Source organism: Salvia splendens, chromosome 10, assembly GCF_004379255.2.
Source record: "Salvia splendens isolate huo1 chromosome 10, SspV2, whole genome shotgun sequence".
NCBI classification, from domain to species: domain Eukaryota; kingdom Viridiplantae; phylum Streptophyta; class Magnoliopsida; order Lamiales; family Lamiaceae; genus Salvia; species Salvia splendens.
Genome location: NC_056041.1, coordinates 20,111,399 through 20,253,659, shown reverse-complemented (window position 1 = coordinate 20,253,659; position 142,261 = coordinate 20,111,399). Strand labels below are relative to the sequence as shown.

The window sequence follows — 142,261 nt, the reverse complement described above, 5'->3', positions numbered from 1 at the left end:
TTCGTAGGAAGAGCTGAGAATGAGCTAACGCAGTTTGAGTTTGAAGATGGAAGGTGGAGAGAATTGAACAGGCGGTAGCGTAGTTTGATTTGGAAGATGGCAAATAGATACAAACCCTAATTTTATATTTGGGCTTTATTTTTACATAGAGTATGAGCCATTTTGTAACGGTATTTCATAATGTGATAATGAAGGATTATCTGCGTATTAATCTACACTGGAACATTTATATATGAGTGATTGTTTGATTTTTATTAAAGATATTTAGTTTTTATAAATGTATAATTTATACAATTGTTACAGTCAGGAGTGAAAATACATGTTACAACCGAGTAGTTTATTCATAAATTATCTCTGCCTTTGATTAGGTTGTCTTAGTTTATTTTTCGTGTAACAGTTGTATAATTTGTTGACTGTTTAGCGGTGAGTCAAAGTTCAAAAAATGGTACAATATTGATAACAATGTGTTTGTATTTATAAAAGTTCCAATGTCTCTATTTATTTAAACATTAACTTTTATCGTTATGTGTTTCTCTCTACGAAATATAGAGATTTAGTGTATACAAGTTTTTATTTTCATAAGTTTGTTAATCGTTTATCCAACCAAACGAAATATAGAGATATAGTGTCTTAAAATTAATTAACTTGTCTCACTAGATACTTCATGTGTGCTTTATAGTTGTATATTTTGTGGAATGTTGTTTTCTTTTAATAAAACATTGTAAAAATGTCAAATGTTATTTTGAGTGTAGTTATTATTTTGTTGTATTGATATTTTCATAATGTGAATGTGAATGTGAATGTGAATGTGTTATACGTATTTGTATGTATTGAAGGTTGCATTGAAAGTCCAAATCACTGTTTTTGAGGTGATATAATTTATTGTTGATTGACATTTTTTTTAGGTTTTGATTAATTCAAAATTTATGATAGAGTATTGAGATGTATGTATGTATTAATTTATATAAATAGGTTAAATTTGTGTTCCACTTGATACTTATAGTTATTTGATATTTATAACTTCACATGAATTAATAATATTTGATTACGTAGTTATTTGATACTATAAAGAATATCAATAAGGTTTGACTAACAATTTAATGTGCTTTGGGCAGGAAATTGTATGGGTTTAGTAGTTTACGAGGCTAGGGTATAGTATCGTCTCAATAATATATTGTTCACTAAGTGATCGAAATTAAATCTATCACCAAAGGGTTTAGTAATCCATATGGTTAGGTTGAAATATCGACTTAGCATATAGTTTACAAATTTTGTGTTCTATTTGATACTTATAGTTATTTGATACTACTTATAAGTTCACATGAATTTATAATATATGATTACGTAGTTATTTGATACTATAAAGAATATCAATAAGGTTTGATTAAAATATGATTACGTAGTTATTTGGTACTATAAAGAGTATCAATAAGGTTAGATTAACAATTTAATGTGCTTTTGACACAAAACTCTAAGGGTTTAGTAGTTCACGAGGCTATGGTATAGTATCGACTCAATATTATTGGAATGAAGAAATCAATTGATTTATTCATTCCAACAAATATCAATAAGGTTTGATTAAAATATGATTACGTAGTTATTTGATACTATAAAGAATATCATTAAGGTTTGATTAATAATTTAATGTGCTTTTGGCACAAAACTCTAAGGGTTTAGTAGTTCACGAGGCTAGGGTATAGTATTGACTCAATAGCATACCGTTCACTAATTGATCGAAGTTACATCTATCCCCAAAGGGTTTAGTAATCCATAGGGTTAGGTTTCTAGTATGACTTAGCAACATAGTTTGCAAATTAACAACATTGTGTAATGTACCTTTTGCTATTCAATATTGTGTATAAAATATAAAATATTAACTATATAGATTTAAAATACTTGAATAGATGAGTTAAGAACATGTGATTTTTAAGCGATGTTCGATGGTAATGTTCCAAAAATTAAAATTTCATGTAATTCAAATCAGTTTATTAGATATTGCAACATTTGATTACTTTTTTGTGGATGTTGTGTTTTGGCTGTGAATGTGTTATACGTATTTGTATGTATTGAAGGTTGCATAGAAAATCTAAATCACTGTTTTTGAGGTGGTATCATTTATTGTTGATTGACAATTTTTTAAAGTTGATTAATTTAAAATTTATGATAGAATGTTGAGATGTGTGTATGTATGTATTAATTTATATGTATAGGTTAATTTCGTGTTTTAGTTGCTGAGTCGTATTATTTGTGTGAAAATTATTCACAATATTTTATATTTTGATTAATTTAGAATTTATGTTACAATATTTAGATGTGTGTATGTATGTAATTGTTAAATTTGTGTTTTGTTTGCTGATGGTGTATTATTTTTCTGAAAATTGCAAATTGATAATGATTATTCTACTGTGTAATAATTTTCTTTCTACAAAAATTGGATATTGCCCATTGATACAAAACAGAAATCATTTGCAGTGATTTGTTGTGCATTTATTGCCGATTGACATAAATTAAAATTTAGATTGTGAGTGTAGGTTTACATTGTTTGTATCTATAGGTTTACAAAAGTAGTACCTAGAAAATGGGGTTTGCACATTTTTAGTACCCAACGTTTAGAAAATCACATTTTCAGTCAAAAAGTTTCATAAATCCCAAATTTAGTCACGATTTTTACAATTCTATCCTTCAGCCCTTAAAGGGTGCCTTTGTCATTTTACAATGATTCGATATCTGCATGTGTCAGCTGGATACTGACATACTTTTTTCTAAAGTTTCACACACATACATTGCAGCATAAATATATGGGTTTGGGGAGTGAGTTAGAGAAGAAGGCTATTTTAATTTTCACTTTAATGTCGTCGTCGAATTCAACCAATTTGTCGAAGAAGAGTGGTTGCACATGGCTGAGGTTCGAGTATGAGAGATGTAGGTGTCGAGAAAGGGCAGCTCTAAAAATCATCGCTGATGTGAGGAAGGAGTCTTACGGGATGCTGTATTTTGTTTGCGAGAAGAAAGGTAGGGAAGGTGACTGTCTGTTCTTCAAATGGTGCTGGCCGAGGGCATATACATCTTCGCCGAGAAATAGTTCAGTTGAAGAACGACCGGACGACGCAGACAGTAAAAATGGTCATAATCCTAGATCTGGATCTGGATTTGGTTATATCTCCATTGTAGTAGCTTGTTTTGCTTTGTTTTTTGGCTTCATCGCCTTTTGCATTAGTTTGCATAGATGAATGATTGATTTGTAGTTTTGAGCATTGTGGTAGTTTTGGTCATCACCTTTTTAATGTTTCTAAACTCTAAATCTATAATTTTTCTGTTTATTCAAGTAATATAAACACATAAGAGCACAAATTTTCTGTACATTCAAACTTTTGAAATAGAACCAAATTCGTGATAATGTTTCTAAACACCTGATTTGAAGTAATATAAACACATAAGAGCACAAATTTTCTGTACATTCAAACTTTTGAAATAGAACCAAATTCGTGATAATGTTTCTAAACACCTGATTTGTAATATTGAAATAGGCAAGCACCACATTTGTGATTTTCAAAGTTTGGGTACTGTTTTGAAAAGAACCAAACTTGTAAATTTTGAAAGTTTGTGTACTTGTTATGTGATTTATTAAAGACCAAACTAGTGATTTTTGAATGTTTAGGAACTTGTTTTGTGATTTTTAAAGTAGTACAATTAGTCTACAAAATTCAGGCTCCAAGCTCCTTGCTGCAGTTGTGCCCAAACCTCCCTGCAATGTCGTATTCTTCTCAATTGTCATATTGTTGTTGTGTGTTGTAATTTTTCTCCTTCTATATGATGTTATGTTGTTCTTGTAGATTTGGATATGGTATTTAAGTGCCTGCCAAATCATACAAAATAAATTGTTCTAAAAATATACAAATAAGTGGCATCAAGTCAGCAAAATCATCTGTTCCCAAAATATACACATAACAGTTACATTTGTGCTATCAAGTCAGCAAAATCATATGTGCCCAAAATATACTCATAAGTAATTAATTAATGACACATCAGTATATTGATAAAGGTCTTTCAAGACCTCAAAATAAGCAACCATCAAAACAACAAGTTTGGATGTAGTTATGCAGAATGTGAGATATGAGAGATAAAGAAAACGAGAGAGTGAGTGAGACTTTCAAATTTCAATTGCAATATTTTAGTGTAGGTGTACGTATGTCAATTCCAAGAGAGAGAATGAAAACCCTTCAACTTCCCTACCTGCCGTCATATGTCTTTTCCAAGAAAAAGTTGGCTAACACATGCAGATATCCAATCACTATAAAATGACAAAGGCACCCTTTAAGGGCTGAAGGATAGAATTGTAAAAATCGTGACTAAATTTGGGATTTATGAAACTTTTTGACTGAAAATGTGATTTTCTAAACATTGGGTACTAAAAATGTGCAAACCTCATTTTCTAGGTACTACTTTTGTAGTTCACTCTATTATATATTCAGTTAAATTGTTCGATTTTCTAAGTTTACTCATGTAATTAAGATACTTATTGATTGAATTGTGTATGGTGTATTTGTATGTTTTGAAGGTTGTATTTTTAATAAATTGTGTTGTTGCTTTTTTTTTTTATTGTTGTTTTATTGTTGATTGATAATTTATTAAAGTTTTGATTAAATTCAAATTTATGATAGAATATTGAGATGTGTGTATGTATGTATTAATTTATATTTATAGGTTAATTTTGTGTTTTGGTTGTTCATGGCGTATTATTTGTTTTAAAATGATTTACAATTTTTTAAATTTTTTGCTTAATTTAGAATTTATGATAGAATATTTAGATGCATGTACGCATGTATTAATTTATATTTAAAGGTTAAATTTGTGTTTTGGTTGCTGATGCTGTATTATTTGTGTGTATATTGCAAATAGATAATGATAATTCTACTGTGTAATAGATATCTCTCTGCAGAATTGGATATTGCCAATTGATACAAAACATAAATCATTTGCAGTGATTTGTTGTGCATTTATTGTCGATTGACGTAAATTAAAAGTTAAATTGTGAGTATAGGTTTACATTGTTTGTATCTATAGGTTTAAATTGTACTAATATGTATTTTTCGTCTTCAACTTATAATAAACTGTTATCGAGTAGTAGTATTATTTATTGACTTTTATATATGTATTGAATATTTATTATATATTTAGTTAAATTTTTGAATTTTTTTAATTTACTCATGTTGATAATGATTATTGAGTGAATTGTGAATTATATATGTGTAAGTTTTGAAGGTTGTATTCTTAATAAATTGTGTTATTGCTTTTTTATTGTTGTTTTATTGTGATTTTATGCATGTAATGTTTAATAAATGGAATTTCAATTCATAAGTTGGAGTATAATATTTTATTAGTGTTACACGTGTTTTTGATTTGTGATTTTATGCATATATCTCGATATATGTCGATATCTAGATATCTTCATGTGAGTTTTTCTAAAGGTACTAGGGATATTAGATTAGATTAGATTAGGTTTATAACCATTGTGTAATTTTTTGGAGCCATTTTTTCGATTCAAAATTGTGCTTAAATTTGCTCTATAAATAGAGTCATTTGTGGCCTTGTTAATCGCTAAGTCTGATCTCAGTGTCTTAAACTCCTTATTTGGCGAACTTGTCTCCTCGGGCAGTGGATTGTTTTCCATTTCCTTGGTGATTAATCCTTCAGGTCATGGCAATTTTTTCAAACTAGCCATATGGGCTGATCCCCTTGACCTGGTGGATTCAGGACTCTTACAGAATTCCACAATCTCCTCTGCTAGCTCTTCATCTGTCAACTCTAGAGTGTTCATGGCCTCACACCATCCTGTTACCTCTCTATCGATAGAATGGCTCAACTCCGAATTATCAATCTGTTCCTGCATTAATTCAGTCTCAAGATATTCTTGGACTAAGGGGTTAATGATATCCACAACATGCAGATTATCCACACCTAAGGGTTTCTTCATAGCCTCATCAATGTTAAATGTGTATTTCTCCCCATGATAATCCAGACAAATGGTTCCATCAAACACATTAATTATGGTCTTAGTTGTGCGTAGAAATGGTCTACCTAAAAGCACTCCGCTAGACTCAGCAGATTCATTTTCACTCATCCTGATCACATGAAAGTCGACTGGATATAAGAAATCATGCACCTTAACTATCACGTTTTCCAACACACCCTCTGGACTAATGCATGACCTATCCGCTAACTGTATCACCACTTTCGTGTCAACCATTCGTACTCCTAACAGTTTCTTATAGATGGAAAGCGGTAAAACATTGATCGATGCACCTAGGTCACACATAGCTTACTCAATTCTAATGTCTCCAATCGAAATGGGTAGGGTGAACATACCTGGGTCACTGCTGAGACATTTTCTCCAATCACTATTTAGCCATTAGGTTTAGTCTTCCCGGCGATGAACTCCTTGATGAATTTACTAAAAATAGGCAGCTTCAGGGCCTGCAGAAATGGCAGGTTGATTTCCAGCTTGCCGAAGATTTCCATGAAATCCACAGGGTCATCTTTTTTCTTCTTGGCCTCTCCTCGGTAGGAAAAAGGCTTCACTTGTTTGACCGTGTTGCTGGAATCTTCCTTGGAGGATTCTCCAGTCTCTTTCCTCATTTCTTCAACCTCAACCTCAGTTTCTGGGTCCAGGAAAAACGGGTCAGCCATTTAGGGTACTGGTTCCCTCAAGTTATCATTCTGGATATCACCCTCTGCTTTGGCTTCCCTTGTTTATGTTTATTTTGTCCCAGTGTCTTCCTTCTGACAGAGCAGATCATCTCCTTCTTTGTTCACCTCAGAAGGTGTCTCTCCATCCATTCTCATTGTCGGACCTTTGTACTCTCGTCCGGACCTAAGGGTGATTTGACTGATGTTAGCCCTATCTGGTGGCTTAACTGTGGCAGGGATTCTTCCTTCATTCCCACACATTTCACTTAGGGAATTGGCGATGTGGGATAATTGCTTCGCCAGCATATCCATGGCTGCCTTGTGTTCTATGTGAGCGTCCTGAAGCTTATGTACCACATCATTGTTGGACTGCATATTATTCTGAAGGTGTTGTTGTGAACTGACCAAATCGTTCACCATCTCATCGAGGCTCTTCGACTATCTGCAGTGTGGCTGACTGGTATCCGGTCCTTGATGGTGGTTTGGTCCATGTCTCTGATTTGGACGGAAATTACCTTGAGTTCTTTGATTGTTTTTGTATTGATGACTCGACCTTGATACCCTTGATTCCCTTGGTAATTAGGCTGAGGGTTCTGGTTGTTGCCCTGGCAATTCCTCTGGTGTAGTGGCACATAGAAGTTTGCTAGATTGTTCTGATTTCTATTGACCCAGTTAGATTGGTCGCCCTGATTCCGGTTGCCCCAATTGTTCTGTCCCTCTTGGTTTCTGCCTGAATAGTTAGATTGTCGCTCCTGAGGGTTCGAATAGTTGGTGTTCTGCTGTTGGGGTGGTAGATTCGGGTCATTATCAAACCATCTAAAGTTTGGGTGGTCCCTCCATGGGGTTTCCTTTTGCTTCTCTGGGTTCCAACTTCCATTCGGATTCCAGCTTCCCATCGAATTTACCTAAGCTTGAAATTCTCCCTCCCCGGGCACACCATAGTAGGGTTGAGTTTGCATTTCCTCTGGACTTGGTGCTTTCACCATCCCTGGTGGGGCAGGTTGGTTACTTTTCTCTATAGCACTTAAAAGTGCCTTCTCTAATTTGTCAATTCGGGCCTCTACCTTCTCGTCTCCTTGCTCAATGATTGAATTAGCTGATCCTCTTCCGAGAATGGCACACGGTTGACCATATGCCTTCTTTGCGTCAATTAATCTTCCTAGAATTTCTCTGGCTTCGATCACACGCTTCTTGGTGAAATTTCTCCCGCTCGAGGAGTTCATCAAATCCTTAGACTTGGGATTCGCCCCTTCATAGAAAATGTTGTAGACCTCTGCTTTGACCATTCGGTTTTTAGGACATGAGTCAAGCAGCCCTATGAAGCGTGACCAATATTGGCTTAAGTACTCATCATAATCCTGTCTGCATGCCTGAATTTCCTTCTTGAGAGCATTAGTCTTATTTGCGGGGAAAAAGTAGTCCAAGAAAACCAATTTGAAATCTGCCCACTTGCGGATAGAATTGGCCGGTAACCTCAATAACCATGTGTTGGCCTCACCCTTCAGCGTAAATGGGAGCGCGCATAGTCGGTAATCCTCATCAGTCGAGTCATGGGGCCTCTTCTGAATACTGCAAAGCTTGCAAAACTCATGGAGAAATTCATATGGACACTCAATCTTCCGTCCGTAGAAATGCGGCATCACGGACAACACATTTGTTTTGATGTTGATCGCCCTCTGGGCCTGGGTAATGACAATGGCTTGGGATGACTCGCCATCCAGATGGGCATTGAGTGAGCCAATCTCCGGATCGTTATCCACCACGTTCGCCATATCCCCTGTACTCTCTTCATCTGTTTCTGAAAACGACTCTGGTTCCTTCTTAACTGGTGAGGTCAGGTCCTCCTCACTTTCTGAACTTAACTGGAGTGGGTCAGCTGTTGTTAACCCTGATCTGGTGGTTACAGGGGCTAGAGCTTCTTTAGGCTGCCAGCTGAACTGAGCGTCTCTCCAATTGGGTGCGTGATTCCAGTTCCCGAAGAGCATAAGATCGTCAGCGAAGGCCAAATGTGTTATCTTTTCTCTCACACATTTTGCATGGTAATTAAAATTGCTATTAGTTGTTCGGGCTGCAAGCAAATGAGATAAGTACTCCATGCAAAATATAAAGAGAGTAGGTGGCATAAGATCTCCCTGTCGAAGTCCCCTTTTGCCGGGGAAGAATCCATGCGGGCTCCCATTGATTGCTATCGAAAACCGAGGTGTTGTAACACACTGCATCGCCCAATAAAGAAACTTCGGGTGGAAATTCAGCCCATGTAGTATGGATTTGAGGAAGTCCCAATCCACTGTGTCGTACGCCTTTCGGAGATCAATCTTTACCGTGCACTTAGGAGCATTCTTCTTGTACGCATATCCCCGCATAAGCTCTTTAGCAAGGTGGATGTTGTCCATGATACCCCTCCCCGGAATAAACGCCGACTGTGCCATGTTCACAAGTTTGTTCAGTAGTGGCGCCATCCTCGCCGATAGGATCTTCGTGATGATCTTGTAGACGACATTGCAGCAGGAGATAGGTCTGAAATCACCAACTTTTGGGTGGATTGTTGTCGTCGGAATCAGAGAAATCACTGTTGTGTTGAAGTTCTTCAACAACGGGCCAGTTTCAAAGAACTCCTTAACTGCATCAACCACATCTTTGCCAACTCTCTCCCATTGCTTTTTAAAAAATGCCGAGGAATAGCCATTGTGCCCCGACGCCTTGTCATTCCCGATGTCAAACAAAGCTTCTTTGATCTCCTCGATCGTGATGGCTTTCACCAGGTCTCTGCTGTCCTCCTTGCTCACAAGAGGGCCTTGTCTAATAATGTCCAACTTGATGGGTTCTGGCTCCTTCTTAGTTCCCAATAGTGCCGAGTAATATTCCACGAACTCACTGATGATTTCCTCTTGATCCCTTGTGATAGTGCCGTCTCTCCTGTAGAGGAAGGCAATATAATTGCGTGAGTTGTTCCTATTAATGAGGGAATGGAAGAATGAGGTATTGTGGTCACTAAAGAGTAAATGTTTGAATTTAGCTTTTTGCATGTAATACTCCCTTTCTGAATTCTCAAGGTAGACAGTCTTCTTTTTTTGATTGGTGATCTGGACCCGAAGGGCCTGGTTTGAAGTATCCCCGTCCGCCAATTTTTGCAATGCTTCAAGCTTATCCCCGACATCCTTGGCCCTCTTCGATAGTTCACTGAACTCCTTAAAATTGAAATCTTTAAGATGCTTCTTGAATTCTTTTCCTCGTTCAGCAAGCACAAATTCTGCCTTTCCTCGAACGTTGGAGGTCCAGTTTTATTCCACAAGCTTATTGAATCCTGCATTCTTAAGCCAAAAATTAAAGAATTTGAATGGCTTAGGGTAAGAAATGATGTTACCAAAGAGAGTGGTAACAGCAGGTGAATGGTCCGAGTAAGCTCCTGACGGAAAAAATCCGTACTAGCCAAATATCCTTTGGTAAACCAAGCATCATTTATCATGGCCCTATCAATCTTGCTGGAAATTACATGGTTCGTCCAAGTAAACTTCTATCCTGTGGACATAATGTCTTCAAGACCAAGCAAGGCACACGTATCCACCATGTTCTTGATTTCATACTCTGTTGGGACAACTCTCCCAACTCTTTCATCATCGGCAAGCACATTGTTAAAATCTCCACTAATTAATGTCGGTGCGTCCTGCATCACATGTTCAATTAACGAATCCCAAAGAGGGCGTCTATCCGGTATAGTGTGCAAACCATAAACCAACACAAATTGAAACTCATTATTGGAAGTCAACCACCTAATTTTGGAATAGATGGCTTATTCTTCTACTTTGATCGCCTCCAGTTCCACTTTACTTGGATTCCAAATAAGAAGCATTCTGCTGTTTTCAATCATTTCAAAGTTATCCACAGTTTTCCAATCTCTGAAGTTGTTCTTGAGGAAAAAGGTATAGTTCTCCATCTTCAGTTTTGTTTCTAACAATCCCATGACGTCAATTTTGTGTTTTCGCACAAAATCAACAATTGCAGCTTGGGGGGGGGGAGAGTTGCTGCATTCCCCTTACATTCCACGTTGCAATAATCATTGGGTCACCCCGGGATCATCTTCAATACCATCCTCCCAATGGGCGGGGGTATCATTCTTCTTCCTTGTCTGGGACTGAGATCGGGACTTAGATTTCCTTGCTCTGTTGGGGTCCCCGTCCTTCTCTAATCGGCTACGTCTACCATAGGTTTCGGCTTGTTGGGCAAGGCCATCATCCGTTGTGCTCTCATTGTACTTTGGTATGCCTAGCTCGATATTTTGAACCGTTGCCTCATCTCCAGCTGCTGTCCCCCCGTGACTGGGCTTCCTCAGCATCCTTTGGGTGCTTCTTTTGTTTCTTTTTTCCCCTGGTACCCTCCTTTCCGGCTGCTACAATCTGATCTTGTTGTTCAGCAGGGGCCACCTCCTCCACTTCCTCTTTTTCCATCTATTTTCTCTTATCCTCCTTTGGGTCAGCCACTTCTCTATTGCTTTCAATTTGTTCCGTGTCCCGTTGAATCCACGGGTCACGCCTTCTACTTCGGTGTCGCCTCTCGGCGTTGACAAAAGGAGTCCGCTCTTCAAGTGGTGCATTTCCCGGCAATCCTGCCAAGATAGGAGGTAGTACCGCTGCAAGGATGTCTTTCACTAACTCCTGGTGAGTAGCCGAAGGGGTAACCGCATTCTTGTTTGGGGATGACGTGCTCACCGTGATAGGAGGTGCAAACTTGTTTGGGGATGTCGGGATTTTATCAATCGCGGATTTTTCCCTCCAAGCGTCAAGCACTTCATCCCTGGGCCTCAGATCTTTCATCACAATTGGATAGACGGTACCAGTTGGCTTCCATTGCATCTGAGTCCTCGGTCTGGATCGAGAGCGCTCCCGAGGTCTAGCTCGGCCTGCCGGACCCTCAGTCTGCGGCTGAATATGTGGCACATTCTTCCCCTTCTGCTGATCCTGGTTTAGGGGCCTGTACGGTTGCTGCAAGGGGTACCTTGTTAAGCTTTTCACCCTACCTCGGCTTTTAGTACGTTGGTAGGACCCCTTACGCTGAACTTGTTCCCATTCTTCCTTTCTGCCCCGTCATTCATCCGCAAAGTGCCCGTATGATTTGCAAGCATTACGAAATTTTGGGATGAACTCATACTCTGTTTTTTGGTCCACAAAACCTCTGTTTGGCTGCTGTATCGAGAGGGACTCCTTAGGCCTTTTCGCTGTATCGATGATAACTTGGATGCGTGGTCCGTCCAAAGTTTCGCACCTTAGGGTGTTGAAATCGGTTGATAGCGGGGTCCCGATGCATGAAGCAATTTTACTCACCGCTGTAAGGTTCCATAGCTCAAGTGGGAGATCCACAAGCCTAAGCCAACTGGAACCATGACTCCAGGCTCCATATCCGGGTCAATTATTTTTCGCATCGGCTGCAACACCAATGGAATCCCGAAGATATCAAACGGTCCTTGTTGTCGAACTTTTTCCATTTCTTCTTCGCTCCCAAACTGGAAGCATAGCCAGCCTTTACGGTGAAAGGTGACTCAGGACTTGCATTTCCATCGTCGCATGAGTTCGAAGATTGCCTCCTTACCTGGGAACCGTCCGGTAAACCTACCAAGCAAGCAAGCTCCCCATCCACGAGGGACGGGGGTAATGTCAGGCTCATCAAGAATAAGGTCAGTTTTTAACATCTTATATTTAATAAGGGCTAGATCTTCTTTCTGATATCTCGGGTCCACGTCAAATTGGGCTGCCCTCTTTAGCCATGCCTGGTAGATAGGGAGTGCCTCCACGTCCCACTTCTCTCCTGTTGATGGTTCCCTCCTTGGTTTTGTACTTCAGCGAGTGCTTTCAACGGATCATCAAGAGTCTCTGGCACAACATCAGGTTCTTTATAGTCACTGATGTCGTCCAACCCACCTTTGTTAGTATGCAGGTAGTCGGCATACTGTTGCTTCATTGCAGCTTTAATTTCCTCTTCCTTGTCCTTCTTCTTTGAAATAACAGCGTTCCAATCCTTATCCTGCGAAGCCATAGAAGATATAAAAGTAACATGGGCATAAAAAGTTAATGGACAAGAACTTCCTGTATAGCCAAAATGGCTAAGTGTTGGTCGTCGGGTCTGATCCTTCGTGTGCCGGGGAAGGATTCCCACATCTCGTGTCTGGGACAATGCAAGCTCGGTAGACTCTCGTGTAGGGAAAAGCCGCAAGTAGTCCGTCGAGGACGGCCGAGGAGGCCGTGTCTTGTTACTTCGACGCTGCGCACCTGGTTAAGGATGGTCGCCCAAGAGACGTTGCTTGCCCGATGCCCGTGCTTGGGCGTGATGTTGTCGGCTCTTGGCCGAGGTGTGGGGCGTAGGTAGTGAAGGGGTCTGCCGAGTATCGTCCCCCAAGTATAAGATGTGTAAATTCCTCAAAACACCAGTAGGTATCCTTTTGTGAAAAAGAAGGGCAAAATGAGGCCTCAGATCGGTTAAGTGTTGCTTATATAGTCAACACCGCCCGGATTAAAGACTCCAACAATTTCCAAGGCTTCCACCTTCCAATTTAAATACTCTTCCAAAACCCAAAGCATCTACCGCTTAGGATTAATTACTCCACCAATTTCCTAAGCACCCTCTGCCTCGCTTAATGAGACGTCCAAATTCCAATCACTAGCCGCCAGATTAATGCCTCAACAAAATCCAAAGCACCCACCTTCCGGAATTAAAGTCTTAATCGATTCTCTAAGCACCCACCGCCCAGAATGAATGCCTTAATCTGTTTCCAAAACACCCACCGCCTAGACTCAATGTCTCAATCAAATTTCAAAGCACCCACCGCCCAGATTTAAGGCTTCTATCTAAAAACCCAAGCAGTCGCCGCCACAATTAAATCCTTTTGCTAAATCCTAAGTCCCCACCGCCCTGATTTAAATAATTCTCCTAATTCCCTTAGTACACCGCCCGGATTAATTACACTTCTTAAATCCCTAAGCACTCACCGCCCAAGAAAATTGTTCTTTCTAAATCCTAAGCACCAGCCGCCCTAACTAATGCTTCTTCCAACTTCCAAGATACCAATAGCCAAATTTGAAATTCAAATTCAAAAATGATGGATAGATGAAAGGTCGCCGGAAGTAGGGCCTGAGCTGGTGACGGCACCGTGGCCGGCGCTGGCACCGATGGGCAGAGTTCGCCAGAATCTTCTTTTCACCGTTATTTAGTTTCCTAATCTGCAAACAGGCCTACTAATCCCCAAAATGGATTGCAATGTGTAATTCTAAACACAAAACAACAGATCCACAGTAGGAAACAGAGCAACAACACATGATTATCACCAAAACATTTCCCAGTTTGCGCAATTAAGATAACTTGGGTTAACTTAGTCAAACAATGTCACGACCGCCCTTACTAAGGATAGTAAAGACGGGGAACTCGTGACTAGGGGAGGAACTAAGAAGCAGGGAAGAGATGGGGGAACAATAAATGATAACATTTAACAAGAAAATCGATCAAACTTCAAACGGAAGACTTTTAGAAAAATAATTTCAAACGAGGCAGCGGAAATAAGTTATCTAAAGAGAGTCATAGGATGACGCCTATGTATGCAGACACGATGCATCCATAAATTCTTAAAGCCCGACTCAACATCCGCCGCAACATCACTGCTTAACCTGTACATAGGGAAAACACATGCAGGACTGAGTACTTAATATACTCAGTGGGCTCATGCCGAAAACATTTGATAAACGTTATGTCATCCATACCATAGTGAACTCGAGTTTTACATTTAGAAAAGAAATATCATCGAGTATCACAAAAACGATTTCATAGACTGGTCAGTCAAAACAATCTCCCCACTTTCTCAACAATCATTCAATCACATCCTCTTTCCATAGTGCGACGAAAGTGTGGCCACACTATTCACCCACGAGACCGGCCGACTAGCAAGGACGGCTCACGATCCTACCTGTGTACACTAGCCTGATAGGGTTTGCGGCCCTACTCAAACCCGAATTCGTTTAACATAGCCCTATAGCCTAATGGAGCGCACTCACAAACTAGGCATCAGGCACAATCTCATCATCAAAACCAACATGGCATGACATAACACTTTAAACCACCCTTATTACACCATAATCATACTTTTGAAAGTGTAAAAGAGTTTAGTAAAAGAAAGCCCACCTCGCTTGCTTATACCACACAGTTCACAACTTAAATGCAACCCTTGATCTTTGTACCCACGTACGCACAAAAACCCTTGTCAACATCATAACACATAATACAATCAATTTTCTACGAACATATTAATCATGCATGCCTTATCGTTCCTTTCATTGTTTTCTCACATTGCCCATCCTAATCGTTCGCCATCATAACCGAAACGTTCCCTTTAGCATACATCAATGTGCAACACATAACATAATCACATCATAGGATAAGTTCCTTACTCACACATGTATCATGTTCTTCATTCAAACTTGTCAACAAAGATTATTTCAACAAAACAGAATCTGACAGAACAACGCAGTCTTTTTGTAAAAATCATTAAAATTCCATCCGATAACATTTGAAGCTAAAATTCGGTCACCACACAGTAGACACATAAAGGTTCATCCAGTTAAAACAAAAACGAAACCCACTGGACGGAACACAAATTCTGGCTGGACTGCGCAGTTCAATTGAAAAATTCGTTAATAATTCATCCGTTATCAATTGAAGTTGAAATTTTGACAAAGCACAGAAGACATCCAAAACTTCATCCAGTTAAAAATTCGTGTCAAAAAGGGATCGTTTGATTGGTCAAAAACTCATCGGAACCTACTGTCCGTACACAACACTTTTCATGCTCAACATTCACAAACCCTAGTGTGTCTATCATACACTCACACATACATATTCATGCTTCCAACACATATTCGTGCTTCACAAACGAAATTACCACCATGCTTTCCAAATCACACATAACATTCACAATTGATTCATCCACACACTTACACACACACGTACATACACGCACACACACACACACATTCTTGTGCAACCATCCTTCCCAACCAATTAACTCTTAGATTTACGATTTTCCACTCAACTATATGCGTGTTGGGTTCAAAAATTATGGATTCAATGGTAAGAAGGGGAAAGGTGGATAAAAAATTATACCTTTCTCTTGAAAACAAACAGTAGGAATGACAATTGGTTGATTCTTCGATGGATCTTGAGCTTCCAACTCCAAGACGAAGCAAGAACGAAGAATTTGTGAAGGATTGAGTGAGAGGGAGATGAGGCATGTGGGAGGAGAGGGAGAGGGAGGGAAGCGTGTGAAATGGGGGCTAGGGTTAGGGTTTTCCTTTTTATATTCTAGGATTAATCCCACACTTAAATAAAACAGAAGTCAATGAATAAGTTCCACAATTAATAAAAATAGGCGTGTAGTGTGGAGGAGGGATTTTAAAAAATTTGGTTATTTAATTAGCATAGAAATTGATTTGGTATTTACTTGAAGAGAAATATACTCACAAAATAGGTAAAAAGATATTGAGTATCCCATAAATAAGGTAACAAGACAAATAAAAAATCTCTAAGTAGGAAGGGAGGGAGGGGGCGTGTAATATGGGGAGAAATAAAAGAAAAATATTCAAATCCCTAATGAATTAGGCATAAGAATTAATTTGATATTTATTTGGATAGGAGGGATCCCAAAAAATAGGAACAAACTATTAATTCCTCTAAAAAAAAGGAGGGGTCGAAAATAATAAGGTCTCAAAGAAGGAAAGAGTCAAATCCTAATTAAAATAGGATATGAAGAGATTTAATTGAATTTTAATTCAAGGAAGGAAATAAATAAAGTACCAATTAAATCTACAAAATAATTCATCTCATAAAATAATAGGGGGATTTCAAAAATTTCAAGGAATGGGGCAAAGGTAGAAAATCATGTAGAATAATTTAGGGATAATTAGGTTTGGATTTAATTTGGATAAATATCCCAAAACAATTAATTAAATCCAAGAGAGAAAATATTAAATAGGAGGGCCGAAAATTTCAATAAAATGGCTAGAACAAATATGCATGGTCCCATTTAATTTTATTCACACATTGGAAAATAAATCACATTATTCCATATAATTCACAACAACTAATTTCACACCGTTAACTCAATCACATAGAAAACAAATTCCATAAATGAATTTTTTTCTAATCAACATCCCCATTAATAAAACAAAATAAGTCGCAAAATTCGGGGTGCTACATCCTTCCCCTCTTAACAGAAATTTCGTCCCGAAATTTGGTTTTCTCACATAAACAATTCGGGGTACTTTTCTTTTATCCTGTCTTCTAACTCCCACGTGGCTTCCTCGGGACCATGGTGTTTCCACAACACTTTCACTGATACTATTGACTTGTTTCGTAACTCTTGCACCTTTCGATCTAAGATTGCTTCGGGTCTCCCCTCGTAGCTCATGACGGGGGTCAGGACAACCTCTTCTTGATGAATCACATGCTTGGGATCAAATACGTACTTGCGCAACTGCGACACATGGAACACGTTGTGCACACTTCCAAAACTAGGAGGTAACGCCAGGCGATACGCTACAGGACCTACTTCACCACTAATCTCGTACGGCCCTACAAAACGCGGTTTCAATTTGCCCTTCACTCCAAACCTCACAACTCCTCTCGGGGGATACTTTCAAGAAGACTTTGTCACCAACATCGAATTTGATTTCCGTTCGGCACACGTCAGCATACGACTTCTGCCTATCTTGAGCTTCTTTGATCCTTGCACGGATTTGATGCACAATTTCGGTCATTTCCTTGATAGCGTCGGGTCCTAACATCCTTCTTTCACCAACTTCATCCCAGTAGAGTGGGGATCGACATTTCCTACCATACAGGGCTTCATACGGCGCCATGTCGATCGTTGCTTGGTAACTATTGTTGTAGGCGAATTTAACCAAAGGCAGAACAGTTTCCCAACTTTCCCCTTGGTCTAGGACAACGACTCGCAGCATATCTTCAAGTGTTTCAATCGTCCTTTCCGATTGCCCGTCAGATTGCGGGTGATAAGTAGTGCTAAAGTTCAACTTCGTGCCTAGCTCCCGTTGCAAACTCATCCAAAATCTTGACGTGAACTTCGTATCACGATCGGACACAATGGTCTTTGGCACTCAATGCAAACGTGCAATCTTACTCACGTAGAGCTTAGCTAACTTGTCCGATCCGTAGGTAATTCTAATCGGTAAGAGGTCGCGCTTTTAGTGAGTCGATTGATGATCACCCAAATTGCAGTATTCCTCTTTTGTGACTTCGGTAAACCCGTCACGATGTCCATGGCCAAGTGATCCCACTTCTATTCGGGATTTCAAGCGGTTGCAATTTCCCATACGGTCGTTGGTGTAAGGCCTTCACTTGTTGACATGCTAGACATCGTTCCACAAACGATGCTACATCCCCTTTCATTCCATTCCACCAAAAACGTTACTTCAACTCTCGATTCATCTTCGTGCTTCCAGGGTGAGCAGTGTAAGGCGTGTCGTGTGTTTCTCTCAAAATCTCATCTTTCAGCGCCTCATCGTTCGGCACACACAATCATCCATCGAAAGTCAAAGCATTGTCCGCCTCCTCACGAAAGTGGTCACGTTTCTCGGTCCTCACCTTCGCACGTGTCTTTTCCAAATTTTCATCACGTCGCTGAGCTTCTACGATCTTAGTTCTTAAGTCTGGCTCAATTACTAGCGTCTCTATTCTTCCTCCTACTGTCTCGGGGTGCTTTCACTATCTCCAATTGCATCCTAGCGAAATCACGGATCAACGCTTCCTCTTAAGTTAGAAAAAAAGCCAGTTGAGGTTTGTTCTTCCTACTCAAAGCATCAGCCACTACATTCGCCTTGCCCGGGTGATGGTGAATACCGCAGTCATAATCCTTCACGATCTCCAGCCAACGTCGTTGTCGCATGTTCAGCTCCTTCTGTTCGAAGAAGTACTTGAGACTCTTGTGATCCGTATAAATCTCACATCTCATTCCATAGAGATGATGTCTCCAAATCTTTAGTGCGTGCACTACTGCTGCTTGCTCCAAGTCATGAGTCGGGAAGTTCAGCTCGTTAGGCCTCAATTGCCGGGAAGCATATGCTATCACCTTCCCATCTTGCATCAACACGCATCCAAGTCCTACTTTCGACGCGTCAGTATAGACGGTGAAGTCCTTGTCGGGTTCCGGCACCGCTAGAACAGGGGCTGTAGTCAATTTCTCTTTCAGAAGTTGGAAACTCGCCTCGCATTCCGGCGTCCAATCCACTTTGACTCCCTTCTTCAACAGTTACGCCATCAGTCTCGCAATTTTAGAATCCCTCAATGAAGCGTCGGTAGTATCCCGCCAATCCCAAGAAACTGCGAATTTCACTCGGCATTTTCGGTGATTTCCAGTTTTGCACAGCCTCGACCTTCGCTGGATCCACTTAAATTCCATCGGCCGTCATTATATGACCAAGAAAGTTCACTTTATTCAACCAAAATTCACACTTACTAAACTTGGCATAAAGTTGTTCCTTCCGCAATGTTTCCAACACGGAAACATTTTTCTAGACACATCATCAATGAAGACTAGCACAAATTTTTCGAGATACTCGTGGAAAACTCAGTTCATCAAGTCCATGAAAATTGTCGGGGCGTTAGTCAGTCCAAACGACATCACGACGAACTCGTAATGGCCATAACGAGTGTGAAAAACAGTCTTAGGCACATCCTCTCGTCGGACCTTTAGTTGATGATATCTCAACCTCAAGTCCATTTTCGAAAATACGCCAGCTCCTCGAAGTTGGTCAAATAAGTAATCAATTCTTGGCAGAGGGTACTTATTCTTCAAGGTCAACTTATTGAGCTCACGGTAGTCGACGCACATCCTCATCGTCCATCCTTCTTCTTCACGAATAAAACAGGCGCTCCCCACGGTGACACACTAGGTCGAATGAATCCCAAAACTAGTAGTTCTTGCAACTGAATCTTCAATTTTGCCAACTTCTTAGGGGCCATTCGGTATTGTGCTTTCGATACTGGCGCAGATCCAGGTTCTAAGTCAATGGTAAACTCCATTTGTATGTTAAAAGATAAAGCTTTTGCCTTTCCTTAAAGTGTTGCATCAAGAACTCGGAATATGAATCAAGAACTCAAAATTTAATCAAACAGTCTTAACTTGGATAAGAACCGATTACGAATTATACAAACACTGTAAAAAAATGCTTTAAATTTGAAGAGTTCCAAAATCTCTCAAGGGAACTAGAATTACAATTTCAGCTCGACTTTTGTTTTGAATCTCACTAACTTGCAACAATTGGTTAGGATCATCCCCACGGAGCTTGAAAGAACATAAGATTGGTCAAGAACATAAGATGGAATCGAATTAAATCTCAATTCTCATGGTAGGCTACCAAACAAGATAATTTAGTTGTTAGACCAAATTTAAAAGGTCCACACATCAATGGATAAGGACTTAAACATGTCACGGCCAAAAATGATCAGTTGCATGAGGATTTAGAAATGTAGGCAGTTGTCACAAAGCAGCACTGATCACGGTTCAACGAAAATCATAATATGGAACAATAAAATCACATCAATGGGTTTATAAGTTTGTGAAAGGCAAACAAGGTCAAATGAACTTTTAAAAAAATATCAAGTGGATTAAATTTGTTAAGGCAAGGTACAAAATATAGGCCTTAACTTCGTCTTGTAGAAATAAAAGTTCTAATATGGAAATGATACATATAGTGGGACTTAACCAAAAAGAATTCCACTCTGTAAGAAAGAACTTGACACGGACATGGTTACAAAATGAAAAGCTGAACAAAAGTTCGAAGAAGAATATCCCATAGAAAACATGTCTGTGAAAAGTGATTATATTGAAGGACATAACTGCAAGCAGCCTTAGGAATGAAGTTCAATAGCAAAGGCTCACAAAGTCAAAATATTGTTCATATAAATAATAAGTCAAAGAAGAGTACATTCATTCCAAGTGTCCAAAGTTATGAAGGCAACACCACTTTCCAAGAACTGAAAGTGAGTTATGACTCAATGGAGGAAAAGAAATAATATGCCTTACTTGGAAAGAGTGAGTGAAACAAGCTGTTAAATAGACAAGGGCTCACGGTTATTTGAAGGGTCCTAAAAAATAACTCATTAAAATCCAAGTAAGAACTGTTGATTAAAATAGTTTGTTCTAGCTATTAAAGTAGCACTCCCTCGTTCATCTTTTGCAAGCCGAAACTGGTAACATCGCTCTAAGAAACTGTGGATTCCACGCTGAGATTCATCGTGTCATTACCACTAATAATGATAGTCGGAATCCATATCTTCATAATATTCCTTGCATGTCATAGCAATCATTATCTTAAAAACATTGTAATTATACTCGCGCTCTCTACACGCAATAATAGTCATTTGCGTCGCATCGCCACGTAAGAATAGGTTTAGCTTATCAGATCGCAGGTACGATCTCTCTCCCCGTTGTAGGATTACATCATTTGGCATCTCCTCTTGTCTCGTACTTTTTCTCATTCGGAAATTCTATTCAATTTGCACACCTTCTCCTCTTGAGCTCATTATCGTATGTAATGTCTCTTCGCATTCTCCTTATTCTTATCGTTCAGGAAGACAATAGTGAATTTGTAATTTTTCAATGAAGTTCGAATTCGCACCACATATTTCCATTTGTCTTATCACTTCGAAAAGTGATATCGCAGTTGTAACAACTAAGTTCGATATCGTTCGATCTAACAAACATCTATGCTTGCATACAAAGTTCATAGCATCATAATTTCTTCTATCAGCACTTTCATAAAATACCTCACACTTCAACGTTCACAAACCATCACTTAAATCATTATTCACATACTACATAATTAAACATGCATAAATTTATATCACTATACATAACCACATCATACTTCTCGTTCACTTCAAGATCTCAATTTCCCAAAAGAAAAGAACTAACATGCTTTCATTTAAAGTTCAAAGATATTTTTTTATTCAATTTTACTTTTTATTTTTAATTTTTTCAAAAATTTCCAACAACTTTCCACAACATAAATATTTTTCCTCAATCAAACTCCACCAACACAACTAGTCATTACCATTGCAAAACATCAACCTCAAAATCCTTTTCCCTTTTTTTACATACAAAACACCATGCAAATCTTTTGAAACTCATAACTTGTTCTTTTCTCCACACAACAAAATAATTCTTCTTTTTCTATACCAACTTCCTCAAAATATCTTTTATCTCGTTGTTTGTGATAGATCTAAAGCTCGTCACGTATCATCAAGTTTGATATCATCTTAAGGCTTCCTATGTTCACATGCTTATGTCGTAGTACTTTCACACATAACACCTATTTATGACATCATGTCACTCATGATCATGTTTCAACATAATAATACCATCACATTATCATATTCACAAATAACCTTCATACATATGCATACTCTTGCCAACACATCCTTATCATCTCATCATCGATTTCATATTCTTTCAACAACTTAAAACATACCTCATTTTCTTTTGGTTGAGCGTGATGCTTCGGATGTTGAGCCTTCGTGACACTTTTAGTCTAGGGGTACTAATCTAGACTTAATCTGAAAGAAGACTCTAGGACCAGAGCAAAAGAACGAAGCTTTGATACCACTCTGTCACGACCGCCCTTACTAAGGACAGTAAAGACGGGGAACTCGTGATTAGGGGAGGAACTAAGAAGCGGGGAAGAAATGGGGGAAACAATAAAAGGCAACATTTAACAAGAAAATCGATCAAACTTCAAAAGAAATATTTTAATCATTTAAATAGTTAAGCATCAGATTAATGTCTCAAGGTATTTAATGTCATAAAACAATATGGGGTAAAACGGAAGACTTTTAGAAAAACAATTTCAAACGAGCCAGCGGAAATAAGTTATCTAAAGAGAGTCATAGGATGACGCCTATCTATGCAGACACGGCGCATCCATAAATTCTTAAAGCCCGACTCAACATCCGCCGCAACATCACTGCTGATAAGGCTCATTTCATGCATCGGTTTAGGGATAAAATGTACGCTACTTGATCAGTTTTATCGCGCAAAACAAGTGTTAAATGTGCAGAAATGCCGCTTGACCAAGACAACTAGGTCAGACTGATCAAGCAAGTACAATAGGCGAAAAGACCAGATTTCGGGGGAAGTTGATCAAGGGGAGTAATCAAGCAGTTAAGGAGGGGACCACTGGATGTCAGAAGAAGGACATGCGAGGCTATGGGCTGGATGGTGCGAATCATTCTGTTATCAAGGAAAACGTTCTAGAAGGGGACACGTGCTGAAATATGAGACGCAAGGAAGGAGTTGAGTCACGATTCTGTTGCTGAAAAGCGTCGTCGTTCTAGAAGAAGATCACGTAGCAATCAATGAGTCGCTCACTCTCAGCATGAGCGAATATTCCCTGCCAAGATCGTTATCCAGCTGGAGGTCGTGCCGAGCCTATAAATAGAGGATGTGCCACCACATGAAAAGAAGAATCCGATCATTTACTTTCCGCCTAGTTTAGCTTAGTTCTCTAGCTTAGTTTAGTTCTCTAGAATAGCTTAGCTTATCTTAGATAAAGTAATGCTTAGTTAGAAAGGGCGACTGAAGAAGCGCTGCATTATACTTGTTATCTGTCGGCGTAGTCTTAAGTTTCCCGCCGAGGCTCTTCTCGGTTTTACTTGCTTTCGTAGTTTTCAGAGTGTTAGCTTAGTTTAAAATTCACACTGTACTGTTCTAGTTTAATCGAAGTTGTTTTCATTTTCATCCTCGCATTTACTGCTTTAGTTTCAGTTTCGTTATGATGCACTTGATCCAGTAGTTAAATTTACCTTGTTCAAATTAGCCAGTTTAATTCTGTCTAGAGTAATATCAGTAGTTAAAAACTCCCAAGTTAAAGCGTGGCAGTAGCCAACCCCCTGTTCACTATTCACACACTTGATACACCAACTTCTCTGTGGGATCAACCCCGAACTTGCCGATTTACTGTTAAAGTAGTACAAAATTGGGAGGTATAAATTACTTTGGTGGATAAACGAGCGAAAGCGAGATCGACTTGATCAAGTGGCAACGACATTTGCTAACTGATCCAACCGTTTCAGTTATCTTTCCATATAACTTGGTCCAAATCCGCGCTTGTCCTTTCGAAAAGCCTCGCCAACTGCTCAACCTGCAAATAGGGAAAACACATGCATGGCTGAGTACTTAATATACTCAGTGGACTCATGCCGAAAACATTTGATAAAAGTTATGTCATCCATACCATAGTGAACTCGAGTTTTACATTTAGAAAAGAAATATCATCGAGTATCACAAAAATAATTTCATAGACTGGCCAGTCAAAACAATCTCCCCACTTTCTCAACAATCATTCAATCACATCATCTTGCTATAGTGCGACGAAAGTGTGGCCACACTATTCGCCCACGAGACCGGCCGACTAGCAAGGACGACTCACGATCCCACCTGTGTACACTAGCCTGATAGGGTTTGAGGCCCTACTCAGACCCGAATTCGTTTAACATAGCCCTATAGCCTAATAGAGCGCACTCACAAACTAGGCATCAGACACAATCTCATCATCAAAACAAACATGGCATGACATAACACTTTAAACCACCCTTATTACACCATAATCATACTTTTGAAAGCGTAAAAGAGTTTAGTAAAAGAAAGCCAACCTCGCTTGCTTATACCACACAGTTCACAACTTAAATGCAACCCTTGCTCTTTGTACCCACGTACGCACAACAACCCTTGTCAACATCATAACACATAATACAATCAGTTTTCTACCAACATATTAATCATGCATGCCCTATAGTTCCTTTCATTGTTTTCTCACATTGCCCATTCTAATCGTTCACCATCATAACCGAAACGTTCCCTTTAGCATACATCAATGTGCAACACATAACATAATCACATCATAGGATAAGTTCCTTACTCACACATGTATCATGTTCTTTATTCAAACTTGTCAACAAAGATTATTTCAACAAAACAGAATCTGACAGAACAATGCAGTCTTTTTGTAAAAATCCTTAAAATTCCATCCGATAAAGGTTCATCCAGTTAAAATTTCACCACACAGTAGACATATAAAGGTTCATCCAGTTAAAATTTCACACCAAAATCATATCTTTTCATCAGTCAAAACGAAACGCACTGGACGGAACACAAATTCTGGCAGGACTGCGCAATTTCGTTAAAAATTCATCCGTGATCAATTGAAGTTGAAATTTTGACACAACACAAAAGACATCCAAAACTTCATCCAGTTTAAAATTCGTGTCAAAAAGAGATCGTTTGATTGGTCAAAAACTCGTCGGAACCTACTGTCTGTACACAACAATTTTCATGCTCAACATTCACAAACCCTAGTTTGTCTATTATACACTCACACATACATATTCATGCTTCCAACACATATTCGTGCTTCAAAAACGAAATTACCACCATGCTTTCGTTATCACACATTACATTCACAATTGATTCATCCACACACTTACACACACACGTACATACACGCGCGCACGCACACATTCTTGTGCAACCATCATTCCCAACCAATTAACTCTTAGATTTACGATTCTCCACTCAACTATATGCATGAGGGGCTCAAAAATTATGGATTCAATGGTAAGAAGGGGAAAGGTGGATCAAAAATTATACATTTCTCTTGAAAACAAACGGTAGGAATGACAATTGGTTGATTCTTCGATGGATCTTGAGTTTCCAACTCCAAGACGAAGTAAGAACGAAGAATTTGTGAAGGATTGAGTGAGAGGGAGAAGAGGAGTGTGGGAGGAGAGGGCGAGGGAGGGAGGCGTGTGAAATGAGGGCTAGGGTTAGGGTTTTCCTTTTTATATTCTAGGATTAATCTCACACTTAAATAAAACAATTAAATTTGTGGGAGAATAAAATAGAAGTCAATGAATAAGTTCCACAATTATTAAAAATAGGCGTGTAGTGTGGGGGAGGGATTTTTGAAAATTTGGTTATTTAATTAGCATAGAAATTGATTTGGTATTTACTTGGAGAGAAATATACTCACAAAATAGGTAAAAAAATATTGAGTATCCCATAAATAAGGTAACAAGACAAATAAAAAATCTCCAAGTAGGAAGGGAAGGAGGGGGCGTGTAATATGGGGAGAAATAAAAGAAAAATATTCTAATCCCCAATGAATTAGGCATAGGAATTAACTTGATATTTCTTTGGATAGGAGGGATCCCACAAAATAGGAACAAACTATTAATTCCTTTAAAAAAAAGAGGGGTCGAAAATAATAAGGTCTCAAAGAAGGAAAGAGTCAAATCCTAAATAAAATAGGATATGGAGAGATTTAATTGGATTTTAATTCAAGGAAGGAAATAAATAAAGTACCAATTAAATCTACAAAATAATTCCACTCATAAAATAATAGGGGGATTTCAAAAATTTCAAGGAATGGGGCAAAGGTCGAAAATCATGTAGAATAATTTAGGGATAATTTGGGTTGAATTTAATTTGGATAAATATCCCAAAATAATTAATTAAATCCAAGAGAGAAAATATTATTTCCAATAAATAGGAGGGCCGGAAATTTCAATAAAATGGCTAGAACAAATATGCATGCTCCCATTTAATTTAATTCACACATTGGAAAATAAATCACATTATTCCACATAATTCACAACAACTAATTTCACACCGTTAACTCCATCACATAGAAAATAAATTCCATAAATGAATTTTTTTCTAATCAACATCCCCATTAATAAATCAAAATAAGTCACAAAAATTCGGGGTGCTACAAATAATTAGATGAACACTTAATAAAACAGTGAATTGACTCCCACTCAAACCACTTAGACACAAGATAAGATTCGGCAAACAATCACGTAAGTTCGCTTTCTATTATTACAACAACCAAATTCAATCAGAATTTGTTTCCAAAAATCGCAACTTGTGCAAACAATCAACAGAGGGACCAATAACGAGTAGAACCAATCACCCACTGAGCCCAAACACACCTCCGAATCAAGAAGACAGGAAATTCCTCAGTACATGCAATTCACGCAAGAGAATCAATGGAACAGTAACTTTCACCAAATTTCACACAAAGGATTAACACACTCTAAATTAAAATTGGCAAGATAACTTATCGTGTGTTTAATCCAACAACCTAGCAGCCTTCCCCGGAGGGATTCGATGGTTGTAGTAAAACAGCCGACCGCACAGCCCTCCCAAGTTTGGGATTTGAAGGTCGCCTCTGGGGAGTATTCACCTCCGCTCGACGCGTTGCCCCACTGCCTTGTCACCGGTTACCTCCACCAGCCGCCGGAGTATTAGCAGCTAAACCTCTGGAAAGTTTGTAGGATTACCTCCGTCTTCACCGCCTATGACAGCTACTGGGGTGAATCCCTTTCAACTCTGTTCGCCGGGCGTTTTGCCTGGAGTAAGGAGGGAAAACTCCGACTTTTCACTGGACGCAATTCCACCACAAACTTCCAAATCCCACCGCTTGAGGATGAACAAAGTCAATTATGGAGTGTAGCGAGGGATTTAGTGGAGAATTAATGGAGAAGTATGGAAATATTCTCCAAGAACTTCCTTTCCAAGTTTCTGCCGGAACTTCTCAACTCCTCCAACTCCACGAAAAATCACCTCCACCGCTTGAAATGATATGCAAAGAGTAATAAGCGAATGGATTAAGAGAAGAATCGGTGGAGATTTTGATTAAGTATTGCCGAGATTGAAGAAAAAGTGAGAGAGAGAGGCGCTAGAGTTTTCCTTAAATTCTCAAACCCAGCTACTATTGTGAGCTCTTTTTTTCATGAATCAATAAATGGAATATAAAGGCAAAAATTATAAAGTACAAGCAAAACACAGGCATACCCGAGAGAAACATGCCAACAAGCCAAGGCTAGTAGGCCGAGGGGGTGGGGGAGGTAAACTTTAGGGGAACGGAGCCCCATAAGTAGGTATAAAAAACATACAGTATTAAACATTGATAAACTCCTCACAAGACGTCTCATCGACGATAAATCTTCAAAGCTCGTACCCCTCGGTATGCTTCTTGGAACCGTGCTTGGTCAAATGACTTTGACTAATAAAAAATGTTACAATACATTTAATTTTGTGAAATTAAATGCAATAGCGGCGATATACGTTCCGCGTAGATGACCATATTATATTCATTTTTTCAAATCCGATTCCCGGTGAGTGAGAAATAATATATTAAAGTTGGTCACAATAAAGCTAAAAATGAGCTATGGGAAAAAACTAAGGGATTAATTAACTAAGTGTTAATTATCCCACATCGGGGATGATAAACTTATTTGATGAAGTATTTAATAAGATGAATTATTATGTGTAATAATTATCGTGGAACAAGACGGGTGACAGAGCCCGCCCGCGACCCGCGCACCGTGCGCCGTGCGCCGGGTGCCTTGTGCCTTGGCAATTGGTCTTTGGGTGGTCTTTGGAGCTGGTCGTTGAGCGTGGTTCAAGCCCCGCTTATTCTTTTTAGACCACCCCAAACTCCCCAAACTCCACGCTAACCCCGACGGGTCTGGTCCACGTCATGTTCCCGCTGGACTCCGACGCATAACGGGAGACAAAAGGTCCCCGCTGGACCCCGACGCATAACGGGAGACAAAAAGTTCCCTGCTAGTGCACCGGTCAATAACCCCCGGCGGTTAATGTCAAACCATCATGGCACACATAATGGCTGTTGACTCCATCAATACCCCTGCGGGTGGACTTGGCCTATAAATAGACATGCATCCATTGCATTCTACACAGAACATACACAAGCATTCTTGCATACACGCTCTCTTCCTCTCTGCATAATCTTCCGATCGAAGCTCTGCCCCCGCCTTACTCCCGTTCGCCGGAGCTCTGCTGCTAGCGGTGCTGCTACTTCAGAGACGAAGCCGTTTTATCTTTGGGGACGACACGCCAAACCGAGAGCACTACTGGGGCGTATCTCGTCTTGCGGAAAGAGGAATCCTCAACTCAGCTTACCACTTTCCACAAGTTTTCCGTTTAATTTGTTCATCTATTTTCCGTGTAATTTTCCTTTATTTTTCGTGTAATTTTTCACCCGGCAAGTTTGTATCTCATATGTTCCATCAATCGCAAGACAAGATTTTCTTGCCACTAAAGGAGCTCACACACACCAACTGAACTTAATCAACACCTTTGCTTGGAGATGTCGACTGACCCGTCTACCGCGGCTGCCACCGTTCCATCCACTGTGTCCCCCATTGCATCCGTCAACACGTCTTCGGACATAATGATAATTCCGACTCCTTGTTTCTCAACTTCTTCCTCAACAACCCCTTGGGTGTTTGACAACCCCATTGTGACGGTTTCCGGATTCACCTCGAGTGGATCGGTCGGTTCCATTTTCAGTGGTTCCATTGGATCCTTCATTGGGTCGAGTGTCGGGGCCTTCGGGCATGGCACGAGTGTTGGATCCTTCGGGGTCAACTGAGTGCTAGCTCCTTCGGGGGCAGCACGGGTGCTGGACCCTTTGGGGTCAGCACGAGTGCTAGCTTCTTTGGGGGCAGCACGAGTGCTGGACCCTTAGGGGTCGGCACGGATGTTGGATCCATCGGGGTCGGCACGGATACTGGATCCTTCGGGGTCGGCATAAATGCGGTGGCCTCCATGCTCCACGCAACTATGGGGGGTACGGTGCCCCCACCAATTGTTAGCTCCTACAGGGGCACGTACTTGGTCTCTTTCATGGGACAAACTCGGTACCAATGACACCAAGGATGATGCCACCCGCCGAGAAGCCATCAAAGTTCACGGGAACGGATTTCAAGAGATGGCAACAGAAAATGTTGTTCTACCTAACAACGTTGGGCGTCGTGAACTTCTTCAAGGAGAACGAGCCAACCCCGCCAAGTGATGACGAGGCACGTGTCGAGATGTACGTCGAGTATGACGTTTGGCGCAAAGGAGACTATCTTTGTAAAAACTTTATTTTAAGTGCTTTAGATGATAGTCTCTACAACGTGTATTGCACTATTCCCACATCAAAACAATTGTGGGAAATGCTAGATAAGAAGTATCGTAGTGATGATGCGGACACTAAATAATTTGTATTAGCCAAGTACTTGGACTACAAAATGGTCGATTCCCGACCAATCATGGACCAAGTGCAAGAGTTCCAGCTGATCATCCACGACCTTGCCGCCGAGGGAATGGCCCTGCCTGAAGCTTTCACGGCCGGCACGGTCATTGAAAAACTTCCACCCGGCTGTAAGGACTTCAAGAGCTACCTTAAGCACAAGCGAAAGGAGATTAATCTTGAAGACTTGATCGTGAAGCTGCGCATCGAGTCAGACGTGCGCAAACGCGATGACTTGGCTAAGGGCCATGGCCCACCTGTTGCAAAGGCCAATCTGTTGGAGCGGAGCGGTCCCTCCAACAAACGCTCTCGTCCAAGTGCAAAGGACAAGGGCAAGAGGAAGCAGCCTGCGAGGAAGGTCGAAGGCAACTGCTACAACTGTGGCAAACCTGACCACTTTTCCAAGGACTGCCGCAAGCCAAAGAAGAAACCGGCTGCCCACGTTGTTGAAAAAGAGTTCAAGGACTGGCATGAAAGTGACCTTGTTGCTGTGGTCAAGGAAGAAGTCAACCTTGTAGATAAAAAAAAGGTGTCTGGTACATCGACACTGGAGCTACTGCCCACGTCTGTGCCAATAAGAGCAAGTTCGCCTCCTACACCGCTGTTGAAGAGAGGAAAATCAACATGGGGAATCAAGCCTCGTCTCAAGTCCTCGGCATTGGGGACATGATTCTCATGATGACGTCCGGCGTCACCATCACTTTGAAGGATGTGCTGCACGTCCCGGACATCCGCAAGAACCTAGTGTCAGGATAAATGCTAGTGAATAAGGGGTTTAAACTTGTATTCGAATCTGATAGGTTTTCTTTGTACAAGTTTGGAAAGTCACTCGGAAAAGGTTTTGTAACCGACGGACTTTTCAAGCTTAGTGTAGCTACACTCCATGTCCCTAAGCCTTTGGCTAATAATAAGAATGCATCTACTTCTTCTTACTTGGCTGAGTGTTCTAACTTGTGGCACAATAGATTGGGACATGTAAATCCAAATGCCATTAAAAGATTAGTAAGTTTAGATTTACTAAAGGCAAATGAAGTAAAAAACTCAAAATAAATGTGAAACTTGTCTTGAGGCGAAAATGACTAAGTTACCGTTTCATTCGGTTGAACGGAACACGAAACCCCTTGAATTAATTCACACGGACATATGTGACTTTAAATTGGTGCAAACGAGAGGTGGTAAAAAACACTTTATCAGGTTCATAGATGATTGCACAAGATATTGTTATGTCTATCTTTTAAGAAGTAAAGACGAAGCAATAGAAGCGTTCAAAAATTATAAGAACGAAGTCGAGAATCAATTAGGATGTAAAATCAAAATGATTCGATGTGATAGAGGAGGTGAATACGTAGCCCCGTTTGAGGAATTATGCAACGCAAGTGGTATAATTCATCAAACGACTGCACCATATTCACCACAATCTAATGGTGTTGCAGAACGCAAGAATCGAACTCTCAAAGAGATGATGAATGCGTTACTGATCAGTTCGGGGATGCCCCAGAACATGTGGGGGGAATGTTTTGACAGCCAACTACATCCTAAACAAAATCCCACGCAAAGGTAAGGACGTTACTCTTTATGAGTTGTGGAAGGGAAGGAAGCCATCCTACAAATACCTCAAAGTGTGGGGGTGTTTGGCAAAGGTGATGGTTCCTCCGCCCAAAGAAGTTACAATCAGTCCTAAAACGGTTCACTGCATCTTCATTGGGTATGCACTTAATAGTAGTGCATGTCGATTTGTTGTCCACAAGTCTGAAATATCGACTGTGACCGTGGGAACAATAATCGAGTTAAGAAATGTTGTATTTCTTGAAAATATATTTCCTCTCAAAGACAAGGAAAACATTGCACCCAATTATGAGACGAGAATTGAGGATGAAACCACTAGTTCTAAATCAGTGGATGAAGAGCTAGAATCGCGCAAGCGAACAAGGCCTGATCCAAACAATACGGTACCAAGACGTGGTAGCAGGGTCAGCACGTGTGTGTTGGTTGATCTACCTGAAGGGGCTAAACCTTTAGGATGCAAATGGGTTCTTAAAAGAAAGTTTAAGGTTGATGGAACAGTGGACAAGTATAAAGCTCGACTGGTAGTCAAAGGCTTTAAACAAAAGGAAGGGTACGATTTCTTCGATACCTATTCACCTGTAATGAGGATTACATCAAGTCGAGTGCTAGCGCCGGGAACATCCTCGCTGGATGATGTGGTGATTTCGGTGATCTTCATTCTTTGATGTCTGTGGATTTTTTTCTCTCTTTCTCTGGAACTGGTGGTGCTCTGGGCTAGGGTTCTGAAACTTCGAGAGAAATGGATGGGAGCAAACAAGTGTATTGTAGGCGGTTGGGAGAAAAAGTGAAGTACAATTCAGAAAACTCCCTGTTATAGCCAATGTAGACTGTTGGTATACGTGCGAATCTTCGAGTACCGGCGTGTTTTTTCAGAACGACAGCTGGCTTGGCTTCCCTGATACGCTTCTTCCTCTAGTACGACTTTTCAATGCAACAGTTGGCTTTCTCCGACGTTCCATCTTTCAGCGCTTTTTCAATGAGTGAGCACGTTCTTTCATCACCCTGCCTTGATTAATCAAACCATTATAACCCACCAATTAAATCCAGACTCCAACTGATCAAGTGGACAAGTAATTCCAGATGAATACTCAATTAATAACCACTTGATCAGCTTCTTCTTTTTTTATTTTATTTTTAATTTCCTAAGTGTTTAAAGTTAATACTACGAAAAATATTTATACTAAACTACCAAGGAATTGACTGAGTGCCTTTAGGACGTCACTTGATCAGTTTGTAGGTTTAGAAATCAGGTGCTTGATCAAGCAGAATACCCAAGAATACTCAGTCACTCCTTATATCTGCGTTCACTGAAGAGAGTTAGGCATGAGCAGTGGAATGTCGTCCACCATGCAAACCTCTGTTCCATCTCTATAAGGCTTCACTCTGTGCCCATTCACCAAAAAGTAGAACGAATCAGGGTCGCTTCCTTGGAGTTCGATGGCTCCTTTTCTCGTATGGCGATGATGGTATAGGGGCCTATCCACCTTGACCTTAATTTTCCAGGCATCAACTTGAGTCTTGATTGGAAAAGCAGCACCTTCTGTCCCAGCTTGAGCTCCTTCTTCGGAGGTTCTTGTCATGCCACATTTTTGTCCTTTCTTTATACCACATGGCAGAGTCGTAAGCGTCAAAGCGGAGCTCCTCAAGCTCTTGCAGCTGCAATCTCCTTTCTTCAGCACAAGACTCGGCATTCAGATTCATCTCTTTGATCGCCCAAAAGGCCTGATGCTCGATTCCCACGGGTAAATGGCACAATTTCCCGAAAACCAGACGGTAAGAGGACATTCCGATCGACGCCTTAAAGGCGGTCCTGTATGCCCAGAGCGCGTCCTCCAGTCGACGGCTCCAATCTTTCCTTGTGGGGTTTACCGTATTTTCTAAAATCACCTTGATCTCCCGGTTAGACACCTCAGCTTGGCCATTTGATTGGGGGTGGTAAGGTGTGGACAGTCGGTGGTGGACGCCATATCTTCTCATTAAATCTTCAGTGGTCCGGTTGACGAAGTGAGTTCCTTGATCAGAGATGATGTCTCTGGGTACCCCGTACCGGGTAAAGATATTTGATTTTAAAAACTTTGCCACCTCTTTGGACTCACACGTCCTTGTTGCTTTAGCCTCTATTCACTTGGACACGTAGTTCACTGCCACCAGAATATAAAGATTCCCTTCCGACGATGGGAAGGGTCCCATGAAATCCATCCCCCACACATCGAAGATTTCACAAACTATTACGGGGATCTGTGGCATCTCGTCTCTAGCAAAAATCCCTCCAGTAAGCTGGCATCGGGGGCATCTCTTCCAAAACACATAGGAGTCTTTATGGATGGAGGGCCAGTAAAACCCACTGTCAAGCACCTTCCTCGCTGTCTTCTTCGGACCGAAATGACCGCCACAAGCTAGTGTGTGGCAGTGGAAAAATACGTCCTCTTGTTCCCACTCGGGTATGCAGCGTCGGATGACTTGATCAACCCCCATCTTCCACAAATAAGGATCATCCCAATAGAAGTATTGGGAGTCGCTTTTGAGTTTATGCTTCTGTGCTCTCGTGGCTTCATCCTTTCCGGGCAGCTCACCCGTCACCAAATAGTTGGCCATGTCCGCAAACCATGGCTCCTTCTGCATGTGTTGGTGTCACGACCGCCCTTACTAAGGATAGTAAAGACGGGGAAACTCATGACTATGGGGAAACGATAAAGACCAACATTTAATATGAAAACTCAATTAACTTCAAAAGAAAGTATTTTAGTCTATAAAAATGGTTAAGTGGCGAATGAAAGTCTCAAAGTACTTAAAGGCATAAAATGTATAGAGTAGAGCGGAAGACCATTATAAAATAATTTCAAACACGGCAGCTGAAAAACAAGTATTAAAGAGAGTCATGGGATGGCGCCCATGTATGAAGACACGACGCATCCTGGAATTCCTAAAGCTCACTCAACATCCGCTGCAACATCCCGCTCAACCTGCACATAGGGAAAACATATGCATGGCTGAGTACTTGTTGTACTCAATGGGCTCATGCCGAAAACATTTTATAACAGTTATGTCATCCATACCAGTGAACTCGAGTTTTACATGTAGTTAAGAAATATCATGGAGAACATAAAAATATTTCATAGCCTGGTCAGGCAAACAATCTCCCCACTTTCTCAACAATCCAACAATCACATCATCTTTCCACAATGAGACGAAAGTGTGGCCACACTATTCCCCCACGAGAACGGCCGACTAGCAAGGACGACTTCCGATCCCACCAGTGTATACAGCCTGATAGGGTTTGTGGCCCTACTCAGACCCGAATTCGTTTCACACACAGCCATATAGCCTAACGGAGTAAACTCAGACGAACTAGGCATCAGACAACAATCTCAACATCAAAACAATCATGGCATGACATAACACTTTAAACCACCCTTATAGCTCCACAATCATATTTTGAAACGTAAGAGAGTTTTAGTAAGGAAAGCCCACCTCGCTTGTTTATACAACTCAATCACAACTTTAGTGCAACCCTCATTTTTTGTGCTCACGCACGCACAACAATCCTTGTCAACACCATAACAAAATCAGTTTTCCCATCAATACATTTATCATGCATGCCCTATCGTTCATTTCATAGTTCTCTCATACTGCCCATCCCAAACGTTCACCAACACAAACGAAACGAAAGCCTTGGCATGCATCGACGTATAAAACATAACCATATCATAGGATACATTCCTTAATCACACATGTACCAGGTAAATCATTCAAAACTTGACAACAAGGGTTATTTCAACAAGATAGAAATCTGGCATAACAGCGCAGTCATTTTGTAAAAATCATTAAAAATCCATCCAATATCATTTGAAGCTGGAATTTGGTCACCACACAGTATACACATCAAAGTTCATCCTGTTAAAATTTCACACCAAAATCACATCATTAGGTCGGTCAAACACGTGTCGGAACCTACTATCCGAACACCATTCATCCACACATACCTATTCATACTTTCCACACATTTTCATGCTTCAAAATCGACCTTACAACCATAATCTCATATTTACACATAGTATTCACCAATGAATCATCCCCAAACTCATACACACATATACATACACGCACATACACATACTTTCTCATGCAAACATCATTCCCAACCGATTAATTTTTAGATCTCTGATTTCTATACTCACTATATGCATGAGGGGATCAAGAAACATGGATTCAATGGTAAGAATGAGAAAGATGATTCAAGTATACCTTTCTCTTGAAAAAATAATTGGTAGGGATGACGAATGATGCGATTCTTCGATGAATCTTGAGTTTCCAACTCCAAAATGATGCAAGAACAAGGAATTAGTGAAGGATTTGTGGAGAGGATGAAGAGAGGGATGGAGGCATGTGGGGGAGAGGAGAGGGAGAGAGAGTGGCGTGAAAAAGGGGCTAGGGTTAGGGTTTTGCTTATTTATTCTCTAGGTTTAATCCCACACTTAAATAAAATAATTATAATTGCGGAGGAATAAAATAGAGGTCAATGAATAAATCCCACAATTTAAAAGAAGAAATAGGCGTGTAGAAAGGGGGAGTAAATTTTGAAATTTGCTATTTAATTAGCAAGGATATTTGGTATTTACTTGAAGAGAAAAATACTCACAAAATATGTAAAAAGATATTATGTATCCCATAAATAAGGTAACACAATAATTCAAAAATCCTCCAAGTATGGGAAGGGGTGCGTGTAGAATAGGGGAAGTATTCAAGTAAATATTTAAATCCTCAATTTAAATGGGAATATGATTTAAATTGGTAATTTCTTGTAGGAAAAGACTCCCGTAAAATAGGTAACAATTGAATTAATCCCACGAGGTAATTGAAACAATAGGGGGCAAAAATTTGAGGTCTCAAATAAGGAAAGAGCCAAATCCTAATTAAAATAGGATATGGAGGGATTTGGCAAAATATGGTTAGATTTAATTGGATTTTAAAGTCAAGAAGGAAATTAAACAAGGCACCAATTAAATATACAAAAATAATTCACCCTCCTAATTTATAGGGGATTTTTGAAAATCCCCAAGGAATAGGCTAAGGGTCGAAAATCATATAGAATAAATTAGGAATAATTTGGTTTGGATTTAATTTGGATAATTATCCCAAAACAATTAATTAAATCCGAGAAAGATATTATTAATTCCAATAATTTGAAGGGGCCGAAAATTCCAAATAAAATGGCTAGAACAAAATGCATGATCCTATTTAATTAATTTCCCACATTGGAAAAAATATAGTACATTATTCCACATAACTCACAACAATTAAAACTCACATCGCTAACTCAAACACGTAGAAATTAAATTTCATGAATGAAATTCCAAATCGACAACCACATTAAGTCTCAAACTCTGAGCCCTCGGTCTCTGACATAGCTCTCCCCTCAGCCTCCTCTAGCCTCCTCAACCTTCTTTTCTCTCTGTACCTAGCTCTGCTCTCTGGGCTTCTCTTCTTCCTTCTCTTGCCCTTTACAGATGAGTGCTGGTCAAGCATGCCTGAGTTCGGCGCAAGAAGAGGCTCTCGAATTTGTAGGCTGGTGCCACGGTTGTTGTCTTTTCGGTTGGCTACAGCTCTGTATTCATACCTTGGTTCCTGAGTCCCCTTACTTTGTGCCTGCGCCGCTGATTCCCTCAAAACAGTGCCTTTCTTACCCACACGGTTCCAACCCAATGCTGCCTCTATTTGTACGGATGGTTGCTTTCCCCGGGGTTGTTCCCCTTTTTCTCATCTCATTTCATTCTACTTTGGTTGTGCCGGTCTGGAGAAGTCTTTCTTGGGTGGGGCAGGTTTCGTTCCAAAAGCATAGCACTGGTCCTCTGAGTGGCCAACATGCTTGCAGGCTGAACATTATTGTGGGATCTTATCCTACCTCACCTGCAAAATCACATCTTTTCCCCCGAGTCGCAATATGTATTTCTCTGGGACATGCTTTGAAATGTTTATCTCAATGCAAATGCGTGGATATGACAATCGTGCATGTGTGATAGTGTTATGATAAATCTGAGTGGGTTCACCGAACAATTTACCAATGGAAAATAACATAGATTCCTCAAATAGATGGATGGGTAATGCATGCAAATTGCACCAAACAGCAGCAATGGGAGTCTCAAAATATAGATCAAAATCGGCCGTCCATTTAAACATTCTCATCGGATGATGTTCAATAAACTATGTATTATTGTTATTAACTCCACATAAAATTTTCATATAATCATCAATCTCAGATAAGTTAATAAGGATATGCTTTGCATTAATAAAATTCCAATTTAGCGTACCTTTCAGTTTGAAGTTTGATATGGCCTTGCGAATCGAGTGGGGGCTGGAATGGAGTGTGAGAACTTTCCAATCAGGGCGAGCCCCATGCGATCTGCAAGCTCAGTATTATCACTGTCAGGTAAATGTAGGCAAGGAATATCATCTTCCTGAGATGTTGTTCCCCATTGCTTCACTTTATTGGGATCCAGGAATGGTTCATTCGACGTCTTTGGCTGCCCACCCTTAATCACATCTGCCATTGTCATATTTGCTTTCACCCAAGGGTTTGTCGTCTCATTCCCAAACCCCAGCATCAAAGGTTGATCCATTCTAGCCATCCACTCCGGGGTGAGTTCGGGGAGATCAGATGATTTTTTTAAGTTGGGTAATTTGGAAGGGACTTTTGGTTTGTGTATAGCCATGGGTGGTCGAGATTTTTGGGAGTTAGAATGCTTGTTTGGCTGGTTTTTATTGGGTGTCGAGAAGGAATCAGTCAAAATGCTTTGGGCGGTTTTGGAGATGAATTTGGGAGTTGGACGTTTAATGGGTTTTTGGAGTGAGGACAGACTAGTATTTAGAGCTTCTTGGGTGTGTATCTTTCGGAAATCACGTACCTTTAACTTTGATTTTTTGATTGTGGTCAACGTGGTTTTCACCCCCGGGATGGATGCTAGGATCAATTCAATGTTCTCCTACCAAGCTGCCGCTCTATTGAGGAGGGACCCACTACAGTTGAGATTTTGCGGCTGATCCCGTAGGAGTTCGCCACTTGGTCGTCTTCAATTTGGAGTGCCCGTGATTCCCTTAAATCACAAACCCCATGCATTCCATGATCAAATACGGCTCGGCAATCATCATTCAAGTCTTCCGAAGCATGAAAAATCACAGCAGCTCCCTTCCCTTCTTCCTCCATTAAACCCGGCGATGAAACCACCGAGTTGTAAAGTGACGCCGAGCGTGGATGCTCTCCGGCGCCATAAGGATCAGCCCCAACCACCGGCGTCAACCCTCCATCTCCGGTATCTTCTTCACCACCATCCATCCTCCGTGAAATCGCCTCTTCCACCACCACCAGATCACCGTCTGACCCAACTACCTGCCGCGCCAGCAACCCTAGTCGCCACCCCTAACCCCTCAATTCTGGTAAAACCGACCAACATCGACCACCAAGTACCCCCCAGAAGGTGTTGACACAACTAGATGAACCAGAGCCGGTCGGACTAACCTGCTCCGGCGACAAAACGAACTGGAGATCCAAAACGCGTAAACCCTACAAAAACCGCCGCCGCACACTACCGCCGCCACAGACCCCCTCCGCCCAGGCTCCCCCCACCACTCGACGTAGCCGAACCTCCCCTACCCACCCGCGAAGCAACTTCACCGGTAGGGACGACCGGTCGCCTGAAAAAAATGTGAGGACACCCGGAGGCGCACCAGAAAATTAACGACCGACGAAAAACACCTAAAACCTATCGAAACTCAAAAAGAAAGTGGTAGGAATCAAGAACAAGACACGAGGAATCCAATGAAACAAACTAGACCGAAATCCGACGGGTAGAACTCACGAAATCAACGATTTCTGCATGACAGAAATCGAAACCCTAGAGAGCATATTTCATTTTTTTTTTTACTATAACAGTTTTCATTCGGATAACCGTAGTAATTCTAAAGCTAATACGTGCAACAAACCCCGATTCTTGGAAGGGATGCATTTATTAGATAAAAGGTCGACACGGGCTCTGCCCGTTGCTACGATGATTCATGATAACTCGACGGATTGCAAGGCCCTCGTGCCGGCGACGCATCATTCAAATTTCTGCCCTATCAACTTTGGATGGTAGGATAGTAGTCTACTATGGTGGTGACGGGTGACGGAGAATTAGGGTTCGATTCCGGAGAGGGAGCCTGAGAAACGGCTACCACATCCAAGGAAGGCAGCAGGCGCGCAAATTACCCAATCCTGACACGGGGAGGTAGTGACAATAAATAACAATAGGGAGTAGTTTATATTCTTAAAATACAGTGGATTTATTTCGTCATCAACTATTTTATACACATATAAAATGAATGCTTTAGAAAAAATATCTAAGAATGCCATTATATATAATTGAAATTGAAATTTATGTTATAATTTTTTATATCCACGTAATGAAATTTTTTATATTTAGTCTTAAACTTTAGAGTTGAAATGATACAACATTCATATAACTACTACATCTAAAAACGTGCGTTATATAAACACACATTTTGCAACTAGTTCACTCTCAGTTCAAAAAAGCAGGTTAGGTCACGTAATCAAATTAAAGCATACCTAATAATCAAGAAATTATTGGAGGTATCAAATATCATCTCCATCTTGTTACATGTTGCTTTCGTTAAGCTAATTTGACATTGCCGCCAACTTCAAATCCACTTGTAATTAGGAATCCAAATAATGCAAACAAAATAGTTATACACGTTACGTCTCAGAAATCATTTATGGGCGGTGATTAGTGATTACTATTTTGGGATAGTGAGTGACATTTATTAATAATGAATAATGAGAGAATAAAAATGTGGGGATGGAGAATAGCCTCCGAAAAAATCGTGGGAAACACAAAAATATTGTGTTGTTAATGGAAAAAATGTAGGGAAAAAGGAGAAAGGGAGAGTTGGTCCTATAATCTCTCTAGAATAACCCGTTGCATGCATATGCATATGCACATGCATATCTCTCAAGAGACCCTTTACCCCCAAAGACTACCTTGTAAGTTTCGTCGTTAGAAAAAGAATTCATACAATGGGCAGCTGCTGCTCCCGGGGCTCCGAAGAAGATGCTCCGGCAGAGCCAAACACAGAGGGAGCAGCCACCGCCACTGCCACCACCCCGCCACGGTCCCAGGGTGCATCCAAGAACGCCCCCGTGGGCCCCGTCCTGGGCCGCCCCATGGAGGACGTGCACAACACGTACACCATGGGGAAGGAGCTGGGCCGCGGCCAGTTTGGCGTGACCCACCTCTGCACGGACAAGCACACGGGCGAGCAGTTTGCGTGCAAGACCATCGCCAAGCGCAAGCTGGCCAACAACGAGGACGTGGAGGATGTCCGACGAGAGGTGCAGATCATGCACCATCTCACCGGACAGCCCAACATCGTCCAGCTCAAGGGCGCATACGAGGACAAGCACTCTGTGAACCTCGTCATGGAGCTCTGCGCTGGCGGTGAGCTCTTCGACCGCATCATCTCCAAGGGGCATTACACCGAACGCGCCGCTGCCTCCCTCCTCCGCACCATCGTCCAGATTGTCCACACCTGCCATTCCATGGGGGTCATCCACAGGGACCTCAAGCCCGAAAACTTCCTATTACAGAGCAAGGATGAGGATGCCCCCCTCAAGGCCACTGACTTCGGCCTCTCCGTCTTCTACAAAGAAGGCCAGGTCTTCAAAGACATCGTTGGCAGCGCCTATTACATCGCGCCTGAGGTTCTCAAGCGAAGATACGGCCCTGAGGCCGACATTTGGAGCGTTGGCGTAATGCTCTACATTCTTCTATCCGGAGTTCCCCCTTTCTGGGCAGGTCAGTTGATAACTATTTGCTGATTGATAACTATGCCTGTCAACACGAAGACATTTTGACAGGTTCTAAAGCATATAATCTCATCATAATATACACATTACAGAGTCGGAGAATGGAATCTTCAACGCCATTCTACGAAGTCACGTTGATTTCAGCTGCGATCCATGGCCTAACATTTCCAATGGAGCAAAGGACCTTATCAAGAAGATGTTGAATCCAGATCCCAAGCAACGCCTTTCAGCATTCCAAGTGCTAAGTATGTATATACATATATTCTTGCCCTGCATTCCAACTATACAGCATTCATAATTAATAACGCGTCGTCTGTCTTAATTTCAAGATCATCCATGGATCAAGGAGGATGGAGAGGCTCCCGATACTCCACTAGACAATGCGGTTCTCGACAGACTAAAGCAGTTCAAGGCCATGAACCAGTTCAAGAAAGTCGCGCTCCGGGTAATCATATTTAAGTGTCAAATCATACTCAAATCTCTACTGATGTACCGTTCTTGGATGAGCAGGTCATCGCGGGCTGCCTGTCCGAGGAAGAAATCATGGGACTGAAACAGATGTTCAAGGGAATGGATACAGACAACAGCGGAACCATAACGCTTGAAGAGTTAAAGAAAGGATTGTCCAAGCAAGGCACAAAGCTGTCTGAATATGAAGTCCAGCAATTGATGGAAGCTGTAAGATTTTCTACCATGGTTCTTGATTTTTTTGTCATCCATCTTGACTAATTGCTAACGCCTTTCCGATTGCCAATGGACGACGACAACAGGCTGATGCTGATGGCAACGGCACCATAGACTACGAAGAATTCATTACAGCAACGATGCACATGAACAGAATGGACAGGGAAGAGCATCTCTACACAGCATTCCAATACTTTGACAAAGACAACAGCGGGTAACGTATCATGTCACGAGACTAGTTCTTTTTTTCATGCACGAACGACGAAGGGAGAAACCTAACACCTCTAAAATTGTATTGCAATAAGGTTCATCACCACAGAAGAGCTGGAGCAGGCTCTCCGTGAATTTGGCATGGATAACGGGAAGGACATAAAAGATCTCATACAAGAAAGCGATGCTGATAACGTAACTAAAGCACAAAACCTTCTTCCTCAACATCACTCTTAAATGCAACTAGTTAAATTACCTTATCTCATAATGAATATTTTGCAGGACGGGCGGATCAACTATGATGAGTTTACGGCCATGATGAGGAAAGGCAATCCAGAGGCAGCAGCGAATCCCAAGAAACGGAGAAACAGCATCTTCAGTTGATAGAGCTATGGAACATGTTGAGCTTAAAAGAGATGAAAAATAATTTTCAACTATATATATAAAGCCTCAAGCACTTTACACAGACTGTTCTACAGAATGGGAGATGATACTAATGGAACATGATCTTTTTTTACATACTTTTTCTACAACCATTGGTTGAGAGGCAAACAACGTTCCTCACATAGAATTAAAAAAACCCCATTTATACACACATATCACACTTGGCTTACGGCTCTCTCTCTAAGTTGAAAATAGAAATGGGGGAAGGGAGAGAGAGGTATGTACACATATATATATATGCATTTGTTTTTGTATGTATAGTAACCAAAACTATTTTATAGCACTCCAACTTATCTTTTATAGATAATTACATTAATTTTTGCAGATTCATAATGTTGGTTAATGAAAATTAGGATTGTGTAAAATAACTTCATAATGGCATTAAGAACAGGTTTTTGAAGCCAAGATAGCAACCATCATAAGCCAGTATATACCTAACAAACTCAAATTGATTCCATAATATTAGAATTTAGGACTGATATTCACAAGCAATCCTGGAAATCCTGACATTCACTCAAACAAAATTACACACATACATTAAATATAAGCTCTCAAGTACTTCAAGAGAAAAAGATTTATGTGCATTGTAAATAATGGGAGAGGACTAGTAACTTGTTGCTTAATACTTAATGTGAGTCTTTTGTACATTAAAATGGAAGTTTCAAGTGCAGAACCAGAAGCTCAAGTTTTGTGGATGCTGCTTCGCACCACCGGAGCTCGTAGGGAAGATAAATACTCGGCGTCCGCTCTTTCCAATCCGTCAAACAAATAGTTGAAAGGCGCCATTTTTATGTATTTTCCCCAGCCAGGAACAGCCTTCAGTTCCTCCTCCTCCCAAACGACCCTTCCTCCAGCAATTGTTACTTCCACTTTCCCCTTCAACAAATTAAGGAAACATAGCTTTTAACAACTTATGTATTCCATGACTCATAAGGTGCACCCATCATGCAGTCGAGACAGAATTACGAGAAGATTTTACCTTGCCCCTTCTTCCCTCATACACATTTGTATCCGTTCGATAGTGGTGGGATTTCGCGCTGATCTCAAAGGTTGAATTCGGGTTCAAGACTATTACGTCCGCATCTGACCCGACTAGTATAGCACCTTTTTTGGGATATATGTTAAAAATTCTGGCACTGAATGGGAGCAAAGGTTAGAACTTAGAACTTAGAGACAATTCACAACAGTTGGAGTTGATTACTGGCGAAAAGTAAGGCATACCACTCTGCGCTCGTCACCTTAACAAATTCAGTGACAGATAGTTGTCCAGATGCCTGCAAGTCCAAGATATATATAAATGCTGAAAGTTCAAGATATATATTATTAAACTATGAAAAATGGAAATAATGGCAAACATACCACCATTGTATCCCAAACCAGATGCATTCTCTCCTCAAGACCTGTAGGATAAGGATGAATCAGATGAAATAGAAAATTATCCATCTTTTAAAATGCACAAGTAATTTAGAAAATGATGGTACCATTGACTCCATTTGGTATTTTTCTAAAATCATCAATACCCATGGCTTTCTGGGTTGAGTTGAAAGTGCAGTGATCTGTTCCGACAAGCTGCAACATGTTTGAGTAATACTAAGGTAGAGTAGAAGAATTAATGACAACTATCACAGAAGTGATGATCAGAACCTTTAATAGATGATACAACATCAACATTGAAATCACATATGAATATTTTTTTAAAAGCAAACTGCAGGGCAAGATCCCACAAATATCAAGGTATTAAATATCTAAATACAAATATTTTAATTACATATCTTCTTGTTTTTTGCTAGTTGATACATATGATAATTTAAAGGGTATGCCACAAGACCAGAAGTAAGATAAGAGAAAAACAAAACCTGTAAAACCCCAGTTGAGAGAGCTGCTTGAAGAGCTTTACTATGTCCAGGTCCTCTAATAGGTGGACTCATGACATACCTGGAACAAAAGGAAATTGAAATGTCATACTATAGAAAGGTGTAGAAAAATATAATCTAATTATTTCTGGAAGAAGGAAAGTTCTTGCTTTGCTGCTGTGTGAAAATCAGAGTCCCATAGGATAGAATCATCCAGTTCTAGTCCTGAAACTACTGGCTCCCCAATAACCTTTTGACCTGCAGGTGTGAAAAAAATAATTTACTATATGTCTCTTTTGTAGATCTGATGACAATAGAGAGCATGACCAGATGAACAAGAAGGGTGAAGAATGGAAACAAAACAAAATTGACACTGAATATGAGCACACAGTTTAGCAAAACATGAAAGAGAGCAAAGTGCGCTACAAGATAAGAAAAGCAAATCGAAACATGAGGACTGAGCAACTAGGTAAAATTGAATGTGTCTGTTTCAGGTAAGGCTGAGAAAAATGACGGGAGTACTGATTTACAATATGGACTTGATGACTAAATGAGAGTAACCAAGCTGGATCACGTTTGTAAATAGCTCAGTCAAGAACATTAAGTTTCTCAAGAACTGAACAAACTAGCTGATGATTTTACGTTTGAAAGTACAACAGCATTTACATATATGTTCAACAAACCTGATTTTCTAGCTTTAGCTATTTCTTCCATTGCATCTATGCTCATCACATGGACAACATACAAAGGAGTGTTCACGAAACCAGCCAAACGAATAGCTCGGCTAGTTGCCTCACCTTCTAGCTGCACAATGGTAAAACGAATCAACTGACTCAGGACAAAATGTAGAAGTTTATTGATGCCCATGAACTAGTAATCAGCCCGACATGTAATAAGTTATTCAATCTAACATTGTGAACTATTATTAAATGATAGAACAATCTAGCCATAACCTGATGTCCTGATGCTAAATAAGTACCTCAATCCGAACTCTATAATTTTACTACTGAATTGGTGAATCCTATAAGAGTTTAATTATTAACTTTCAGAGTATCTTGTAATCTCCTCACAACCGCTAGCATGGAAAAATGAAGACTATTAAATGCCTATTGTCATATCAAACTTGTTATGCTACAAGCTACCATCTATGATCTATTTATTTTGAGGAAATCCCTGATAAAATGAATTTCCGGAAAGTGAAATTATGTATATATAGCTTGGAAGAAAACATTATGTTAGCCTTATAATTTACACTTGGCAAGCTATTCTAAATAAAACAAAAAATTATAATACTTGATAGTAGTATAATAAAACCTAAAATGGATTTACCGCTGGAGGCCTTGAAAGTGCATGACCCTCAGGACCTGTAATGCCAAGTTCTATCATTCGTTTTTGTCCTTCAAACACGGCATCTCCATTCTCTGCATGAACCATGGCTAAGGCACCAAGAGATTTACATTTTTTGAACCCCTCAAGCAGAAGTTCATCACTGATCATTAGAGAACCCTTGTAGGCCATGAAAAATTTAAAAGAATTAATTCCTGTACAGTGCAAGAAGAATGAGTTATTCAGTTTATTGAAACAGCACTTGAGTGAGAAAACAAATTGTCTTTAATGATTCAAAAGTATAACTGAATATATGGATAGGGGGCATACCTTTTTCCTTAACCATCACCTCCATTTCTCTAGAAACAGTGTCATCCCATTTTGTGATTGCCATGTGAAAACCATAATCCATGGCTGACCTTTCTGCCTTCTTTACATAAGCTTCATATCCTGCTGATAAGCTCCCATTCACGGGTATAACAAAATCAATGTGCATTGTGGTTCCACCGGCTAATGCAGCAGCCTGCCCACTGAAGAAGTCATCAATGGTCTCAGTGCCCATGAACTCCATTGCTAAGTGTGTATGTGGATCAATTCCTCCTGGCACCATCAAAGACGGACATTACAGGGATAGTAACGTTACTAGACTTTGTAGACTCTACAAGCCTCATAAATGTCAAAGCTCTTGCGTGTCCCAAGCATCGAAAGTTCACAACAAATATTAAGAGCATCATTCATTATTTCTGGTAGAGACAGCTTTATGAGCTACATTACTCAATGAACTAGCTCATATGTTACATGGAAGAGGGGTGCTGCAGCAGCGGTAATAAATTGGGGAGGGAAATCACAATGCGCATTATATTGATTGATCATGGGGAGTTGTAACATAGATAATGGAATCAGAAACTTTTAGACTCCACACCCAATATATCAAGCAACACTAATGGTAATGATTCCCACTTGATTTCATTCTTTAATATGACCACCTCGCCAAGCACCACCTAAATAAGGTATAACTAATTACATGATTCACACCACCAGCTTAAAGGAAAGCAATATATTCAGCCTTCATCGATCAGGCACAAAAGCTACTACCAAATGCACACTTGCAGAGCCGGATATTCCCTTAAAAACTCACACTAACAGAGCCAGACATTCATTTCTGATGTCAGAATATAACTAGCTCCTTGTAAGCATATCAATCCTAAACTGCTGAAAAATATTATGTGGATCATCAAAATGCTTTGGAGATACTGTCACAGCTGTCGGTTGCGATTATACCTGGCATGACATACTTGCCAATAGCATCAATAATCTTAACATCATCTGCAACCTGCAGACCCAGGCATAAACTTTCCTTATGTATTCATAAACATTAAGCAACATATCAGGGAAAACCGAGTTCTAATTAAATCTTCTCAGCCTCCGTTATAATTATTCATCCAACTTTTACAGTTAGTCATAAAAACAATCCTTGAACAGTGAAAAGTGAGTTCTAGCTTCACTTATGTAAAACAAACTTCAACTATAAAACTAGATACAAATAACTTCTATCCATAATTCCATACCAATATCCAAAATTGAAATCACATGGAGATTTAATGATGCCATTACCACGATATCCTTCTGTACTGCAGAAATGATGCCATCCTCAATATATACATCAGAAACCTCTTTATGGTGAGCGTTCACTACAGTTCCCCCCTTAATCAATATCTTCGACGCAGTAGCAGCAGCTCCACACGCCAATTTGCCATACTCAGCCCCAGCATCACAGAACTACACAATTCAATATCACAGAAAGAAGAAAATTAAAGATAAACGAAGATAGATATATCAAATTACAAAACCTAAGATGATCGGTAGCCAAATTTTGAAATCCAAATAAACCTGATTGCTAGATCCACGTAACGGCGAGATGAGTGAAAGGAAGAGGATGATGAGGAGATGAGGTGAAGGAGCTCTTTGAGCAAGAGAAGAGTCCATTTTTGGTTGTTTACGAAACTTGATTTTCCGATATGGCAATGGAAATCTGCTACCAGTTTGACTTGTTGAGAATGACGATCTTCATGGTTTGAAGTTAGTGTGGACTTTCAGCATTCGCGATTACTTATTTTTAAACGGATAAATTGCCCAAAACATCGAAATCATATCATTTTTTAACTGTTTTCCAGTACTCTCTCCGTCCCATAAAGATTGTCTCACTTTGGTCACGGGTTTTAAGAAACGTAATAAAAAGTGAATTGAAAAAGTTAGTGGAACGTGTGTCCTATTTTTATATATTAGTTTTATAATAAAACGTAAGTAGGAATGAGTTATGAAATGTGGAGTCCACTACCAAATATTAGAGATTTACAATAATATTATACTAACTAGATAAAATTTAATTAAATCTAATTCATTGAAATTTTGAACTATTTGTTACGGTTTTCAAATGGGGACCCATGGCGAACCAGATGCGCCTGATAGTAGTAGTACACGATCTAGTTATGGGTCACATTTTTCATAATGATATCGGCATTTACTTATCAGTTTCACATGTAACGGATGTTTTTAGAGGTATACATGTATATGGAAATGATTTGGAGCAAACAATTGACAGTTTTCTAGCACAAAAACAGCCATATTCCAAAACAAAACCAATCATTTTCTATAATGATTTTGAATTTCTTTTTTGTTTTTTATTCAAAAATTTATACTCCAATTTAAACAGAGAATCGGCTTTAGATTCGAAACCTAACCATAATCACCAAAAACCGGCAGGTTTGAATGGAACCAAAACCACCGATTCTAGTTCAGCAATTTTAATTGTGAGAAAGCTTGGGGTCGAATACAGTTCAACCAAGATTGAGACCCTAATCGATGATTTCACAACTTAATCGCCGTTTTTTGAACTGAAGGCATGTCTAGCTTCAACTCTAAGATATAAAACAATGTCATATAATTATATGATATGCATCCGATTATTATGTCAAAAACTCAATAATGTGCTAGTGATGTTTTGTGGTAAAATTGTTGAAACAATATGGTTATTTTTTTATTTCCCAAAAATCCTTAATAACTTTGAGTCAATTATCAGATTTCAAAATTGGAGTATCAGGTGTTCAGGGATAAAGATCAATTAATCTGTTTTATATCAATATCACATTACAATTTAAATTTATTAATATTATAGTAAGAATGTCAAAAATACTACCCAAAAAAATTAATTAATTAAAATTGGGGTGAGAGAGGCTCGAACTCTCGACCTCAGGATTACTCAGAAGCTATGAGACCTACGCGCTAGCCAACTGCGCCACCACCCCTTGTTGATGAGATAGATATAATTTAGTTTAATAACTAATTGAAAGTCTGTCGAATGCAATTAAGCTATATATTGTGTGTGAGGCAAAATGCTTATTACTACGTACCATCAAGCTTGACTAAGTATATCCTCGGTTTTAATTTTTTTTTTTACATAAACATCATGTAAAATTATGAGTAAAAGATCAGTAAATCAACTTCATTTTATGATAAATTAATAAAAAAACATAACGTAATTCGAAGACAAATTCTGCAACAATATGTACATACATATGAGTAAAAAGATTAGTTATTACGATGAAGTTATGATAGATCCATGATTTTGATCAAATATTCTACGATGAAATCTAAAATATCCTGCAGGAGTCACCTGATGCGTACTTGATCCGTGTAAAAATCATATCGACATAATGCACTTAAGTGTAATCTATTTCTAAATAGTACTCCTACTAAATAGATCAATTCAATCAATATGAAGAAAACTTTAATTTGAGCTCAAAATATTGTCAATCAATTTTGGCTTGCCCAAATTCTAAACTTAAAACTTTTTTTTAATTTCAGGTAAGTAAACTTGATTCAAATACGCACGATGGGTGCAACAATGAGATACAGACTCAATTTCTTTAACCTAAACAACTTCTAAAGGGGTTACATTTGAAATAAAAAAACCAACAACCATGTTGATCTATAACCAATCAAGCTTCATCGCACCTTAACATATTCTTGAACACAATTTTATTATATTGAAACATCAACAATATGTCAATGACACATCCATATGTTGTTGTATATATTTATTTGTATTTTAATTCATATAAATTTTAGTCCAATTAAAAAATAGTGTCCGCACAATTTTGAAAAAGGTCACCAACTCCTAAAAATAAAGTCTGAAGTTTCCTGCTGAGAGAGCAGTGTAAGTCGCAATTAAGAAATTATACTAGATGGATGCATTATACATATTTAAATATGAATTATTTTAGATTGTAGAATATATCACCGAATATCATGCTCTAAGAGCAGCCAAGTCTGACGTTGCACGTGGTAATGGTAAGACAATAGTCATGAATCACATAGTGATTGGAATTGAATGAGATGGCCTCAATCAAGTACTGTATGTTATAAATTTAATAATTGATTAATTAACTTTTTAATATCACAGCCAGATACCTATTCATGATTTTTGAGTTAAAAATGCAAGTTGTATGATAAATAATTTCATACTTAACACTCACAAGGGTGGATCCGAATCCTATGAGTTGGAAAGTGCACAATAGAATAGAAAAACGCCACTTTTCTTGACTGGACGTTGTTAGTTTACAAACCCCATCCTATATCGGATGTTGAAGGTAAGTTGGAAGATATATAGAATTGCTATTCAATCCAATTTGCTGAGGTTTGAGGTCTTTTGGGAGTGATCTAAAAACAAATCCGTGCGGGCTTGACCCAAAATGGTCAATATCAAACTAATGTTGCAGTCGACGATCCTAACAAGTGGTTCCAGAGCTCATGTGACTTTGGGTCGGGCCCGGATGAGCCCCAGTTAGGGTCCGGCCCAGAAAGACTCGAGTTAGAGTGGAGTCCTGGATGACCCAAGGGCCAGGGCTGGAACGACCCATTTTCTTGTTGCAATCGACAATCCTAACAAGTGGTATTAGAGTTTAGAGCCCATGTGGCTTTGGGTCGGGCCTGAGTATGAGCTCCGGTTAAGGTCGGGCACGGAAGGACTCGAGTTAGAGCCGGGCCCTAGATGACCCAGGACGGGCTTGACCCAAAGCGGACAATATCAAACTGCTGTTGCAATAGACGATCCTAACGGACGCTGCTGCTTCACCTTCCAACTTCTCATCCGCCGCAGCCATCGCTTCCATCTCCGTTTCCGACATCAAATTTTACTAGTGCGCGCCACAGCTGATTTTTAGTTTTACATTTACAGTTTCCAATTTTGGTCCGTTTCACATTTAATTGCTCCACTTTATTTTTATCATTTTTAGTAATAAACCTCTCGTGGTCATGTGAGAGCTGGACACATATTGTAAAAAGAGGTTACTCCAACTATTTAATTTTGTATCAAAGCTGACAATTACTTTACACTTAATTACACCCCTATGCAACTAAACCAATTGAATTGAATACAATAAAAACTAACATTACATATTATAATCACCAATGTTAGGAATTGGAGTCAAGTAGTAGCAGTAACAGTTGCCGTAGCAGAGGGTTGAGTTTGCACAAAGAAAGCAGCACGAGCAGCAGTAGTGACATAAACCAGCAGCCCCGACCCCACAAACACCACCAGCACCACCACCGCGTAAACCGGCTTCCCCCCGCACGACAGCGACCCCAATTTCACCCTTATAAAATCCACGATCGACGCCGTCAGGAACGTGCACCCGAGGACCGACCCCACCGCGGAGGCGAAGAGGCAGTACTTGAGGTGGTCCACGTTTATGGTCGCCCTGTGCGGATCGGTGGGGTCCATGTTGTTGCGCAGGTTGATCTGCAGCTTCAGGCTCTGCGCCACGAGCGACGAGAACAGGAAGAAGCTGAACGACGCCACTTCGAACACGATCAGCCTCCTCACCGTCTCCCCGCTCGTGGTGCACGCCGCGCTTGACACGGTGGTGGCGTTCTCCGGGACGGTCATGGAGAACCCGATGAACATCGCCATCGTGAAGAGCGAGTTCGCGCTCACTATGCCGTCCAGGGCCGTCACGTGGATGCTCGTGTTCTTCCCATTGTCGGCCGCGGCCGGGGCCACCGGGGTGCTATTTTTATTCTCTTGCATTTCCAATCTGAGTGCAGCTATTGAATTAGTTTCTGCAGTAAACGTTGACTATGCTGAAAACGTTATAGTATAAAATTCTAGGGTTTTATTTTCCCTTATTAATAATCAATGTTTTTGTTTTGAATATAATTTGTAATTAATCATAATATTTACGTTTTCAAGAAACTAGAGTTTTTTCTAATAACTATAAATCAGTTCAGTCATTCTATATACGTTTCTACAATTATATATAGAGAGAGAATATTATGATTACCCGTTTGAAGTGGGATCATCGGAGACATGGACGATGGTGAGGCGCCTTTTGCTCATTTTTTGTAACTTAGTAGTATTTCAATTGGGTTATACTTTCAACTTTCAACTATACGTGACTATTTATATAGGACAAGGTTTGGTTTAGTTTAGGATTGGACAAACATGTCTTTCTTGGAAATAATCATTTTAGAAATGATGACCAAGTCTTGGTCTTTTAAATAAAAGTTACTACTACTTTTACTTTAGCTTTCGGCGTTACTGTTCTTTTTAATTAATTACACAAATTAGGCATGACTAAACTATATCTCTTCTTATTAACCGCGTAGGAATTATGTACATCAGCTCATTGCTCTTAATTTGAACACGTTCCTGCATTTTATGTTATAATAGTTCCATGCGTCCGTGATTAATTGTTCTACTTTAACTTTACTCAGAGTTTTAAGAAATGCTCACTCTGTTTTAAGAAAGGGTGGTGCTAAATGGCCATATTATGGCCAGCCATAATATTAAAAAATTATTAAAATTTCTGTGCATTTAATGCTAAATGGATGAAATTTATGCATCTAGAGAGTTGCAATTTTTAAAGACTAATATGCCCTTATATATTAAATACTTATCAAATCTATTTATACAAAAAATATATCTAAAAAATATCAAATCTAGACACCCCACTCATCGGCTCCTTCTTTTTTTCTTTACTTATTAATGTTATCCTTCATTCTATCTTTTCAGATTGTTCATTTATTAAAAATATATTACACCATATAGTTGTAGCACCTATTATAATCTTAAAATTTATATCATAGTAGTAAATAACTAAATAGTACTGCATTAATTAATAATATTGTGATAACATGCAGTCATTTGTATTTCATTGAGACTATTAATTTATAACAACTCAAAATATTATAATATGTCAAACATTATAATCCCTAATATTAAAAATTCTAATAACGATTTATAGTATATAAATTAATAATATCAAGGGTTGAAAATAAAACATTATTAATCTTAAAATGTTACTATATCACATGATAATATAAAATTTGACAAATGTATAAGTTAATAGTATATTATTACGACATTATAATTGAACATTTAGATTTTTTTATGTATACACAATATGCAGTGTCAATTTTTACATGTATAGTATGATCCTACATTTGTGATAATACTATAGATTAATTATCAATGATAATTGTATTATCAATAATTATAATTCTGTTAACATTTTGTTATATTATATAACTATAGTATGATATTTTATAATTTAATAATATGCTTAATCTACTTATAATTAAATTTTATTTATTTCTAATTGATCTTTAATGCAACTAAAGATTAATTATTTCGATCGTATAATTTGATATTCAAATTAATTTTCATTCATTTAAGTAATTTAGATCCTGAGTAGATTTTCGATTTAATTGGGTGTCATCTAGTATTAGATTAGATTGGAGATTTGAATTGATCTTCAATTTAACGAAGAATTTTTATTGGTCTTAGATTTATTTAATAATTTAGCATCAAATATTTTTAAGTATTAAATAACACCACAATGTAAAATCAAAGAAAAACATAAAAATAAAAATAAATGACGCTAAAGAGAAAAAAAATACACGTAAAAGATGAAAAATAGAATGTTTAATTGATTTTAAATGGTATCATAATATAGCATATAATAATGATATAAAGCTACTCATATACCATTACGGCCAAACTCCTATAAGTAGTACAATGACCTTTAAATGTATTTTGCATTTAAACTTTATCCATGTTATCTATATAAGTCTATATTATTACTATTATATGTTATTATTAGTATTATTAGCAAGTTTAGTTATTGGTGTGTAAGTTGAATTATGTCATATAATAGTTTTTCTTGCAATAATATGATAATTATATAATAATAGTTATTTTTTGCAATGTAACAAATTAAATTATTTTACATAATAAAGTAGCATCTAAAATACACAATAATTTATAATATTAATATGTGACTTATATTTACAGTTTAGAAGACATGATCCAATTCTAATACAATATAGAAGTATACTTTATATGATATGCAATACAATTATATAACTTTGCACATTCACGAAAATTGATTACCAAATTAGAATAGCTAGGAGTAACATTATATTTAAGATTAGTTGATCTTATTAAACTAGATCATAAAATATATATGCAAGCATATATACTACTTATTACCACAATTTATTTATGATATATTGTGATGTCTCTTAGTTAATAGGTATAATATGATTATTTCCAATACAACATACATATAATTTGACGTAAATTGTGCATACGTTGTGCATACATTATTATGGAGAGATAATGTTGTAAATGTAAATTTGAAGTAAAAAATTGAGAAAAGGGTAATTAAGTAAAATTATCCTAGCACTAACTATTACTATTAATTTATTGCATTGACTTTTATAATTATTTACAAAATTTCCATTGTGTGGCTAGCCACATTATGGCTCCATAGCATTACTCTTTAAGAAATGCTCACTCTGTCTGTAATTAAGAGCCATAGCTTACTATTTTAGTCTATCAGAGTCTTGATCCACTTTACTATAAACTAATGAGTAAGGAAAACAAAGCGGAAGGTGAGAACCGGCCGCCGCATCTCCTATGATGGTGCATGAATTTATGGTGGGGTTCTAGGCTGGCCGCAGCGTAGACACTGCCTCTTTTGCAGAACTCACTCAGGCGGGCCTCCCACGACCCACATAAAAAATGGTAAATATGACTCATATTCCACTAACTCATTTCACTCGCATTTAATTTTATTACAAAACATTATACTATATAAAAAATTGGACTCACATTCCGTGTATTTTTCCGCCCACTTTTTCTTTATATTTCGGAAAATCCGTGTCGAACTCAATTGAATTCCTAATTGTTAACAGAGGGAGTATAAAGGAATACTAGTGAGAAAAAAATTAGTGAGATGTATAGAATAGGAGTGAGAGAATAAGTTCAATGTGAAGTTCTTTTGTCAAAAATACTAAAAGGAAAATGAGACAGTTATTTGTGAGTGAATGCAAAAGAAAATACTACTTGTATGAGACAATTAATCGCAAACAGATGAATTATTATTTTATTTCAAATTTCAAAGTAATTATGTGAGTTAACATACCTATCAATTTTAGAACAAATCTTGTTCTCTTACCTAACTTTTAAACTAGTCATTTGATCAAGTTAATATGTTCGTGTAAATAATGTTTTGCTTTAATTTTGAGCATTCAAGTTCTTGAACCGGTCACCAACTCACATATAGAAAAAGACAAGTCTTTTAGTATTTCCTTTCTCTTTTTTATTCTCTCTTTATAATATCGTCCAGCTGCATATCGAAATTATTCTCAGCATAATAATATTTTAAATTGAAGGTTAGGCAAACTTACATTTTACCTTGTACTTTCATATATATAAAAGTCCGTGTCCTCAATGAGCAACATGCAATTAAGAAATGAGTAAATGGGTAGTCAAGTTTGAATTCTTATGCATATTGATCCGTGCATATCAAAAGGAATTTTATGAACTTTCGTGTACATAAATATTACTACAATAATTAATTTATTTTGAAAATGTATTCCTGATCAAATTGCACGTACGTCTCCATTAGAATATAGATATATAGCAAATATAGTCAATTTTTGTTAAGACACGAGGGGAGTATAATTTAATGTTTAATTGATAAACTAACTTCTGTAATAAATTATATGTTCAAGAATTATTGTTGAAGAACAGCCAAGGCTGACGATGCAAGGGTGCAAGTGGTTAAACTATATTATTAATTTCCTTAATTAATTCGCCTTGATAATGAACTCTTTTGTTTTATGATAGTCATGTTTATAGTATTTTGGAAGCGATCGATCGACTTAGAGCATGCGCAGCGGTGGCGTCCGTCGCCACCGCCGTCCGCGCCACTGGCACGGCGCTGCTCGATGTATCGAGCACGTCCGTGCCAGCGGACGCACACGTGGCGCGCTCCCATTCGTCAACGGCTCGACCGTTGCATTTAAACATTTTTATATTTTTTAAAAAAAAAATCGGTTTTTTATTAAAAAAACCGATAAAAAAAAATTCACTTCCCCAAAAAAATATATCCGTTTATAACCGTTTTTTACACCTTTTTAAATTTTTTTTTCATTTTTTTTACCCCAAAAAACACACTTTCATCTATAAATACCCTCAATTTCACCCCAAAAATTCACATCAAACTACACAACTCTCATCATCATTCTCCAATATCCATTCTCATCTCCATTCTCTCATATCCATTTTCATCTTCATTCTCTCATACCCTACAACATCACTATGTCCGGCCAAGACGATAACCCTTCGGGCTCCCACGGTTGGAACCCCGAATGGTTCGGTTCACAACCGTTTCCTAGTCCGGAAACGGAATATTCGGCCCCTCCTCAAACCCAAGATTCGGCCGTTCCGGGTGGCTACCGTCCATACCCAATCGACGACCAAGGTGCCTCCGAAGGACGCTACGGGTGGACACCGGAGCCTAGGCATCGCGCCCCTTCCCAAATGCCGATTCCTCCATCTCGCGCCGGTGTCCGCACACCGTACTCACCGGCGGAGATGGAAAGATTGTTCAAGGCGTACTTGGAAATCTCCGAAGATGCGGTGGTTGGAACGAACCAATCCGGCGATCACTTTTGGTGGCGCGTCTCTAGCCGGTACAATGCAAACAGGGCCGCCCGGAACGATCGAGCGCAACGAGAGTATGGTGCTCAACTGCATCGGCCGAGCCAACGAAGAAATTGGCAAGTTCAACGGCTATTTCATCCAGGAGTCCCGGAATGCCGGGAGCGGCCGAAGCGAGGTCGACATCATCACCGCCGCGCTGAGCACCTACCAATCCATGAACGGTAAGTCGTTCAAATATCTTAACGTTTGGCAGGAGACGCGGACGCACCCGAAGTATAAGGGAGGCATAACATCCTCCTCTAGCGGCTCCTCCAAACGATCAAGGTCGGTAGCCCTATCCGACTCCGGCTCGGAAGAAGTGGCTAGCCAACTCAATATGGCCGATAGGTCATCTATGACCCCCACGCAACTTGAAACACACGAGACCATGATAAAAGGTCTCCAAAAACAATTGGGGTTGATCCCGCCGGATGCGTAGTCTTATTAGGAGTTTAATTATGTAATTTTTAATTTTTAGGATTTTAATTATGTAATTTTTAATTTTAAGGAGTTTAATTATGTAATTTTTAATTTTTAGGATTTTAATTATGTATTTTTTAATTTTATTTGTAATTTGTAATATTTATTATGGTTTTTAAATGGATTTTAATATTATGGAAATGTTATTGTTTAATTGAATTTTATATTAATTGTGCTCGTCCTTGCGGAAGAGCACAATTGTGGGTGTTGTGCTCTTGCCAGAGAGCAGGCATGAATAGTACCGCCCGGGCCCACAACCGTGCCGCTGGTAAGAGCACGGTTGTGGATGCTCTTAGTCTCATTATTATCCAGTAATATATACTCCGTACAAAAATATTAAGTGATTATTATATACATAGATATGATAGAGTCATGTTTTTTTCTGGATGCAATTTAGTGTCCCATATTTTTGTGTCTCATTATGGTATAAAACAACTTTTTATAATACAATATTTCATAACTAATATTAACTTCATTCTTTATTAAGGGTCCACTTTTGACTGGACATGAGTTTTAAGAAATGTAAAAGAAAATGAGTTGAAAAAGTTAGTAGAATATGAGTGGACTTTTTTTATATGTATAGATGTGAGTGAAATGAGTTAACGAAATTTGAGACATATTTATCATTTATAATAAAAGTGAAAGTGTACACTTAATGAGGGACGAGCGGAAATGACAAAAGTGGACGCTTAATGGAGGCGGACGGAGTACTATTATTTTAATAAATAGAAATTTAAAATTATAGTATATTCCAAATTTGAATATATCAATTCTATTAATCAAATTTTAAATATAACTACATATCATATTTTTGTGTAACAAATTCTTACTACAAAATTAAACTAAAATATACACAATTAATATTAAAGGAAAAAATAAATAATGTGTGAAAAAATTATAATAATACAAAATAACGGATTATAAAATCTCATACGGATTAAAAGAAGTGGCACCTTAACTTGATTGAACGTGTGGATATTTAAATACACACGAAAATGCAATCTAATACTACTAGTAATAACAAGATAATATATATACATACAACTAAAGTAGGAGTACTTCTTATAGAAAAAAGTTTACCGTAACATTCAAAATCTTATCATGATCAGTCAAATGATGAGATGAATCATATATTCAATCTACCAAACTAACATAATTAAATTCTACTATGAATAGTTTGATTATGATATCCAAAATCAAATCTAAGTTAGTCCACTAATTGATATTGAACCTACTATAGCAGCAAGCTCATACTTAATTTGTATGCAAATGAGAAAAAACAAAAAAATGATTAATATGATGGATTGGAATCTGAAGATCTTGATTACTGACAAATATATATTGGTGTATTTGGGTTTGAATATATCAGTATTAAAAATTTTATACTTTTTGTTATGTGTTGGTTTTCAGATAAATTAAAGAACAAATTATTCGAAAGAATAATTTTGTTCGAACCTAGATTTTGAATATTTTAAGGATTACGTACACTGGGAAAATTAAGGGAATCTAAAAGATTATGTACTCCAATAAAGATTTAACTAAATTGTTACTACTATTTTTTTTCAAGAAATAAAAAATGATCATAGTTGGATTCATTACTAGTATTTTTCAAGAAATCAAATGATCATCCAAATCACTTTCAAATTTATTATATACTACTATAAATCATTGACCTTTTTTTATTAATGTATACTTAAATTATAGTACTTAGTACACTAAAATCTAATGGAGCCGTGAAATTTCGGAATATATTCTCATTTTTTAAAATAATTCTTGAATATCTATGTACACGAAAGTTCATAAAATTCCTAATTAAATATGTATACACATGAAATTACCATCATGTTTTAACATCGTTATATTATTTCTTATTTAATGGATCTTGAACGAGAATATATTCTCAAATTCAAACAAAATACTTTTTTATTGTCATATTTATGTACGTACACGGAAGTACATAAAATTCACAATGAAATGTTATACACGCGTAATAAACACAATTATATTTATATTTGTTATGGTCTAAATTTTAGAGCGATTCATAAATTTTATTTGACCTTTAGAAAATGTTCCCATTCATTAAAGATTCAAAAGTGTCCCCATTTACACTTCGGTGGTCAACTATAAAAATCCAAATACTCGAAGAAAAATCTAAAATATTGTAAAAAATATAAAACCTAAAATAAGTTTATCATAATATATATTAATCTAAATTGATTTGAAAATCAGAATTTTGAAAGTAAAACTATTCCGATCTGAATCGAAAGTCTAAAAAATCTTAACAAATTTTAAAATTTTGATTTAGTTAATCTTAACAAATTTTAAAATTTTGATTTAGTTGCATTTAGAAATTTGGTTCTTATTTTTGTTAAATGTGATTAATAATGGTTTCCAATTTACCTTGTGATGACTTAAACCCTTGACATATTATTTAGAGAAGAAGCGTCTTATAAACTAAGCTACAATTTTTAGATACTTAGTTCTTAGATATTTTGTTTATTCTTACCCAAAATTTACGTGTAGGTACTTGATGTGGTGTGGAAATTTGTATGAAATACGTCCGATTAAAAATATGGAATTAATAAACTCCTTAAACTTAAACTTCAGAGCTTTGTATTACGTTTTTGAAGGATTGGTATTTTGCAAATTGCTCCAAAAAATCGAGCTATGTACTACAACTAACCATACTCATTCATCCACCATTATTTTCCAATAGTTAATACCGTCTATAAAAAAATTGCAAATTTTCCTTTTTTATTAAAACAGTAATTTTCCTCTTTATAATTTAACTTCACGTACTCTTTATTTATAGAAGAATCTAGCCATGACCCATCATAAAAATCGATGTGCACTTAACTAATATTTATCTCTCATGCAACTTTTCCTATACTTATAAAAATATATACTCCACCTATCATTTTATTAAAATTGGTGCAGCCAAAAATGTTAAACGAATGAGGGAGTATTTGTTACCCAAAAGAATGGTGAAATTCTGGAAATGTATTGCAGTTTCAAAATAATTTCATATAATAAGTCATTAAAAAAACACTCATTTCCGAGCACACACCTCCGAGCACCAAAAGTGCTCGCAAATTTCCAACAATATTCCGAGCACATTGCGAGTGACAATAAAAAGCACATAAAATTCATATTTAAACATATACACTCAAAATATATATACCATCGTTCGAAAATTTTAATTATATGTGGCTAGCTGTGAAATCTACGTGACTTAGTTTAAAGCATACATGAAACGGCATCGTTTCAAGTTTCGACGGTTTAATTCTTGAATTCAACCTTGATTAATGTGTGCCTAATAGAATAAAGTATACCTAGTAGATTTTTCGGATTTGAATAATGAACTATAGTGGAATTTGACACTATTATTTAAGTTTGTCAAAGTTAGGGAAAAACACCAAAATTCACCCAAAATTTATAATTTTTAAAACCAATATCGCAATATAAAATAAAAATAACAAAAGTAAGTTCCATCCTTTTACTTATAATAAATTATTTTTTTTACATACAGCTAGTAGCATCAGAAAAAGTCCTACACGCCACATTTAGAACTTTTGACATATAGCATATTCACTATAAAAATTAATGTATTACTATTAATATCCCCAACCCATCGTTAATCAAACAAATAATATAAACATATAAAAATAAGGCGTGTCATTTCCTCTATATATACATGGTATACATTAACGGCATATATCGATCGCATATTTGGTAATTTGAGAAACAAATACAATCATGAACAAAAGTGGTCCTATCATCTCCTCTGATCCAATTTTATTATACGGGTAACTTTAATTCATTCATATCCTAAATATAAGCATATATTATGATACTGGATATGAGACGCATGCTGAAAACGCGCTCAAAACATATTTTATATCAAAATGACTTGAAATTCGCAAGAATGGATTCTAATTAACTGTTTTTATGAACTTATTTTTAATTTTCAAGTTTCCATTTTATTTTCTTTTTGAGTCTTTTTAGTTGCTGATAAACAGTGCGGTGTATTTATTTTGAATGCAATTTTATTTAATAAGATCATATATGTTTTTCGAAAAACTATAATTTCTCTTATTACTTACTCACTAGTTCAGTCATTTTTCATAGGTACAGATTGGAAATGCAAGAAAATCCGAGTGACGCCGTCGACGCATCCGAGAGCGGGAACAACAACACGAGCATCCACGTGACGGCCCTGGACGGCATTGTGAGCGTGAACTCGCTCTTCACGATGGCGATTTTCATCGGGTTCTCCATGACCGGGCCACCATCCAGGTGGACCACCTCAAATACTGCCTCTTCGCCTCCGCGGCCGGATCGGTTCTAGGAAGCGCCTTCTTGATGCTGTCGATCGTGGACTTTATAAGGGTGAAGCTCGGCTCGTTTTCCTGCGGTTTACGCGGTGGCGACGCTGGCGGTGTTTGTCGGCGCCGGGGTGGTGATTTATGTGGTCACTGCTGCTCGTGCTGCTTTCTTTGTGCATAATAATCAACCTCCAACAAATCAGACCTAGTTCACTATGATCATAAGCATTAATTTGTATTAAAATTGATAAGTTTTATCTATGTAGCATACAAATTTGATTATATAATTTTGAAGTAATTAATTAATTAAATTTGATTCGTTATTTATTAGAATAAATTAACTCAAATTAAGGCCAATTCTAATTATTTTTATTTTTATTAAATACTACTATTAGATAAATAAAATTAATCTTATTCCCCACACATTAATTTTACTAAAGTTCATCCTATAATATATCGCACAATTACTTGTCTTGCGAATTGAGGCAGGCAGTAAAATATGTACTAAGGTACAATAAAACATTTCTCTTTCAAAACAAAAAATATAATACTATTGCCTAATGAACATTCGTTATATAGATGACAATATGATGTGCGACTCCGATCTCATGTTATAATAATAATAATAATAATAATAATAATAATAATAATAAGTCTATAAATTAAGGGGTAATGCTCACTAATAACTAGTCGATCGAGATTTAGTCTTAATATTCAGGTCTTAGTACTATAAGCTTTACGGTGATAATATTCTTTAGTGGCCATGTACTACACTAGCCACATACACTTATGGGTTGATTTGCTAGTTAAAATTTAAAGTGAGTCAACATGTAAGAACAATTATTTGGCCGGATGACCCGTTTTGAAAAAATTATACAAATTCCTAAAGTTTGTGATACAATTTCCTATTTTTTAAGTTAGGAAAAAATTAGAAAATTGCCAAAGTTGGTGATTTAAAGAGATGATCAAAGTATAACTAATCTTAAATGCATAACTAGAGAACACGAATGTAGTTCACCATAAGAACGGTTTTAGTTCACTATAAGAATGATTTAGTTCACTATAATTTATAGTGAAATATTTAGTTTACTATAATGACGTTCTAGTTCACTCTGTGATTTCAAATTACTGTTGTGAACTAAAATGCCTTTATAGTGAAATAAATCACTATTATAATGAGCTATATTCATATTCTCTAGTTATGCATTTAAGTAATGCATGATTGCCCTTTATCACTGCTCGAACTGATAATACCCTTAAATTAATATGCACGCACCACTTTATTTAATCCAACAATTAATAATTGGTTACTTATGAGATTAGCCCAATAAGTCAATTCCTTCTAAACGTAAACATGACTTTTAAGGCGCAAGATTTCAATATCAAGATTTATAATCCGTATATTATTTATTTGTGGTATCATTGTCAACCTTTTTTTTTATCTAAGCTATTTAATGATATCATGCTAGCTACCATTCTCATATATAATTAAATTAATGAATATACTATTTGTTTTAACTTTTAGTTGAATAAGTGCATGTACAATTCAGATGAGTAAATTCCACTTGAAAAGAAAATTATTTGAAAGGAAAAGATTACCACGACATGAGAGAGTAAGATAAGAAACCATCACACGGTGCGAAATATCCCAAAAACCAACAAACGAACGCTACTTCAAGGGGGTCTGAATATTCATTAGTGCAATTGTACTTGTTTTTTTGAGATTCAATGTCTCATCTCATTTATCACGTTTTATTTCTACATTAATTATTTTAAAATTTTATGTTGGTAACAATAAATATATTTATGTATAGTACAATACATCAAGAGTAATATTTATTTGAAAAAAAACAATATTAAAAATTATATATTTTGAACTTATCATTTATAGTAATAGTTAGTCTTAATTAAAAAAAAGAGTGAACTGCAAATTAATATTTAATGAATGCATGTTGTATATTCGTGGTATCTTGTGAAAATAAATAGCACCAGAGGTCTTTTGACAAAGACTTTATTTTATCAGCGGTAATTTTTTCACTTTCACTTCACTTTATAATTAGTGTATGCATGTTGCATATTTAGAACGATATAGACTCATGCACAAGGATGACACTAGGAGTGAGTCGGACGGTATACCGCATCGTTAATGTCATTATGCATATCGTACTGAAAATTAAGGTATGAGAAAATATCATACCTATAAATCTCTAAAGAGATCAATAGAGACGCATATATGTGGTCTTCACTACGAGCCAATAAATTTAGGCCTAATGCCGTGAACAAAAATTTGCTTATCAAATATAGTAGATTAGCAAAAAGTAAAATTGTAGATCCCACTTTTTATAAAAAAAACAAGATGAAAAGGTTAATATACAAATGTTGCGTGGGTGAATCATACATGAAATCCATAAATCAAAATTGTTCATTGGAGTGACAATAAACCAAACCTTCGTCTCTATAGATAGAGTAAAATTTACGTCAACAAATCTCCACTCCAACTTCACAAGGGTAATTATAATTCGTCTAGCTACACTTGTATATTTTGTAATTAGTAAATTTATACGTTCCAGTATTATAAATCAATACAAATTAATCAATACGTACATTAGTTGTACAAGTGGTTCAGTTTGTTAATGTAGATAACTTCTCTATCCTAGAGTTTTCTGATCTAATACATTGACTCGAACTACTTTTAGAATGGAAAATCACCTGCAAGTGTGGGTTTAGTAGTAAGCGGCAAGTTGAAATTATAGAATCGACAGAGACTAACTTACCGGCTTAAGTACTAGTAGTTCGGATTTAAAATACTATTTACACTATGAAAGAGTATTTTTTAAGTTTTTATCTATGAAATAATTGAAAAGAAACAAAACAAGTAAGATTAAAGCAAGCAAATAAACAAATGAGATGAAACAAGTTGGGAAAGGTAGAGTTTCATATCCAATTATAAAGGAAAGACATGAAATCACTCAATGAAAGTTACCTATATGCACCTCGATAGGAAAGTCGCCAAAATTGACAATAAAATTGTGGAAAGAGGCCGGACTAAAATTTAGAACTTTTGATGTGTTATTTTTAGAATTGTAGTTTTAAAATATAAATAAATGTAGTAAAATAATCAAAGTTGGTGAATTAAGTTGTAGCCGATAAAATGAGTTGAAAATGAGAGGCCCGACTAAAATTTAACCAATCACTTTTTTCTCAGTCAAAATTTAGTGATGGCTCGCATTAGTCATATTAAAATATAGTAATTTCTCCTTAATTATAATGTCGATTGGGTTAATTTAATTATACACGCCTATAAATTATTCGCCGAAACATAAAACATCCTCTTAATGAAACATTATCAGGCATATGATAATTATTTAATTATTTTTAAATCTCAAGATTTAACTTCTAGTCCTGCAATTTGAACACTAATTAAATTACCATGGACAAATAGGATTATCTTTATTTATAACAAGTGGAAATATATAAAGCAAACAAGATCAGATAAATCAATTCAAGAAACAAAATTGAAAAGTAGCTTCGGAACTAAAATTCCGTATTCATCAAATTTCAACAAATAAGACCAACATCATCATTAAAATCAACGGTTTTATTTTGTGTTTAAGCCACATGGATGAATCCTATTTAGGATCAAAGATTCTAAAATCCACATTAGTGGTTCCCAAAAATGAATATTATTATCGATTAACTGATGAATAAATAAGATTTCAAAACTATTGGCTATGCCTAATCCACATAGTTAATAATATAACCGAAACTTAACAGTATTAACATATAAATTAGAATTAACTAATAATCGAATAACAAATGATTAATGAATCATTATAGTCAATATCAGAATTTATCTTCTCCACAAGCCTAGCTTAATTGTCAAAGTTTAAACACCAAATAGAGTACTAGCTCTCTTACGTCTTAATTAACAATATTACATGTAGATTATATTTCCAATATTATGGTGGTGTAGTTATCCAAAACACCTAAAGAAAATGTAGCAAGGAATTCTAGATGCCATATTTTTTTTCATCTTCTAGAAATAATTAAGTAACATCATTTTCGTACGCTATAAAAAATGAAATATCTACCGACATTTTTAGTCAATTAAAAATATTAATTTTGTTCTTAAATATACCATATATACATAAAAAAACGTTTTTAATCTTGGTGTCCCAATTAAAACTAAAGGTCAGTAACGAAAACGTTAGAGCAAAACAAAAGAGAATTAAGGTGTAATGAATAATTATATTTATATCTTATTTATATCTTATCCTCAACTTAAGGGTAATTTTCTTTGCATATATCCTAGCTTGATTTTTACCATTTTTTAAAAAATTTAAAATTTCAACAGAAGTAATAGTATCTTTAATTTTGTGATCTTATAAAATAAGTTTATTGTAGTGATAATTCAAGACGTACTCTTTAATTTCTTCTCCTCACAAATCACAATTTAAAAAAAATTGGAGGGATGATGATGTTAGGACAAATGGACAATCATAACTCAGAAAATTGCTGCAATTTAGTTTGTGATTCCAACAAGGCACAAGAATTCGAGATAATTTCTATCTTGATTTGGCAACTTTAATATATAATATATTATCATGCACCTGTAATTTCATTGGCAACTTTAATATTTAATATATTATCATGCAACTGCAATTTCAGACTTGGCTGCTCTTCAATTAGGCGTATTTATGGAATTTCTTACAGAATTTGGATTGTTACCAAGTTGAATGTACCTATCTCGTGAATATATTGTACAATTCGAAAATGATATTTTGTCGATTTACATACATGAAAGTTCATCAAAATCATAATTTATTGTGTACACGCTTAAATCTGAATGATGAAACATAATTTAATCACTAAGAATTTTAATCAAGAAGTTGGGGTTTCATTTCATTCGATATATTGCTATATAAGAAGTGTTATGCTACGTAATAATTATATTGGACTCTTGTTTACCGTAAGCTTAGTGCTATTATTTTAATTTATATTTTATACCATTAGAATATATTATTGATCTTTTTAATCATATAAATTACATAAAAATTCGAAGTCAATTTCTTATTTTATTTATTAATTTGAAGTAGTAGAAAAACAAATCCATCAGCCTTTAATTTTAATTAGTATTGTAGATTTTATGACACCAATAATAACTTTGTAGGTATTGGCATTAAAATAAATATATAAAATAAACAAACAACGATATTAAGGACTGAACAAGAATTATGATCATAAACCATGTTCATAAAATATAGTACTAGTATACTGTACAACATAACATTACTCAATCATTAATGCAAAATTATATATCCACCTCAATCATTAGATTAAAAAATTGAAGGATAAGACTGAGTTTTAAAATTTTCAAATTCCGAAAAGACAGAAGTCATTTTAAAAGGTGTTTTAGCAAATTTTAAGAATTTTGGATTTCAAAACACGAAGATCAATCATATATAAGATGGAGGTAACTTATAGACTGTTTTTAGTTTATACACACTTACGATTTAATCAAAATAAACTAAAATGATCTTAAAATAACTTTCGTGTTTTGGAAAGAACAAAAACACGCTTAAAATGATCTTCGTGCTTTTAAAATTCGTTCAACCTCATCCTTCCATTTTTTTTATCCAAAATTTAACTTGACCCATCTAATCGTTTGCTCAATAGCAACAAGTCCAATATCGCATTTAATCCCATGAGGGGACCATAATTTAATATAAATGTAGAATTGAAAATGAAGTTGGACTAGTGACTCCATTTTACAATTTATTTTATTGAACGCTGAGGTTAAAATTCCAAATATTGACCGGGTCAGTCCCAAATGAATTATTCCACGAGGAATAGTATCCTGTCCTGACTGAAATAGGGAAACCTCTTTATATATATATATATATATATAGGATTGTGATCAAGATAGAACCATTCTTAAACGTAGAACCATTCTTAAACGTAGAACAAATGCCAAACGGAGGTCGTTAGATCTTTTAATCCAATGGTGTTGATTTGCACAACAACTTCCCATTACAACCAAAACTATTATTAATGGGTGAATGCAGATAAGTGAAAAAATAAAGCATGCATGGACTCTTCTTCGTTTCATTCATTCTTCCATCAACATGTGAGTTTTTTCACATGTTGAGTCCGGAATGTCGTGAAAACATAGTCTAATATGTATGATTTTTAATCTTGACCGTCATTTTTTCCTCATCCAATGAATAAAATATGTAGAGTTCTAGGTTCTACACTTAACAATGGTTCTATCTTTAACGCAACCCTCTATATATATATATATATATATATATATATATATATAGTGTATAGCATATTCCATCAAATTATAGCAAGTAAGTATTTCTGAAACAAAATGATGAACAACATCGCCCCTGTCTCTTCTCCAAGGTAATAATATTAATAGTAGTATTTCATTTCTTACTCATTTTTAGAAATATAAATGACGTGGTATTCCTAATTCAAGTAATCATGGTACATTCAGATTAGAAATGCAAGACAACAAAATTGGCGCAACGACGACAACAGGAGGAGGAGGAGGGGGGAAGAACACGAGCATCCACGTGACGGCCCTGGACGGGATCGTGAGCGTGAACTCGCTCTTCACGATGGCGCTGTTCATCGGGTTCTCCATGACCGTCCCAGAGAACGCGACGGCGGTGGGCAGCGCGGCGTGCATCACGAGCAGGGAGACGGTGAGGAGGCTGATCGTGTTCGAAGTGGCGTCGTTCAGCTTCTTCCTGTTCTCGTCGCTCGTGGCGCAGAGCCTGAAGCTGCAGATCAACCTGCGAAACAGCATGGACCCCACCGACCCGCACCGGGCCAGCATCAACGTGGACCACCTCAAGTACTGCCTCTCCGCCTCCGCGGTCGGGTCGGTCCTCGGGTGCACCTTCCTGACGCTGTCGATCGTGGACTTCATAAGGGTGAAGCTGGGGTCGCTGTCGTGCGGAGGGAGGCCGGTGCAGGCGGTGGTGGTGCTGGTGGTGTTTGTGGGGTCGGGGCTGCTGATTTATGTCGTCACTGCTGCACGTGCTCTCTTTTTTGTGCAGACTCAACCACCTGCGCCTCGCAACTAAATTCGTATTCATGATGACACTATACTTTATAATCTAATTATTCTGTTTTATTCTTATAAATTTTAAATTAGAGGAGGAGACCAATATCTTCGACAATCTCCAAATATAGGTAGAGGATTGATTTTGAGTTTTAATTTCATGTTTCTCTTTTGTGCCTTGTGATTATTATTTGTTTTGGAAATAATGGGCAGTAGCCATTTGTGAAAGTGTGAAACTGTTCGTTGCAAGACTAATTTTAATTTAGTACTTCCTCTATTCCCTGTAATATTTAAGATTTGTGCAAAATAAAATATAAACATATTCTGAGAAATTTTAAAGCATGTTTGAAAATTTTAAATAATTTTTTTTTAATTTGAAGTTTCTTAGTCGTTTATCTATCATTATATTAATAAAATTTTAATATATAATTGTGTATTCAATATAGAATTGAAAGTCATTTTTAGGTCTATTTATATTGTAAAAATAATCGATGAAGTTTCAAATTAGGGGTGAAATAAATAGAAAAATATAAATTTTTCGGAGCCCATCGGTTTTCGGGTCTGACTCTGGCGGGTTGCGGGTTAATCGAGTGCGAGTCAATCACGTTGTAGTTTTATTGGGCTATAAATTTTCAACCCTAACCCTATGAATTTTGTGAGCAATTCGGGCTAGCTCACAAATTGCGAGTTGCATTGACATCCCTAGATTGGATATTTTGTTTTTCGTCAAAAAAAGAAAGAAAGAAATGACTCAATTTAATTGGGACAAAAAGATTACTTGTTTGAGATTTTGATTGAAGTAAAAGTGAAGTGAAACATGCAACTAATAAAGAACGGACCAAAGTGAAAAACTGAAACACGTGCGCTGAAGGACGGATGGGGTATCATTTAATTTAGTCGCATAGGCTTGATCATGTAGAAATTAATGATTTATGTTGGAAATGTGCCATTTTAAGAGATTTTTATGTTGGAAATGTGCCCATTAAAAGACACCTATATTTTCAAATAAAGAAAAAGTAATAGTCCTATTGTGTTGCGGTCTGGGCAGGCCCGGCCCGCGTACTCGGGCCCAAGCCTATTGCTGATGGCATAAACTTATTTTTATCCTAAGCTAATTCGGCTCTAACGGCGGCTGCAATCGCAATCATGGATTTTTAACTACTCCCACAAAAGCTTTAAAAGGCCCACAAAAATCATAAAGTAGTTTTGAATTATGACCATGATTCATGATACCCACCACACGTACAACACAATCATACAACATTTAAGGCAGCCAAACCAAATTAGAGGAAAAAAACAAAGATGTATTATATATTATTCCATCTGTCTCATTTTAATTGATTGACTGCTTTTCGGCACGCGTTTAGAGAAAATGGTAATAAATACGTGAAGAGAAAGTAAAGTAAGTAAGAGAATAATGTAGATATAACTCTCTTCTATATACTTCATATTCTATTTCTTACTTACTTTCTCTTCATTTTAACTGTGCATTATATCTTCAAAAAATAACGGCAAAAAAATCAATCAATTGAGCTGGGACGGAATGGAGTATAATCTTACAAATGTTTAATTCCATAGATTCCACATTATTTGTCTAAGTTAAGATTAATGCAGTGGGGGCAATTCAATATGTTTCCCTTCTTTTGCCACGTTTCAAGCCTTAAACCCACCAATTATTTGTTACTAGTAGTACTACTTTTCAAGGTTTTATGCACATAAAAGTGAATCCAAATGTTATCCATCTTTCATCTTCAAATTTTGCAACATTTCTTTCCTGCAACTAATTATCATTAATAATTAGGAATCCAATAATGCCTCCCCCTTTATGGAAAGCCAAAAATTGTGGAAAGAGGTAGCTTACTCCACATAGGATGATGACATCCTATAATGGATCCCATAATGAATTACTATTAAACTTCATTAAAATCAATATGTGAAACATCACACGTATCATGTTAAGTTATCCTACTAGTAGTATTTTCTCTATAGTAGGATTCAATTTCATTGTCAAATTAAATGTGTCTATGTTAACCTACATATTTCTACACATTTTTTTAAAAACAATACTATACCAAGTACCAGTTGTCCAATTCAATAATACTCATGAATTGGACAACTTAGATCCTCCATTATCATCAATAATACAATGAGCTTGATTGAATTATTGTATGATCCGAGTTTGAATTATATTGTATCAACTCTATTAGATCATGTCATTTTTGCCAAAAAAGGATCTTGATCGTATTTGTATTTAATTACGTTGACATGAATTAGAGCCACACAATCACTAATGCTTATCAATATTACAATTAATTCATTTTTCTACCAAAAAAAATAATTTGATGAGACCATTAATCAACTCCAAGAATTTCGCATGACGTCTAGTTTCTCTCTTAAATAAGCAACGGCGGCCCGAAGTTTACTCAACATTACGCATTACGAAACTATGCGGGCCGCCCATTGGCCCGAAAATTTGCTCCAAGCCTACGTCAAGATCAGATTCCCATTTTAACTGCTAAAACTATAAAGACTACTTTTTTATTTCAGCTTTTCCTTTTTTTGTTTCCGTTCTGCAATTTGCACCTCTCCGTTTTCTGCATTCACAGCTCCAACAGAGAGAGAGAGAGATAGAAAAGAGAGAGAAAGAGGGGTTTCTGTGGGTGGGAGAGGAAGCCCGAGAATCAAAAGCTCCTCTTTCTTCTTTCACCCATCTTGGAATTCCCAGAAAGCCTCCCTGATCTCTCTTTTCTTCAATATTTCTGTGCAATTGCTGAATCCATTTCGGTTATTCTTATCCATTTTTTTCATTTCTTTGCAAATTCACAGCCATCTTTATTTATTTATTGCTGGAATTTGTGATCCTTGGATTCTGGTTTTTCAGCATTCTTCTTTTTTAAGTTTCATATCTGAAGCTTGTGATAGATCTGCTAACCTGATAACGATAGATTCTGTTTGCTTTCTACACTTTTCAATCGTCACAACAACTTAGTTAGTTTGAACCTTTTTCGTATTCTCTTGTTTTCCCAAAGATTTACTGCCAAGATTTGAATTTTAGTGGTGTCTTGAAATCGATTTCTTGATACAGTAGCATATAACCATCTTCTAAAGAAATTGGACGAGGCCCACAATTGAGGCTTGGTGGGCTTCGTCTGAGACAGTATGAACACATTCTTGATGTAGATTCGGAGATCCCTTATCCTCCTTTTTAACAAGGAGTGGGTGAAGAAGAGGTTTATATATATACAATTATATATATACATTTTCTTTACTAGGCTAATTGCTTTCCCGTATTGGTGGTCTAAGTTTTCTTGACCACCCCCCCTCCCCCCTTTAAATATTATCCATATTTATATATCTGTGTGTGATTGGAGTCTAGATCCTCTTTTGCCATGTTGTTCTTCCTGTTCACCTGCTGCTTCTCTTTCGTCTTCTTCTATAAGTCACTTGCCATCAAGCCACTCCCACCATGGGCTCATGGGATGCGACTGCTGTCTCTCTGTTTTTGGAAAGATTTTTCATTTTTGTGGTTGATCAAGTTGGTTAAGAGCACCATTTTTGGTGTGATTTCCTCACTTTTAGCTTCAAGAGTGTCACCTAGGAAGAAGAACTCTAGTTCCAAGGTGGAGATCGTTGAGGTGGCATGGGAGATGTCTGTCTTGGACTTGCCTGACCTTGTGTTAGAGGCCATTCTCGAGAAGCTCCCACCGGAGGGGCTTTGCAGGATGGCAACTGTGTGTGTTTCTTTGAGAGAGAGGTGCATAAGTGATCACTTGTGGAAGAAGCACATGAAAAACAAATGGTCTAAAATTGTTGGCCCTTCTGCATATAAGGAGTGGCAATGGTATATTGCTACGGGACAAGGTCTGGTCTGTTCGAACCAAGGCAAACAGAATAGTCTTCCTGGCTATCTAACTCATCTATGGCCAATCGTGTTGATCCGGTCCAGTTTTAGCAGCAATACGAAGAAGAGAAACTTCCCTCAAGTTGATTCCCTCATGTCTTGGTATACTGCGCTCGAGTCTGGCAAGTTTTGGTTCCCTGCTCAAGTCTACAACCGTGAGGTATGGATGTTAGTCGATTTCTTGCTTAACGCCTTTGGCGGAGAGATGATGAGGTTTGCTAATGAAGTGTATGTTTGGGGATGATTTGCAGAATGGCCATGTTGGATTTATGTTATCATGCTATGATACTGAGCTTTCCTATGATCAGAAAACCAACACTTTCCATGCCAGGTAACAATAGATATGTTTGCAAACTAAGCAAAAATTTCACATATTTAATTAGATTTTTGGCATTTAGCTGACTTAGGTATCCTATTGTTTATCTTATAGTAGAATCTAAGCAAGTTGCTTTTATCTTTCTGGTTTATGAGAGTTTAATTTTTGTTCACGTCTGAAACATTCTTGGGGAAGACAACAATTTCATTTGTTTGTAACTGTCAATATTAGTTTTGTGGGATTTTTTTTTCTTTATATTGTTGAAGTGTGTCTATTTGTTAATGAGCAGATATCCGCCTCATGGAAGGAGAGCAAGTCCAACAGAAAGCGGTATAACATGGGATAGGCTTAGAGCTCCCCCTGTCGACACTTCTCCATATGATCTTCATGAATCTGATTGTTTACATGAGTTAAAGCCTGGGAATCATGTTGAAATTCAATGGAGAAGAAACAAAGAATTTCCTTATGGTATTTTTCATACTATACCTCAATAATACTGTTCTTTAATTTGATTTTAGTTGTATCACATATCCACTCCATTTATGTACATTAATAAGCTCTGTGTTTGCTTGTAGAAAGATAAATCCAACCTTTTTCCCTTTCTTCTCAAATGCTGTTAACGGCCTTCTCCATTTTCTTAAAGTGTGAGGAAATAGGCATTAGATTGATATGAAATGGTCAATATCTTTCTAGGAAACTTCATCAAAGAAAGACTGACATGTTCACCAGATCAAGAACTGAAAAAGCAAGTGCATTTTTCTTCTATAAAAGATCCATTCCTTAAATGGATTGTAATTGACTTGTTCTTAACGATCATGGCATCTAAACTTCTTTTGTCAACCCTTCGCATTTTGAACACTTTTATTAAGACTTTTAGATTGTGATTCGTCTTTCCACTATACCACTTTTTTTAAAAATGGAAGGTCAATAGTATTGGTTCTTGTTCAATAGAAAATTTTGTCAACGTTGGCAGGTTTATTCTTTAGTTTTCAGAGAAGTTCCATTGGATTGGATCTCTTCTTAATTATATGACCAGATCCATTGTTTACTTAAATCCACTGTTACTGATGTCTTAACTATATACAGGTTGGTGGTATGGTGTTGTAGGCCACTTGGAAACATGTGATGGGAACCCCAATTACTGCTACTGTCATGAAAGTGGTGAGTTGCTTCTATGCATTCCATGAAGAAGTTGTCATTTTATGTGATGCCATACATCATGATAGCAATTGAGGATCCAATCAAAATTAGACAAACTTGAGGGGGGCGGTGGCTGGTTATCGTCAGTTTTGCTGACCTTAACCACTTTGGAATGAAGTGTTTGGTTGAATTTAGGAATGTGGTCATACCTTTATCATGATAATATATTATCCACTGTAAGTAGGCCCTAGCTTGACTCCCATTTTTTCGACATGCGGGTCTACCTATTAGTCCTTCGGTCCTTCCAAAAGACCTGCATATAGTTTGTCATAGTCTCCTCCAACAAGTCCACAAGTGCTGCCTGCTTAAGTGGCACTTTTACTTTAACTCAGGGGCGGCCTTCCAAGATATGTATAAAACTCTTTTACTACTGGTACATTCTAGGTTATCTATATCTGCATGTGTTTGCCTCTATTAATTGCTTGATTTTCTTCTTAATATATAGCGCTTGAAACCCTTATTCGATCTATATTGTAGTATGAAAAGTCTTGAAGCTTTACAAGTAAAAGTAGCCTCAGATATATATATATATATATGCTGCACTCTTCATTTTTAAATTTTTAATAGTACTACAATTGTGTCCATTTGTGATAGTGGTAGAAAGTGCATCAATGAATGCCTTAGTGGTGGGTGATGACATTTAGCAATGAGGGCTCGACTATATTTTCTGGCTTTTCTGGGGAAGTAGGGAGCACACAAGGCTCTCCAAAAAAATCTTCTTTATATATGGTTCCTGTTGTCTTATATCCGTGGTAGTGATTTCATCATGCTCGTTTTGACCTAGGTTCTTTTTAATTATGACATTTGTGCTGCAGACACTGTGGTGCTGGAGTTCAACCAGTACAATCTCGGTTCACGTTGGAGAATAACAAACGTAGATAGGAAAAACCATAGGGAAGAGGGGAATGAGGCCGATGGATTTTATGGTGGGATCCGGAAACTCTGCAGCAATGAAGAGATATCAACGTGGAAGAAGATCTGGCCTGCTGAAGTATTGGAATAGGAAACCTGATTTTCAGCAGTCGGATGTGGTTTTTTTGCTAAGTAGCACGGTCCAAAACTGGACCAATTTTACCCCCCCTTCTATTTCAAAGGAAATAGTTTAATGAAGCGATGGATGAGCTGTTGCAACTGTGCATATCACCTCCATTTGATTACAGATAAACTTCTGATAAAAGGCACGACGCTAAGCTTGTTTAGGCTCCTTGTAGGAAGCCTTAATTTCATTAGGGACTCAAATGTACATCAAGATCATAAGCATTGGCAAATGTAATTTGAATGGTGTATATTATTCCATTGTCATTTATATATATTAGAGATGCTATTTTTTTTACAAGGGAAATCTCAGATTCTCAGGAAATTATACATTTCTTCATGTAAAGTCTAAAATTGATTGATTATCTGGTATAGTGAAGGAGAAAGCCTGATGATGGGCTTCTTAAGCTAAGCAAAACGTGGCGGAGGGCTTGTATGGTACAACAGCCATCTTTGCGTTAGCAGGTATCGTCTTCTTGGTATTATTACCATGGCCATTTCCTTTAAATCTGAAGCTCAATCTGCCAAAATAACTGAAGTTGCGCAGTTCTGTGCTCGTCTTTATCTGCTTGGCTCCACTGTTTCCTCTTCCGAATGATGCATACTTTACTAGCAATCCTTTGAGTTTCTGGACTTTACTTGTCTCTGCGTTTCCACGTCTCTTTCCCACGTGATTTGCTGCAGGTGAAGGAGGCTTATCCGACACACTCAGAGGTCTGACTCGTTGTCTGAAGAGTAACCTGCTTGGGCTCTTCGGGCTGAGCCCATGCCTGGTCTGGTCGCGCACCCATCTTGCATATGCTGAGCCCTTGAAGTCCAGTGGTCCGCTGAAGCTCGATGCAAGTGCTGGTGCTGGCTCCACGCGGCTGTTTCCACACGAAAGATCTGGACCGTGACTCTGAGCATCATTACCATCCGTGACAGTGGTTGAGCTTCTGGACAAAGCCCTGAACGGGGAGTATGACCGTGAGCGCCTGTGGTGGCTGTTCCGTCCTCTCTTTTCCTCCCGCACCTTCTCCAGTGCTGCCATGAAAGGATCAAAATCATCGTTCCGTGAACTCTTCCGTGCAAACGGGATCCTCCTGCACACCGTTGCTGGAGACCTAGGCGACGACAGAGCAGACTTGTACAGCCTCGGAGGGGGCTTGAGGGGCATGACTACGCCACTGAGGGGCAGCTCGAGGGGCATGACTAGGCCGTTGAGGAAGAGCTCGTCAGCAAACGCCATGGCAGGGAGCGAATCCCCACGCTCGTGGCCGCGATCACCACTCACCGGCGACTCACTCTCACCGCCGAACCTCTTGCTGGTTCCAAACTCGAACTCATCAACTCTCAAGCTCAGATTGTCGTCACCGGCCTTGAACATGGCCCGTCTCGGGCTGGCCGGGGCGCTGTAGTAGAACTCCATGCTGTGGCCATTTGGGCTGCTTGGAGCAGTCATATAGAGGCAAGGTGCATCATTTTTTAATTCCATATTCCTGTTTATTTGTTTAAATAATGTTGGGAGTGGCAGAAAATAAGAAGTGCTTTTTCCTCACAACATGAGAATTAGTGGAGTTTTTATGTGATTATGCTGTGTTCTGCTACTGAATTTAAGGAGTTTTTTTGTTTGACTCCTTGCTTGTATAATGAGGAATCAAAAGTAGAGGAAAAATGGGAATTTTATACTTGTTTGTTTGTGTCTTGTGCAGCAAAGGGCCAAAAAAGTATTCCAAAAGTAAACATCATTTTCACAAATGGGGTGTGGCATTGAGAATTTTCAACTCATGGGCTAGATGCATTGTATTAATTTAATATTTTCCTATGTTTATTCACTTAAATCAATTCATCCATGTGTAGCAGTAGCACTCTCATCATGTGACATATTACTTTGTCATTTCTAAACCTAATTACCCTATGATATGGGGTATGATTAGTCAATCTTGAGCATTGTGATTTATTTATTTAATGTTGCTAAACCGTTACCATTTACTTTTACACTATGAACATGTGTAATAGCCAGTCTAGATTTATCGTCGTTCTAATAAAATATTATGAAATCACTATGAAGTTAATATAATGAATGAATTTGCTAAATAGGTGATGAATCGTTGAAGTGAAGAATCGGGCTTAGGCGGCAAATAATTACTTGACTTATTTTTTCAAAGCATATGAGTATATGACCTTATCTTTGTCTTCCGAGATAGATTTGCACAAGTAATTACTATATTCCTTGATTCTTGGTCCTGCAGCAAATAATGCCAATTTTAAGCAATATTTCGACTTTCTCAATATTCTTGGTTTCAATAAAATTACGAAATCCGAAGATTAAACAATGACAATACCTAATGAAACTCAATATTTAGACCCATATATTCTGAAAAGTCAATCACGTATGGGAGTTTTACTTATTTGACTAGCACTGCAAATGTGCATCGACTAGCATACCTAAGTTCTGAGTTCAAATTTTGCATACACTGTGGAGCAGAGTTGAAGCGCGTCTAGAGTATATGGAAAAGTGGAGCGATCAGAAATTTTGATTGATTTTTGAGAATTTGGATTCAAATTTGAGGTGTCTAGTTTTATCAATTCATAAATGTTGGGAAGAAAATAATAAGAAAAAAGTATTTAAAAGATAAAAAATTTTGATTTTGAAAAATTGGTATGTCTCGATCCTATATTTTAAAAGGTCTCCTTAAATTCGAATTCGACTAATAAAACTGATATGTTGGTTCCATTTTAACCACCAAATACCAGTTACATTTCAAAAACCGGAACTGTTGATTCGATTTCGAACCGAACTGAACCGGCGATTTCAACTAAACGAGGCACCCATAGATGGTTGGGACTTGGGATTCCCAACACACAATCCTTATAATATAATCTAGGGGTGGCAAATCGTGCGTGTTGTGTCGTTATCGTATCGACATGTTAACGACACAACACTAACACGACCCGTTAAGAAAACTCCAAACACGAACACAAACACGACATGCTACCCTCAGACACGAACACGATACGAACCACTTCGGATCAACACGACACGATAACAATACATATATGATACGACACTATAATAATACGAAAATTGAAAAATCTATTTTCACGCTAATACTAGGTGCTCCATTAGACTAAACCTAATTTAAATTTTAAAATAAATAAAATAATAATAATATTATAATATATTAATATTAACGTGTAACACGAACATGACACAAAATTTTCGTGTCGTTATCATGTCGACACGATAAGGACACGAACTCAATAAGCTTTGATACACACCTATTATTTTCGTGCGAATTCGTGTCATGTCAAAAATGGTGAGGCCTATTATAATCGATACCTGAAACGTGAAGAGAAGCAGGCTATGGATGATTGCGATTAGAAATAGCATTTCAATCTTACGCATATTGAATGGAACTATGGAAGCAGCACTCACATTCCCTCCAAAACCCCAATTTTTGATGTCCCCATCCTTCGCCTTCAGACCACCTCCGCCACTCCTCTTCTCCTTCACTCCCGCCGCCTCCAGACTCCTCGCCACCTCCGCCGCCACCACCCAAGAGCTCGAAACACTATCAATTCCGGAGCCATCCACCTCAAAAAAGTCTGTCGGTACAAAGAGCAGTGCTAGGGCTAAAAAGGTGCTTATTGATGCCCAGCAGCTTAAATTGAACTGGTTGGAATCCCTCTCTTGCCCTAGGCCCCAATATGATGGAGTTCGGCCTCCTCACGACTCCGGGCCGGGAAATGCGTGGGTTGTCGGAGTCGACCCGGATCTCAGCGGAGCGTTAGCCGTTTTGAAGTCCGACAGTTCCGCCGAGGTGCTGTATATTCACTCTATTTGTTCAACTGCTGCTTGCTCAAGATGTACACCTTGCTTTGAGAGTTGTACTGTTGTTGTCTCGCGTGACTTCCTTTTGTGTATGAGATAGTATGTAAAATTCTGTCAAATTCGGGTGCAAAGTGCTTTCTTTTCCTCGTGCCAAGCTTTAGTTTCGAGATGTACATTCCGAAAGGGCGTTTTGCCCATTGGTGCACTAGTATGTAGCTGTTGATGGAGAGTAGACACTGGTTTAGACATTTGAGAAAGTTTATTTCTCGACTTTTCTCGGACTCTCACGAATTCTACGTCATTACTTCAAGTAAAAGGAGATGTCTCGGTCATTGTTATGAAGACCGTTTGCCGTTAATGCATATTGGTTTTCATTTCACTCGTCTTTCTTGTAGGTGTATGATTCTCCCCACTTGAAAGTACTCGTTGGCAATAGAGTACGGAAACGTCTAGATCTAAAGTCTATTATTCAATTGCTTCAAAAAGTTGATGCTCCGATTGGTACGTTTACACTGCATAAGGAATTTATAAGCTCATTTGTTTTATTGGTCTGATTAAAACAAATAAGTGTTAAGTGCATGTTTTTGGGCTAGAAGATCACTAAAATATACTCCCTCCGTCCCCAAAGAATATGCACTTTGGGGTCGGCTCGGGTTTTAATGGAAAATTGGTAAAGTAAAAGAGAGGTAGAGAGAAATAGTAAATAAAGTATTGTTAGTGTAGAATGGGCCCCACCTCATTAGAGAGAAAAGACTTTCCAAAAATGGAAAGTGCATATTCTTATGGGACGGACTAAAAAGGAAAGAAGGCATATTCTTGAGGGACGGAGGGAGTAACGATTATGGGTTTCTGAAAAGTCTTCCTTCCTATCTTTCATTAAAATGAATATTCAGTCGTTTATTTCCATATCATCATTGATTCAACTTTTGTCTTGTCTTGGACTTGAGTTGCTAGAGCTGAGCATGGAGGGCACAATTATGGGTAGAAGATGTATACTTCTTATGTAATCACAATCTCAATCTCTGATATTTATATTGAGATGTGATAAATATTATAATAAGCTACGTGTATTCTCTCTTTTAAATCTTAAATTTTGACCTACAATGGTCCCTATTTCTGTTTTCGCTTTCACTTCAGGAACCACTGCGTACATAGAGCAATCAATTCCATATCCTCAAGATGGTAAGCAGGTTAGAGTCTTTCTACTAGAGTCTTTTTTTTCTGAAATGAATTGTGTACTTTTCTCACTTTATGGTTTCATTGTTCGGACTTCGGATCTTGCTATTCTGATGGTTTTTCTTATGCATATCCCAATCAGCACTTCATGATTTGTGTAATTATCCAATTTGTGTTTTATTTCATAATTTTGTTCAATAGATGCTGATTGGTAATATCTCCATATAATTTTGCCTTTCTTGATTTTGCAAGTGCTGGTTGTGATATGTAGTTCACTAGTTCTACACATAATTTCCTAGATGATGCATTAGTGATGTCCTTATTGTCTGTTCTGTCTCTTGAGCACATGCAAACCAAAATACTGACATTAGTAGATCCTGTTTGGATGTTCCTCGGTCTAATGACCAAGCTATTTTTGGACTATATAATTTTTTTTACAGATCTGGCTTTTGATTAGGCACTAACTTGATCATGTGCTGTCGGAAAAACATTGTAGCATGTCTAAATTTTTTATGCTACCATTAGCAATTGTAACACTAAAATCTGATATTCCTGAATTTAAGAGGTAAGCATATTTGCTGGTTAAGTGCCACCAATGATGTCCTAATATTGCCCTAGTTTCAACGTCTCTAAATCAAACTCGACTTCAACAAAGCACAGTATCATGTTTGCTTTTAATCAGATCAAGGGGTGCAAGTGCAACTCTGCCATGTTTCATGCCTTTTCAGTAACTAAGAATTTATATTTATTATTTTGTATTTCCTGATATCAACTTAAATTAGATTTGTTGCTTTTGGCATCAACTTCTAAAGCATACCTTGTTTTATGACTTAAGGGATGGTGGAGTGGAGGATTTGGGTATGGTCTATGGCTAGGAGTCCTGGTTGCCTCAGGATATTCTGTTGTTCCAGTTCCAGCGTCACTATGGAAGAATGGGTTTAAACTTACAGGAAGTCGCTCTAGCAAGGTGCACCTGATCTCTGTGAAATTCATGATCTTATTACCCACATTTTGGCTCGGATAACAACTCCATTTTGTCACATGTTGCATTGCAAATTTAATTTTTTTGCATGTGTTGGCCTTTCACTTAAATTTTTAACAGTTACCTAGAACTCTATAATATTCAGAAAATGAAAGAAATTAAAATTTTATCATCTATTGCTTTTTGCAACAGGATGAGAGCAGAGAGCTTGCCACCACTCTATTTCCCTCAATGAGTCCCCTTTTGAAAAGGAAGAAAGATCATGGTTAGTGTACTAAATGAAAATCGTGCTCTCTGCTCTTATAGTAAGATTTTTTTTGTGTGTCAGCAATTATTTGTGCTCTTAGAGCAATTATTTATGCTGGTACTCGATCTGTCTTTAGAGTTATGATTATGACAAAATTTGTGATATTACGGATGTTAACTGAATATGGAGGAAGATATGAGAAGATGGCCAGCATTCAAAATCAGTGGTTTCTGGTTTGTTGTGTGGTTGCCTGATTATTGACCTAAGTTAAAGTACTGGGACTTAGTTATAGATATCCCCAATAATCAATGAAAGGTATCGGTGTCATAATCTTATAGCATCAGCCAAGATTTCTCATTTGAAGCTAAAAACCCTGTGTGGACTTTATGAGTTACTGCTTAGTGCTTATCATATCTTTTTGTGACCAATTGGAAGCACTTGGTAGTTGTAATCAAGTAACCCGTACAAATTGCTAAACATAAGGGATCATCATCTGAATACTTTTCCTGTTAAGATACAAATATCCATAAAAGAAAAGCATCAGATGGTAATGACTTAAGGTAGAGAACAAGGAGCCTAGTAAGATTAGACCAGTAGACTACTATATTAAGCGAAACCCTGTTGTTACAGTTTTTCGAAGAGGATCCCAGTACTTATCATTGCCTACCTAGCCTTCTCTATGCTCTTAATTTGTGGATCCTGCAGGCCGTGCAGAAGCTTTGCTAATTGCTGCACATGGTAAAGGGCTGAAAGTGGATATTGGCTCCGACTCTCAATGCATATTGGAAGATTCTGTGCCTTAGAATGACGACAATCATCTCCTTGGGCATTTTTCGCTGATTTGCTAATTATATATTTGGAGTACATTGGTAATTGGCAGGTAGTATGATCAAATGGAGATCATTAGGGAAGACGTTGATAATTCTTTAGAGAGCATGTAGTGATGCTTTAGCACAACGAATATCCCCCTCCGGTGGGAATGGGGAGTGCGAAACTCAATTGCCTAAAAAAATTTATTGCAAGAAACTAGGTATCCCTCCATGTATATAATGAATGCTGGCTCTTTTTGTTTCTTATTTCCATTCTCAAGGTAAACGTCTTTCTTGTTCATTCAAGTATCTCTTTCCTTTCTAATGATGAGGAAAATCCACATTGTGTAAAAATTCAAATACTCCCTTTTATTGAAATTGGGTGTTTTCCATTGTTCAAAAGGAACAAAAGTTGGTACTATTCCAATGTGAGTTTTTTGTACATAGTTGACTTTATCTTGGTTGGTGAATTGGATGGCTACCAAAGTTTTTTTGGGTATATTATTAACACAACATTATACATAGAATTAGTTAAAAGCTTCAAATCAATGTTGGAATTTAAGACTGTAGTACTATATGTTAGGCTGATCGAAAATAAATTATTGTGTCAAAAAGGTGGAGCTATTATAGTGCGACAAAGCTATCATGCCTAACAAAATTGCTGTTAAGAATCCATGAAATTATAAGAAAAGACAGGTAGTTATTGGGATAATTTATTTTGTAAAATTAAAATTTAAAAATAATTAAAAAAATAAAAACTTATGTGAGCTGCCACATTATGGCTGTTTATAAATATGTTAATGTTTGGGATATTTCCATGTGATGACATGAGTAAATAATGACGGCATTTCTATTATAGGAGTTTATGCTAAATGTGAACTTTATGATTGCAAATTAACTTTCTTTTACAAAATTTGCTACAAGAAGATTCAATAAGACTTCTTATTCTGTAGCTTCTTTTTTATATACGTGGCTTCATTTATGATGTTGCTAAATTTTATTGCTCAATCAAGCAATTACATGATTGATTGAATCGAATAATAGACAAAAAATACTTTAATTCAAGCAATTGGGAATAAAATAAAACAGCCGCAAGCATCGATTTTTAATCTAAAAAGAGTCTTCTTTAATTAGTGGCTAATATGGAAATAATTAAATTATATTCACAAAGTTCTGTAGCATTTAAGCAAGAAAATAAAGGATGGCGGGAAAAACTTAACCATTTTTCAATAAATTATGGAATTATTATACATAAATAATCCTGAATATTTATGTATTTATTTCATTTATTTGGACCAAATTAACATATTTTTTTGTAAAATTATTCATCGTGAATTTCTCGAGGAAAAGTAGTTTCCGATTCAGTAAATTTGCAGCAACAAAATGTACTTTTTAAATATATTTTTTTGTAATATTGAAAAAGTGAGAGAAAAGGGAAGGACTCTTCACTCGTTTGTGCGCCTTTGACTCTTCATATCTCTGCATCTCTCTTCATATTTAATTTTATACTCATGCTGAAAATGCCTTCTCTGGTCATGAAATAGCAGCTGAGCAGAAAAAGATTCAATCTTTCGCCAAAAAAAAAGCTCTTTAGGTTAGTCCAAGTGATTTAATCGCAATCTTTGTTTTGATTTTTGAACGTGAAGTGAGATGGAATTAATGTTTTTCCTTAATTGGGATTTGCCTGAGACAAAATCAAGATGGCATCCTAGCTTTTCTGTGTAGTTTGATTTGTTCATATTTTCTTTCATTAGCTGATTTGAAGTCCGTGTGTTTCATGGGTATATTGTGAATGAAGTTCGTATTGGTGATATGGGTAGAATCAAAACATGTTTTTTGTTGAAAATGATGTTCAGTATTTCATCATAATACATTTTTCTTATACCTGCACAAAATCTTATGCACAACCATTGTTGTAAATCAATTTATTGGATTTTTGCTAAACTTTCTCAATTTGGAAACCATTCAATTCAATGTGGTTTAATGAGAATGTTACTGTATAGAATTATTTGTTGCTATGATGCTTACTTGGTTACTGTGGTTTAATGAGAATATTACTGTATAGAATTATTTGTTGCTATGATGCTTACTTGGTTACTGTAGTTATAGTGTTCTTTCTCTGCGGCTCCAGTCAATCTCGAATGGTATAATTTACAATGATCCCTGGTGTTGATACTATCGAATTTTCATTTATGTAGAACATTACCAAAAGGTGCTTCTCTGGTGTGGGAATCGGAAAAATAGTTTTCAAGTTCTACAATAAGCCTAAAGCCCATCGATTGTCTAACTCTCTCGTCCTGTGGAGGGAGTTATAGCCAGCTGGTATGATTTTCTGCTAGAACCCCAAATCCGTTATTGCCGCCTTTATCTTGCAGTACTATGATTTAGGAACATGTACTTTTTTGTTCTCCTGCCCATTCATGAAGCACTTTATAGCATTGGTTGATGTCAATGCTCTGCATCTATAATAATTATTCTCTTCTTGAAAAAGATGTACTTGCTATATCTTTGAAGACTGTAATTGTTAATATTGATAAATCTTGATTTTAGTTGAAGCATTTACTATTATATGCTTAAATACACTTCTGGCATGAAGAGTTCTTGCAGGATCCTTGCTTCTCTACAGTCGAGTTGATATTCATATCTATCAAATTTAGTTATTCATCTCATCTTCTAAAAAATTATGAAAAGCTCTGTGAGTGTAGTTCAAATAAATTTTTGTCATAGTTGAAAACATAGCCTTTTTTTATTATTAAATGCCTCTTCTCTGGTCATATGGAAAAATCATGAAAACTTCCCGTTCTACTCAATATTTTGGTCATATGGTTTCATTTTCAAGTATGGATGCACTTCAGATCCTGCCCAAGGATAACTTTTATTTTCATTTTTTTTTTCTGGCTGCTCACTTTTACTGCTCTTCCTAGTCTATCTTGCAACAACACTTCAATGAGAATTGGTAGAAATTTTTGGGCTGAAATATTGGAAGCTGTTGGGGTTGGTGAATTAGGAATCTGCTGTTAGTCAAATACGGTGATAATGAATCTAATGCAACTTAATTTAGTAAGGTGTTTCCGGCAGGTTCAAATCAATTCGGGTGATTCATGATTGATTGGCAACTTTGTTTTGTAGATTACACGTTTTGACAAATTACACATATAAGTCTGATGTCAATGTGGTTTCCTGGATTAAAATGCATTGTGCACTTGCAGTCTAGCCATAAGAAAAATACTAAATTCCATCAAAAAATAATAAGCTAAGGTAAGAATACCGAAAATGGCCCTAACTTGCTCTCTGCCCGAATGACCTTATGGGGAAAATCAAAACAACAGGCGCTGCTTTGAATGGAAGGAGCCCTGTATCGCTCGTTGATATTTTATTGATGCATATTGCATATGCTATGTGGAAAAACCAAATGTGACCATGTTTATAAATTCAGAAATTGAGTATATGTGAAGAGATTGGTGTCTACTTTGATAAAATCAAGTGAAATCTTTGTGTTTATCCATGCTTCTGGAGCTTTGAATTGTTATCTTTAAATGTTGATTTTCTTACTTGTGAAAGAACTGGAAGTATTGAGACTTTTATCTGCTTTCAATGGCTTACTTATGATTCTCGCTTATGGAGTTCACTGCTTGGTTAAAGCCGCCACTTCACTAATATGAAACTTTAATCAATTGAAAAAAAGGCTAAGGCTGATTTCATTTTTATAACAATAGCAGTAATTGAAAAGTGCTGCTTATTTTCAGATCTCTTGGGATGAAGACTCACAGTTCTAATCATGAGATTGATATGGAGAGCCGGAGATTGGTAGAGGACAAAGAACGACCTGTACGAAGTAAAAGAGTAATTACAATACATAATCAGGCCCTGTTGTCTGGTTTCGCATACTGTATCTCATCATGCAGCATGATACTGGTGAACAAGTATGTCCTCTCCAGTTATGACTTTAATGCTGGAATTTCTTTGATGCTCTACCAGGTTATCTTCTATACAACACTTTTTTAACCCAAATAAATTTAGCTATAAGTATCACACACTGACATAATTCAGTTAATTGAAGACATTATTTTCCTGTGCTAATAATAAATTTCACCAATGCTTGCAGAATCTTGTCTCTGTAGTCATTGTTTCCATCTTAAGTCTCCTTGGCGTAGTTAAGACCGAACCACTTACCTGGAGATTAATCAAAGTCTGGCTTCCAGTCAATGTAATTTTTGTTGGGATGCTAGTCACAAGTATGTTTAGGTACTTTTTTTCCATATTTTATTTTGTTTTATGTAAATTTTGCAGTGACAAGTTTCAACTATTTTGTCTATCTTCTGTGTTTATATTACTAACATATGCAGTTGTTTCGAGTTATAAATTTTTGTTAATTCTCCTTTGGCTTAGAATATTTTAGTAATGCTAATCGCGTAAACTTCGTTGGGATTTATCCTATATAGCCTCTAATATTAGTGAATTGACCACCTTGACGTCTGTTGCCTCCTCATTATCCATATAGCATGATGAATTTGTGACCTTCCCACACACGTCCACCTTTTCCCGGTATTCTAACTTCTACCTTGAGCATAGTAGACCAGGATTTCCCCTTTTCCACGAGCGTCACCCTTTCTTTCTAATCTGTGAATGCCCTGGTCAGTAATATGGAAATATAAAGAAAAAAAAGACTTTGTGGAAGGCTTTGTACCTCTGTCACTTGATTAATATGTTACAGAAGACGTTCTATAGAATATTTTCTAAGATGTTGAAAATTCTTGTGCAAAAACTCTCATCTGGGTTTTGCTTTCCCTTTGTTTTATCAAATGTCACCCCAATTTTGCAAGCGTAACTGCAAGATTGCCAACAGATAATATCTTGTTCTTCATTTGTAGTCCTTCACACAAATTTTCCCAAGTTGCTTTGTTCCTTTAAATTTGTCTGACATGTACCTTTTTTCGCAGTCTACGATACATAAACGTGGCCATGGTCACAGTTCTGAAGAATGTAACCAATGTGATAACCGCTATAGGTGAAATGTATATGTTCAACAAGCACCATGACAACAGAGTTTGGGCATCTCTTTTTATAATGGTAAGTCATGTGGAAAAGATATTAATAGATGATGTCACTCAACTTCAAATATTCCATTGAGTGAGTGTAGATTACTCCCATATCATGTGGAAGTTTGCTAAGGCCTACAGTGCTAAAAATCTGGTTATCTACGTCTTGGCATTGATTCTTTTAGTTGATGGCAGCTGAATTTGTGAAGGACCATATCTTCTATCAATGTTGGAACTAGATAATTGCCCATTTTTACCTATCTGGAATGTCTGATACAACCAAGAAACAACGTCCTCTAACTGAGCACATTTACGTAGGGTTAACCTTGTGATGGGTTGAATCATCTGTTACTATCCATTCATGGTATGCAGATAATCTCAGCAATATCTGGAGGAATCACGGATCTCTCATTTCATGCTATTGGATACACATGGCAGTTTATCAACTGTTTCTTGACAGCATCATACTCTGTAAGTAATTGCTTGCTTGTCAATTCGTGATGAGCGCGCTCAGCTATGAAATGCTATCTCTAGTATTAATATTCTGTGACCTTCTTCGTGTTATGGTCTTCTAGCCACAATGACCCGTCTTTATTGCATGATTGACACGCTTTGATTTCTTGAATTTTGTTTGGTTGAGACCCAATCCATTTTCTGGCATATCGGATTGTGGGATTATAAATGGATTTTCATCGACCAAGGAGCAAAATTGCGCTCGTACTCCTATCCATGTTGATTCGTTACAATTTTATGTATCACCGTCATGGATTATATTCTCTTAATTACATAAACTTGTCTATTCTTCTTGCATCTCCATGTTCATATAATTATCTTTGAAATGCAATAGTATCTTCTGCTTATAGCCTATGGTTGCTGATTATGCTCTTTTTGCACAGTTGACGTTGCGGCGGGTCATGGATACTGCAAAGCAAGTCACTAAATCTGGAGAGTTGAATGAGTTCTCAATGGTCTTGCTGAACAATACCCTCTCCTTGCCCCTAGGAGTTCTGCTCATTTTTGTTTTCAACGAGGTCGATTATCTTTTGCAAACGTGAGTAACAATTTCTGGTATATCAATCCATAAATGAGTTGAATAATTTGCTGTTGATCTATGCTCAACTTGTTTTATTTGGTTTCTTTTGTTGGCAATTGCAGACCGCTATTGAGATTGCCCACGTTCTGGCTGGTGATGACCTTTAGCGGATTCCTGGGTTTGGCGATCAGCTTCACGTCAATGTGGTTTCTCCATCAGACAGGAGCTACTACTTACAGGTAATCTCTTGAAATTCCCTTTTCTCAGCCTCGTGTAGCTGAAGAAATACCAACTTCGATATTGTTTCCTCGATCGTACTAGAATACATTTCTCAGAAGGCGGAATTGCTTTGCCTTGGTTTACAGAAATCCCATTCATATAAAGCTAAGCGATCCTTCTACGTATTTGAAAACCAGTTATGTAGACGAGTAGTCTTTTTATAACTAGACTGTTAACTACTGTAGTTTCGTTAACCTTGTGTTGAAACTGTTTCTTTGATAGAGACCACACGTAAATGTTTTTGCACGCCCTAGTTAAGCCATCGGGTTTGTCTGTGTTTGCTAATCTGTTTCACGTCATACAGCCTCGTTGGGTCGTTGAACAAGATACCCCTTTCTATTGCTGGAATCTTCATCTTCAAAGTCCCAACAAGTTTAGAGAACTCTGCAAGCATTTTCTTCGGTAACTTTTTATCGATCCGTAGCACGAAAATCTTTACCTTGATTATGTTTTTTCTAAAAATTATTCCCCTATGTGTTTATTGCAGGGTTGTTAGCTGGAGTGCTTTTCGCAAGAGCCAAAATGCGTTAAGTGTTTAAATCTCATTTTTGAAGGATCAAATTCTTTATTGTGAGGATGAGAGATTGTAATCTTGGTAACGTAGTTGTAACATTTCTCAAAAGAAAGAAGAAAAAGAAAAAGACAATGTGAAAGCATTTCCAAATCATTTTTAAAAAAAATCCAAATTCTAAAAATTTGACAAATCAAATGTGTTTATTTTATTTTAATTGTATGTAGATAACCTAGGATCTTGATTATTTGAATTTAAAGTAGGTTTCTAAAGTCTCAGCATAAAGTTGGTTGCAAAAACTTAGAATTGATGAAATATCTTTTGTTTGCGTTGATGCCAAGTTAAGGATTGTTTATTTTTCATAATTGATGATATGATTAACTTAAGTACTTCATATTATTATTATTATTATTATTATTATTATTATTATTATTATTATTATTATTATTATTATTATTATTATTATTATTATTAATTTTCTTGGACAAACTATTTACTCAATTACGCTGCTAATTGCATTTTCCTGTGGTCTCCTTTTTTAACTAGTAATTGTGTTACACATGTATGTAATGTAAGTGGTCAATATTGAGGCAATTATAATTTTTTCCAAAAACGCGAATAATTTAAATGAAATAAAATAGTAAAGCTAGTTAGAAGAGTAGGTTATACACTCCCTCCGTCCCGCACTACTTGCACTTATTTCCTTTCTGGGCGTCCCAAGTTATTTGCACTCTTTCCATTTTTAGTAATAATTTATACCTACAGCCGTAATTGTTGACTTTGTCTATCACTCTTTCCTTAATCTCCGTGCCTAAAAGAAAAGGTGCGAGTAGCGCGGGACGGAGGGAGTATTATTCCACCCAATTCCAGGTAGGTTGGTTTGGTGACACTACAGTAGCCGCAATATTAATAACATACTACCTAATTATATTTGTGGCCTCAAATATTAGTAGTACATTGATATTTTGTGAGGCAGTGAATTCAAGGCGGCCACTTTATTAATTTGTTTTTTTGGCGCCCAAAAAAGCTTCGAGAAGCTCCATGCTGTTGGAATTCTTCAATCCCTAGGGCTAGGGCTTAGGCTAATGGAGACAGAATCGATGAATGGAAGGAAGACTCTTCCATTTAAAAAAAAACTCTTTATTAAAACTAGTCTACTAAACTTTTTATCAAACTATTGTTAACACCCACTGGATATAAAAATTTCAAATTATAAATACAAAATAAATGAATATATAAAACCATAAACCTTATATCTTTCACCCAACTATTACATTAGTACACATAAAAATATAATCATTTTCATTTATAGAAAGTTATCCCAATTTATTACCCATATACACTAAGTTATTTATAACTTATACCACTATTAAAACATTACTTCAACTACTCTTCCTCCTCTCATACTTTACAAATTTTATCTTAATTTCCATAGCATATTATATGCCTATATTTTTATTGAAAATGTACATAAATATAATATTTTAAGAAGCATAAAAGATAAATAGGAATCAAAGTTATAAAGAACAAAATCTTATCTCATAAAAGAAATCAAAATCAAATAAATTGTACATTTTCATACTACCTTTAGTGTCCACAATCTTATCTCGTGACGCAAATTATTTTGTCACAATCTCATCCTATGAATATCATCACCCAAATATATTTTAACATTTCTTGAATATATGTACTATGCAAGTTTAGAGAATTTGTTTTTCTTTCATCCAAAATAAAATTATAATAAAATTTTATATAGTTATACCATCTTAATAATAACTTATAAAAAAACTAAATGTCTCAATAAAAAAATACTTAAATCGCAATAAATATTATAATAGTAAGTACCAAATGGATCTTTAACACTATAAGTTTTAATGACTTAGTATAACTTATGATGTATGGCCAAAGACTAAATACATAGTAATTATTTATAATATATAAAATAAAATCAACTTAATTAGAATTATGTATACTAAATTTAACTGTAGAATTAACTGTAGAATTATGTATACTAAATTTTGTATTATCCGATAATCACATTTTAGTTGACTATTTATTTCTTCCGTTTAATTTCGGACCGTAGCATAACTTGATATATATGGCCAAAGACTAAATGAGCTGTTAATATTGGAAAGAATAAATTTCTTACCTCCCACCATATACACGTATAAAAAGTAAATTGCCACTTAAAATAACGATAATATTTTATGCATCTTATTTGTTTTGAATAATACGAAATTTACACTACTCTTATATTTAGAAGTTATACAAACTTTATAAGTTAGATTTAATTTTACATATATATATATATATATATAATTTCTTCTTATTCCGTAATTTATACAACTCTTTAGTAGTATTATTTAATTAATTAGAGACTAATTAAAATATATGAACTGAAAACTTTAATTGAGTAATTATAGGATGAAAATTGTAAACATTACATATTTGTGTTGTCGTTTAGCTTTACAATAAATGATTAAATTGCAATTTTAACCTAAATAAATTGAAGGCAAACTAAACTCTATAGCACAATTCCAATTTTAATCCAAATATAAGGCTAATTAACATATACTACTACTTTTATAACTAAATTGTAAAAAAAATGAAAAATATATATGAAGTATATACTAAATCCAATAAATTTATAGTCTAAATTAAATCTAACTTTTAAGACACAATAATACCTAATTTAGGACTATATTCAATTAAAAAGAAAATCAATCAATGGAGTATAAAATTTTCCAAAAATCCAACTCAATAAAAACCTATATAAACCCTACCAAGTACCAACCCTACGATAAAAGTTACGCCTCCTTATTCTCCATCTCTCTCCCAATCACGCCTCTCTCTTCCTCTCACGTGCCTCCACACTCTCTCTCAATCGGCCTCGCCACCTCCCTCTCGTTGCCTTGCCTCGCCACCTCCCTCTCTCTGTCAATCGACGCCGCCACGCCCACCGCCGTGCTCATCGGGTTTCCTTCCATCCTGCTTAACTGGCTGTTTGGTCGGCCATGGTGTCACCGGATGGCTCTTGCATAGTTGCAGTTCCTGCACCACCGCCGCTGCCTCCGTCTCTTCCGCCGGATGGTTCTCTTCCAGCCGTCGCTGCTACCTACGTCCCTTCCGCCGTCGCCGCTGCCTTCGTCCCTTCTGCCGCCACTGCCTTTACTTTCCGGCCATGCATCTCCGGCGCTGGCCTCATCCCCGATGAAGTATCTTTTTCATGTTTCAGAATATAGAATTTAAAACCAATATTAAGTTATTCAAAGTTTCAGAAATGTATAAATGGAAAGATTCTACATAGATTTTTGCTAATTTGATATGTTTGTTCCTTTGCCAAAGCAATTGCCGAAGTTCTCGCCGGAGTCGTCACCGGATTCCAAGCAGAACCACCCCCTATTTTGCAATCAGAAAATTAGAAAATTAGTCCATGATACATAAATGTAGATTCAACTAATGACAGACTCTATTTAAAAGTGTTTCAAAACTTTCTCAAAGAAGCTAGAATTTTATTGAACAATACTCAAAATAAAATAAAGAAATAAAAGCCACTTCATCTCTCCATTTTCCCTCCAAAAAGGGTATCATTGTCTTTTCACCAAACTGGCACTCTAGATTATGATAGATAGATACACTACAAAAAAAATATGCAAATTTGTATGATTTCCGAAATCTCTATTCTCTACGAAATGACTTCATATTTTTATTACGTTTCTTAAAATTCAATTAGGAGCATTATCTATCTTGATATCAAAATTGTTAATGATACATAAATTATAGTTATTTTTTTCTATCTCAAATTAAACAAAATAAACCAAACTCAAATCAAAACCAATGATCTGCCATTACTACTCAAGACCGTCGAATTCTTTTATTATTATTATTATTATTATTATTATTATTATTATTATTATTATTATTATTATTATTATTATTATTATTATTATTATTATTATTATTATTATTATTATTATTATTATTATTATTATTATTATTATTATTATTATTATTATTATTATTATTATTATTATTATTATTATTATTATTATTATTATTATTATTATTATTATTATTATTATTATTATTATTATTATTATTATTATTATTATTATTATTATTATTATTATTATTATTATTATTATTATTATTATTATTATTATTATTATTATTATTATTATTATTATTATTATTATTATTATTATTATTATTATTATTATTTTTCGTGAACTCCAATTATATTATCGCAATTTAAATATTTTATTCATTTTCTAGATTTTTATTAATCCTCAACTTTCTTAGATTTATTTTCTTTTTGTGTTTGACACAAAAGACCCGCTAACTACTACTATTTTCTCTTTTTCTCCTTTTGTAGAAAGAAAAAAAGAGACTCTGGAATCTTGATAAGCTGACATAGCTTGATTAAGTCATTTTAGATTAAGTAATTTTAAAAATCCATGTATTTTTTTTTTGTGTTTGACATAATTTTCATTTTAAATTACGTCATTTTAAATCAAGTAATTTTAAAAGAGAGGAGTTCTCTATTTTAAAAAAATGGACCTATAAATTTAATGTAGTAGAAAATCATTTAGTCTTCAAACATTGCATCAAGCCAATGGGATATACATACAAAGCATAATGATATTGCGTTAGGAAAAAGTGAGGAAAAGGAAAGATAAAAAGAGATTTCCGCTAATAAATAAAAAAATGAAAAATTTATGAAGGTGGGAAATTGACCAACTTCCAACTGAAAACTACCTACCAACCTTCCCACAATTCCCCCCCCTCTCTCTCTCTCTAGAATCCTAGTGCTGGCAAGCCATTGCATTCAATTGAAGCCCCAATTGCAAAAATTCATAATTCCAGCACCTAGAAAACCCTAAATCGCAATCAACTCCATCAAAATCACGCGCACATACCAACAACTGCAGTTGATTTTTTGTGCATTTATTCTATACAGAATTCTCCGTCACGCTTGTGCGGTGCCTTGTTCGCTATTCTGTCCCTTACGCACCAACCACGACCTCTCCCGTTTCTTGCGTCTCTCGCTACCACACCTCAACCAATCGCAATTCTTCGGCTTTGCTCAAACTTATTTGGGGAAGAGTTTGTTTGCAAGGTTTTTCTGAATTCTCCGTTTCCTATTTCAGAAGCCTGCAGGTTTCCCCTTTTTTTTGATTCTAGGTATCGGTTTCTTTTCCATGAACTATTTGTTTTTTCTGTTTTGCACATGGATGCAAATTTTGTTTGTTGCTCGAATTTTGAAAATTATATCTTGTGATGGAGATAATATGGATTACACATGTTTTCGGTGAAAGGGGAATGGGAATTGAGGTTCAATTGAATGCCTTGATTGTTGTTTTTCGCGCTTGAGATGACTGGAGAAGGCTAGAATATAGCAAGAGATTTTGATTTTGAAGAGGGAGGTTTTAGAGCTTCATTAGAGTATTCTTTGGATGAATGTTCAGGGAGATCAGCATGATTATCTCAAATGAGAGTTAAAATTACAAAATTTATCTACTTTTTTTAAGGTTGATGAGGTGACATTTATTATGGTTGGACCTATTTGGAGTTATAAGCTTTGCCATTTCCGGAATAGATTTCTGAACTGTTGCAGAGTTTTGTTGCTTTGTTTGATTGGTAGTTTATGGAATTGGCGCAGGCGTTACCTGGCCACATCTGTTCATCTTGGTAATTCATGGAGGATAACAACAGTTGAATATGGCATTATCAGAGAGTACTTCATTTCAACCTAATGTAAAGTGATTATGGAAAAACTTAGGAATGGTTATGGGATGAAAGAAGCAAGAGTAGTTGACAAATTTTCTGCTGCACTTTCTTCGTATTCCTGGTTTTTATAACTATAAACTTCTGTAAAGCAGAAGTTCTGGAGTCTCATTTTTCAAATATTTTTATTCTACATATGTTCACATAAGTCTCTAGTCTCATGATCTTTACAAATGCTCTAACTATTTTACTTTCTTGATTATTGTAAGTTCTTCTTCAAGTCAACTAAACATAGAATATTGGTCCTAATATGACTACTCACTAATTTTCCTTCAAATCAGGGTATTTTAGATTTTTGGCTATAACAGTGTGTTTATGATTCTCCATGCATCGCTAATGAACTGTTGTCAGCTTCTGTCCATTTATATTTAGTGCATCAGTAATAGACTTTTGCTGGCTTATAGGCCTTGAATTATTCTGAAAGCAAGCTATTTCTTCTTGCTACTCCAGTTACTGCTGCAATCACTTGTACAACAATGTCAAGTTTGGAGGAGCCTCTTGGTCTTGACAAGCTCCCAGCTTTGAGCAACATTGACCAAGTTTATAGGTTCTCATCCGGTGCATGCAGGCCTGTCCCAGAAGATATGGGAATGGGAAACTGCTGGATTGAAGGGAGAAGTTGCAGCTCATCTAATAGCTGCAAGTAAGTGAACTTTCATCTGGGAATGGTTTTCTACTTCTACGTGTGCCTTTCTTCATTGTTATTGGCCTTGTTTGTTATCACTTTTCTTTCAGAATCAGAAATCAAAAAGATCAAGTGAATTGCGGTGATAACTGCTTTTAAGACGTGATTTTAACTTCCACAGCAATTTATCTGCTTTTATTTTCAGGGAAGATTTTGGAGAGTATGAAAAAGACCATGTTACGTGGAGAAGACATAAAAGAAACTTGTTCCAGAGGACTTCAAGTCTAGGTAGAGGTTCGGTGGCCTGTAGAAACATGACTGAAAATGACACCGGGGAATCAAAATATAAGGTAATCAATTCAGCTAAAGTTTTTCCAAGTCCTCAAAGGGAGTATTAGTTTTGACTTTTGAGCTCTGGATATTACATTAATTAGAGAAAACATGATTGCAGATAGCATGTAAAATATGTCCCTCATAAAATCTTCTATCAAACAGTTCTTTTGGAACAGCTTTTGTGTACTTCTTCTGTCCTGTGTATATCACCATGTTTGCATTGGGTTAACAAGGATTGTTGTTTTGCTCTTTTGATAAAGATTTTCTCGACTCTCCCCCATGGAGCATTTTGTGAAGTCCTTGTCAGTTTATAGTATAACATCACATTTATGTGGATTTACTATGATATCCTTTAAGCAACAAATTTTGGCTACTGTAGCTTTTCAAGTGTGTGCCGAAATATGTGAAGATAGTCGAAGTTGGCCCCAGGGACGGGCTACAAAATGAGAAAACAGTTGTCCCAACATCTGTCAAAGTCAAATTGATCCACAAATTGGTTGCGTCTGGATTGGCTGTTGTTGAGGCTACAAGTTTTGTTTCACCCAAGTGGGTACCTCAGGTACTAATTTGTTTTGAAGCCATTCTCTCCTGTTTGTTCTCATTATCTCACATTTGTGGCCTTCGAATACTGCAGCATCTGTGAGCTGGCATAGATTAAAGTTTTTTGTTCTCTCATCTGTTTAATTCCCTATATTTGCTTAACTAGCTGGCAGATGCAAAGGATGTGATGGAAGCAATTCAGAATTTGGAAGGAGTTAGATTGCCTGTTCTGACTCCCAATCTTAAGGTGGGCATTAGTTGCAATCAAAATTTGTCCAGCCAAAATTTGTCTAACATTTCATTATAATTTCAATAGGGCTTTGAAGCTGCTGTTGCTGCGGGTGCAAAAGAAGTCGCTGTATTTGCATCAGCTTCTGAGTCATTCTCAAAATCAAATATTAATTGCAGTATTGAAGAGAGCTTGGTTCGCTATCTTGCTGTAACTTCTGCTGCCAAAAAACTTTCGATTCCTGTGCGCGGGTATGATATTTCTACCACCCCATAGAGATTCCCCCACCTCTAAGACTCAATTCTTCTTCTTAGAACTCAAATAGAAGAAAAGTTCACATTTCAAATCTTCTGACTGAGTCACGAGATAACTTGTAATTCAAGTTTTTGCATGGACTTGATATCAACAACTGCACGGACAAATTTACTGATGCTACACACATGATGCAATATTTGTTCAACCTTTGACAACTGTGGAACATCATGAAAGCTCTGTTAAATGATAAACTGTTTTTTAGAAATCTTGGTAAACACTTTTTGGAGAAGACAACATTCTTCACAATCTTAATTTGAGTTTGGTTGACAATATTTATGTGACTTTAACAGGTATGTGTCTTGTGTTGTTGGCTGCCCAGTAGAAGGATATATCTCACCTTCAAAAGTTGCATATGTAGCAAAGGAACTTCATAACATGGGCTGTTTTGAGATATCTCTTGGAGATACAGTTGGAGTTGCGACACCAGGTAACGGAGTTTCTTCTTCTTGTTGATTCTTTTTTTGGTGAATTTAGATACATAATCTTTCTTCCCCATGATGCAACTTGTGATATTATCAGTGATTACTACAGTGTGGTTACTATGGCCACTTGCTGAAGCCAAATTATCTTCATTGACCATAAAAACATTTCATGAAGTTGGATACATCATACATGTTTGTTACATCTTTGTAACATCTATGGTCTTTTTGTGAATTAAGTTAGGCGAATAAACTCCCCTGAGTAAATGTTGAGGGGTTTCATTGCACTTATCCCCTTTATTTCTGTGAGCTATTGCTTAAAGTATGCGTATATACCTCCATGTGTCTGTGTGTATGTAATGCATGAATATGTAAGTATAGTATACCTGTATTCACTAATACAGTGATACAAATATATCCGTGTGTATGTATTTATATAAAAAATCTATAAATGTTCTTACGTGTTTCGTATGTGTGTGTGCACACTTCAGAAATGGAGTTAATATTACATTTAGTTAAAAGAAAATTTCCCTGAGGTTGGTGGTTTCAATGTTTACTATTATACGTCGTCACAAAATAAAAAATGTTCATTATTGTTAACTTGGACTCATTTAGCTTTCATAAGAAAATTGCTTGACATTCTTGAATGGCTCTGTAATTTTAGTTTCCCTGATCTTATTCTCTTTGAGACATCTAAAGGTTATGTTGGTATAGGTACTGTACTTCCTATGCTAGACGCTGTGATGGCTGTTGTGCCGGTCGAGAAGCTTGCTGTTCATTTCCACGACACATATGGACAGTCTCTACCTAATATTCTGTTATCCCTCCAAGTGAGTAACTTCTCTCTAATCTTGTACGCTGCAATCACGACCTAGTTCATTGTCTACCACCATAACTGCACTGCACATCCTCTTTGAAATCTACTAGAACTAAATATTGAGTTCTAGTGGATTTCAAAGTGAGCGAGAGTGCAGAGGCAAATAAATATCCTCTGCAGTCTCCAAGGTAGAAAATGCTGGATGAATGATTATACGTGGTTGTTGACGGATTAGTCCTTGATAGATGGGAATTAGCACAGTGGATTCATCTGTTTCGGGTCTGGGAGGATGCCCCTATGCCAAGGGAGCTTCGGGAAATGTTGCGACTGAGGATGTGGTGTACATGCTTAACGGTCTTGGTGTGAAGACCAATGTTGACATGGGGAAGCTCTTGTCAGCAGGCGAGTATATCAGCCAGTTTTTAGGGCGTCCATCGGGCTCCAAGACAGCGATTGCCATCAGCCGCAGAGATTCGAGAGAGTGCAGCTGATCATTCATATATTTAGTAGGGTATACAATGTATACTACCATCATTTATAAGACGAGGGAAGGAATCCAATTGTTGAGACACTTCTCATAGTAGTATTCAAGGTTTCGAAAAGAGATGGACATGTAATCTCATAAATGACCTGTTATCATTAATATTATCTAGAGGCTCAAAATTACTCTGGTTTGGTGGAATGTTGTTATGCAAATTTGTGTCACTTTACTGCTAAACATATTACTAAAAAGTAAAACCTATTGTGTTTAGAGACTTTTTTTCATAAGAGTAATAGTAAAAGGTTACTTCATCTAAGAAAACGTGATCTTAAAGTGTAAGAGCACCCACAACCGTGCTCTTGCCAACGAGCACGGTTGTGGGCCCGGCGCCACTATTTTTGCCTACTATAACACAACACCCACAGTTGTGCTCTTCCGCAAGGACGAGCACAAGGGTCCCACCATTTTATTATTCAATTTAAATAAAAACATTTCCATAATATTAAAATTCATTAAAAAACCGAAATAATATTACAAATTACAAATAAAATAAAAAAGACATAATTAAAATCCTAAATAAAAATTACATAATTAAAATCCTAAAAATTAAAAATTACATAATTAAAATACTAAAAATTAAAAATTACATAATTAAAACTAAAAATATTCCCGCGGAAGACTATTCATCCGGCGGCACTACCCCTAATTGTTTTTGGAGGTCCAATATCATGGCCTCGTGCGATCGAAGTTGCGAGGGGGTCATAGTTGACCTATCGGCCATATTGAGTTGGGCAAAAATCGCCCACAACGAGTTGGTGGGGGGTGGAGGTGGCGCATAGGGCACGGGAACGGGAACGAGAGCGGTGTGAGGTGGTGTGAATTTTTTGATGTGAAAGTGGGGGTATTTATAGATGAAAATGTGTATTTTTGAGGGAAAAAAATTAAAAAAAATTAAAATTGGGTAGAAAACGGATATATTTTTTTTGGGAAGTGGAAAAATATTTTTGTATTTTTAATCGATTTTTTAATTAAAAACCGATTTTTTTAAAAAAATTCAAATGCAACGGCTATGCCGTTGCCCAATCACGTCCGGCCACGTCACCTGCTCGCTGGCACCGACGTGCTAGATGCATCGAGCAGCGCCGTGCCAGCGGCGCAAGCGCAGCGGCAGACGACGTCTTCCGTGCCAATGGCACGGACGGACGCCGTCCGTCTACAGTTGCACATGCTCTAATGCCCTAACAATGAAATTGACCCTTTTGAAGAAATAAGAGTATGATTGGTATCATGGGATTGTAGTATTGTTTAGTATCATAAAATTTTTTATATACAGTATTATTCTCAAATTTAACTTCTTGAATTCTATAACTAAAGTAAATATTTAAAATTTTGTTATATAATTGTAAAACAAAATACTACTACCTCATAAATACTCATTGTGCGCACACGCAGAAAACAAACACGACACGTACAATATACATTGCATACACACAAGACACTCATATACATGACCAGGGGCGGATCTACACTATAAGAGGGTAGGGCTTAAGCCCTTACCCATTTTTTTTATTTTTTTGTTTTGTATTTATAAATTTTTAAAAATTTTAAAAAATCATGTTAAGCCCTTATTAAGGTGATGCTAATGTAGAACAAATTATCTTGAAATAATTAATAGAAAGGGCTGAGATTAATGAAAGAAGTACAAATTTGCAGAGCATTAACAGTGGTGGATGATTATTCCGAGGAAGATGACTTTAAAGTTAAATAATACATATATAGTTACATAAAATTAAGCCCATCACAGGAAATAAATAAAATTCAGCCCAAGAAGTGTTAGACAAGTGAGTATAAATAAAATTCAGCCCATAAAAAGGTCCAAAATAAAATTTGATTTCAGCCCAAAATAAAAAATACTACTCAAAATAACTAATTAAAAATAACTCAGTAACAAAAAGTAAATAAAAAAACGAGAAAAGCAGCAAAACTGAAAATCCCCAATTCCAAAATATCTCTGAAACGTCTCTTTGCCGGCGACGCCGCATCGCTCTATCGAGGCGAGGCACGACGCTGCGAACAGCCGCCGCCCGCGCCATCCGAAGGCCCGGAACGCCGCTTCTCTGTTTTACACGGCGACACCAGCGTTGCTGCCTGCTGCACGGAGACACGGCGACACCAACGCGGCAAAGCTCCTCTGCTCGACTGCACCTCAAGCCCTAGTGGAGCCCTTACTGGCAATTTTTTCTAGATCCGCCCCTGTACATGACACACGAAAGAATACATTCACACAACACAAAAATGCATACAAAAATAATGCAACTTACATAATATTTCTTCCGTTCCATAATATCCCAAAACTCTGGGATTTGGAGCTAACCCACCTTACTAATTAGACCAAATTTTTTTATTAAGTACTACTCTATTTTTAAAGAGATATTGGTCTTAAAAACCATACCATCATTGCGTAAAATACTCCATACTAAAAGATTTCATTCGTATATCACTTGAATAAATTTTCTCAATTATATTTAAAAAACGCCTTTTTAACCTACCCGAGGTAAAAAAAAACTAAAAAAGTTTAAATTCAATTTTTTATATGGAAACAACTAGTATAAAATATTATGTGTGAATATTATTAGCCCTCAAAATTAGCGTGGAAAATAAAGAGGGGAGGAGAAGGGGAATCTCATACAAAATCGAATTCCGATGGACGAGAATGAATTCCGGCAGCTCCTCGAGCTCTTCCCAATCGTCCGATCTCCCGATTATTGCGTATCTCTCTCTCTGCGCTCTCAAACACTCGCACACACTAAGCCTAGCTCGCACACTTGTAGCTGAATATATTTTGATTGTGATCTGTTAGAAGATAGAATGAATAGCGCCTTCTCTTGAATTCCTTTACACTTTCGCGCTTCCTTTTTTCTCTTGTTTATTTTCCTAAACTGGACGTTTTCTACTTTTCTCATGCCTCATTGTAGAAGCTTTTATCATATGTGTCTCTGTTTATTTCGGTGAGCTCGAAGTTCATTTAGTGTGTAGATAGTTAATTATAAGAAGGCATTTCATTTCTGTGTTTGTTTCTTGGATGTCAATTGTGCTATTCATTCCCCACTGGCTTAATTCAGGCTGTTTCTATGAATAGCTGCATATTGCAATGAGATTTTCTACACATTTCCAGTGATTAAATTAAAAGGTTCCATAACTATAGAGATCCAGTTTAATTATAGGAACATTGTGCATTTTATGGGCTGCAAGGGTAATGTGCAAGTGCACCTTCTATATTCCTTTTCAATATTTTGGACCTGTGGATGTTTAGCGAAGTTATGTTTTCAGGCTGGTTCGGAATTTTCAAGCCAATTATCTGGACCTGCTCCAAGTTTGGAGGTACTGCATAGTTTTTTTTGCGCAGTGCTGTTAAGCTTGCTTCATCACTGTTTTCTAACCTCTGGATATGTTCTCAGTTGAAGGAACGGCAAGATGGATGTAGTACTGAGGATAATACAGGTGAGGCAATCCTACTTATTTGTAGAGAAACTCTTGTTGGTTTTATAATATTACTAGGTCTAAACTCTCGTCTAGTTCAATGTATCTTACTTGTTCTCTAACCATCACTCTCATACATCCTATGGTAGCCAATGTTGAATATGTGGGATCTGATAGTTTCATAGTAATAACACAAATGTCTGACCCTTCAACTTTAAACTAATTCTAGATTTAAATATTAGAGATTAAATACCATATTACACTATAATGCACAAATCTCGTAGCTAATTTGGTTAGGAATTTTGTTGCTTAAGAAGTAGAGTATTAAACTAAAGCCCTTAAATCATAAAATTGACTCACTATATAAAGCATTGTTTCGGTCACCCTAACCTGACTTCAATCTTTGTGGTCTTTCAGTTACAAAGATCCTATCCTGTTCTAGCACTGTCTTTATGATTAACTATGTTTTAAGAGATTAAATATTGGAACTCTCTTGATTGAGCTAGCATTAAAGTTTTGTGGTAGAGCTGATCTGCTGAGTAGGTACTAGCTCACTGATCTTGATTGATGTTAATTGGATAACATTGTGGTTCATTGAGCAATTATCTCCTTAAATTCATCCATTCCATACCATTTCAGATCTTGCCTATCTGTGTGGAATGTGGATTGGGATCAAACAAATATCAATTTTAGCCCTATCCCTATAAAACAATTCAGTGTGGAAAACTATATAAATAATGCCATTGGCAGATGTTGACTTAGAGTTTCTGTTAAAGAATAGTGACTGATCAATCATCTTGTGTTGATTTGCAACCACAGAAGCATTTTGGGGAAAACTAAAGGCGGCTGCTGAGAAGAAGGTATATGTTGTGTTTTTAACTGTCTTGTGAATGATGCCAATAGTTTTGAGTTCTTTTAAGTACGCACTTTTTTGACAAGTTTTGGGTTTTGAAGTCGTCTTGCCTTACCATTTTTATCTTCTAAGAGAATGAAGATTAATCATATTCCAACAAAGGTTCGAAAGAATGGATTGTTTATATTTGCAATGTCCATTTCTTAGGTGGGTGCAGCTGATGCAGAAATATTTTGCAAGGCATTTCAACAAGTTTATAAGAAACTAGTAAGTATAGTAAAATTTTGATTCTTCACTTTTGCTACCTTGAATCAAAGTGTCTGCATTAATTACAGTTGTTCACCCAAAATTCTCTCATTCTACAACAGGTTTATGAAGAATTAACAACAGATGCTGCTAAGAGAATAATGAATTCAAGGACTTCCTGAAGAACAAAAGATGGAAGTATAAGGAAATTGATGCTTCATACTATCGTTATGTCAGCATGCAGTAGTACACATAATTCTGCCATAGGCTTTAGACTTTGTATCCAAACTGATGATTGAGGAAATTGTGCTGCTTTTGTGACATCAATTGCTATTTCTCTCTTTGTTGTTCATTGATCGCATGTTTATTGTATTATTATTAATATTAGTATTATATATTGCCATGGATGTTCTGAACTTAATCTATCTGGTCTTGTTCATCTATTATATATATGCATTTGGCCGTTAGCATAATCGAGAGACGTTTATGGAACAATAATGACTGAGAGCTGGAAAAATGAAAAGCAGAAACCGAAGTGGAAATAAATATTTGGGGGCATATGTGAAAAAATGTTGCAAGCTATGTTTAAATTAAGACATTGGTATATATATAAACATGTGAGCATCATGTAAACAGAAACAAAGGAAATGCCAAATCACAGATATGGAGCATGTTTAAATCCTTAGATCAACTGTTTGTCGCACCCTCTAAAGCGTCTACAAATGATCGAAGAGACTAGTCACTAAGATCGACGGTAGATGGGTGCCCTTACTATAAACCAAAACGAAGAAACAAAGGAAAAAATGCGTAAACATGAGTATAAAAAAACGATAGTGCTGACAAAAATAAATCTGACAATCCCAGAAAACGGCAAAGAACAACCAACAATGATCCCAAAAAAAGATGAAACACCGGAAATCACGGAGGGCTCCCCTTCTTGCTTGAGATGTAGTCACCAACGGTCAAGAATACGTGTTCACCCAACACCAAAGCCACCGGGGGCAGATCTTCAATGCAACCAACCTTCATCTTGCCCTTCCAATGTTGAAATTCTGTCTTCAAATTATGGTGATCCCTCGCCAACAAGTAGGCCTGCAATCCCTGCGCGAATTTGGTGCTTCCACCGTACAATGCAGCAATGGCATCCGAGTTGAATACAAGCGCTGGCCTTGCTAGAATGATTGTGAAGGAAAGGTTTGATATCCCATGGTAACTCTCTTCAGCAAGGACCACAGCATGGGGGGGAAGCAAGGAATGTGGCAGCAATGGCGACCCAAGCACGCCTGTGATGTATGCATCCTGCGACTCTACAATTTCTCGAGAAGTTGTTTCATCCTTATCCAATGACTTGAAGAAGACCTCTACCATGTCAGTGGGTTCAAGTGCAGCTTTCTTCCGCAGTTTCTGGATCCGGTTCACAATCTCACGAGCAACTCCAGCTTCATACAAAGACTCATCACTGCGCAAGTCCAATACCACCAAGACATCACCATCTCCTTTAGCATCCATATCTTCAGCCTTTACATTAGCAGGAGGCTTGAACTCTCTAGTTATCTTGATATCGCTGAGCTTCAAAACGTGTGTCTTGATAGTGATCTCTCCCGCTTTTTCAAAAGCCAAGATATCTTCTGTTGACATCGCCTTCACTGCCTTTGCGATCTCACCCATAGATTTCCCAAGCCTTTTCCCCAGCACACTGAAATCAGGCTCTGCACGCAGCGTAGCATACTTAAGAGTGTCATTGCATGGTACCAAAGACTTCACATTTAGCTCCTCGAGCACATATTCCCTCAGCTTATTGTCAATGTCGTCCAGGAAGTCTGCATCAGGGTGAACTATCACCATCTCCTTTAGTGGCGTCTTGAGAGGCTTGTTATGGCGCTCGCGGATGATACGTGCAAGCTCAATGATTTTCATCATTCGGTTCACACTTTCTTCAATCCGTTCTCCTCTCTTTCCTTCTACTTCAGGAAAACTGCAAAAGTGAATGCTTTCTTCAGATGCACCGGTTGCTTTCCTCAGATTCTTGTAAAGAACCTCAGTGAAGAATGGTGTGAATGGCGCCATGGATTTACATGCTGTGAGAAGAACATAATACAGAGTCGAAAGAGCAACTCTGCAATCTTCTTCCCCAGTACGACCTTTCAGCCTCTTCCGATTGAATCGAACATATATATTTGTCAAGTTGTTCAAAAACTCCACAAGATAAGGAACCACCGTGTAGAGTTTATAAAGATCCATTTCTTGCCTTACAAAATGGACTAAACTCTGTGTGGCAGAATTAATCCATTGGTCAAGGACATTCGAGGAATTATGAAGGATGGACTGATCAACAGGTGTGAATGGTGCGAGACCCTCCACTTCAAGTCTTTTAGCATTTTGCACAAGGAACCTATAAGCATTATACCATGGTAGGAAGACATCTTTTACCACACCATACACCCCCTCCTTCTTAAAACGCAACGGTTCAGCACGAACAACTGGAGAGTTTATAATGTAGAGACGTAGCGCATCAGCTCCGTAGTCATTTATCACTTCAGATGGTGGAGGATAATTTTTTAACCTCTTACTCATCTTCTTCCCATCCTCAGCCAGCACAAGCCCATTACAAATAAGGTTTTTGAAAGCGTGTTTTCCAAAAAGTGCAGTGGACAGAACCATGAGAGTATAAAACCATCCACGAGTTTGATCCAGACCCTCGGCCACAAAATCTCCCGGGAAATTGTTCTCAAATAGTTCCACATTCTCAAATGGATAGTGGATATGAGCGTAAGGCATGGATCCACTCTCAAACCAACAATCAAAGACATCCTCCACCCGGCGAAGAACACCAAATCTTGGACCGCGACTTGAAGGGATAGTAATATGATCAATTTTATGACGATGCAAGTCGGTTACCTTCTCACCAGAAAGTGTTTCCAGCTTTTCAATGGAATCCATGACGACAATCTCTTCACCATCTTCACTGATCCACAAAGGAAGAGGCGTGCCCCAAAACCTACTTCGGCTGACTGCCCAATCTCTAGCATTCTCAAGCCAGTTGTGGAAACGTTTTTCTTTCACAAAGTTAGGCACCCATCTAGTCTTCTCGTTATTCTCCAGCAACTGGTCCTTAATCTTTTCCACAGCCACAAACCAGCTGGGCACTGCTCTGTAGATAAGGGGAGTATCAGATCTCCAACAATAGGGATAGTTGTGAGTAAAGCTTCCAGTTTTTACAAGCCTGCCCTTCTCCTTCACAGCCTGAATGATGTCTTTATCTGCATCCTTCACATACCGTCCGTGAAATTCAACAATTCTTTCAGTGAAACGTCCATCATCGTCCACTGCCACGACCAGGTTTTCCCCCTTGGTGATAATGCCATTTCCAAGACAGACGCGGTAATCATCTTCACCAAATGCAGGAGCACAGTGAACAATTCCAGTACCGCTATCATCGGTCACATAATTATCTGCTACAACCTTGAATGCCACATCAGAGTAGTCACTGAAGTAATTGAATAAAGGGACATATTTCTTTCCAACGAGAGAAGCACCGCTAAACTTATCCATGATTTCATATGTTTCGACATTCTTAGCTTTACCACCAGACGACTTGGGCTTTGAATTCGAATTCTCAGCAGCAGCATCCGGCACACTCTTCTTCCCTTTTTCAACAGGAAGTTCCGATAATCTAGATTCAGCAACCACAAAAACTTTGCCATTAAACTTGTTTCGGACCTTAACATAGGTAAAACCAGCATTGACGCAGAGTGCAAGATTGCTAGGCAGTGTCCATGGCGTCGTTGTCCACGCAACGAATGACGCACCATCAGCGTCATCCACCACTGGAAAAGCCACCATTATTTCGGGGTCAGGAACCTCCTTATAATTGGAATTGGCTTCAAAATTTGACAAAGGAGTTTTACAGCCAGTACTATACGGCATGACCTGCACAATAAAATCCGAAAAATTTATCCAAAAACAGTAACATAATACGAATCAAATGTCTAAATACAGTAGTTCCTCAATCCAAAATAGAGAAGCACAATCAGGTCAATATAGAACTCAAATATTGAAGGTGTTAATACATTACCTTAAATCCTCTGTAAACAAGGTCCTTCTTAAACAACTGCGCAAACCCCCACCACACACTCTCCATGAATTTCAAATCCATAGTTTTATAATCATTCCTAAAATCGATCCACCTCCCCATTCTGACCACAGTCTTCTCCCACTCGCCGACATACCTCTGCACAATCCCCCGGCACTCTTCGTTGTAATTCCCGATCCCCATCTTGAGAATATCTTCTCTGCTCTTAATCCCCAATTTCTGATCAATCTCATGCTCCACCGGCAACCCGTGGCAATCCCAGCCGAATCTCCGGGTGACGTGATGCCCAGTCATGGACTGGTAGCGAGTGACGATGTCCTTGATTGTTCCGGCGAGAATGTGGCCGTAGTGGGGGAGGCCGGTGGCGAAGGGAGGGCCGTCGTAGAAGACATACTCGGGAAATGATTTGGTGCGGTCGAGCTGGGTTTTGAAGGCGTCGATATCGTCCCACCATGAGAGGATCTTCTCTTCCTCGGAGGGGAACGAGAAGTCCTTTCCCTCGCAGACGTCCTCCATTGATGAATTTGATGGATGATCGGCGCCGCCGCAGCCGGGTTTGGGCGTTTAGGGTTTTGGAGTGGTGAGGACTGAGGAGAGACAGAGTATACGGTTACTTTAGTTGGATGATAAATTCGACCGAAACAGTAAATTCACCTTATTTTACCATTCATACTCAATTATATATTCCCAAATGTATTGATTTTGGGTGTTTGGCGTAAAATACACTTCATTTATCTAAGGAAAATACCAAAAATATGATGAGATGAATTGTGAAAATACGAAAAACTAGAAATGAAATGAAAAAAAAATGTGATTTGGCGTAAAATACACTTCATTTATCTAAGGAAAATACCAAAAATATGATGAGATGAATTGTGAAAATACGAAAAACTAGAAATGAAATGAAATGAAATGAAAAAAAAATGTGATTTATGGAGATTCGTTATTTTATGATGAGTAATTGAATGTTAGTAATTGTGATAGCCGTTTCTGTAGGGATTTAGACATGGATCTCGTAAAATAAACTCAAAAACTAAATCAACATACACTTCAAAATTCAATTAGTGTATGTTAAAAAACTCAATCATATAGTATTAAAAATACAAAGATCATTTTAGTTTCCATAGTTTATTTTAGGAAAGATAACTTAAAATTATCTTTTTATGACTTCCGTATTTTTAAATAAATAAAAAATAACATATGTATTACAGTATCTAAAAATGAAGAGTAGACATTATGCAATAAGATGCAGTTAAATTTTAATCAATCTATGTATATGAGTCTCGGGGGTTCTGTGATCAACGTCGAATTAATTTTAAAGACTGAACTAGAGACCGGATTATGGCCATTAGATCTATTTATTTGATGAGATGTGCTGATGTGTAAATTATTTTCGGTCTTCATTACAAGCTCATTTTACTTCATTCTGGTAGGTTTATTACTTCATTCTGGTACGTAATACCTTGAAACTACAGTATGTTTTTTATTTACTTCCAGTATGTTTTGAAATGATTAACACATGTTTCATTCGAATTCATTGAATCGATTTTTTACTTTATTCACTTTTTACATTCAAATAAGTTTATTACTTCATTAAAAAATGTTATTACTTCATTAGACAGTGTTTTTACTTTTTACTTCATTCCAGTTGGACTTCAAATGCAAACACATACTTCATCAAATTGTTTATTGCATCATTTCATGTGCTTATTATACCATTCAATTAGGCTATCACTTCATTTTGTTGTCATAGTTGGAATTTCGAGACTATCATAACGTCGACTGGATGGTCTTGACGTCTCCGTCCGCGAAACAACTTGTATGTACTAGAATGAAGTAATAATACTATTGAAATGAAGTAAAAACCTACAATAATGAAGTAATATATTCTGTAATGAAGTTAAATCCTTCTAATATTTTATATTACTTATTTGTCCTGGGCTGAAGTAAAATAGGCTCGTGATGAAAACGAAAATAATTTATACATTTACACATCTCATCCATTAAAAAAAAAACCTAGATATAAAAACCCTAATTTGGTCTAGTTCTACAATAAGGAATAGATTTGCATATAATGGAACTCGTTGAGTCACTATTACTACAATATATAAATAATTTGTAATGGAGGTTCGAAATTTATGTGGTCATTATTCATTAACATGCATTTTAATTTTGATTTGATTTGATTTAACTGTAATATCTACATGTAAATAAATACGTATATAACTTTCAAATGGCATTATTTTCATTTGCTTTAAAGGAACAACGAGAAGACTCCACAAAGTTTACGAAAACTAGGAAATGAAAGTAGAACAAGCACTATCAATTATGTTCATTTCAAATGGTTTGTTAAAGACTCCAATTATCAAAATTTTAATCTGAATGCAACTGAAACGAAGTTAGCATCGTAAAATATGTTATTGGTGATCATTTCGAAACTGTGTATATATTGTTATTCAGGAGAATATGTCTGCTACAAACTAGCAATAATAAACCATTGGCTAAACTTCCTCTGTTTCTTAAAAGTGTGGCGATACAACTTTATTGAAAAGAGGTGTAAGAAAAACAAATTAAGGTGAGGGTTTTACATCATCTTTTAAGATTTGGATGCATTTCTTCAACAAAGACTTGGCCTGCTCGTTCTTTTCGATTTGAGAGAGTTCAACGAGCTCACTCATAAACTCCGGCTCAGTCCACTGGGCAGGCGGAGCTGCCCTGAACTTGTTCGTCAACTCCAAAAGACATTCAGCACATGCTAAATGAACCTGAAATCCGTTCACCAATACTCGCATCAAATATTCAATTCAACGCGAATTCAGGCACCAATAATCATATGTATTTAAAGAAAATGAAGGATAACTGGAGAGTATTATCACACCTGCCCAATTTTCACCGTGCGCAGGGACTTAAGTAGTTCGGGTGAAAGAGTATAAAATAACTGCAAATATTGAGATGTCACGTTAGAGCCCCATATATATGTTATTCGGTGTAATCATAGAACTATGGAACCGGATATTACCTCATGAATAAAAGCAGTTATGCTGGCTTGCACGGCACCATCTTGTGAGTTGTTCAAACTACTATGCAGCTTGGAACTAAGCTCTTTACTAAAAGAAAAGGCTGACAATTTAACTGCCCAATACATGAAAGGAGATGCAGCGTGAATATGAGAAGATTTGATGAGGAGATTAGGTGAGAGAGTCTAAGTGAAGACAAGACACCTACCTGTCCATGAGAATTTAGGTGAGAGAGATAATAAACACAAATCTATGAAGTTCTTCTGTTGTTTGACGATATCAGCGGTGGTGGCTACATGGATGCAAGCAGTAATGCAATTCAATATTTTTTCTTGTAAAGAAGTTGGTGAAGTATCTGGTTCGTCTGCGTCTGCAAAAAGAGTGCTTAGACTAATTACCCAATGCATCACATTCACAATAGAATATGACTCAAATAATTCAAATGTGGCCAATAACTCAAACTTCTATCAATTTATTAATGTTTCTAGGAAAGGGAAAACCTCCTTTGCTCTTAACTGAGATAGCATTAGTGAGCATGGATTAGTAGAGAAAAAAATTTCAGTCCATCACCTACGGGTAAGAACATGGCACATGATTTCTATTGATAGTTTACTATTACCAGATTGGTTTCACATCACTTTAAATTTGGTTAATGGTTTTAATTATCAATTTAGAAGCGGAACAGAAGGGTCAACATATGATTATCCTCTGGAAGCATGGGAAGTTTCAAACATAATAAAAATAAGGATAAAAGATAGGTTCTAGATAATAGATAATTTTGACACAAAGCAAAAGCAAGGGCTTTCAATCCCACATCACTAGAAAAGCTTATCGGATTTCATGAGAATAACAGAAACACCGCGACACACAGCATACAAAATTTAAAGAGAAGTAAATACTGCAAGGATAAAGCATTGATAACAAAATTTAATGTAGCTAGCTAGTCATATAATTCTGATGCTCGCTTCTCATTTTAAGAGGGATTGTTAGAATTATGGTACCTGATTTGGCAACAGTGAGCGAATTGCCCATCTCCAGCAAAGATGGAATAACCATGTTAAAGAACTCAGACTTGTTGAATGCCTTGATAACCTAAAATTGATATGATAAAAGAAATAAGATTTAAGCCTAAAAAGATTCCAGTATGAGACTGACAAAATATGATATCTTAACTATCTGCTTTGGATTAGAATGCTTCACAAGATTCGGTAATCGGTATTCTTTTTTGTAGCCAAATAGTGAATTCGCTAAACCCCTTTTCAGAAAATCATTTTTGGGCACTGCCAGAGTTTGTTTTTGCAACTTCATGGCTTTTATTCCATATATTGTGTTGCTTTTATTCAATTTCTGGTCTTTGGCCAAATGGGTCAAGTGGCTTACTGCTATTGTTCATGCTATAGAAAGAAAGGGAAAAGAACTGACTTCAAGTCTTCAACACTGATGGCAGGTATGTCATGATTTACCATCATCCAACATGCACGAAAGAAAAACTTGTGGAGCGGCGAATGTCAAGGTAACAAGTGCATTGAGGAATGGAGGTATACCTTCTCAAGAGCACCAAAAGCTGCTTCTCGATATTTTTGTGCTTTCTTCGTGCATGCAGAAGATATAAGGTTCAATATAGCATTAGGAGCATCAGGATTGGATGCTGAAATCGCTTCATGGCATGATGAACAAAGAGCTGACAATGCATCTAACATAACCTCTTTTCCCTGTCATATACAGAAACATATAATCATTATTTACATATAAAAAATATATATAGACAGATAACTGGCTTAATAATATTTTATAGCTGCAGGCCTGCAGCACAAGAGATGAGAGCCAGCAAAGCTGGGTTTGGAAAAGTTAGATGTGAAGTAGCATGTTATATTTCAGAATATCATTGACAGATGACTAATTAGCTCTAAGATAGTTTGTTTTGCGACTTCAAAAACAATTGGGAGCAAAGCTGTGCGTTCCTAGAAGAAGAGGTTACACCACTGTCACCAGGGCTTCGATTCCAGATAGAGTCAATGTATATAAGGGGTTTTCAATATCAGGAATGCCACTGTTTGCTCAATATGACCCCCAGTAGTCCAGAATATACATTCTTCTTAGGCTTTACTCCTCTCAAATGGGTTGATTTGACTTATCTTACTGCTTGCCAGAGAAGGGTATCCTCGTTACATCATTTAGTCATTTAGTAAGGCTTTCAAGTTTTAACTTAAATTTGTTGCCTCTAAAAAAATTATGTTTCATATATCCCGTTATCACGAGTGACTTTAAATCTTCATCTTCCAAATATTAGCATTTTCCATTTGCAAGCATAACCAATTTATCTTCAAAATTGGAGGATAAGTACTGTTACAAAAATATAAATACCTCCCATAAACGCCCAGGAATTTCCTTCATCAAAGAGGTCAATATAACACTATGATGTGAAGATAGTGATTCACCAAGGACTTTGCTAAGCTTACAGATTCCCAATGATGCCTGCACATTCAGAAGATGCATTTGATCGAATCCAACTTTTAAGTGAATTAACATTAGGAAGAATAGTGTGACCACTTAGGATAACTTTGCTTATGTGGTTAAGAAATAAGAAGCTTCACTAAGGAGAGGAGAAACTAGACATGCCTTCTTTTTACTTGCCCACGAGGACGACGTGATTCCTTCATTAATAAGATCAACAATTTCTCCCAAGAAAAGTTGAAGAGTAATCCTTTCATTGCTCATATTTTCGTCCCATAAGTCTTCGTACAAACTAGAAATAGTCTTGTCATCTTCAAATCTGCAAAAGAAAACAAGGATATGTTTTAAACATAGGTATTGTTAACAAGAAGATAAAAAGCAGAAAACAGAATTTCAAGTTGACAAGCACTAAATGACGGAATTTATGGATTTCTAACAGGCTTCAACAAATAGAAGCATTGATAATATCCCAGATGCTGAAAAGCCTATGAATCAAATATTTGTAATCACTATTCCCTTAAAATGATGATTATATAAGAATAAAAAAAAAAGGGTCATGTGTTAATAACCCTAGCACAGAAGCCACGAATACTGCATTATGTGCTAAATCCTGATAAGAAAATTGTTACAAATTACCCAAACGGGTGCAATACATGTTAAAAAATTTACAAATTATTGCTCCAAACAATGTTACAGATACATACAAGCCTTTGTTACAATTGACTATTCTGAAAAACATTGTTCATTTTTCGAATAACCGATGATTATCCGTATCAGACACTTCGAAATTCATTGCCTAAAAGTTTATAGTTTCAAAAAATGCATATAATCCCTGATATCTCTAATGTAAACCATGAATTTTCCATGTCATGTTTACATAAACATGCAGATGCATTGTTTGTAAGGGTAACAATTGAATGGGATAACTGGGAGGCCTCAGCAAAATGCATGGCAAGCAATATAGCCAGCTTTACTTTCTGCCAAAGAGAATCATGTTTACATCATAATAGTAAAGTAACATAAAAAAGTGGCTGACATTACCTTGAAACAAAAATAACTGGAACTATAATGGTTTGATATCCATTTAATGTATCAGCAGCTGTGGATGCATAACTTTTCAATAGGATTGCACATGCAATCTGATCATTCCTATCACCAGAATGCAAACGTGCAGTATCTTCAATCAATTTCTGGGCCTGAGAAGGAGCTGCATACTTCATAACAATTGCACAAGCACTTGCAAAGGCGCGTCTTGACGAAGCACTTCTTTCATCCTTAACAACTGAAAGTAAAAGCCTCAATAGCGTACTCGTGAACGGCTTGATGTCAAGACCAACTTTTTGTACTAGCTGGCTGATAAAGTTAGCTACACCAACCCTGAAAACAGTAGTAAATAGGATATGTAGTAATTAGAAGACAGAATGACAGTCCTTGGTTACTAGATCGAAGTACTAAACAATCATTTCAAACTATGAGATAATTATAGAAGCACTGACTTGAGAGTTCAGATCCCATTAGATTCAAAATTTTGTTCTATATATTCATGTGAAACTTTGACCTAATGGCACCATACTTCTAAAAGTATCTCAGGAACAAATAAGCAAAAAATCGGTTGAATATTATACAAAATACCTGGTGTTCAAGCCAATGCCAGAACGGACCATCTGGGAAAGACGAGGGACCAATAATTCTAGAGAATGGGAATCGATGACGTCTATGCAGAATTCAAGAGTTTCCCACATTGGAGATCCTCTGGCAATTGAAATCCTCAAGTTTTCTAGTTTTTCAGTCTGTATACCCACATTTTCAGCATGCATCTAGTAGATAGAAATAAAATATGCGTTAATAGAGTAGGGGGGGAAACAGTAAAGAGAATCAACAAATGCAGTAAAGGGAAAAGGAATCAGAATTGCAAAATAAGTGTATAGGTAAATGTCACAATTTGAGTGCTCATAAGATCATAAGTTGCCAGACCTCAACATAATTCATTCCTTGATCTTCAAGGCTAGACAGGCTTTCCAGCATGCAACAAACCAGATCACTCAAGTACGGCCGAATTGCAATTCCTGCACCCTACAAATGTTAATAAAAAAAGTTAACAACCGTGGGCAGGAAAATAGGTTATGAGAATGCATCTATATTGTGCCCTTACTATTAAAATACAAGAAGATATTAGCCACCAGAGGAAGATGTAAAATTTTAAATTTGATCAAGCTTATACAATTTTGTGAGAAAGCTCAAAGAGAACAAACAAATAAGGATACTATCATCTTACAAAATTTTGGAGCAGGAAATAACCGTAACCAGATAGATATCACTACTGTAAAAAACATGGGTATAAAATAGGAAACCATCGGCAGAACTAAAGGACATACATACATGGTAAAAGGCAGCATAGAAACCTTTTAAAATATAGGACTTAGGAGTTTGGAGTTTATTAGATTGTTGTGAAGTATGGTAACAAAACCTCCCCTGATAAAAACTTGGATGACATGCGAGATGTCATAATATACAGATGATAATATAGAAACTGAAGAGAGGAATTCAGGAACCCCTTGGGTGTTTTCATATATTTAAGTGAAATGAAAGCCACCAAGAGAATTTTAACAAATTTAGCTGTTTTAGAGCTACACGGTTTACCTTCGCAAGCTTCGTAACCATACCAATGGAAGCCTTACGAATATTGTCAACCTTACTCATTATGCCTTCTGTCAACAACAAAGGCAGAACTATAGCCATCGTCTGTCTCGCTTCTGAAACTGGTGTGAGGGAAACATCGCATAACCTCCCAGTTAATGATGAAACAGCACGGAACAATCTGTCACCCGCATTTCTGACTGTTTCTTTTATGTCATCCATAGCCCGAAACGCAGCTATCCATATACTTTTCAAATGTTTCTCAACCTATGACAACAGCAGAGAAATCCATAAGAGAACAGTCTTATCACATCCCTCGGGATAGCTCATTCTAAACTAGCTGACAGTTATATAAGATGTGAAACCAGAAAATATTATGAAAACAATGCATAACGCAGGAAATAGAAAAGAAACTCATTCCATCTAATACTGATCCTAGGGAACCTGAGTTGCAGTTGGTGACTATTAAAACAGTCTAATGAAAAGGCCAGCTACATTTCACTTATATATCATGGACATATTATTCATGGCATAAAGAAGTGGGAAGGAAAATATACATTTCAAGTATGCTAATACTTTGTCTGACCATGAATCCTAAACGGTAAAGAGCTTTGCAAATTGATTTCCCTGTTTCAATAATGAAACTAATATTTATACGACATGATATCAATACTGGCATTCTTCCTTACACTTTTGTGGAAATTAAGCAATTGCCTAACCTATTTGCAGTATTTAATAATGATCAAGAGTTAATCATAGTATAAGAGAGAGAGGATACCAAGATTATAGAATCAAAATAAATTCATACGCCTATCACTGCATGAGCCATGTCAATACTTTTCTTCTTCCACGCTGATGTTATTAGCAGAAAAAGTGTCTAAATACATTGTATTCATTATGTACCTTACTTCTCTAAGTCTAAGCTTCTATCATTATCTCTTGGTTAGGCCTGGATATGTTCTTAGGCATTTTACCAAATTTTGAGAAGGGCAAACTACCAAAAGGATGTGCAGGCTTCTAGCAACAAAGGCTCAGAAGTCACAGACTACAAAATATCAAAATGCTTTTGAACCACTCAACTTCATTGAGTGTGCAACATGACTAGGTATATGTGTCTGTGTTCTACTCTGTTATTCGAAGAAATAAATACTATTAGAAACAAATGGCGAAACATGAATGCTGCTTTTGTTCTTCATATTCACAATCACAAAATATGTCCAGAAAGTCATTGCTTTTGGATGGTGAAGTTGTGTTATTCCTCTTCTCTGGTGCATCTGTTTTGATATATGGAAGCTAGAAGTTGACAAAACTAAAACAGAAAATCTGAAAACTAGAGTTTCAGGAGTCAATACTACATATTTCAAACCAAAGAACTAGGTATCACAAGGAAAAACAGAATCAGGAGGAAATGACTTCAACAAATTAACAATGCAGGACATGATTAACCTACCAGTAGTCCTGAAACTACTCTCACTGATTTCTAGGTGATTAAGGAAATACTGTTCCCACTTCCCAAATACAAATAAAAAAATGGTAAAAGGAAATATAGACAGAAACCTGGTCAAATTTTCGGCCCTGGAGTATATCTGCAAGAGCAAGACAAGAAGCCTCTCTGGACCGCCAGAGCCTAGATCCACATTGTATTAACAGATCATCAAAAATAAGGTCCAGATGTTCATCAATTGCTTTTTTTGAATCTGCTATCAATGATTTCCAGATGTGTGACATTGCATCCTGATAAGCATACAAACCAAAATGCAGTTAGTCAGGGTAAAAACAAAAGGGAGAGGGACTAATGTTTCATTTCATACACCAACGGAAAAGAAAGGGAAATTCAGTAGCAAAGATTAGGGGCAACATGGAACAAAGAAACCAGAAGCTGTAGAATTATTAGGTAAAGAGTATCAGATCCAAAATTCCAATGATAAAATTTGAAACTGAAATACTGAATCATAACTCAGCACATTGACAAGCCAAGTGTTTGTAGTTTGTACATAGAGCAATGAGAGATTAGCACCTGGACATTCTTCTCAGGATCATACTGATAGCGAATAAGTCTAGGAATCAATGCACGGAGGTAAGGTTGTAAGGCATCCCCTGCAAGCTTGGCTATTTTGGAAAACCCAAAAGCAGCACCTCGTTTTGAATTAAGGGAAGCCTGGTAATTGGCTAAATCCATGAATTTATAAATCAGGTCAGGTTGTCCCATCTCGTTAGCGAGATTACAAAGCTCCTTGTAAGTGCTCAGTTTTCCTCCAGTAGGGCTTTCACCAAAGGCACCTTCTTGGAACACTTCAGTGTCCTCAACCAGCTGAAAATTATAACAATAAGAACATCTAAGAAAATAATGTAGGAAAATACATCACAAAATAAGTATTATCATGATAAAGGATCACAAAGCCATGTATACTGACCTTAACAGCTCTCTTCCTCTTCCCGGAGCCAGTTAAAGTTCCAACAAGTGCATTAACCAAATTTTTCTTCGTAGAATCATCACCAAGTTCATAAACAATACTCAGGCCCTGAGATGCCAACTCTTGAGTAAGTTCATTCTGCTCACCGATAAGGTGTGAAAACGCTTCCTGTATTACAGAAACACCTTTCAGTAATTCAGAGAGCTATCAGTGCAAGTTTTTCTTCTCGGAAACATTTCAGCACAGTAATACGAAATATCTCAATACAGAATATATTGCATTAAATCAGAAGTGAATTTACAACAGTCCATGTACTTATGAATTCTTATACTAAACACATATTTGCAGGGAAATGCATTTGATTAAGCTTATCAGCTGAAAAAGAGAGAGAAGAGGAGAAGGTAGAATCATTTGTTTATTTTATATTTTTCAATTATTCTAAGAATCAATACTGATCCCTTGCTTGGCGCCAATTTTTTTACCTTATTAATAGAGACAGAGGTAAAGCATACCAAGAAAGACAAGCTCTTCAAAATCATGGCTAGAATAAGAAAGCACATGAAGTGCCAACATTATGCAACAAAACAACGAAGAACTTAGGCATCTATGGCAATTCCATCTATGGTAAAGCATAAGAAGCACTTTGGTGGAGATGAATTTCAGCAACTCAAAGATAACACATGCATAATCCAAACAGGAGACACATAAAAACCCTAAGCAGAAAAAAGTGGCAATCTTGGTGCAGACAATAGATGCTTGGTGAAGCCTTATTAAATTAACTTTACCAAATAACAAGAAACTTCCCCCAGAATGTATAATTCTCATTCATTAAAAGAGCAGCATATACCAGGTGATGAAGCCTTACAAAGCAAACAAGAAGCTTCCAAGAGTTTCAATTCCATATGCAACTTATATGAGAAACCCAATTTTTAGTAAAAGAAAGCTATTCCAACCCCAATATTCAATGGCAACTGCAACTTATTTCATCCATTGGCAGAGCAAGAAGAACCAAACTCTTTCTCAAACTCTAAACAAGTATTAGAGTAAAAACCTGGATATCTGGAAGCAATTTCTGGATGCTTGCATGATGGCCACAATATATTGTAAGCGATAGTAACCACACAGTTCCAGCACAGCGCTCCTCTTTTCTGTTGCTGTACAGAAGGACATCAAATAGTTTTCTGGTAATAGCATCTCTAACTGCAATATGGTAATCTTCATTATTTTGAAATTCCTCTGAAGGGGGCCTTGGCAGAGATGAGGATGTATCTCCCATTAAAAAATTAGAACTCATGGATAATGAAGAATAATTAGTTCTGAGAATCACATCAACAGTGACAGGAACACCTCCCCACATGAATGAAAGAGCTTCTCCAGCAGCAAATAGTGTATCTTCAACCTGTTAAAAAATTAAAAAAGCCAATATAGTTTAATTTCCAAATAATTGTTCATCTCATTAAGTTAAACATAAAGAAGTCTATGCTATAAGTTCCTTATAAATAAAAATCTTCCAAGGGAGACAGGATCATAGAATGCAAGGACAGACACTGATCGTCTAATAATCATCGAAATGGGTCACCTACCTTCGATCGGGAAAGGCTGAAAATCAGATCAAGAGCAATAGTTAGATGTGATGAAGATGATTCTTTTGCGCACATGTGCCCCAATGCGATCACAGTTTTTTGCACTGCTTTGATATCATCACCAGCGAGCAGTTTGCTTAATTTTTTTTGTAAGAGGGTCCAAGTTGAAACTGCAGAGTTATAAAGAAAATTGGTATTATCACCTCTAAACGATTTTGAATCACTCAAGAAGTTGCACCAAATGCCAAAAAAAACCATGAAAATTAAAACACACAATTACTTCACCTTCTGCAGAGTCAATAACCAGTGGAGGCAGTGGGGTGCAGATTCCAATATGTCCCAGAGCTTGCATCGCCACAGAAGCTAATGTGGAGGTCTCGTTATTAACTAAATCGACCAAACATTTCAATACACTGTGAAGCACTGAATTGGAGATCTGGTGAGAACAAAAAAGGACATAGAATAAGATCAATGGTGAAGGAAACAAAGCAAATATGTAGCTAACAAATTGTGATGAATTTCACATTGCAGCAAATTAACAACTGGGGCTCTTCATGAGGTTACAAATAAAAATTACTAAGTTTATAGCATCTTCATCTGAATTTACTTTCAGAAATTTGTCACAAGAAACAAAGCAATATTTTTATAGAACTTACTGAACCAATGTCAAATAGCATGACTTAAAGAGATATGAATGGCACATGGAAGCTTATGACGGTCAACCAAAAAACCACCACAAGGTTATGGCAGTCAGCATGGCGGGATATGGCGGTCAACAAATAAATAAATAAAACATTATTAACATTTTATATACTAATATGAAATATAAAAGGCAAAAAAATCAAAAATGAATAATATAAAGAATTTGTAGGCTTAATGAAAGCACTCAAGTCTAAAGCAATGAAAAAATTGGCCATGTTCTGCAGTCAGCAAGCCATCAAATTTTCTCCAGATTCAGAGGTTCTACATGTAAACGGGTTTCATCATCTCATTTCTGCAGCTATATGATGCAGCATCACTGTATCACCCACAGTGAACAAGCTCAAATTTACTTGTCACAAAGTCTTGCTTATTGGTATCATTTCAAGCAAGTTGGGAACTTGGGAGACCAAATCAACTAAACAGAAAAGAAAAGAAAAGAAACCAAGAATACTTTCACTCTATCCAGCTGATTGTAAGAGGAATAATTGCATGAGACCTAAGAACAGAATAGCAAGACCACAGCACTAAATATAAAGTCAAAAACCATATATACCAACAGTATAGAGACATGAAGATCCAAGAAAGAAAGCAAGAATACTTTTCACTCTATACTGTTGATTGTAAGAGGAATAACCGCGCGAGACCTAAGAACAGAATAGCAAGACCACAGCACCATATTTTAAAGTCAAAAACCATATATACCAACAGTATGGAGACATGAAAATTCTACTTACTAAGACCTGTAAATAGTGCTAACCATATTCATAGATATCCACTGTGTTCTATATATGAGATATATATAAATGCCTCTCCCTCAGCTCTTTAGAAAGATGAACAACTTACAGGAGGAGCTCTCAACAAGCAGTTTGCTGTAACATATCCTAAAGCACATAGCTGGCCATGTTGTGCTTCAAACCTATGGATCCCAAAAAGTCAATGATAATGAGATAATGGCAGATACAGACCATGAGAACTTCAAGGTGAAAGACACTGAGACAAACCTCAATTTTTGTGTTCCACTAATTGAAGACGTCAATTCGCTAATAAGTTCAGTAGCAGCAGAAATAGGAAGGGAAGAGGATGCCATTCCTAGTAAACGTGCCATAGACTCACGAGTATCATAGTCCAAATGACTGAGATATTGTTTAAGCCATAAAACTTTTTCAGCATAGCGAGACGCAATAATCTGTCATAAGAAAAAGTAATCAGAGAGTAAAACTAAGTTATTCATTTTGTAAAAACCCATTTGATCATCTACCTGGGGGAAACGAGATCCCAAAGTAATGAGAGCCTTGGAAGCTGATGCATGCAATTCAACAGAACCTTCATATGTCATAGCATTTTCCAGCAATAAACAGAGTCTCTCTACTGAGTTTATGAACCCGGATTCATCAGATAAGTTAGGTTGAGCAGCTTCTGTCTCAAAGCACTTCAACAGAAACTTCACCATAACCACATAAGTCTTGGACTGGAAAAGAAGCTTTGTATCTCCAACACTAGTAGAATGTAAGATCATTGGCTGCTGCTCTAGGATACAAGCCAGCATGTTTGAAAGTTTGGGATACTCAATTGAGATGCTTTGCGACACTGGGTTCCTTAATTTATCACCAGGAAATAACCCTTCCAGCGCCATCTCTCTGTGAAAAATCGCAAATTTATAGTATTATACGAATAAGAGACCACTTTAAACTTCAAATAAACAAAGATAGCTTAAATTTCAGGAGGCACATAAGTTGTAAAATACAATTTCTAATTTCCAACTTTGCATATATTTTCACCTTGCCATTTAAACTTCTTCATGTAGTTAATTTTGGGCAGGTTACATCCAAACTTCGCAGCATTTACAAAATGCTCCACAAGATCTGCTGAACGTGATCTTCTTGGCCAATATGCTCAACACTTATAGGTTATTTTATCTCTCCTCTTTCCATATGAAATAAAGTGTTAAATGGGGTGATTATTCAGTTGGATTCTGTTCTAACCGAACCATATTGACTGGTTAACAGAATAAAAATTCCCCAAATTCATGACCAGAACCGCACTGAATTGGCATTCGGTTAATGAGATAACTGACCGGTTAGAACTAGTAGATCTCTCGGGTAACCACTAGAACTGAACAAAGTGCAGCCCGAAGCAGAATGGTATGTATGAATATGTCATGCTTAGGGTTAATAAATCCCACACATGTGGACATGGTTCTCTTTAATTTGCGATGTGGGAAATAAAGTTATTTCTTCTTTGATAAACCAAGTTGTTTCTTTGTTCTCATGCAGAAATTAGTAGTAGTAATTAAATATTTGTTCATTTTATTTTCTGGTAAGAATTCGATTATGTTATTACAAAAAAATTGATTCTTTGGAATTTCTTGAGCCATTAAATCTGCCAGCAACTTGAATCAAACAATAGAAGAGAATAAGTCCCCTTTGTGATTGTACACCAAACAAACTAGATTTTATAATCATTCTTTTTCCTTTCGTCAACCAAACACTTCATTGGTACAGTTATATATCGATTGATTTTGGTAAAAAAAACTGAAAAATTAACTAGATATATACATTGATGAAAAATCTATTGGAATATATACATTCACTAGTCCAGTTCCCCATATATACGCTTAAGCTCACAGGTTGCTTGGGATAATTCTATTTCCACAAAACTTTCAGTAAGTACAAGAATTTCAATACCTTCCCAATGAGCATCCGACAACGATTTTGGATAGAAAATAAGAGATGGGCTACTTCTATAAAATTCTAGTGATAAAGTAATATAACCGTGTATTTCTCGGCCTGATGAGCTAAGATTAGATATCTGCCACAGAAAAATGCCATGGTATTTAATAACACTGCTAGTATTCAATTTATTTTTGGGAATTTTATTATTTTGGTTATTTATCGGTTAATTCGGTTTAACTAATCACCAATAACTGATCGCTTTCGAAACTTATAACCGAGACCAACCGAAATTGCAATTTTTGGTTTTTCGTTAGTTCATAACCGGTTAATTTCGGTCCGGTTATTGTTCAACTGATATCTGGCGCACCGAATTATTACCGTACTAATAGGAACAAAAAATCCACCTACTGACCAAAGATAGGAGAATGCTATGTTGAACACTTGAACTTCAACTCTCCCATACATCATCAAGTGATTCTTCAGCCTCATGGACAACTCTCCTATTTCTCTAAAATCAAAACGGACCAACAAAATGATAGAGCCAAGGGTAATCTTTACTAAGAGAAAAGTAATTAACACCAGAAAAATATTTGAACTGAATGAGAATTGAGAACATATTGAGCCTAAGGAAGAAATTCCTGCTCAGCAGATTGCCGGTAGCTCTGATTAACTCTTCCTAACCCTAAATAACAACTTTCATCATATTTAAATACTAACTAACTCTACTGACCTATGACAGTCCAATACAAGACTGGCTGTAAAAGCAACCTGTGAGCTTAAGCATAACTTAATTAGATAAAATAACAATTAAATAACTCCATGGTGTTTCGTAACACAAAATGTATGGACAAGGATTCTGATACGAATCCCACATCAGTTCCACATGATAAGTGTGGAATGGCATATAATAGGAAGTCAAACATTTACCTACGACCATGGTTTTGTGTAAAGTTAGGTTCCCTATCTTATATGCTTATCAGATATCTAATAATCAGCCCTTTTTCTGCTTAAACCGCCCAAACACCAATGAATATAGACTTCTTCCTGAACTAGGTAGGGCCCAACACATTAGTTCCTTCTACACTCTACCCAAAAGATGAAAAGGAAAAAATTATAAAAATGTGAATTGATCCTTTCAGCACCTCTTAAATGCACCAATTAGGAGATAGATGTAAGGATATATTAGCTGAACTTATGTGCATAACTTATCTTCCCAAAAGTCCCAGTGACTCGCTCCTATGACCTCAATTAATTTGAGATAATCAGTGTATATATTTTAGATGAACTTTGATGGGCTCTAAAGTGGTTCTTGTAGCCAACCATGCTCCCATTTATCTCATCAAGACCGTATTTTCTTACCACAAAGAATCCATTTCAACGTGAGTAATCGAGCAACAAATACCTAATGCCTTATTCCTAGTTGAGATATCACCAATTCCTATACAACTAAATTTCTGTATCATGTGCCAAATATTATGCAATTTCAGAAAGCTAAACTTTCATAGATATTCACTGGTTTTTAGGTGTTCAGTGTTCGAGGAAAAGACTGGGGGGTGATAAATAAACATGAACTTTTTTATGATGCCTTATAAATTAAGAAGAACCAGAAAATTGAGCTAGTTTAGAGTTTTAGTAGAAGACTGGCATTTTAAAGAAAAATCTTCTAAGGTGCCATTCGGTTGGTGTGACTCATTATCATATGATTATCCATCTAGGATTAAGTTGTGAGATTATTTTAGTTGGAAGGGGGTGGCTATGACTACATTATCATATGGTTATCCATCTAGGATTAAGTTATGAGATTCAATCTCATGAACCAAACATAATACATATTCAATCATGAGATATAATCATTCAAAACCCTAAGAAGATAATTCAAACATTCCAATAATATTGTTACAAGTACAAGGATCACTAATTTGACTAGAAATAATTAACTAAAAAAGTAAAATCTTGGTCTGCAGTTTAAACATAGATTGCCTGAAACCAACTCTGAGTAAAGCAAGTTACCTTATGTCCAATTTTGAGTCTGCTGCTCCAAGCATACAAATAAACCTGCTTGGACAATGCTTTAAATCAAATAAGGATGTCGCCCATCTTACAGCGCAAAACCGCACTTCACTTTGTTCCTTGTGAAAAGATGAAGATAAGTGAGCTTAACCAATTATGCAAAACCACCTAAATAAGAGGACAATAGATGAATAGGCCTTGTCAAGAAGCATAGCAATGGATTTACCACTTGAGAATTTTGCAACAGCAGCGACTCCACATCCTTTAACACCTTTGGGGGAGCATCCTGAAACCAAAAAAGTCACCATCATTATGCAAGATGAGAAATGCAGGTTAAAATATTAAGACAACAAAGTGTTTTTATACCTTATATGCAACAGAAAGGGAAGCTGTTGCTTCCTGAACAATCAAGCGGAGATACTGTCCCTCAAGCTTCAGAGCATCAAACAGTCGAACTGCCACATCAATTTTCTCCCTACCAGTGATAACAATAAAGAAGCGCTAAACTTATTGAATCTACATCACAAGGCTGTACCAGATGGACGGTTACCTTACCAAGTCCCACCCACCCACATAATAACAGGAAAAAAAATATACCTGAAGAGTTGGGGCATGCGTTGTGAAAGCAATCCAATTGCTTGGAAACAAAAACTTCTAGTCTCTCTAGCAACAGCATCTGACATGAGATGACAAAATTATGGCGACAACAGTGTAATTCAGAAGCCTAACTAAAGACACCATAATTTTTCAACATCATCAGAGGAACTGACCAGATTCCAGAGACGAGACGTTATCAAGAGTTTTTAAAATTCCAGTTAATATTATAGGACCCATAAGCTTCAATTGCTCCATTCTAGCCTGCAAGGATGGTGGAAGAGGTTACAATTATGGATCCAGCAGTATGAGCATGGATTTATATGCACATAAGCCAAAAGGCAAGCTGCATAGAAAATTCAGCATACAAGAAGACAAGATCCAACAACTGATCCATTAATTGACATGGCTTGCAAAGATACATACTGAAAAAGTTATAGGGGGGAATGCATATAAGATTTTCAAAGGCATTGAGAAAATTAAGCACTTTCTCAAAACAATATATAAAAGTAATGCATAACCATTGGATCAGACTATAGTTTGATTGTCAAACAGTAATCAATCAACCCCATTCCACTTGCACACTTCCTCTCAGTAAAATTAACTAATATACACCATAACAAGTGTTATGATGCTGAAAATGATAGAGAGTTGAACAACAATAGATATCCCAAACATATTACAAGGGAGCCTATTGAACATTTTGATTTACATAAGGATTTTTAGGGTCAGAAAATGGAAAAGTACTTAAAATAACAATCACAAATCATAGCTGAAATGCATCCAAACTTTACAGGATGAGTAGGAAGAATGACAGAACAAGATATCTCCTATTATCCTATGATAATTTCACAAGAGGCACCACTATTACAAAATAATACTACCTTTGTCCCATAAAACATTGCTCATTCTTTTCAGCAAGGGTTCTAACAAATATTAGGTAGGTCTGTAGATGAAGGGCCCACATTTATTATAAGGGTATTGTATTTCACTGGTAATACTAGGTAAGTGTGTGGGTCATGCTTGGTAAATTGATAAGTGAGAAATGTAAAGGGTAGTGGTGGGGTAGTTACCACAAATGGAATGAACAATATTATGGGGGACAAACTAAAATGACAAAATGAACAGTATTTTACGGGACGTAGGGAGTATGATTGATTGATAGCATGTTACTAACTATTACTATGCCTAAATAACAATTCCATGTATACATCCTGCTTGAAGATATAAAGGATGAACATGTATACTAGATGAATCCCAATCAGAAATATTATTGTTCACTACTTACATGTTTGAAGACCCACACTGTAAACTCCATACCCAACTGCTTCAACCTGGAGGTGGCATCAACCCCTGAGTAATGTAAAAATATAGAATCAACATTTCCAGTGATTCAGTAAAAGAAACTAAACTGCTGACAAAGCTGACTTGCGATGAGTGTCAGAGTATATTTATTTGCATGAAAGTTTTTTAAACCCTTTTTTGTGATAAGAACCCAAGTAATTGGTAGACTAGAAATGAAAGTTACAACAAGGGAACATAATATCCACTCCGGAACCTGCCAAAGGCTGAACAAAAAACTCAGAAAGGGGCCAAACACCAATCTCTTAGCAAAACAGAAATAAGCAGGTCGATAAATTCATTATGCTTCTGAACTCAAGTAAACACTATAAGCTTCCTGGGAAGGCGGGAACAATGGCTCTCAAACGCACCTTGCACTCAATATCCTAAAGGAAAATGTTCAATTACTCAAAATGACAAAATGTATTCAAACGTGCATTAGGGTACGCCCAAACAAGCCTAAGGCTCTAACTTCAGTCAGTCAGAACCTTGGAATACTAAAAATGTGAGCAACACACAGAAAGAATTTTAACAGTGTCGACAATGTCTACTTATGTGGGAGAGAATGGACTCATTTAGTTTCAGACAATCACATCCATAAGTGAAGGATTTAATGAATCAATTCTAATAAGCCCAACCCATATTATCAATATAGAACTCTATTTCTTCAATCAGCTTAGTGTTAAGAGCCATAGGATTTTATGCATTCTCCGATCTCACTATGAAGCATTAAGATTCTAGAGATGTTTAAGATAATTTAGAACAAGAGGTTGGATAATAAAAGTAAGAAACATACTTTTCACCTGCCCAGAAATTAAATTCCATGTCAATATACCAGAGAAGTGAATGAGCAAAGCATTGAGTAGAACTTTCATGAAACCGAATAGGTTTTATTTGAGAACATCCATCAACAAAATATGGTACTCCATAAAACTACCGGGCAGTACACCACATATATGATAACCAGACATTACTTCATGATGCCTTCACAATTAATATTAGTATACCATATTACACAGTTTCCAGCTTACCAAATATGCACCCGAAAATGCATTGCAAAGTTGAGGGGAAGCTGTTTGCTGCAGTAATTGATCGGCAAAAAACAGACATCAGTCTCACTCTCAGGGCTAGATTTCCAGGATTTACTTTGGAATCTGGAGCAATGTTCTCAGAGCCAGTGGTTCCTACATTTCATGAAACAAAAACTGGGTTTAGAATAAAGCAGCTTGGCATTTACAAATGGAGGTCCAAATAAAGTGCAACCTCAAGACTTAAAGAACTAAATCAACACAGGTGACTTTGAAAAAACAAAGAGCTCACTTAAATTCTACTTCAAGAATTAAAATATTTCCGAAAGTAAATCAGATTTATTCTTCAACTATTTTATCCAATTCAAAAAATATATTGTTCGTGAAGTGGATCTAGAAGTTGAAAAACACATGAGGACTTAAAGAACTAAATCAACACAGGTGACTTCGAAAAAACAAAGAGCTCACGTAAATTCTACTTCAAGAATTAAAATATTTCCAAAAGTAAATCAGATTTATTCTTCAACTATTTTATCCAATTCAAAAAATATATTGTTTGTGAAGTGGATCTAGAAGTTGAAAAACACATGAGGCACACTGTAGATGAGAATAAAATATGTAGCATCAGAGAATCGTATGTATACAGCACAATACGATCTAAACCTAAAATAAAAGGATATACTTACATTACAAAGTCGTATACAAAAATAGAGAAATATACAAGGAAACATAAATACAAATAAACTTGTCAATACTCACCATTAAATAATAGAAATAATTTGTTGATCAGACTTTGGTCGTCTAAATTCACAACAGATGCATTCTTCTTCAAGAGCTCCTCCCCCTTCTTAATAACAGGTTCATGACTGTGGGAAAGCGAACCCCAAAACACATGCACCATATTATATAAGTTCTAAAAGATTTAAAAAACTGGTCTGCATTTTTTATTATAAATATTCAACTAATTGTACCTGTCCGTGCAAGCAGCTATATAGATAGGATAAACTAGTTCAGATTGAAGTTCCAAAGCTTCAATTGTATTAAGCATTCCTGTCTATAGAATACAAATAGTCAATTGCTTGTGGTATTTAATTAAGGCAAAAGCAAGAATATCACATCTGACATTCAAAGTGTTGGTCCAGTGTTGTCAAAATGTCGTTCGGGTCACTCGGGTCGCCCGGGTCGCCTGGGTCGAGACCATCACCGCCCCAACATGGGTGGGTTGATCGAGATACAGGGTTGCCGTTGGGTCGCCTGGGTCGAGTGGGTCGCCCTAAACACATGCTATCTCTGATTTTCTCAAATCTCTCACATGTTTTCTGACTCTCTCAATCACGATTCTCTATACATATGCATGCACCACATCAAACTTTTCAAATCTACTTTCTACACTTTAGAATTCGGCCTCTTCACTCCTAAACAAATAAACAATTCAAAGATCTTTTGCTGCCACCCTTCATATATTCCTTTGTTTTGATATTTTCAGACAATGGTTTCAATTATTTATTGTGTTATGACTTATTAACTGTTTTGATATTTTGATCATTTCTATTTTCCACTTTATCTCTATTCACATGAATTGCGTCTACATTTATATTATTTGATATATTATAAACATTAGAGCAATATATTTATTTTATTTAATATTAAAAGGCAAAAAAATTAGCCTAGATTTGTGGGTCTCTCGACCCCGTCGACTCGTCGACCCGCGACCTAAATTTTCACCTCATCGACCCGGTGCGCCCCGCGACCCTAACAACACTGTGTTGGTCAAAATACATGTAATAGACAACACTTTTTTTATTGGATATATGGATAATTAGTAAGCATTTGATGTTTTACACTTCCCACCTTTCTATTACGTAGCTTATCATAATCAAGGGGATCATTTCCAGTAACACGTCGAAATTGAATAGTTGAAAGCCCAGCTGGGCGTCCTCCGCTGCAAAGGAAGCCATCACCATTACTTTTTTGGTTATATGTATAGACCAATCACATTGTGAAAAGTGAGAACATGCATTCAGGGAAAAGATATTGTATTATAATCTAACCTCTGAGAAGATGGCTGATACAAAATTGTATGAAGACAAAACTCAAGAAATATCTCGAGGTCCTTAGAACCTACTAATGCCTTATATTGTCCCAGAATCGCTTCACTGACTTGAGATGTATGGCATTCGCCAATAACCTAAATTAAAGATTGTCAGTCACCAAAGGCAGCAAATATACCTTTGCTATGATCTTCAAGAATCATACTTGCACAAAGGTACAATAAAAGAACATATATTTCAAAATAAGAAAATAACAAAAGGCAGCAAATATACCTTTGCTATGATCTTAAGTAATATATCCTGGTGTTGGGAAGGCAGCTTAGAGATGTTGGTTAAAAATACCGGAGCTAGTAGTTGCTTTTCCTGCAGTTTCATGGTTAGGCCAAATAAATGTTTAACATCTTCACTTAAGAAGGTCAAATACTCAATAACAAAGACCTACCTCCTTCTGCACACGGTCAATTGCCATCTCTATATAGACAATGCAAAAGTTTCTAACCATAGGAGCAGAACTAGATTCCATGTACAATTTCCATAAATCAGATAGAGGTAGGCCAATTGTTTCCTGGTGCTTCACTCTCTTGTTCACGTGACTGAGGATTTCCATAACCTAATAATAATATGGGGAAAAGTCACATATAGAAGCTGACATTCACAGAAGTAAAAGTTTGAAACTATCAAACTAGAATGCACACACAGTTGAGGAAATCGCATCCAACCAACCAATGATTAATATTGATCCCAACTCCATTTCTCAAGGAAACATCAACCACTAATCACAGATGATAAGGTGCCCCAGATGTGCGTGTATCCCCTCTCAACTCTCAAGAGAAAGTATAAGAAGTTTGCTGTTCCAGAGCATGATTAATACAGAAAAAGTCATGAGAAATTCAGGGAAACTATGACTAGGAAACCCAAGCCACCACAGACGATTTTCGACAACATTTCTGCTGCCGGAGTCATGCAGCAGAAAACCGATGAAACACGAAACATCGATCAACTAAACTTCCAATCGAAATTCAGCTATCCAGAAATCAACATGATCGCTAAAGCCCTACTCAGATGAACATTTCAATTATAGAAGTCCAGACAAGTAGGCGGATTACATTAATTTTTCCATTATACAAGCATAACTATAAAAGCTCAAACATAAATTAATCCATATTGGAAGAAACTCGTAATGAACAATTCCTGATAGGGCACAATCAGCAAGAGAGGAATTGAGTGATAGGTAAAGCGTTTACAGGAGAAGAGAAGAGAGAATACTTTATTGCGGAGAGGAGCGGAAGCTGAGGAAAGGGCGGCAATGGAGAGGGGGAGAATCTTGGTGAGCAAGTCTTGGAGCTTAGAATCGTCGCAAAGCGCCAAACGCGTGAGCATTCTGTCGAGGAGGTCCTCCTTCTCGTCATCGGACTTTCCTGAGAGTGCCGAGGACCAGGCACCGGCGCCGGCGCCGGAGGTGGAGAGGCCAGCCATATTGAATGAACAGTTTGGAATAAAAGTTGCCTCGCTTCTCAAGTCAAGACTAATTCGAAAATCAAAATCAAAATCAAAATCAAAATCGGAGTCGAGAGCTTTAGATTACCACATCCCCTAATTTTATTGTTTTTGGTAAATTATTAAGAGGGAACATTATTTTAGGTCTACGAACTTTGCCAAAGTATCATTTTAGGTCCGCGAACTTTGAAAATATCATTTTAGGTCCGTGAACTTTGAGTTAGTATCATTTGAGGTACTTTTTACTATTTCCAAGTTTTTTTGGACGAAAATACCCCCAATACCTTAATGTGTATATATTTTTAATAAATTTATCATATACTCATATTTTTTTATAAATATCTTTACAATATATTTTTGACAAATTTTCTAAATATAATTTGACCTTAAATATTATCACTTAATTTTGTGACATGCAAGTAACATTGCTTCTTCAATTTTTTATATTAATTTTTTTAAAAATTGAATAAAGAACTTTTCTTTAATAATAAAAAATTGAATAGAGATCTTTTCTTGCATGTCACAAAATTAAATGATAATATTGAAGGTCAAATTATGTTTAGAAAATTTGTCAAAAATATATTGTAAAGATATTTATAAAAAGATCTTTATTTATTTTTTTATTATTAAAGAAAAGTTCTTTATTCAATTTTTAAAAAATAATATAAAAAATTGAAGAAACAAGTTTACTTGCATGTCACAAAATTAAGTGATAATATTTAAGGTCAAATTATATTTAGAAAATTTGTCAAAAATATATTGTAAAGATATTTATTAAAAAATATGAGTATATTATAAATTTATTAAAAATATATACACTTTAAGGTATTGGGGGTATTTTCGTCCAAAAAAACTTAGAAATAGTAAAAAGTACCTCAAATGATACTAACTCAAAGTCCACGGACCTAAAATGATATTTTCAAAGTTCACGGACCTAAAATGATACTTTGGCAAAGTTCGTAGACCTAAAATGATGTTCCCTCAATTATTAATTATTAATTCAACAATAAATGATTGGAAAGTTTCAAATCTAATAGTCATGGCTAGTTTTGGAAAAAAAAATTAGTACTATCCCTCGGCACATGAAAGACATTTTTAGACTTTCTATTTAATTACTAATAAAATGATATTTTTCTAATATTTGGATACTTGAAATAATATTTTAAATAATATATTATAAATTAATCTAATATAAATAAATAAAATTTATGTCTTTATTATTATCAAATCATCTCTCTTTGTCTTTCTTAATTAAATAAGACATCCTTGTTTTTCTTTCTTCTTCTTCAAACTCTCTTTCGTTTCTTCTTTTTTCTACTTCATTATTTCTTCTTCTGATACCATGTAATATTAAAATAAGAGGAACAAGCTAATAGTTACATTTATGATAATTCACTGTACTGGGAATATTCAATTTTAATAAAAGTAATACTTTAGATCTTGTTTATTTATACACAAGGAGTTAGAAATTATTTTTAATTATTTTCACATAAAAATGAGATGGAAATTATTTTATTTAATTATTTTAGATAAATTTACAATATAAATTCAAAATATCATTTTAAATATTCAAACGTGAGGAAAACATCACACTCCAAGTCAAGGTCGACCTAAGCAAAACTGATTACTTGGAGTTGGGGATCGTCAAGCATACTCTTGAGCAGTTGGCAACGGAGGGGCATATCTTGCTGCAATGAGCCTGGATTCGAATCCCACTGCTGTCGTGTAGTTGCTTCCATCTCTCAGGCACAAGTGTGAGGCCTTGGGAGATGGGCTTCTGGCAGTCAGTGGGTTAGGGCCTCCCCCTTAACGGGCTACTGCGTACCCTGATTGAACCCCCTCACATGATGTCGAGCCAGAGTGTGGGGGCCGCCAAGGCGATGGAATCGCTTTTTTTTGCTGCAATTGAGTATGGTACGGTTATCTAAGTTCCTACGAATTCAAGAATGATAGTTGAAAACTTGAAATTGAAAAACAGTTTGAATTTTGTTAGGTCTTTCCAACATACTGCAAATGCATCTCATTTTATTTCAGCGTGTAATAAATAAAAACAAATATATCAACTACTATATGATCACCTCTAAAATACACACCTTAATTATACAACACAACACCCCCTCTGAAAAGTAGAAGTAATTATACAAACCAATAACAAATAAAACAAAAAAATCAACAACACAACACAAAAAAGCCAAACACAATAAGCAATCCATGTAACTGAACCCCAAACAAGTTGCAAAAATCCAACAATGGAATAGAACTAGAGGCCTCATCTTGATCATCGCTAATATCCTTAGGATTATCGAAATTGGAGGGAACCAAGGTGTCCGGCACCGAGTCATCGTCCCCGGACTGCGGGCCCACTGGTCCCGGGGAGGTGTCGTCGGGGCGTAGGCTCGGGGGCAGGCCCTGCCCGTATGTCACGTTGATTTGGAAGCGCTGGCCGTTGAGGCATTGCTCCCCGTCGTAGTCGCTAGAGAAGAAATACGTCATCCCGACTTTCGTGAGCGGGACTGCGACGGAGACCGGCTGCGGCGCCGTGGCGGAAGGGTCCGCCGCGGACCACTCGATGGTGTCGTTGTCGAGGACGTTGTCGTAGTCGCAGAGCTTGTATGTGGTGAAGTTGTAGGTCTGGATTACTGTGTGGTTGTTGTTCGTGTTGAAAACTGCATTTGTTTTACAATAGTAATTAATTATGGAACAAAAATTTTAAAAAAATCAGCCATGATTAAGTTCAATCACATAATACTAATACAAAATATAAATGTCAAGTGCAATGTTGGTAATAACATATATTTAAATATGTAAATACATTAAAAAGAAAAAAATTCATCCTATATATGGTTGTAGAGTAAAATTGCTAATTTTTGACAGCTAATGGAGATATTTTTAGATTGTTTTAGTTCATGCTAGGGGTAAATTACGGAGATCATTTTTAGTGATTGTGTGACCTATTTCACATAGGAAATGAACACTTTCACATGCATGCATGTAAAAAGTCTAAAAATGAATTAAATGCTAGTATGGAATGATTTTAAATGACATCCGTATTTTACCTTTCTCGTATCAAGTAAAATGGTCTAAGAATGATATTTATATTTAATCATTTAATTATATATTAAGATTTACTTAAGCATTGATCACAAATTTTAAACTATAAAATAATTAAAAAGATAATTAGAATTATAACTAAAGATAACTTAGTCTTTGACTTTCTACTTAACAGAATTAAATTTTCCCTTTTGAGCATCCGCAATGGCGGACTTCCGCGCGGATGTCAGACCGGCGTGCGCGAAGTCCGCGCGGGACGTCTGCCATTGTGCAACTGTTCAACGGATACGAACGTCCGATACGGACACCGCATGTCCGCGCCTTTTTGCTGACGTTCGTCGGGGCATCCGCCATTGCGTTGACTCCCACGGACGTCGGCGCGGAATTCCGGATTTTTGTATTAAATTTTTTTAATATGGCAAGTCCGTCGGGATGTCCGCCACTGTGCAGTGGGATGTCCGTATGACGTGGCATCCGCAGTGGGAAGTCCGTATGACGTGACAAGAGGTGTTTTTGGGATGTCCGCAGGGATGTCCGCCGGGACATCCGCACCACTGCGGATGCCCTAAGTTGGAATCAGTAGTTGCCCAAAGTGCAAGACAGCCCCCATGACTGCACATGAGATGCTCTTTACTAATGGCACCCGCAACGCGTCTCGCGGGTGTCCCTTATCTCGTCCCTCCGAGACGAGATGGGCGCAGGACGCGTTGCAGCGTCTCGTCTCGTCCCCAGCCCGCCGAGACGCCCGTCCCTCCGAGACGGCGCACAAGCTGTCTTGCCACGTGCTTGCGCGACGTGGCGCGCTCCGGCGCCATGCGTGACACCCACTCGCCGACCCGCGAGTGGGCTTCGTCACGCTGATGCAATAAATCATTTTTTAAAAAAAAATTGAATTTAATAGAAAAATAAAAATAAAAACGGTCATATGACCGTTCAACGGTCATTTTCCTTTTTTTTATTTTTTTTTTATTTTTTTACTCTATAAATACTCATATTTCATCCTCATTACACACAAACACACATCTATTCTTCTCAAATTACCTCCATTTCCTCTCCAATTTTCATCTCAAATCATCTCTTTTATTCTTCTACCAAAGTTAATACATTCATGGATCCATTTGAGCAAATACGACGAATAATGGAAGAATCACTTGAAGAAGATCGACGTAGGGAGGCGGAGGAAGCCGCGCCGCCCCAAAGACGATCCTGGACTTACATCCATCGTAACCGGGAGGAAGTCGCCGCAAGGTTAGTACGCGACTACTTCTGTGATAACCCGGTATGGGGAGATACCTACTTCCGTCGCCGTTTCCGCATGCAGCGACCGCTATTTCTCCACATCGCAAATACATTGGCAGCCTGGGAAGAGTTCTTCCACGACGCCGTTGGCCGTCCCAGCCACACGACGCTGCAGAAATGTACTGCAGCAATCCGTCAGCTTGCGACTGGACAAACGGCGGATTTGTTCGACGAATACCTCCACATTGGAGAAAGCACTGGGAGAATGTGCTTGATGCAATTCTGCAAAGGCGTCCATGCAGCCTTCACCGACGAATTTCTCCGGAAGCCTAGCACGGCAGATTGTCAGTTTCTGCTCCACATTCCCCGGGATGCTTGGCAGCGTCGATTGCATGCATTGGCAATGGAAGAATTGCCTTGTGCGTGGAGGGGGTCATACACGAGCGGCCACAAAGGCACCCACCCCACCGTTATACTCGAGGCCGTTGCCGACTACCGGCTATGGATTTGGCGTGCGTACTTCGGGGTCCCCGGATCGAACAACGACGTCAACGTGCTTAACCAATCCGACCTCTTCGTCGAAGTTTTGGATGGTAAAGCGTCGGCCATCAACTTCATCGCTAACAACCGGCGGTATAAAATGGGGTATTATCTTGCCGACGGCATCTACCCGAAGTGGCCAACTTTCATGAAGACGTTCACCAGGCCGGTAAACGAAAAACAGGCTCTTTTTACGCATAAGCAGGAGGCTGCTCGCAAGGATGTGGAGAGGGCGTTCGGGGTTCTCCAAGCGCGCTTCAACATTATCAAAGCTCCGGCTCGTACGTGGTTCATGGAGAGTATTGTCGACATCATGTATACGTGCATAATCTTGCACAACATGATTGTCGCCGACGAAGGACCTGAGGCGGGAAATTGTTTCGACCCTGAAACCCCCGTAAGCTCTACCGCAAGTAGTCCGCCTCGCAGTGGAGTGCATCCGTCTTTGCAAGATCGGTTGTCTATTCGGGCAAGGACATGTGATTCTACCGCCCACGCCCAACTCCAAGATGATCTAATGGAGCACATTTGAGCAAAATTTGGCGGAAGAAATTAAATTATGTATTTTTCATTTTTTTTATTTTTAATTATATTTTTTTTTATTTTTTAAGAATTTTAAGTTGTAATTTTATTTTATTTAATGAAATGTGTTTTTATTAATTGAATTTGTTGGAAATAAAAATAAAAAATGAAATTGAATGAATAGTAAGTTAAGAGATGGTTAAGAGACAAATAAGAGATGGAGGGTTGCAGGTTATGTCTCTTAGTTAAGAGATGGAGTGAAAAAAGTACAGTGGGTCCATAAATAGTTAAGAGATGAGACGGTTAAAAGACAGATAAGAGACAACGTTGCGGATAGCCTAAAAAGTTAATCAACGGTAACGTACTAATATGAACATGCCCACAAAATATCCATTCCATTCATGATCAATTTTCCTTTTTTATTTGTTCTAATCAAGATAATCATTTTCCAATTTTGAAAATAATGTCCTCCTCTTCTTTCCTCATTAAAATATTCAACTATATTTTTTCTTATTTCACCTAACAATTTTTTCCAAAATCCCATTTCATTTAAGAAATGAGGAAGGACCTTAATTAACCTATTCATAAATACAGCTGTCAGAGGCACTACTTATCATCAAATCCTTTTTTGGACATTAGAGCATCCACAACGGTGGTGGGAGTGAAGGCCGCCGTCCGTGCCAGCGGCGAGGACGAGGACCGCCGCCGCTGGCGACGTGGCGGCTTATGATTGGGCAACGGCATAGCCGTTGCCTTTGAATTTTTTTTAATTTTAAAAATCGTTTTTAAATTATATAAAATTATTAAAAAAAATTTCCAAATCCCAAAAATATGGCCGTTTTTTCTCATTTTTCTGAATTTTTTTTAGTTTTTTTTTTATTTTTTCCCCTAAAATCATCTATAAATACACACATTCATCACCCATTTATCACATCAATTCATCTCCCATTCATCTCTCATTCTTAAAATTCTCATACAAACTATCAACACATTCATCCCTCATTCAAAACCTCAAATGGATTTCACCCATGTTATGGCGGAAGCGGAACGCGAAGAACAAGAATACTACGAACAACATCGTGCCGCTTACGAAGCATATGTCGCGGCGAATACCCCCGCTCCTCCTCCTCAACGAACAAGATCAAATCGGCGCTACATCCATTGTGACCGCTACATCCATCGTGACCGGGATGGAGCCCACGAAAGGCTCGTTGCCGACTACTTTGCCGACCAGCCCCGGTTTCTGGCATATTACTTCAGGCGCCGTTTTCGCATGTCAAAGCGCTTGTTCATGCGAATTGTCAACACATTGTCCGCACGTGTTGAATTCTTCCAAACAGGTCAAGATGCAGCCGGCCGGCAAAGTATCACGCCGTTGCAGAAGTGTACGTGTGCCATCCGACAACTCGCTACTGGGCAAACGGCCGACATCTTCGACGAGTATTTGCATATCGGTGAGTCCACTGGAATCCTTTGTCTAAAGAATTTTTGCGAGGGCGTTCGTTCAGCTTTCGGGGATGAATTCCTTCGGGCACCCAGCACCGATGATTGCCAACGGTTGCTGCGTCTTCACGAATCAGTCCATGGCTTCCCCGGAATGCTTGGCAGCATTGACTGCATGCATTGGAGGTGGAAGAATTGCCCGAATGCTTGGAGGGGGCAACACTTAAGCGGTCACAAAGGCGGCGGCCCAACACTTATCCTTGAGGCGGTCGCCGACTACCGCCTATGGATTTGGCATGCATATTTCGGCGTTGCCGGAGCCAACAACGACTTGAACGTGCTCTATTCTTCACCACTCTTTAATGATGTGATGAATGGTGTAGCACCGGCGATCGACTTCACCATCAACGGAAATACATACCACATGGGTTACTATCTCGCCGATGGTATCTATCCAAGGTGGTCGACGTTCGTGAAGACGCTCCACAACCCGCACGACCCGAGGCGGGTTCTTTTTGCGCAGCGTCAAGAGTCCGCGCGGAAAGACGTTGAAAGAGCCTTCGGGGTCCTTCAAGCCCGATTTAACATTGTGAAGGCCCCGGCTCGGCTGTGGTACGTGAATAATATCGCCGACATCATGTTCACGTGTATTATCTTACACAACGTGATTATAGCCGACGAAGGGCCAAGGGCGGCTAGCTTCTACGACGAGGATGAAGCCGGAAGCTCAACAGCGAGGTCTCCCCCACGCCGAGGTGAGCATACGACGGTTGGCCAGAGGATCGAGACAAGGCACACAATGCGCGATACCCGAACCCACATTCAGCTACAAGAAGACATAATCAAACACATGTGAGCGAAATTCGGCAACGAGTAGTGATTTTTTTAATTTTTAATTTTTAGGATTTTAATTATGTCGTTTTTTATTTTATTTGTCATTTGTAATATTATTTATGTTTTTTTAATGAATTCTAGTATTATGGAAATGTTTATGTTTAATTGAATATTAAATTAATTGTGCTCGTCCTTACGGAAGAGCACAATTGTGGATGTTGTGCTCTTGCCAGAGAGCATGCATGAATAGTACCGCCCTGGCCCACAACTGTGCCGCTGGCAAGAGCACGGTTGTGGATGCTCTTACATCTGACCTGCCGCCAACTGTTCATCTCTCTCTTGATCTCATGCCATGATTGGTTACTTTGTGCTAGAATTTTATCGTAATTATCTAATATTATCCCAATCATTACAACATAATTAGACTCGATTAAATTACCCTAAACCGTAAACTAATGAATTTGCTAAGAAAAGCTAAACTTCATTTACTTCACGTATCGCACTTTTGATCTCAAATGTGGCAATTCCTAAACATCTACTACTATTATACACAAAATATCTTTGCCAATTTTTTTCTTTTTGAAAATAATATACGTACGAATTAATTAAGTAGTGGGACACTATTACTAAATGCTTAATTAAATTTATGAATAAGTAAATAAAGATGAAAATTGAGTGGCCATAAATGAATTATGGTAAGATGTGATCAAGAGAGGAAGGCAAATAGCAAACGGCATGAAGCATGAAGAGAGAGAGAGTGAGAGTGAGAGGATTACTGAGGAAGTCGCCGAGGGAGAAGTTCTTGCCGGCGGTCCAGTTGCGGTAGTCGACTTTGGGGTTTTCGAGGAGGTCGTACCAGCCAAGAGAGTCGCCGACGGTGTAGTTTTGGTAGGCATCAACATATAGAGAGAAAGAGATGATAAAGGAGAAGGAGGATAAGAAGATCAAACCACTCTTGTTTCCCATTTTCTTTGCTAGCTTTAGTTAGTACTATCCCTCTCTCAGTATATATTCCTCTATCAAATTCAAAAGTCAAATTAATGGAATTGCTCTTTCTCTCTCTCTTGTATATAATGAGTTGGTGTGTGTAAACTTAGCCTTTAATTTAGATTTAAATGGATGTTAATAAATGTAGTAGTACTACTATGTATTATAACCTGCAGAGTGGGACTCTATACCTAATCTTTTCATATCTTTATCATAGGGGTGCGTTAGATTGACACCACTTTTAAATTGACAATGTAACAACAACGTAGCATGCAATCTCCAATACGTAGATAAGCAATCTGCGGTGCATTGACAAACAACTCAGCATAAAGTTCCAAGCAACAACAATACGAAATCAGAGTACTATGGTGTCACTATAGTTAAAATCACAACCGAAGCAAGCAATATGTGATACGAAATCACAGATAATCAAGCAATCTTCGATACACACGCAAGCAAGTATGGCACATGATTAAATTTGCTCATAAATCTAAGGGTCATCATTGGAGATACATTGTCATTTAAAAAGTGGTTGTCATCTTAATACAATAACTAAAGTCAAAATGTTTCTAATATTTAATTTTCGATTTAAACGTTTTTTTGAGAATTTTTGCATTTAAACATATTTAAGAAAGATTACATTATTTTCCATTTTCATTAATTTGAATAAGAAAAATTCATTTCTTCAATCTATGAAAAGATGGGGGATATTACTTATTTGTATGTGATTTCACTCGATAACGGTTGGAAAACTTACACAATATAAGAAAGGACATAAGGATGAAAAAGAAAGAGATAAGATAACAAAAATAAACCAAGATTATTCTTCCTCTCATCTTTTCCTTTTTGGATTGAATAAGATAGAATATATTAGTGAATCGAGGTATAAGATTAGAACATAGAAGTAGGAACTTTCAAAATAATTTTACCACAACTTCACTAATTTCAAACTATTTAATTTTCCCAATATTATATTTTTGTTTTCTAATTATAACCTCAAATGCTTTTGATCATTTTAGTTAAGCACATAATTGGTAAAGCTTATTTTTAGTTTTCATGTATAGATTAATTTAGATCCCCTTGGCTGAGCTGAACAAGATATAATTGGATTTTCGTATTGATTAAAGTTCAATATAAAACAAAATAGTAGTAAGAACTAAAGAAAGACAAATAATAACAGAAAACACATGTAATTTTGGCCGTTTTCTCATCAACTAGGCCGCCAATAATATGTGAGACACAATCTTATGATATTGTACTATCTTACTTGAGTATTAATAATGATTATCAAATTTGATAAATATAATTAGAGCAGATGATCTTTTTTTAAAATTATCATTTAGAAAAATAAGCGATAGATGGAATATTGGTTGGCTGACAAGTGACGGTGGGCAAATGGTTAGCTTTTGAAGGGATTAAGGTAATTAAAGCTTCAATCATGTACATAAAGTAAATTTGCTAATTATTAATAATTCAATTCACGAAGGGATAATATAAGTAGTGTCTTGAAAAAATAAAAGGGAAGCATAAAGAGGTTGGGTTGTCGGTGGACATGTGATCATGTGATGTGATCAATGGCGACCCCTCTCTCTATTTTCTTTACCTAAACACCTTTAGAGCATCCACTACGCGTCCCGCGCTCGGCTCGCGTTTCGTTTCGGAGGGATGGAACCGCCGCGGGACGCGTTGCAGCGAAACGTTTCGTCCCTAGCCCATCTCCATGCCGTCCCGTAGCCTGTGAGTGCGCGACGCGGGACGCGATGTCGGGCCACGCGACTCGGCGACGTGGCGAGCGCCCGATGCATGCGTGACGCCCACTCGCTGGCCCGCGAGTGGGCGTCGTCACGGATGACGTAATAATTCATTTTTTTAAAAAAATGAGAATTTTAATTAAAAAAATATTTCAAATGGTAATGTTACCGTTTTGTTTTTTTTATTTCCAATTTTTTTTATTTTTTTTCTTTACTCTATAAATAATCCTATTTTATACTCATTTTACACACAAACACACATCTATTCCTCTAAAATCCTCTCTATATCCACTCCAATCTCAAATCAACCCAAACTAATGGATCATTTTGAGCAAATGCGTCAAATAATGGAACAATCACTTGAAGAAGATCGACGACGGGAGGCAGAGGAAGCCGCGCCGCCCCCACGACGCTCCCGGACGTACATCCATCGTAACCGGGAGGAAGCCGCCGCAAGGTTAGTACGCGACTACTTCTGCGATAACCCGATTTGGGGAGATACCTACTTCCGTCGCCGTTTCCGCATGAGTAAACCGTTATTTCTCCACATCGCGAATACTTTGGCGGCCCGGGAAGAGTTCTTCCGAGAAGGGTTTGACGCGGTCGTCCGTCCCAGCCACACGAC

At 37.1% G+C, this 142,261-nt stretch overlaps 13 protein-coding genes and 2 non-coding genes across 20 annotated transcripts; 8 read left to right on the top strand and 7 right to left on the bottom strand.

Moving 5' to 3' along the window:
• Positions 1-32,707: 32,707 nt before the first annotated feature.
• LOC121752746 lies at positions 32,708-33,380 on the bottom strand. Its single transcript, XM_042147843.1, has 2 exons — positions 32,941-33,380; positions 32,708-32,786 (listed from the first exon to the last, which is right to left on the bottom strand). Exons 1-2 carry the CDS (start codon positions 33,378-33,380, stop codon positions 32,708-32,710), a joined length of 519 nt encoding a protein of 172 aa, XP_042003777.1.
• A 6,867-nt stretch (positions 33,381-40,247) lies between these two features.
• LOC121751715 (calcium-dependent protein kinase 34) lies at positions 40,248-42,897 on the top strand. Its single transcript, XM_042146513.1, has 7 exons — positions 40,248-41,248; positions 41,352-41,504; positions 41,589-41,704; positions 41,770-41,937; positions 42,030-42,157; positions 42,249-42,348; positions 42,436-42,897. The coding sequence occupies exons 1-7, from the start codon at positions 40,471-40,473 to the stop codon at positions 42,535-42,537; spliced, it is 1,545 nt and encodes a 514-aa protein (XP_042002447.1). The 5' UTR covers positions 40,248-40,470; the 3' UTR covers positions 42,538-42,897.
• Positions 42,898-43,028: 131 nt separating this feature from the next.
• Positions 43,029-47,877, bottom strand: LOC121751714 (dihydropyrimidinase-like). The gene is made up of 13 exons (XM_042146512.1): positions 47,667-47,877; positions 47,391-47,555; positions 47,058-47,109; positions 46,107-46,376; positions 45,780-45,991; positions 45,134-45,254; positions 44,621-44,708; positions 44,454-44,532; positions 44,079-44,166; positions 43,957-43,997; positions 43,819-43,871; positions 43,577-43,733; positions 43,029-43,473 (listed from the first exon to the last, which is right to left on the bottom strand). The coding sequence occupies exons 1-13, from the start codon at positions 47,760-47,762 to the stop codon at positions 43,279-43,281; spliced, it is 1,617 nt and encodes a 538-aa protein (XP_042002446.1). The 5' UTR covers positions 47,763-47,877; the 3' UTR covers positions 43,029-43,278.
• Positions 47,878-48,996: 1,119 nt separating this feature from the next.
• TRNAM-CAU lies at positions 48,997-49,081 on the bottom strand. The gene is given in 2 exon segments: positions 48,997-49,032; positions 49,044-49,081. It is a non-coding gene; the product is annotated as a tRNA-Met (tRNA).
• A 2,028-nt stretch (positions 49,082-51,109) lies between these two features.
• On the bottom strand, positions 51,110-52,272 carry LOC121751182. Of its 2 annotated transcripts, none has more exons than XM_042145898.1 (2): positions 52,118-52,272; positions 51,110-51,871 (listed from the first exon to the last, which is right to left on the bottom strand). In XM_042145898.1, exons 1-2 carry the CDS (start codon positions 52,171-52,173, stop codon positions 51,262-51,264), a joined length of 666 nt encoding a protein of 221 aa, XP_042001832.1. In that variant the 5' UTR covers positions 52,174-52,272; the 3' UTR covers positions 51,110-51,261. The 2 variants fall into 2 exon arrangements, with proteins under 2 accessions (XP_042001832.1, XP_042001833.1); XM_042145899.1 differs by having other exon boundaries at positions 51,110-51,896; positions 52,118-52,262.
• Positions 52,273-54,693: 2,421 nt separating this feature from the next.
• Positions 54,694-54,847, top strand: LOC121753440. Its single transcript, XR_006040418.1, has one exon. It is a non-coding gene; the product is annotated as a U12 minor spliceosomal RNA (small nuclear RNA).
• A 13,116-nt stretch (positions 54,848-67,963) lies between these two features.
• On the top strand, positions 67,964-68,937 carry LOC121751038. Its single transcript, XM_042145746.1, has 2 exons — positions 67,964-68,042; positions 68,137-68,937. The coding sequence occupies exons 1-2, from the start codon at positions 68,008-68,010 to the stop codon at positions 68,729-68,731; spliced, it is 630 nt and encodes a 209-aa protein (XP_042001680.1). The 5' UTR covers positions 67,964-68,007; the 3' UTR covers positions 68,732-68,937.
• A 2,205-nt stretch (positions 68,938-71,142) lies between these two features.
• On the top strand, positions 71,143-75,462 carry LOC121751860 (F-box protein At2g32560-like). Its single transcript, XM_042146654.1, has 5 exons — positions 71,143-72,770; positions 72,862-72,941; positions 73,216-73,394; positions 74,013-74,087; positions 74,942-75,462. Exons 1-5 carry the CDS (start codon positions 72,099-72,101, stop codon positions 75,127-75,129), a joined length of 1,194 nt encoding a protein of 397 aa, XP_042002588.1. The 5' UTR covers positions 71,143-72,098; the 3' UTR covers positions 75,130-75,462.
• A 3,018-nt stretch (positions 75,463-78,480) lies between these two features.
• Positions 78,481-82,456, top strand: LOC121750602 (Holliday junction resolvase MOC1, chloroplastic-like). Its single transcript, XM_042145163.1, has 6 exons — positions 78,481-78,964; positions 79,371-79,476; positions 80,113-80,165; positions 80,987-81,118; positions 81,326-81,398; positions 82,086-82,456. The coding sequence occupies exons 1-6, from the start codon at positions 78,512-78,514 to the stop codon at positions 82,181-82,183; spliced, it is 915 nt and encodes a 304-aa protein (XP_042001097.1). The 5' UTR covers positions 78,481-78,511; the 3' UTR covers positions 82,184-82,456.
• Positions 82,457-83,606: 1,150 nt separating this feature from the next.
• On the top strand, positions 83,607-89,244 carry LOC121750254 (GDP-mannose transporter GONST1-like). Of its 2 annotated transcripts, XM_042144756.1 has the most exons (10): positions 83,608-83,783; positions 84,388-84,511; positions 85,936-86,167; positions 86,295-86,434; positions 87,130-87,259; positions 87,601-87,699; positions 88,125-88,279; positions 88,384-88,500; positions 88,845-88,942; positions 89,028-89,244. In XM_042144756.1, the coding sequence occupies exons 3-10, from the start codon at positions 85,946-85,948 to the stop codon at positions 89,069-89,071; spliced, it is 1,005 nt and encodes a 334-aa protein (XP_042000690.1). In that variant the 5' UTR covers positions 83,608-83,783; positions 84,388-84,511; positions 85,936-85,945; the 3' UTR covers positions 89,072-89,244. The 2 variants fall into 2 exon arrangements, with proteins under 2 accessions (XP_042000691.1, XP_042000690.1); XM_042144757.1 differs by lacking the exon at positions 84,388-84,511 and having other exon boundaries at positions 83,607-83,783.
• A 4,555-nt stretch (positions 89,245-93,799) lies between these two features.
• Positions 93,800-98,782, top strand: LOC121751874 (hydroxymethylglutaryl-CoA lyase, mitochondrial-like). Of its 3 annotated transcripts, XM_042146670.1 has the most exons (10): positions 93,800-94,235; positions 94,714-94,808; positions 95,289-95,481; positions 95,669-95,813; positions 96,176-96,355; positions 96,503-96,583; positions 96,653-96,816; positions 97,171-97,307; positions 98,014-98,129; positions 98,362-98,782. In XM_042146670.1, the coding sequence occupies exons 3-10, from the start codon at positions 95,315-95,317 to the stop codon at positions 98,605-98,607; spliced, it is 1,236 nt and encodes a 411-aa protein (XP_042002604.1). In that variant the 5' UTR covers positions 93,800-94,235; positions 94,714-94,808; positions 95,289-95,314; the 3' UTR covers positions 98,608-98,782. The 3 variants fall into 3 exon arrangements, with proteins under 3 accessions (XP_042002604.1, XP_042002603.1, XP_042002602.1); XM_042146669.1 differs by lacking the exon at positions 94,714-94,808; XM_042146668.1 differs by lacking the exon at positions 93,800-94,235 and having other exon boundaries at positions 94,244-94,742.
• A 2,428-nt stretch (positions 98,783-101,210) lies between these two features.
• LOC121751875 lies at positions 101,211-103,597 on the top strand. Its single transcript, XM_042146671.1, has 6 exons — positions 101,211-101,366; positions 101,928-101,978; positions 102,056-102,098; positions 102,897-102,937; positions 103,138-103,197; positions 103,299-103,597. The coding sequence occupies exons 1-6, from the start codon at positions 101,301-101,303 to the stop codon at positions 103,356-103,358; spliced, it is 321 nt and encodes a 106-aa protein (XP_042002605.1). The 5' UTR covers positions 101,211-101,300; the 3' UTR covers positions 103,359-103,597.
• A 163-nt stretch (positions 103,598-103,760) lies between these two features.
• Positions 103,761-107,900, bottom strand: LOC121751577 (isoleucine--tRNA ligase, cytoplasmic-like). The gene is made up of 2 exons (XM_042146343.1): positions 107,252-107,900; positions 103,761-107,106 (listed from the first exon to the last, which is right to left on the bottom strand). Exons 1-2 carry the CDS (start codon positions 107,783-107,785, stop codon positions 104,095-104,097), a joined length of 3,546 nt encoding a protein of 1,181 aa, XP_042002277.1. The 5' UTR covers positions 107,786-107,900; the 3' UTR covers positions 103,761-104,094.
• A 1,768-nt stretch (positions 107,901-109,668) lies between these two features.
• LOC121751437 (proteasome adapter and scaffold protein ECM29-like) lies at positions 109,669-131,343 on the bottom strand. 2 transcript variants are annotated; one of them, XM_042146184.1, is made up of 35 exons: positions 131,039-131,343; positions 130,215-130,382; positions 130,046-130,135; positions 129,773-129,909; positions 129,573-129,663; positions 128,693-128,775; positions 128,481-128,587; positions 127,725-127,877; positions 126,641-126,705; positions 125,529-125,616; positions 125,356-125,434; positions 125,125-125,233; positions 124,985-125,044; positions 124,759-124,877; positions 121,335-121,713; positions 121,078-121,262; positions 120,920-120,992; positions 119,660-119,810; positions 119,375-119,544; positions 118,843-119,190; positions 117,792-117,959; positions 117,395-117,688; positions 116,935-117,111; positions 115,381-115,644; positions 114,715-114,813; positions 114,373-114,557; positions 113,782-114,117; positions 112,906-113,059; positions 112,651-112,761; positions 111,831-111,998; positions 111,288-111,378; positions 110,495-110,656; positions 110,289-110,401; positions 110,148-110,207; positions 109,669-110,034 (listed from the first exon to the last, which is right to left on the bottom strand). In XM_042146184.1, the coding sequence occupies exons 1-35, from the start codon at positions 131,246-131,248 to the stop codon at positions 109,840-109,842; spliced, it is 5,442 nt and encodes a 1,813-aa protein (XP_042002118.1). In that variant the 5' UTR covers positions 131,249-131,343; the 3' UTR covers positions 109,669-109,839. The 2 variants fall into 2 exon arrangements, with proteins under 2 accessions (XP_042002118.1, XP_042002119.1); XM_042146185.1 differs by lacking the exons at positions 129,773-129,909; positions 130,046-130,135; positions 130,215-130,382; positions 131,039-131,343 and having other exon boundaries at positions 128,693-128,771; positions 129,573-129,647.
• Positions 131,344-133,274: 1,931 nt separating this feature from the next.
• Positions 133,275-140,001, bottom strand: LOC121751428 (blue copper protein-like). Its single transcript, XM_042146168.1, has 2 exons — positions 139,675-140,001; positions 133,275-133,935 (listed from the first exon to the last, which is right to left on the bottom strand). The coding sequence occupies exons 1-2, from the start codon at positions 139,862-139,864 to the stop codon at positions 133,439-133,441; spliced, it is 687 nt and encodes a 228-aa protein (XP_042002102.1). The 5' UTR covers positions 139,865-140,001; the 3' UTR covers positions 133,275-133,438.
• Between the last annotated feature and the right edge of the window lie 2,260 nt (positions 140,002-142,261).

What these genes read in the sequence shown, in the direction of transcription:
- LOC121752746 (XM_042147843.1), bottom strand. Translation starts at nt 33,380, where the DNA reads ATGAGAAGATATGGCGTCCACCACCGACTGTCCACACCTTACCACCCC. An exon ending in AGCTCAAGCTGGGACAGAAG is followed by an intron (nt 32,787 to 32,940) that starts GTGCTGCTTTTC and finishes GAATGGGCACAG; the next exon opens with AGTGAAGCCTTATAGAGATG.
- LOC121751715 (XM_042146513.1), top strand. Translation starts at nt 40,471, where the DNA reads ATGGGCAGCTGCTGCTCCCGGGGCTCCGAAGAAGATGCTCCGGCAGAG. An exon ending in TTCAGCATTCCAAGTGCTAA is followed by an intron (nt 41,505 to 41,588) that starts GTATGTATATAC and finishes CTTAATTTCAAG; the next exon opens with ATCATCCATGGATCAAGGAG. An exon ending in TCAAGAAAGTCGCGCTCCGG is followed by an intron (nt 41,705 to 41,769) that starts GTAATCATATTT and finishes TTGGATGAGCAG; the next exon opens with GTCATCGCGGGCTGCCTGTC.
- LOC121751714 (XM_042146512.1), bottom strand. Translation starts at nt 47,762, where the DNA reads ATGGACTCTTCTCTTGCTCAAAGAGCTCCTTCACCTCATCTCCTCATC. An exon ending in AGCTAAAGCTAGAAAATCAG is followed by an intron (nt 44,709 to 45,133) that starts GTTTGTTGAACA and finishes TCACACCTGCAG; the next exon opens with GTCAAAAGGTTATTGGGGAG. An exon ending in GATTTTCACACAGCAGCAAA is followed by an intron (nt 44,533 to 44,620) that starts GCAAGAACTTTC and finishes CTTTTGTTCCAG; the next exon opens with GTATGTCATGAGTCCACCTA.
- LOC121751182 (XM_042145898.1), bottom strand. Translation starts at nt 52,173, where the DNA reads ATGAGCAAAAGGCGCCTCACCATCGTCCATGTCTCCGATGATCCCACT. An exon ending in GATGATCCCACTTCAAACGG is followed by an intron (nt 51,872 to 52,117) that starts GTAATCATAATA and finishes AGCTGCACTCAG; the next exon opens with ATTGGAAATGCAAGAGAATA.
- LOC121751038 (XM_042145746.1), top strand. Translation starts at nt 68,008, where the DNA reads ATGATGAACAACATCGCCCCTGTCTCTTCTCCAAG. An exon ending in GCCCCTGTCTCTTCTCCAAG is followed by an intron (nt 68,043 to 68,136) that starts GTAATAATATTA and finishes TGGTACATTCAG; the next exon opens with ATTAGAAATGCAAGACAACA.
- LOC121751860 (XM_042146654.1), top strand. Translation starts at nt 72,099, where the DNA reads ATGTTGTTCTTCCTGTTCACCTGCTGCTTCTCTTTCGTCTTCTTCTAT. An exon ending in CTCAAGTCTACAACCGTGAG is followed by an intron (nt 72,771 to 72,861) that starts GTATGGATGTTA and finishes GATGATTTGCAG; the next exon opens with AATGGCCATGTTGGATTTAT. An exon ending in AAACAAAGAATTTCCTTATG is followed by an intron (nt 73,395 to 74,012) that starts GTATTTTTCATA and finishes AACTATATACAG; the next exon opens with GTTGGTGGTATGGTGTTGTA.
- LOC121750602 (XM_042145163.1), top strand. Translation starts at nt 78,512, where the DNA reads ATGATTGCGATTAGAAATAGCATTTCAATCTTACGCATATTGAATGGA. An exon ending in AGTCCGACAGTTCCGCCGAG is followed by an intron (nt 78,965 to 79,370) that starts GTGCTGTATATT and finishes TCTTTCTTGTAG; the next exon opens with GTGTATGATTCTCCCCACTT. An exon ending in CAGGAAGTCGCTCTAGCAAG is followed by an intron (nt 81,119 to 81,325) that starts GTGCACCTGATC and finishes TTTTTGCAACAG; the next exon opens with GATGAGAGCAGAGAGCTTGC.
- LOC121750254 (XM_042144757.1), top strand. Translation starts at nt 85,946, where the DNA reads ATGAAGACTCACAGTTCTAATCATGAGATTGATATGGAGAGCCGGAGA. An exon ending in CTAGTCACAAGTATGTTTAG is followed by an intron (nt 86,435 to 87,129) that starts GTACTTTTTTTC and finishes CTTTTTTCGCAG; the next exon opens with TCTACGATACATAAACGTGG. An exon ending in GTCGATTATCTTTTGCAAAC is followed by an intron (nt 88,280 to 88,383) that starts GTGAGTAACAAT and finishes TGGCAATTGCAG; the next exon opens with ACCGCTATTGAGATTGCCCA.
- LOC121751874 (XM_042146668.1), top strand. Translation starts at nt 94,604, where the DNA reads ATGGTTGGACCTATTTGGAGTTATAAGCTTTGCCATTTCCGGAATAGA. An exon ending in AGCTCATCTAATAGCTGCAA is followed by an intron (nt 95,482 to 95,668) that starts GTAAGTGAACTT and finishes TTTTATTTTCAG; the next exon opens with GGAAGATTTTGGAGAGTATG. An exon ending in CACCCAAGTGGGTACCTCAG is followed by an intron (nt 96,356 to 96,502) that starts GTACTAATTTGT and finishes TTGCTTAACTAG; the next exon opens with CTGGCAGATGCAAAGGATGT.
- LOC121751875 (XM_042146671.1), top strand. Translation starts at nt 101,301, where the DNA reads ATGGACGAGAATGAATTCCGGCAGCTCCTCGAGCTCTTCCCAATCGTC. An exon ending in AGGCGGCTGCTGAGAAGAAG is followed by an intron (nt 102,938 to 103,137) that starts GTATATGTTGTG and finishes TCCATTTCTTAG; the next exon opens with GTGGGTGCAGCTGATGCAGA. An exon ending in AACAAGTTTATAAGAAACTA is followed by an intron (nt 103,198 to 103,298) that starts GTAAGTATAGTA and finishes ATTCTACAACAG; the next exon opens with GTTTATGAAGAATTAACAAC.
- LOC121751577 (XM_042146343.1), bottom strand. Translation starts at nt 107,785, where the DNA reads ATGGAGGACGTCTGCGAGGGAAAGGACTTCTCGTTCCCCTCCGAGGAA. An exon ending in TTGTTTACAGAGGATTTAAG is followed by an intron (nt 107,107 to 107,251) that starts GTAATGTATTAA and finishes TTTATTGTGCAG; the next exon opens with GTCATGCCGTATAGTACTGG.
- LOC121751437 (XM_042146184.1), bottom strand. Translation starts at nt 131,248, where the DNA reads ATGGCTGGCCTCTCCACCTCCGGCGCCGGCGCCGGTGCCTGGTCCTCG. An exon ending in ATAGCTGCTTGCACGGACAG is followed by an intron (nt 128,588 to 128,692) that starts GTACAATTAGTT and finishes GCTTTCCCACAG; the next exon opens with TCATGAACCTGTTATTAAGA. An exon ending in ATTATTTCTATTATTTAATG is followed by an intron (nt 127,878 to 128,480) that starts GTGAGTATTGAC and finishes CATGAAATGTAG; the next exon opens with GAACCACTGGCTCTGAGAAC.
- LOC121751428 (XM_042146168.1), bottom strand. Translation starts at nt 139,864, where the DNA reads ATGGGAAACAAGAGTGGTTTGATCTTCTTATCCTCCTTCTCCTTTATC. An exon ending in CTCCCTCGGCGACTTCCTCA is followed by an intron (nt 133,936 to 139,674) that starts GTAATCCTCTCA and finishes AAACAAATGCAG; the next exon opens with TTTTCAACACGAACAACAAC.